The sequence below is a fragment of the Neomonachus schauinslandi genome, chromosome X (assembly GCF_002201575.2).
Source record: "Neomonachus schauinslandi chromosome X, ASM220157v2, whole genome shotgun sequence".
NCBI classification, from domain to species: domain Eukaryota; kingdom Metazoa; phylum Chordata; class Mammalia; order Carnivora; family Phocidae; genus Neomonachus; species Neomonachus schauinslandi.
Genome location: NC_058419.1, coordinates 19944668 through 20088846, shown reverse-complemented (window position 1 = coordinate 20088846; position 144179 = coordinate 19944668). Strand labels below are relative to the sequence as shown.

General features: G+C 39.8%; 1 protein-coding gene across 2 annotated transcripts; it reads right to left on the bottom strand.

The window, feature by feature from the left end:
* Positions 1-40485: 40485 nt before the first annotated feature.
* On the bottom strand, positions 40486-115689 carry ENOX2 (ecto-NOX disulfide-thiol exchanger 2). 2 transcript variants are annotated; one of them, XM_021685673.1, is made up of 13 exons: positions 115641-115689; positions 107488-107622; positions 87135-87290; positions 80033-80239; positions 74467-74700; positions 71739-71951; positions 69667-69773; positions 64577-64691; positions 53181-53362; positions 50993-51100; positions 46847-46955; positions 44306-44391; positions 40486-41992 (listed from the first exon to the last, which is right to left on the bottom strand). In XM_021685673.1, exons 1-13 carry the CDS (start codon positions 115687-115689, stop codon positions 41861-41863), a joined length of 1833 nt encoding a protein of 610 aa, XP_021541348.1. In that variant the 3' UTR covers positions 40486-41860. The 2 variants fall into 2 exon arrangements, with proteins under 2 accessions (XP_021541348.1, XP_021541354.2); XM_021685679.2 differs by having other exon boundaries at positions 53181-53356.
* Positions 115690-144179: the final 28490 nt, after the last annotated feature.

Here is a 144179-nt window from a genome sequence, read left to right as displayed (position 1 = left end):
CTAAACTCAAGATAAGCAGAAGGAAATAACAGTGAAGGATGGAAACCAGTGAAAGAGGAAACAAAAATAATAGAAAAAAATCTGCAAAGACAAAAACTGATCTTCGAAAAAAGGTGAAATTGACAAATCTTTAGCTAGACTGACTACCAAAAAAGAAGGAAAGACACAAATTACTAAAGTCAGGAATGAAAGAAAGACCTCTATTGACCCTACAGAAATTAAAAGAACTATAAGGAGGGGTACTAGTTTCTTAGGGCTGCTGTAACAAATTACCAAAAACTGGGTGGCTTAAAACAACACAAATTTATTGTCTCACGGTTCTGGAGGCTAGAAATCTGACATCAAGTTATTGACAGAGTCACACCTCATCTAAAAGCTCTAGGAGCAAATTTTTCATTGCCTCTTCCAGCTTCTGGTGATTGTTGGCAATCTTTAGCATTCCATGGATTGTGGCATAACTATAATCTCTGTCTTCACAAGGCTTTCTCCACTACGGATGTGTCTACTCCATGTCTTCACATGGCCTTCTCCTAAGGACACTAGTCATTGGATTTGGGGTCCAAATGGTCATAATCCAATATGACCTTATTTTTAACTAATGACATCTGTAAAGACCTTATTTCCAAATCACATTCTGAGGTTCTGGATGGACATGAATTTTGGGAGGGGACACCACTAAATCAAATACATATGGTATTATAAACAATTTTGTGTCAACAAATTGGGCAACTTACATACAATGGACGAATTTTTAGAAAAAAAGAAAGTAATGAAGCTGATTCAGGAAGAAATAGAAAATATGAATTGACCAATAACAAGTAGAGAAAATGAAATAATACTTAAAATTTTTCAAAAAAGAAAAGTCATGTCAAGATGGCTTTACTATCAAATATTTAAAGAAGAAATAATACCAATCATTGACACTTTCAGAAATAAAGGAAAAAAGGTCATTATGAGGCCAGTATTTCCTGACATCAAAGTCAAAGATATCCCAATGAAAGAAAAGTACAAACCAATATCATTCATGAGCATAGATGCAAATACACTTAACAAAATATTAGTATGATAGAATTCTAACATGGTCGCCCAAGATTCCTGGCCCTAGGTGTACACACATCTTTTCTCAGTTACTTAATCAAATACTGACCTAGGTATTGCTGTGAGGGGATTTTGCAGATGTAATTAAGTTCCTAAATCAGTTGACTGATAGGGAAATGATTCAGATGGGTCGGACTTAATAACATAAGCCCTTTAAAAGCAGTGAGATTTTTCTGGCTGGTCTCAGAAGGGCAGGTCAGAGATCAGGAGCATGACAAGGATTTGATATGCTATTGCTACTTGAAAATGGAGTGGGCAAGGATATCAGCAGTGTCTAGCTGCTCAGAGCAGCTCCCAGATGTTAGTCAAAAAGGAAACAAGTCCCTCAGTCTTACAATGACAAGGAACTCAATTCTCCCAACAAGAAAGAGCTTAGAAGCATATTTTTTCCTCAGAGCCTCTAGATGAGATTCAGTTTGACTGATACCTTGAATTTAGCCTGTGAGACCGTGAGCAGAGAACCCAGTCATGACATGCCAGACTTCTGACTTACAGGATTATGAGCTAATAAATGGGTGTTGTTTTAAGCTGCTGAGTTTGTGGTAATTTGTTATGCAGCAATAGAAAACTAATATAATTAGCAAACCAAATTCAGTAACATATAAAAAGGATTATATACCATGACATAAATGAAATTTAGTCTAGTAATGCTAGATTGGTTTAATCTCTGAAAATCAATTAACATAATATACTATATTAATAGAATAAAGAAAAAGACACATGATCATTTCAAGAGAAGCAAAAAAAGAATTTGACGAAAGCTAACATTCATGATGCAACAAACCAGAAATCAAAGGGAACTTATTCAACCTAAAAAAGAGTATCTACAAAAAAATCCATCCAGTTAACATCAGACTTAATAGTGAAAACAGAATGCTTTCCCATAAGTTTGGGAACAAGGCAAGGATGTGTGCTTTCAATATTTCTTTCAGCATTATACTGGAATATCTAACTAGCGAAATAAGGCAAAAATATAAATAAATAAATGAATGAATAAGTAAAATGCATCAAAATTGGAATGGAAGCATTAAAATGACTGTTATTCACAGATAGCATGGTATAGAAAATCCCAAGGAATCCACAAAATATTATTAGAATTAATAAATGAGTTTAGCAAGGTTATATGATGTAAGATCAATGTACAAAAGTCAATTGTGTTGCTACACAGTAATAATAAACCATCAGATACTGAAATTAAGAAAATAATTCCATTCACAATAGCATCAAAAAATATTTAGGAATACATTTAGTAAAAGAAGTGAAAGATCTATACAATGACAACTACAAAATATTGTTGAGAGAAATTAAAGAAAACCTAAGTAAATGGAGAGACAGTTCATGTTCATAGATTGGAATATGCAATATTGTCAAGATGGCCATTTTCACTAAATTGATCTATAAATCACTGCAATCCCTATCAAAATCTGCAGGCCTCTTTTTGTAGAAACTGATAAATGTATCATAAATTTATATGGATATGGAAACACCGAGAAAAGCCAAAACAATTTTGAAAAAGAAAGACAAAATTTGAGGAATATATTAATTTCAAAATTTACTATAAAGCTACAGTTAACAAGATAGGATGGTGATGGCACAATCGAACAGAATTGAGGATCCAGAATTAAGCCTTTATGCTGTGGTTAGCTGATTTTCTACAAAGGCATCAAGGCAATTAAACAGGAAAAAATAGTCTTTTTAACAAATGATGTTGGGATAATTGAATATCCATTTGCAAAAGGAGTGAACTTGGACCCCATCATGGTCATATATAAAACCCCACTCAAAATGGATAATTAAGCTGAATATAAGAGCTAAAACTGTAAAACTTATAGAAGAAAACAGGAGAAAACCATGGCCTTGGGAACCCATGACTTTGAGTCCTCAGATACAGCATCAAAAGCCAATGCATAGGGGTGCCTCGGTGGCTCAGTCATTACGCATCTGCCTTCGGCTCAGGTCATGATCCCAGAGTCCTGGGATTGAGCCCCACATCGGGCTCCCTGCTCGGAGGGAAGCCTGCTTCTCCCTCTCCCACTCCCCCTGCTTGTGTTCCTTCTCTCTCTGTGTCTCTCTCTGTCAAATAAATAAATAAAATCTTAAAAAAAAAAGCCAATGCATAAAAAAGTTGATAAATGGACTTCAACAAAATTAAGAACATTTGTACTTTAAAAGACATCAGTAAGCAATTGCACTCTTGGTCATTTCTTCCAGAGAAATGAAAATTTATGTTCACACAAAAATCGATACATAAATATTACCAGCTGCTTTATTTATTTATTTTTATGACCTACATATTTTTATTCAAGTATAATTAACATACAGTGTTATATTAGTTTCATGTGTACAATATAATGATTCAACAATTCTATACATTACTTAGTGCTCATCACAATAAGTGTACTCTTAATCCACTTCACCTATTTTAACCATTCCCCCTCCCATCTTCTCTCTGGCAACCACCAGTTTGTTCTCTATATTTATTTATTTAAATTTTTTAAAGATTTATTTATTTGAGAGAGAAAGAGTTGGGGAGAGGGGCAGAGGGAGAGGGAGAGAGAATCGCAAGCAGACTCCCTGCTGAGCTGTTCTCTATATTTAAGAGTCTGTTTTTTAGTTTGTCTGCTTTTTCTTACTGACTTATTTCACTTAGCATTATACTCTCTAAATCCATCCGTGTTGTTGCAAATAGCAAGATTTTATCCTTTTTTATGGCTGAGTAATATTCCTGTGTGTGTGTGTATCTGTGTGTGTGTGTTTGTGTGTCTGTGTGAATCTGTGTCTGTGTGTTTGTGTATCACATCTTCTTTATCCATTCATCTATGAACAAACACTTGGGTTGCTTCCATATCTTAGCTATTGTAAAAAATGCTGCAACAAACATAGGGGTGTATATATATTCTTGAATTAGTGTCTTTGTTTTCTTTGCATAAATACCCACTAGTGGAATTACTGGATCATAAGTTAATTTTATTTTTAATTTTTTGAGGAACCTCCACACTGTTTTCCATAGTGGATGTACCAGTTCTCATTCCCACCAATAATACATGAAGGTTCTTTTTTCTCCAAATCCTCACCAACACTTGTTATTTCTTGTGTTTTTGATTTTAGCCATTCTGACAGGTGTGAGGTGATATCTCATTGTGGTTTGAATTTGTGTTTCTCTGATGATTAGTGATGTCAAACATCTTTTCATGTGTCTGTTGGTCATCTGGATGTTTTCTTTGGAAAAATGTCTATTCATGTCCTCTGCTCATTTTTAATTGGATTATTTGGTTTTCTGGTGTTGAGTTGTATAAGTTCTTTATATATTTTGGATATTAACCCCTTATTAAATATGTCATTTATATCAGCTTTATTTTTCATAGCCATGAAGTATAACAACCTAAATGTTCTTCAACAAGTGAATGATTAAACAGATTGTGGTACATCTACACCATGAACTACTACTCAGCAATGAAAAGAAATGAACTATTAATACACACATCTAGTTGGATGAATCTGGAGGGAATTACACTGAGTAAAAAAACCCAGTCCAGGAGGATTCCAGGACAAGATGCCAACATAGGAGGCTCCTGAATTTCCCTCCTTCCATTGATGCATCAAATGTATAGCTATACCTGGAGAAATTCCCTCTGAGAGAAATCCAAAAACTAGATTAAGTGACTCCTAAATATTGGGCAACTGAGAAGATATCAACATTGAAACATAGGAAAGGGTATGACACACTTTTGCTATAAACCCCACCCCCCAGCACAGAACCATAAAATTGGGAGGGAATTCCCAACTCACAGCTTCTCCCTGGGGAACAGAAGGTTTGGACCACACATCTAGTGCCCCACCTTTTAAGATTCCCACTTGAGGGATGGGCTCCCAAAGTTATGAAAACAATGGGACTTCTGTTCATGAGTTCCACAGAACAAGCTTCTAATGCTTCTAATTTCTTAATGCAGTTCTTAATGGCATGCAAGCACTCACTGTGGTAATCCTCCAAGGCTCAGCACAGAGGGAGCAGGCAACAATGCTCATCTCTCAGTCTTTCCCTGGAAAGGGTTTGACTGCATACTTTCCAAGTTGCTGCCTGGGCTTCTAATTAGCATGCAGCTAGATGATGACTGCAATCCTCCCTGGAGTCTGAAAATGCTGGTGGGCACTTCTCCGATCTTCTTCTGGCTGTCTACAACAATAAAACCAAGTTGCCAGTATCTCCCTGGAAAGAGACTGCACATTTACTGCCATAATTTTTATGACTGCCACCTGAAGGATAAGCCCCCAAATCACCTAGCTCTAAAAGCCAATGGGGCTAGTATTCATGAATCCCCTAGCAAATAAAAACACAGTTTTTAAACAGGTGCAGAGCACCCCTTCCCATGTAGAGGGAACACACAAAATCTATCCACCTCCTAGTTTCTCCCTGGAAGGGGTTTGACTAAACTGCTGCCTGAGGGACCAGGGTGAAATCAGCTTGGCAATATTCCAAGACTGAATCGTGAAGAAATAGAAAATTTTAACAGCCCAATTACTAGTAGCAAAATTGAATGGGTAATCCAAAAATTCTTAACAAACAAAAATCCAGGACCAGATGTCTTCAGAAGTTAAATTCTACCAAACATTTAAAGAAGAGTTAATACCTGTTCTAAAACTTTTGAGAAAAAATAGAAGGAAAACTTCCAAACTCTTTCTATGAGGCCAGCATTACCCTGATAGCAAGGCCAGGCAAGGACACTACAAGAAAAGAAAATTAGAGGCCGATATCCCTAATGAACATAGATGCAAAAATTCTCAACAAAACATTAGCAAACTGAATTCAACAATACATTAAAAGGGTTATACACCATGATCAAGTGGGATTTATTCATCAGATGCAAGGATGGTTCAACATATGCCAATCAATCAATGTGATAGACTGCATTAAGAAAATAAAGTATAAAAATCATATAACCATTGAAATAGGTGCAGAAAAAGCATTTGACAAATTTCAACATCCATTCATGTTAAAAACTCTCAATAAATTGAATATGGAAGGAATGTACATCAACATAAAGGCCATATATGACAAGCCCTCAACTAACAACATACTCAATAGTGAAAAACTGAAAGCTTTTCTTTAAGATCAGGAACAAGGCAAAGATACTTTCCTTCAACATAGTACTGGAAGTCCAGAGAAATTAGGCAAGAAGACGAAATAAAAGGCATCCAAATTTGAAAGGAAGAAGTAAAATTGTCCCTCTTTGCAGATAACATGATATTATATAGAAAACCCTAAAGACTCCACCAAATAACCATTAGAACTAATAAATAAATTTAGTAAAGTTGCAGGATGCAAAATCAATATACAAAATTCAGTTAGGTTTCTACACACTAACAATGAACTGTCAGAAAGAGAAATTAAGAAAAGAATCCCATTTATAATAGCATCAGAAAGACTAAAATACTTAGGAATAAATTTAACTGAGGAGATGCAGGGGTAAGATAGGAAAAACTTGTACACTGAAAACTATAAGACATTGAGGTAACAATTGAAGACACAAATAAATGGAAATATATGCCATGCTCATGGGTTGAAATAATATTGTTAAAATGCCCATACTACCCAAAATGATCTACAGATTCAATGCAATCCCAATCAAAATTCCAATGGCATTCTTCACAAAAATAGAAAAAAAATCCTAAAATTCATATGGAACCATAAAAGACGCTGAATAATCAAAGCAATCTTGAAAAAGAACAAACCTGGAGACATCACACTTCCTGATTTCAAACTATATTACAAAGCTACAGTAATTAAAACAGTATGGCATTGGCATAAAGACTGACACATATATCAATAGAACAGAATAGAGAGCCCAGAAATAAACCCATGCATATATGGCCAATTAATTTTTGATAAAACAGCCAAGAATAGACAATGGGAAAAGAATACTTTCCCAAAAATGGTGCTGGGAAAACTGGATATCCACATGGAAAAGAATGAAACTAGACTCCTATCTTACCCCATACACAAAAATTAACTCCAAATGAATGAAAGACTTAAACATAAGACCTGAAACCATAAAACTCCTAGAAGAAAACATAGAGGTTAAGCAGCTTGAGATGTCTTGACAATTATTTTTTGGGTTTGACACTGAAAACAAAGGCAACAAAAGCAAAAACAAACAAGTGGGGCTACTTCAAACTAAAAAGCTTTTGCAGAGCAAAAGAAACCATAAACATAATGAAAAGAAAACTTATGAAATGGGAAAAAATATTTGCAAACCACATATTCAATAAGGGGTTAATATCCAAAATATACAAGAACTCATACATCTCAATAGCAAAAAAACAGATGATACAATTTAAAAATGAACAAAGGTCCTGAATAGACATTTTTCCTGGGAAGACATCAAAATGGCAAATGGGTAAATGAAAAGGTGCTCAACTCACTCATCATCAGGGAAAAGCACAGCAAAACCACAATGAGATATCATCTCATACCTATTAGGATGTCTATTATCAAAAAGACAAGAGCTAAATGCTGGTGAGGTTATGGAGAAAAGGGAATCCTTGTACACTGTTGGTGAAAACATAATCTGTTACAACCACTATGGAAAACAGTATGGAGCTTCCTCAAAAAATTTAAAATAGAACTACCATATGATATAGCAATACCACTTCTGGGTATATATATAAAGGAAACAAGATCACTGTATCAAAGAGATAGCTGTACTCCCACATTCATTGTAACATTATTCACAGTAGCCAAGGTATGAAAACAACCTGAGTGTCAACGGATGAATGGATAAAGAAAACATGGTATATATATGCAATGGACTATCATTCAGCCTTAGAAATGAAGGAAATTCTGTCATTTGCAACAACATGGATGAATCTAGGGGCATTATGCTAAATGAAGTAAGCTGGACAGATAAAAACAGATGCTGCATGGTATCACTTCTATGTGGAATCTTAAAAAAATTCCAACTCTTAGAAATAGAGAGTAGAATGGTGGACGAAATAGGGGGAGGCTGGTAATAGAGTACAAACCTTCAGTTATAAGATGAATAAGGTCTGAGAATCTAATATATGACACGGTGACTATAGTTGATAATGTTGCATTGTATAATTGAAATTTGCTGAGAGTAGACCTTGTGTTCCCACCAAAAAAAAAAAAAAAAAGGTAAATATGTAATGTGATGTGTTAATTAACTGGATGGTGGGAATCCTCTCACAAAGTATACCTATATCAAACATTGTATCCTTTAAATATATTACAGTTTCATTTGTTAATTATACCTTCATGAAGCTGAAAAAGAAGTCAATCCTGAAAAGCTACATATTGTATGATTTAATTTATGTAACATTCTTAAAAGGAAAAATACATGAAAATGGAGAACAAATTGGTGTTTGCCAGGAGTTTAGGATAAGAGCGGAGGATTGGGAGGGAGTTGGGCGTGGTTATAAAAGAGCAACATGAGGGACCCATGTGGGGATGGCACTTGTTCTGTATCTTGACCTTATCAATGTCAGTATCCTGGTTGCAATATTGTATTGTTTTGCAAGATATTACCATGGGAGGAAAGTGGGTAAATGGTACATGGGAATTCTGTATTTTTTCTTTCTTTCTTTTTTTTTTTTTGAGAGAGAGAGAGAGAATGGGGGAAGGGGTAGGAGAGAGGAGAGAGAGAATCTCCAGCAGACTCCGCGCTGAACATGGAGCCCAACATGGGCTCAAAATCGTGACCCTGAGATCATGACCTGAGCTGAAATCAAGAGTCAGACACTCAACCGACTGAGACACCCAGGCACCCCTCTGTATTATTTCTTACAACTTCATGTGAACCTATGCTTATCTCAAAATAAAAAGTTTAATTAAAAAAGATACCATTAAATAAGTAAAAATATAAGCCACAGACTAGGAGAGTTTTGCAAATAATGTATTTGATAAAGGTTTTATATTCAAAAAATTTAAAGAACTCTTACAATTCAATAATAAAAGGCAAATAACTCAAAAAATTGACAAGGTTTTTTTTTTAAAATTTTATTTTATTATGTTAGTCATAATACATTACATCATTAGTTTTTGATGGAGTGATCCATGATTCACTGCGTATAACACCCAGTTCTCCATTCAATATGTGCCCTCCTTAATACCCATCACCAGGCTAACCCATCCCCCACCCCCTCCCCTCTAGAACCCTCAGTTTGTTTCTCAGAGTCCATAGCCTCTCATGGTTCTTCTCCCCCTCCGATTTCCCCCCCTTCATTTTTCTCTTCCTGCTATCTTCTTCTTCTTCTTCTTTTTTTTTTTAACATATAATGTATTATTTGTTTCAGAGGTACAGATCTGTGATTCAACAGTCTTACACAGTTCACAGCGCTCACCATAGCACATACCCTCCCCAATGTCTATCACCCAGCCACCCCATCCCTCCCACCCCCCACCACTCCAGCTTGTTTGTTTCCTGAGATTAAGAATTCCTCATATCAGTGAGATCATATGATACTTGTCTTTCTCTGATTGACTTATTTCGTTTAGCCTAATACCCTCTAGTTCCATCCACGTCGTTGCAAATGGCAAGATTTGGGATTTTTTTAATGGCTGCATGATATTCCATTGTATATATATACACCACATCTTCCTTATCCATTCATCTGTCGATGGACATCTTGGCTCTCTCCACAGTTTGGCTATTGTGAACATTGCTGCTATAAACATTGGGGTGCACGTACCCCTTCAGATCACTACATTAAAAAATTGACAAGGTTCTTAATAGAAATTTCTCCAAAGGAGTTGTATGAATGGCTAAAAGCACATAAAAATATGCTCAACATTATTAATCATTAGGAGAATGCAAATGAAGGCCTCAGTGACACACACTACAGCACCCAGTAGAATGGCTCTAATAAAATAGGCAATACTAAGTGAAGAAACTGGGACTGTTGGGAATGGAAAATAGGACAGCCATTGCCAATTCCTTGAAAAGTTCAATGCAAACGTACCATGAGACTCAGCAGTCCCATGGCTAGGTATTCATCCAAGAGAAATGCAAGCATTTGTCTACACAGACACATGAGTGCCCATAACCACATTATTCACAATAGTGAAATAATCCTAATGACCATTAACCAAGGAAGGGAGAAAAAAAATGGTATATGGCTTGTTTGCAAACTGGCCCCTGTACATGGAGAGTAAGGAGTGAGTGAAGGAGTCAGATCACTCTAGACTGGTAGGTGGCAGGTTTGATAAGCCAGGGAACTGACTTAAAAGGCTTGTCTTGGGTGGCCGCAAGACAAGTAAATCTCTGCACCTGCCGTCAGAATCTTAAAAGTTTATATAAAGGCCTTAACCGGGTTCCGTCACGTACACTGCCCAGATGGACTCAAGAACACCTTACTCTCTCCAGGCTATGACCTTGGAACAGCTCCCATTGTGGGAATGGTAGGCAGAGTACATTTCAAGGACAGGGGAAGGGGTGAGGAAACTCCGATTGCCTGGATTCAGCTGAGGATCACCTGGTGGTCACATCCTCTTGATTATTTCCTCCAATATATATCCATACAATGGAATACCATTAAGCAATTAAAAGAACAAACTGCTGACACATGCTATACCATATGTGAACCTCAAAAATATTGTGCTAAGTAAAAGAAGATAGATACAAACAATTATATATTGTATGATTCCATTTATATGGAATGTCTGGAAAAGGCAAAAAATAGAAACAGAAAGCAGAAGAGTACTGTTTAAGGCTAAGGATGAGAGTGAGGATTTGCTATAAAGGGCAATCAGGGAACTTTTTGAAGTGATGGAAATGTAGAATTGGATGATACTGATAATCACACAACTCTATACATTTACTAAAATCATGCAAATATACACTTACAATGGGTGAATGTTGTGCTATGTAACGTATACTTCAATAAAGTCGCTAAAAATGTAAAGAATGGTAAAAACAAATACCAAAAAAAGGGCAAATCTCATATCCTACCAATAAGAATATAAATTGGTACAAACACTTTGGAAATAGTTCATCACTCTCTGATAGAAGATTTTCTTTTTCTTAAGATTTTATTTATTTATTTGAGAGAGAGAATGAGTGAGAGAGAAAGCACAAGCCAGGGAGAGAGGGAGAGGGAGAAGCAGGCTCTCCACTGAGCAGGGAGCCCAAAGCAGGGCTCAATCCCAGGACCCTGAGATCATGACCTGAGCTGAAGGCAGATGCTTAACTGACTGAGCCATTCAGGCGTCCCTGATATGAGATTTTCATACGGTTGAAGCGCTAAATGTGTACCCTAGGGTAGCTTATATGTTCATGGGTGCAGTGTTTGTAATAACCCCAAATTGTAAGACATGTGGATGTCCATCAAGAGTAGAATGAACAAATTAATTGTGGTATTTTTATACAGTGGAATACAATATAGCAATGGAAGAAAACACACTAGAATTACACACACCAACATAGATGAATCTCACTAATACGTTGGTTGAGTAAAACAAGTAAGTAACCAAAGATTATGTAAATTTGATTCTATTTCTGTGAACTTTAAAGATAGGCAAAGCTAAAGTGTATATATATATATATATTTTTAAAGATTTTATTTATTTATTTGAGACAGAGAGAATGAGAGACAGAGAGCATGAGAGGGAGGAGGGTCAGAGGGAGAAGCAGACTCCCCGCCGAGCAGGGAGCCCGATGCGGGACTCAATCCAGGGACTCCAGGATCATGACCTGAGCCGAAGGCAGTTGCTTAACCAACTGAGCCACCCAGGCGCCCTAAAGTATATTTTTAAAGGATGCCTACACAGGTAGTAAAGCTAAGAAGCAATGCAAGGACTTTATTATTCAAAATTTGGATAGTGATTACCTTTGGGGGAGAGAGGAATAATTTATTCAGGGGAAGACTAGGGTGGGAGTACTTCTAAAGTGCTAGTAATGCTTATCTGGGTGGTTGTTAATGGGTGTTCCCTTTGTAATTATTTTTTAAATTGTACATGTGTTTTATATACTCTTCTCCACGTATGATCTATATCTCTCTGAAGGGTTTAAAAAATAATCGAAAAAAAAGAGTGGAAGGAACTTGCTCATAATTGGTGTAGGGTGTTGGGAAGAAGAGAAGAATTCAAAATGATTCTCAGGCTCTTGGAGTAAAGTTGCAGCCGTGGAGCTAGAGAGAAATGGATGGAGTTGAGTGGTATTTAGTGGGTAAAAATGGCAGGGCTTGGTGATGGGTTTGATCTAGAGAGTTACTCCATAGGGAGGAATCAAGGATAATATCTAGGTTTTTTATTTGGAGAAGAAGATGGGTGGAAGTGTCATTCATCGAAATGGGGAACAGCATAAGAGGACAAGAGAGAGTGAAGAAGGGGAAGGTGGGAAAGCCCATAAATAAAGTGTTAGACATTTGACAGTGCCTGTGAGACATCCAAGTGGTGATGTAAAGTAGGCTGTTGTCTACACAAGCCTGGAGCTTAGTGGAGAGGCCAGAATTACTTTTCAACAACATTTGCAAATATAGCTAACATTTACCAAATGCTTACCACATACCAGGCATTTCACACATGGCATCTCTTCTAATCTTTTTTTTTTTTTTTTTTGACAACTCTGTGAGGTCAATGCTATTATTATCCTTATTTTATCAAGGAAGCTTAGGGAGGTAAAGTGACTTCTTTGAAGTCACACAGCTAGGAAACAGTAGAGCTGGGATTAGAGCGCCAAGATTCTGACTTTTAACCCTGGGGTCTTTTGAAATCCCAAGCCAAAGAAGTTTAGTTGCAGAATGCTGTTGAGAGCGCATACAGCTGATGACACACAGCCTCAGTGGCACCCAGTGCATGGGTCTGCATTGGCATGGGAATGTTCCTCATGGTTCCTTATAAAACTTTGTTACCGGTCAATCCCATTAGGTTTCTCATCTCTGCTCTTCTTTGGCATCTCCTCCAATGCTGACCTCTCTGGTCATCCTATCTAAAATCTCAGCTCTGGTCATTCTCAAACCGCCTTGTGCTTCCTCCACACCAACCTCACTCTGAACTCACTGCCCCACTACGGTCTCTATCGACATGTTCCACAGTGCCTTCTGGAGCCCTCAAAAGAGTCCTAGCTCTCTCCCAGTGTAAGGATGCTCTGTGACTCTCTTAGTACTTCCTGCTTATTCTTCTATGGGCACAAACTGTAGGACTGGGGTCAGATCAGTATTATTTTTGATTCAAGTGCCACTTCCAACTGACTTTTCGTCTGTCCTTATGTAGAAACCTTTTCCCCATCAAGGCTTGTGTCATTCAGGTACACCGTCCTCTATTCCTTCTTTATTCTGTCATTTTCCAGCCCCCTGAATGTTTCCTTTTATTTGGTGAAACATTTGCCACCCAAATCACTATCTTCATCTCCACACAAGTGGCATCATTTTGGATGATCTATCCAACTTCCTGGTCTTTTCCTTCTCTACCCTTCTTTGACTCCACCTCCCCTCTACGTCCCCAATTTACTTCCAAGGCTGCACCTTGGAACTTGTCACATTTCATCTTTGATATCTAATCCCCTGACATCCCTCTGTCCACAAGTCTGCACTCTTCCAAGTCTCTCACTCTCATACCCAGACCATATGCATTCCTTCATATAGTTGAAACAAACAACTTCGTTTTTCTACTAATTATTATCTCCCTTCGAACACCTTTTCCCCTTTTGTAGCACAGATCCCATGGCTCATCATGTGAGACCCTGAATCTTGCTTTTATTCTTCCACCTGCTTGTCTGCCATGTGAAATTCAAACTCCAAATCAATCAAAACTTCCAACTCCCTTGTTCCTCTCCCCAGGCTGCTAAACACTGCTGGAGAAAAATCACACAGTTGTTCAGATTGGGATCACTGCAAATTTACGTTTCTAACCTTGGTGGGGCCCTAAGTGCTAAGTGCTGCTCAGCCATCCTGCTCTTTGTCTTTAGTGTCCTCTCGCATTTTTGTCAGGGGCTGTTTTCAAACCTTTTCTACTCTTCTCAAACCTTTTACCACATCACCTCCCTCCTTAATCTCAGAATATAAGCTTGATTCCTAGGACATATAACAAAAGCCACCAAACAGGAACTCCCCCAATTCCTTGCTGTAAACCTAGCAATCTATTTCCATCTACATGCATTTCCATCTATGCAGACTTGCTTCCTTCCTATTATCAGAGAAGGCTTGTCTGTTAATGCCGGTCCCTCTGACTTTGCTTTGGATACCGTTGGCGCCATTGCTTGATTCTTCCCACCAGCAGTCTCAGGAACTTTATCTGATGTATTATTGTTTCTAACTCCTGTGCATGAAATCACACCCTCTCTGTGGTATATTTATTTAGCAAATTCAGAGATATTCAATCTTAGAAAAGAAGCATTGGAAACCAAAATGAAACAAAACTTCCTTAATTCTGGATGCCTCTAACTCTTTACTCCTCCCATCTATATTCTTTAATTTTCATGCAAGCTTGTCAAGAGAATGGCCTGCATTCCTTATATTCATTTTCTTTCCACTTTCTTTTTAATCTGTAACCATAGGGCTTCTTTCCGCACCCTTACTCCCCATTACTCCTCTGAGTTAAGGTCAAGGGCTCCAATAAGTTCCTTTTTTCAAACCCAATGGACTCTGTACTCCCATCTGACTCTATTTATTTTGGCAATTGTTAATGATGAGTATTTCTTTCTTTTTAAAATTGAGACATAATTGCCATATAATGTTGTATAAGTTTAAGGTGTACAACTTGTTGATTGACACACATATATTGCAAAATTATTACTGCCATAGGGTTAGCTAACACCTGCGTCATGCCACATAATTACTATTTCTTTTTTTTTTTTTGAGGTGATAACATTTAAGATCTACTCTCTTAGCAACTTTCAAGTATATAATGCAGTATTATTAACTATAATCACTATGCTGTACATTAGATCCCCAAAACTCATTCATCTTATAACTGACAGTTTATACTACTTGACTGACATATCTTTTTCCCCCACCCCCTCCCCCAGCCTTTGGTAATCACCATTCTACTCTCTGTTTCTATGAGTTCAGCGTTTTTAGATTCCACATATAAATGAGATCATACAGTATTTTTCTTTCTCCGTCTGACTTATTTCACTTAGCATAATGCCCTCAAGGTCCATTCACATTGTCACAAATGGCAAGATGTCTTTCTTTCTCATGGCTGAATAATATTCCATTACATAATCTGTATCATCTATATCTATCCATCCCTATCTCTATAGCTGCATCTACTACATCTTCTTTATCCATTTACCCTTTGATGAACACTTAGGTTGTTCGCATATTTTGGCCATTGCGAATAAGACCACTCTTTTCTTGAAATTCTCTTCACATTTTGTTTCCGTGGTGACATTCTTTCTTGGTTCTCTTCCTACCTCTCTGATTATTCCTCAATATACTGTGCAAGCTCTTTTTCATCCCACCCCTTAAACATAGTTATTCATCAGGATTTCACTTATATTTTATATCCCCGACTCTCTGTGAGTATGTTCATTCAAACCCTTGGCTTCAATGACTAGCTGAAGATGCCTGAATCCACATCTCTAGTTTTCCCTGGAGCTCTAGACATGCATATCCAGTTATGTATTAGATATCTCTCCCCAAACATAACATGTCCAAAATGAAACTCCTCATTATATATATAATATATATAATGGAATATTACTCAGCCATCAAAAACCGAAATCTTGCCATTTGCAATGACATAGATGGAGCTAGAGAGTATTATGCTAAGCGAAATAAGTCAGTCAGAGAAAGACAAATACCATATGATTTCACTTGTATGTGGAATTTAAGAAACAAAACAGATGAACATAGGGGAAGGAAAAAAACGAGAGAGAGGGAAGCAAACCATAAGAGACCCTTAACGATAGAGGACAAACTGAGGGTTGATGGAGGGAGGTGGGTGGGGGAATGGGCTAAATGGGTGATGGGCATTAAGGAGGACACTTGTTATGATGAGTCCTGGGTGTTGTATGTAAGTGATGAATCACTAAATTCTACTCCTAAAACCAATATTACACTATATGTTAACTAACTAGAATTTAAATAAAAATTTGGAAAAACCCCCAAACTCCTCATCTCAATCCACCACCTTAACTAATGGTTTCCTCATCTCCATGGATGGCATTTTACTACATCAAGCTGCCCAACTCAGAGATCTAGGTCTCATTCTCTTGTTTTCTCCTTTACTACCGACATCTAAAGTGTAAACAAATTCAGTAGATTCTACCTGCTTGTCACCTCTCATATCTGTCCAAGCTCGATATGTGCTGGGTGCAGTGCCAAGCACTTTACATATATTATTTCCTCATTTAATACTTACAAAAATTCCATGAGATAGTCATGACCTCCATTCTACAGATGAGAAGACTGATTCAGAGAGAAGCTGAGTCATCTCTTCAAGGTCATACAGTCAGTAAGTGGCAGAGTGGGCACTCAAAGCCAAGTACTAACTCCTAAACTTGTTCTCTTAATCACTAAAGCCGCTGCTTCGTTATGATACACTTTACACTAGTATGGTGTGTGTAGCCTATGTATATAGTAGGCTCACAATGAATATTTTTGATTCATTAGCTTATAAAATGCAGATAACAAGTTTTTCCTTTGATAAAGTAAGTCCCGTGGAAGTGCAAGGGAAGTCCCTAATGCTCTATAAATGTGAGATGTTTTTGTAACATTTGCTTAAGGATTGTGCAAATGAGTGAATGTGTATGGTGATAGTGCTGACATCCTCAAGTTGACAGGCTCATAATGCTATTTCCAAGTATCATACTGGAAATGTTCCAATCTTTCCTAAGGAGTATACTTGTCTTGGGACACCATAATCTGGAGTTGAAGAATTCTCCAGAAACTAACCTTAATGTAGACCCTCATGATACCTTGGTGAAAAGAGCCTAAGATTCTTCTACAACAAATTCTCGGTGGCTTTTATCCCATTGGAAAGCTTCTATCAACAATATCCCTCTCATCTCCATTTCTCTACATTTCTGCAAATGCAGCTCAGCCTACCTGACATCTAACCACGCTAATAGCCTCTCAGTTGCTATGGGGTTTCTTTGGAATAAGTCAAGCTGTTAGAAGCTTTGTCTGGGCAAGGTGTATAGCTGACATCTAAAGGAACTATTCCCTGAGGTCGGGCACTCATCCCAACAGAAAAGGAAGAGCTGCCAAGCCTGGAGGGTGCACAGTGACATATTTTCAAAGCTTGCTGCATTTCGAATAGATAAATCTGACCATGCATACAAAGAAAGGCAATTTAATATTCCGACTACTTCTCTTCTTCTCCTAATGCCATCTGCAACAGAGACACAGTAGCCCTCCCCCTTTTTATTGAAACAAAGATTATTTTTTTTACTATGGATCCTCATGTCTAGTCCCAACATGCTGTGTGTTCCTTACCCAAGGCAAGTGCTGGGAAGAATGGAAGCAAGGTGCAGAGCACTTAGCAAGCACGTTTATATTCAGGAAAGTGTGCCGAGACAGAAGAGGGCTGTAAGTGAATCTGCTAGGGGTAGATAAGAGCTGCAGGTCAACAGCACCACATGTCACCTGCTTGCGATTTAAGCCATGTGCTTTACGCTATAATTCTTGTTTAACAAGGCAATAAAGCAGGGGTGGGGGTGGACAAAAAGTGCTTCTCAGTGAGTGTATTTTGGTCACGTCTTCTGCCCTTTTCTTTTCTCTTCGTAAATCTGGCATGAATGGCTTAGTTGATTGAAGTTTTGTGCATTGTTTGGCTTATGTATGCATAGTGCCTAGGCTCTGTCTCATTATGCTTGTGTGAGCACAAATTACTGCACGTGAGGCTCTGTCACCTGGAGAAGGACCAAGGAAAGGAAAAATGTCACAGGAAAGGGAAAATGAAGTTAGGTATCTATACCTTCTCCTCTCTACTACATTAAAATAGTATAAATGTTGATTAACAATTGTTTTAACATTGCATTAAAATATTTCAAAAGATTTTTCTTGTGTGTAAGAACACAGCCCCTGGAATCAGATAATCTTAAATTCGTGTTTCAGCTCTGCCATTTACTACCTGTGTGATCTTGGGCAAGTTATCTGACCTCTCTGAGCATCAGTTTCTTCATCTTTTGCAAAATAGTAGTCTGACTCCTAAACCTGTACTTCCAACCACTAACCATATTGCTTCATTATGCACTATGCAATAGGGTACTGGTTTTTATGGTTAGCATTAAATATGATACTGTATTAAAAACACTTACCACTGTGCTTGGCACACAGTAAGTATTAAAAAAATTGCTTTTGTTATTGTTTCTGAGGATACCAATACCTGGAGAGAATATTCGGACTGTAGGAAGAGGTAATTTGGGGGCTAGGGAAGGACTCGTACAGTCCAGTGGTAAATAAAATTACACCAGCCATTTTGCTAAGAGTTCTAAATATCATGGGTAGTCTGATGAAAGCCATGGCTCCCACTCCCAAAAGAATATACATAAGCTCTAATCCCCCCACAAGTTAGTACACAATTTTGAGAAGCTCAAAGTCTTCCTGAAGTCTGCTATGGACCTGTAGGAATTTATGGATCTTGGGATAGGAATCCCTGGATTAAGGGAATAGGACTTTCTTTTGATTTTGGAATTTTGACCATAGAACCCTTCATTCTTGGCCTCAGGGCCCATGAATGTAAACATTTTTATCTTAATCATGGGTTGCCTTTTTTTCCCCAGAATGATGCTTGTACACATGAGGGTACATTAAAGAGGCTTGGTTTCAAGATCCAAAATGAAATGGCTCATTTACACGAAGTGGAGGGGGAATAGTTGTCCTAATTCTTTGGTTTTGTCTGTGGAGAGCTGGTATAAAACTACCCAAGGGAGATTTGATCAAATTCTGGGAGATTAACTTATAGAAATACATATTTTTAATACTTACCTAGGTATATGGGGATGAAATTAGCAACCCCCTTCTAAATATATCCACCTTACTCTTCTCCAAAATAAAGCAAAATCCTAAAATAATATAATGTGCTGCAGATGTTCCAATAGTTCTGGTTTTCTGGCACATAAATGGATCTCTGAAGAATATCTTTCTTTTTTTTTGTTATCAAATCAGAATTTCAGTGTGCCCTACTTGTTGCTGAAGTATGGTGCATTTGCCATACAGATGTTGATGCATAATCAATGAAATCTTTTAAAATGCCGGGGCACCTGGGTGGCTCAGTCAGTTAAGTGTTTGCCTTCAGCTCAGGTCATGATCTCAGGGTCCTGGGATCAAGCCCCGCATTGGGCTCTCTGCTCAGTGGGGAGCCTGCTTCTCCCTCTCCCTCCATTGCTCCCCCTGCTTGTACTCTCTCTCTGTGTCAAATAAATAAATAAATAAATAAAATCTTTTAAAAAATCTTTTAAAAGGCTAATATCCCCTATACTAGACTCATCATTCACTAAGTACTGAGAGAGGCAGGGCTGGGCCAAGAGGAGTCGATCCAGTGTTGGGAAACCAAGCTGGTTCTTTGGAATCTACTGTACACTGGTCTTTGGAGTTTGGGAAAATTTGTGTCAGGGTACCTCTTAGGTAAAGGGTCAACAGAAGGGGACTATAACTAAGAGTTGTATATTATTCTCCTGGTTTGCTAGCCTCCGTATGTTTCTTTACATGATCAGCTATAAAGCCCTTAAAATGAGAAGAGCTTAAAGGCAGGTGATCATCTGGAACCCCAAAGAAGGGAGAAGCTAGGGAGGCAACGGCCCCTTCCACAACCACACGTATGGGAGAGCAGAAGAGTTAGCAACTATGGAAAGATGAGAGGAAGCCAGGGGCTTGTAGCCCCCTGTAAAGAAAGGAACACAGAGAATGGCCTGGGACTGAGAAGGGGCTCTTGTAGTCTTTCATTCAACCTAGAGGAAAAAATTGTCCATGAAATTGTCCAGGAAAGAAAAAACCCAATAGAATTCTGTTGAATTTTCTTCTCAGGTCCTGAATACTTCCAAAGGCCACAATTAGAAATAAAGCTGATTGACAGATGAGATAGCTTTTCAATTCTCTGACTATAAAACACCTGTTGCTAGATAAAATATTTCATTTAAAAAAATGCATAGTTGAGTGTACAATTAAGAAAGGAAATCTCTGGGAGTCAGAGCCTAGGAAGGAAATTGCAACTGAGTGGGAAGTGTGTGAGCTGAAACTAAGGCTTGCCTGGCATGGGGGAATGTTAGCCTTGGCAACTGAGGCACCTGAGTTTATGGGAGTTTATATAAGCATAAGAGATAAGCCCCATTAGCCTGCCTGAGAATAGGAGATGGAATTGAGACCCCTACATAAAACTAGAGCCCTCGAGGGCTACACTCTCATAGTTCCTTGCAGAAATGACTGAGTCCAGATATGTGGCAAGGGAAAAAAAAAAAAAAACAGATGAGCCTGAAGTAACTTATGATGCCAGGAAGAAATGAAATGCTCCAAACCTGGAGGACATGGTGGAAGGACATAGCACTGATTCAAATGGGCCCTCATTTGTCAATATTAGGACAATTTTAGCATTATTTACAAAGGAAAAAGATACTGTTACAGTGCAGAAGTCTGAAAGACACTGCCTTGAACAAGTGATCAAATTAACATCACTAATAATGGGACAGACTGATATGTGTCTTTGAATGTGAAGTAATGGAAAAAGCACAAAGGCTTCAAAGCAGCTATTACAAATATGTTCAAAGAACCAAAGTAACAAAAGTAAACCATGCTTAAAGAAGTAAAGTATGACAATGCCTCACCAAAGAGACCTGGGCCTGTGTGGTGAGTGTGATCCCAGGGTGGGCTCTTCTTGGCTGTTTCTTTCCCAGATTCTATTACTCTTCTGACTGGTCTGCCATTTTGTTTATTGTTATCATGGAGCTACCGGTCTCTCGTCAATGCTCGCCACCAGAAGTTCCATTCTTTTGAACAATGCCCTCAGGTATGAACTTCTTCATGTTCTTTTAAAAATAAAGTCCATTATCTTAAGCAGGGTTGTCAGGTGCTCAATCCCTATGGCCTACCCCTCAGCCTGGTCAGAACCTTTGCCCCACTGCAGTGGAGCTGGGGGCATGGACAGTGGCCTTCTTCTTCCAGAGTGACACTCCTGTTTTACTACTGCGTGCTAGGGATGATGGTAGCTTGCCACTGCCATAGTGGAATCTCTATTGTATGAGTGAGCTGGGGTAGTGCCAACTGGGTGCTCATGTTCTCATCCTGTCTTTCCTCAGGCAGAGCCCTTGCCCTATGAGTGGAAGCTAAATGAGGAAAGGGAGTTTCTGTTTTCTCAGACTTTCCTCTCCAGAATAAAGCCTCTGCAACACAGGGCTGGGAAGGAAGAAAGACACTGGGCAGCCTGCCCCTCCCAGGGTGAAGCTGTAGCTCTAGATTAGGAGTTGTGGGGAAAGGGAGCACCTGTCTTCCTTTCACACCTGCTTCATTGTACAGAGCTGTTGGGGCTTAGATGCCACAGACTTTCGCTATTCTTACTGAGATTTAGCAGATTTTCTTAGATAAATGTTTCTTCATTTGCTGTTATGTCCCTAATACAAATTTTAGAGACTTTGAATGTTTTTTAAAAATAATTTTTCAATGCTGAAATGGTCATTTCACTGCAGAAATTTTCATCAAACTTCTCCTGCCACCATTCCAGAAGTCTGACCTGTCCATGGGCCGTTTCTTATATATAAGGAAGGGTGATTTAGAGGGTGGAGCCAAGAGCTATGGACAATCATTCCTAGAGAGCAGGACTGAGCCCTAAAAACCAACTAACCAACCAAACAAAAAACCAGTGATATATGCACAGCAGGATCTCAGAATTGCTATGGGGTGCTATATGTCTCCCATTCCTCTCCTGTGTGAATGGGAGTGTCCACTACGGTTGCTATGTATCTATCCATGATAAGCTGGGAATGTGGGGGAGGATCTTTACCTAAGGAACTTCACTTGAGGAGCCTTCTCCCCACCTAGACCTGATTTAGCTGATGAGATCCTGGTCTTCAAACTTGTACCTGATGTCAAAGCATGCCAAAATTTTTGGACGCCGTGTTGAGTGGGTGAGTGTATTTTGCCTGCATGAGAAATGTAAATAATTTTTGATTGGGGGAGGAATGTAGTCGATTTAAAATGGCTGTCATTTAAAATTCTTTGTCACACCTTCCATCGAATCTGGCCTAATGGAATACAATGGACGTGATGTTCTAAGATTTTAGTCACAAGGTCAGAAGAAACCTTGATCTTCTGCCTGGGACTTTTTGGAATCCACCTACCATGCTGCAAGGAAATCTAAGCAGCCATATGGAGAGTTAACATGTAGAGAAGAACGGAGGTCCCTGGCTGACCGTGCTAGCTGAGCTCCCAACTGACGCCCAACACCAATTTGCCAGGACTGAGAATGATCTATTTTGGAAGTGGTTACTCCAGTTTCAGTAGCGCCATCCAGGTGATGCCGTGTAGAGTAGAAATGAGCCATCCCCACCCAAATTACAGATTCATGAGTGAAAATACATGATAGTTACTGTTTTAAGCCACTAAATTTTAAGGTGGTTTGTTATGCAGCACAAATAACCAAAACATCCTTCAAACCAGCAATTCCACGTCTATATGTCTACCCTAATAATCTTTTTCTTTTTTTTTCTTCCATTCTCCTCCCCTCTGGCAACCACCAGTTTGATCTCTGTATTTAGGAGTCTGTTTCTGTTTTTTTTTTTGTTTGTTTGACTGCTTGTACTTACCTTAATAAACGCTTGTAGGAATGAATACAAAACATATATGAGGATATTTATTGCAGCACTCTATATAAAAGTAGCAAAGTTGAAACAATTTACCATTCCTGGGTTGGAGAATGGCTAAATAAACTGTGACTGATTCACACAGTGGTTAAAATGAATGAACTAGATCTAGCTATATCAATATGTATAATCTAAAAAATAATGTTAGGTGATAATAGCAATTTGGAAGAAGATACATGCAGTAGATTCCATTTATATACATTCAAAATATACAAAACAATGCTATGCATTATTTATGGACATACATTTTTATAGTTAGTGTATAAAACCAAACAGCTGATTAATAAACATCAACTTAAGGAAAATGTTTCTCTCTGGAGAGGGGAAAGGGAGGGAGAAGGGGTGAAAGTGGGGCTTCACTTGTATGTTTTTTTAAAAAAAATTTTTTCTTTTCTAGTTTTAGAGCTCCATAACATAAAGTACTTACACCTGTTTCACCTTAGTAGTAGGCACAATGTAGTCTGCTATATTATTTTCTGTAACTTGTGTGTTTGAATTCATTCATATTTTATACTTTTTAATAAAAAAAGAAAAGAGGAAGTATTGGCTATGCACTCATTAATCAGTACAATATACTGCCTCCACTGCTGGGGGCCTGATCAACAATAAAGAATTAAAAATCTTTACATACAATAAATTGTACCCTTTTGAATTGTATAGGTTTTTTTAGACTTTATTTACTTATTTGAGACAGAGAGAGAGAGAGTGTGAGGGGTGGGGAGGGGCAGAAGGAGAGGGAGAAGTAGGCACCCCGCGGAGCAGGGAGCTGACTCGGGGCTCCATCCCAGGACCCTGAGATCATGACCTGAGCCCAAGGCAGACAGACGCTTAACTGACTGAGCCACCCAGGCACCCCTTGAATTGTATAGTTTGATGAGTTTTGACAAATACATGCACCCGTGACACCATTACCACAATCAAAATGTAGAAAATGCCCATCACTCTAGAAGTTCCTTTGCAGTCAATCTCGCAAACTCTGGCCCCAGGCAATCATGAATCTGCTCTGTGTCACTGTGGATTAATTTTAGCTTGTATACAGCAATTAACATAAGTGAAATCATACACTAGATTTGCTTTTGTGTCTGTCTTCTTTTGTTCACCATAAGAACTTTGTGGTTCACACATGTAATAAGTTTATCAGTAGTATGTCCCTTTGTATTGCAGACTAGAACTTCATCGTATGGATACACACTATTGGTTTATTCATCTGCTACTGGACAATTAAGTTGTTTTCTGGTTTTGGCCATTATAAATAAAGCTACTGTGAGCGTCTATATGTAAGTCTTTTTTGTGGACATAGGTTTTTATATATCTTGGGTAAATAGCCAGGAGTGGGATTTCTGAGACATATGGTTAAGTGTGTGTGTGTTTAAATTTACCAGATGCTACCAAACTGTTTTCCGAAGTGCTTGTACCATTTTACATTCCCACCAGCAGTGTATGAGAGTTCCAGCTGATCTGCACGCTCACCTACACTTGTTATTGTCAGTCTTTTTAATTTTAGTCATTCAAGTGGGTGAGTAGTGAGTGGTATCTCATTGTGGTTTAATTTGCATTTTGCTGATGACTAATGATATTGAGCATCTTTTCATATGCCTGTTGGCCATTCCTATATGTTACCTGTGAAATGTTTGTTTAAATCTGTTGTTCATTAAGAAAAAAAAATCTGTTGTTCAAAAAAAAAAAAGATCAGACTGTTTGCTTTCTTATTATTGAGCTGCAAGAGTTCTTTATATATTCTGGATAGATGTCCTATGTCAGGTATTTGTATTGTGAATATCATTATGGGTTCATTTTTGTGTCTGTTGTGAGATAAGGATTGAGGTTCACTTTCATTTTATATCATATGGATAGCCGATTGTTCCAGCACTTGATTGGACTATGCTTGGAGTCTACTCTACTTCTGGATTTCTATTATGTGAAATAATAATAAATGTTGTTAATTTAAGCCAAAAAACATATCTGTATGTATTAATTCCTATGACCACCTCCCTGTTTTCTTTCTAACATTCCCACTCAGAATAGCAGGAAAAGGGATAGGGAAATTACCTAAGTGTGTAAAACACACACACACACACACACACACACAGATTCTCATTCCTGTTTATCCCAGAGCAATGACATACAGCATCATCAAAGTTACACAGCAGCCAGTGACAAAATTAGTTTAAATTAAAATTGTCTGACCTTTCCCTCTTTGTCTTTCAGCTCAGTCACATTTTACCCTGCTCATTTCAGTTCTCTTTCCAATTCTGTAATCTAAGCCTTCATTGTCTCTTGCTGGGCATGCTGTCGCTGTTTCCTTTCTATTTCTCTCCTAGGTCCATCCTGCCTACTTTTATTTTTTTTTTTGCAGTGCTGCTTTTCCTAAACTGTTCCTAAGTTCAGACCTTCTCAGTGTCTGTCTCTCAAGGCCCCATGTCTTCTACCTTTCTTCCTAATAGGCTGGTGTCCTCACTTGTTCCTGGATCAATACAGTGATCACTGTACTTCTTGTTCATGCAGTTCTCCTTCTCCTACAAAGGACTTCACTGAGGTCTCTAGCTTAATCATTCTCTTTTTGTGTGTGAATTTCTAGCACATGGTTCACTCAGTCTCTGTATTTTCTTATATTGTTTGCTATTATTGAATGTGTACATTTCATCTCCCCAACTGGAATAGTGGCTTTGTGATCGCAAAGTCTATCTCCTACATCCTTCTGTCCCCCTATGGAATGCTAAGCACATAAATGCTTCCCTGACCTGTCTGGCATATTTTCCATTGGTTAGAGTAAATGTCAACTTAAAATTTAAAATGATACTTTTTACTCCTAGAATTGCCTTTTCATTTCATCTGTTGACATCAGTGCCTTTGTTCTGGAAAGGGAAGGAAGGACTTCCATGGAGGGAGCACTAGGTCTGCACCCCACTTCTTGATTCTCTAGTTTTGGTGGTGGGTGAGAAGCCACTATTGTCTAATTCCAGGCCAGGAGTGAACTGGAAAGTGAGAGCTAGATGGCTGGAGAGTGGGTGTTCTCTCTCACAGACATCGGGGGAAGGCTAGAAGCTGGCTCCTAATTTAATCCTAGGTTGTTCTGGCAAAGACGAAGACCAGCCTCTTCAAAAGACCTTCTCCTGATTGCAGTGGTTGCTGCTTCCTGGCTTGAACAAAGTAAAGGCCGAAACTTAATCGCAAAATCACTTTTTAAAATTATTATTCTTAAAGGGCATATAGAAAATATGTGAGGAAAAAAGCATGCGGGCAAACATAATAGTTGCCTTTTCTATCCCCGTTGTCAAGGAAAAGAGGCTCTCACTACACTTTCAGCTCCCAGTTGAGCTATTAAAGATGGCTCACTCCAGGGGACTACCAGTGTTTCCCCGTGGAGCTCAGGAGAGAGTGGTATTTAGTTCTACACACTTGGCCCCCCATACATGTGCACATGCAATCAATCTTTTTAGCTCTTCACAAAAATTCCAGTCTGTTGCCATCAGTAGTTTAATTTGCTCCGTCCATCTCACAGAAGGACTGACCCTTGGGTTCCAACAAGGCTGGTGAGGAATTCTAGCTGTTAGCTGGCATAACAGGGGTGCCTGAGGAACCATGAATCACCTGTGATTTTCAGTAGTCATTATAACAAACTTTCAATGGAATTAAATTCAATTTTTACATATGTGGAGTCTCACCCTGTGAAGATAAAGAAAGGCTGTAAATAACAATGCTTTCAAATGAAAGTGGTGATTAGTATTTGACTGTCATCCACTTTGTTTTGCTCTATGGATTACTTCAACTAGAATTTCTAGTGCTGCAAAAAACCAGTTGAGAAAATAACAATCCTTTATGAGCAATTTCAGGTTTTCTAGTGCTTTTGCAATCTTCTACTTTAATTTGTTTTCCATTAGTACATGCTCAAGTGTAGTGAAAAGAAAGAGTGAGCTGGGAGTGGGAGTTGAGAATGTTCCAGCTCTGCATTCTCTTGCTCTGAGACTCTGGGCCTCAGTTTCCTCATTTTTAAAAAGAGAGGCTTGGACTGGATGGTCTTAAAGAACTTCCAGCTTTGATATTTTGTAATTCCAATAAAATATGCTATTTTCATGGATTTTTTTTGGTCCACAAAACCAAATTTGTAACACTGGCATTAGCAGGTTTTTAAAAATGTCTTTCTTTCCTCTCAATCATAAGTCTCAGAGGTGGGATTTCAAAATGAGAATTTCCTACAGGCTGCAGCCGTAATGATAGAACCATCACAGGAGTGTTATTAGACTTAATATTCTTATCTATAGATATGTAGAGAAGCAAATAACGTTTGAAGATCTTTTGTTGTTTCTCTGTGGGTTCTTTATCCAGAAGTGCTTATATAACTAATGTATCTTAGTGGTAAGAAAAGTGGAAATGTAATGAATGGAAGGAAAATAAAGCCCCCTCCTTTTATCTTTGCCCCAACCCAGCTTTGGCCCTTGTGATTGTTTCTCAGCGCCACCACCTATGTTTTGCTGCTTGGGGAGATGGGCAGGTACCCGCACTCCTCTGCTGCTAATAGCGTTCCCAGCTCCTGTCAGGGTTGTCACAGTCGATTTTTTTTTTTTAACATTTCTGCTAGTTCCATCAAGTTTTACAGCTGAAAATCAAACTCATTAAGAAGCTCCCTAAGTATTTCAGAATGAGCTAATTTTCCAAGGCCAGGCTTGAGCACAGGATTTGGTGAAAAGGAATCTAGATATGGATCAAATAAGGACCAGGGACTTTACTCCCAGAACTTTGGGGGACAGAGGGAGGGAGCTGAACAGTAATGCCCCCAGATGATGGCCTGTGTCTTTAATTTGGCAAAATTGTCTGGTGACCCCAAGTACTCCTCCAAAGTCCACATGTTACTTAATATACTGGCAGGTGCATGAAGACTGCTCAGGAATGGTGAGAGATTTTAATTTTAACTCATCCACTCATTCTTTTTTACAGGCGGCACTCTAGGCTCTGCTACTTTTCTTGCAGATAGGGTAATGACTTTTGTGACAACCGTTAAAATGGTTTCCTCCTACATTTCTCTCAGCTCTTTCTCAGTCTCTTTTGCAATTTCCCACTCACCCGGCCAGTTTGTTAATACTGGGGTGTCCCAAGGCTTAGTCCTTGAACTTCTTTTCTAACAATGCCCACTCCCTTTGTGTCTTCATCTTGAATTATATCTTTAGATATAATCTATATGCGAACAATGCCCAAATGTATATCTCTACTACAGACCTCTCTTCTGAACTCCAGACTTCTATATCTACCTGTTTACTTGACATTTTCACTGGGATTTAGAATAGATGTCTCAAATGTAACATATCAGAACGGAATTCCCCTTCAAGTCTGCTCATCCGATAGTCTTCCCCTTCTCAGGTAATGGCTCTTCATCCATCCAGTTTCTCAAGCTAAAAACCTTGAAGTCATCCTTGACTCTTCTTTTTCTCTGACACCTCACATCAGAAAGGTCGTGTTGGTTCCAGCTGCAATATCTACATATTTCCTGCATTTGGCCACTTTTGGCTTCCACTGCTATCACCCCGAAGCTACCATCATCTCTCTTGCATTATTGCAATAACCTCCTCACTGTGTTCTTGTTCTTCTCACCTCCCTCACCCCCACAGTGTGTTCTCAATGCAGCTTTTTGAGCAATTCTTTTAATGCATGTGCTAGATACTGTTGCTTCTCTGCTTAAAACCCCCCAGGGCTCCTCATCTCACCGAAAGCTGTTAGGGCCCAACATGACCTCCCCTCTCTCCTCTGGTTAACTCTCTGACCTCATCTCTTAATAATGTTCCCCTCACTCTGCTCCTTTATGTGCTTCAAACATACCAGGCACATTTTTGTCTCAGAGCCTTTGTATCTGCTCTTCCCTCTGCAAGAATGCCCTTCCCCTATTCGCATGACTTATTATCTCATCTTCTTAATGAGTATTCCCTGCTTTAGTTTTTACATAGCACATATCATCATGTAACTCTCATAAAACACACACATGTGTGTTTATCTATTGTTTGTCTCCCTCCACTGGAATGTTAAGTCCACAAGAAAAGTGGAAAAGTGATCTTTGTCTCTTTTGTTCACTGCTGTATTCCCAGTTGCCAGAACCATGGTAAGCACATAGGCACTCAACTTGATGAAGGAAGGAAGGAAGGAAGGAAAGAAGGAAGGAAGGAAGGAAAGAAGGAAGAAAGGAAGGAATGAATTATCCAAGTCAGGGTGACCAGTGTCTGAAAGCCAGGCATCAGAGAGACAATACAAAAAGGAAAAATCATTCTGACTTATTGTAATGTAAGATCAGGGGCCCATCCAACATAAAGGCTGTATGTTTTTCAGTATCTGCTTAGAGAAGCATAACTAAGTTTTACTCCTGGGACTCCTGGGACCACTCGTTCATTTACTTTTTTGTGTGTGTGGAATGTCTCTCAAATCTTTCTCTTCTTCTCGGGGCGCCCAGGTGGCTCAGTCGGTTAAGCGTCTGCCTTCAGCTCAGCTCATGATCCCAGGGTCTTGGGATTGAGACTCGCATCGGGCTCCCTGCTCAGTGGGAAGCCTGCTTCTTCCTCTCCCTCTGCCTGCTTGTGCACTCTCTCTCACTGTGTCTCTTTCTGTCAAATAAATAAATAAAATCTTAAAAAAAAATCTTTCTCTTCCTCTCCAGTCCTATTTTCATCACTGGTCCAAGCCCCGACCATCTTATGCCTAGCAAACTTTCATGGCCGCCTCTTTGACTCCCTGGCTCCTAGCTGCTTTTGCTCCATGGTGCATCTTGGCATTCCAGTTATCCTCCATCTTGGCAAGACTGTGGTTTTATAATTTGGGGGCATACACATGCAGCAGAGGCTGCTCAAAATGGGGAGATCAGGAAAAGAGGGTAGAATACTCATCAGCCTTCAAACTCAAGTGGTCTAGAGACAACCATCAGTCCTCAGGTGGGCAGTCTTGCTGAAATGTTCTGGGCTAGGGTAGGATTGGGGGTCTCGTTCTCAGATTGCAGTTTATCAAAGGCTGTGACCAGAGGAACCAAGTACACCAGCAGGCAGGCCTCCTGATGACCTCCTACACTAGGAAGTTAATTGCTTCTAACACCCAGATTTCGATTTTTATCAACGGTCTGGAGCAGAGAGAACACCCTTCATATTAGCAGAATCTCCATAAGGAATCCTTATCCTTTCCCTGTGCTCTCCTTTCTTCAATGATAGCACTAAGGCAGGGTATGGGGAGAGAAGGGGGTGGCAATTGTTCTGGCTGACTGGCACTTCTTTTCTCTTTTTTCTTATTTTTGGCTTAAAACATCAGAAATTTGTTGTCTCAGTTTTGGAGCCATAAATCTGAAATCAACATCACTGGACCCAAAGCAAGGTTTCCGTAGGGCCATGCTTCTTCCAGAGGATCAAAAGGGACTGCTTTCCTTGCCTCTTCCAGCTTCTGGTGGATGCTGGCATCCCGTGACTTGCGGCCACACAGCTCCAATCTCGTCACCGTCTTCTTTACTTTTATAAAGACTCTCACAGCGCTTCATTTTTCAATCTTTTTCAGCCCCTCCTCCCCTCCCCCAGACTCTAGTCACCTTCATTTCTCCTCTGCACCAGTCAACATCCCTATCTATGTATACAGTTCCCCCAGGAGTGTCCACTGTTTTTATATGGCACTAGCCCCATGGCCACCGGGTCTGGGCACTTGAACAAAGTTGGTCAGTGAGTCCCCTCTCCATCGTTACTGTATTTAAGAGCAGAAGGTAGTTCAATAATGATCTCTCCCCTGAGGAGCTGCCTTTGTTAAACTGTGAAGCTCTGAAATTATTGGTGACAGTAGTGAGAGGAAAGAATGAAGTCATATTGCAGGTAGGAGTAGAGACAGACCCGGGGTGGGGGGCGATTCCTGGCCTTTGATGATTCCTGGTTATGATGATAGTTCACACGTCCATCGCGCTCTGAGCACTTTATTTTCGCCTCAAAGCAACCCTATGAGGAAGATAATGTTATCATCCCCATTTTATAGATGAAGACATCAAGGCGCAGGGGGGTTTCATAGCTTGCCCAGAGTCACAAATTCGGGACTTGTACCCTTGCATCCAGATTCTCCGCTCTTGACATTATACTGTCAGTCTTTGCAGCAGAGAGAAAGAGCCTAATGGACAAAATCACCTTTTGTATGCCCAATGTGAAAAGTTTAACTCTCTGGCTCTCTGTCCCTTGCTGCTTCCTGTCTTTCTTTACCCCTGCCCTTCCTTTCTCCTTTTAGTTTTGCCTTCCTTCTTTCTAGTTCACTCCCTCCCCCTGTGAAATTTCTTTGTTGACTGTTTGCCCTATCTTCTTGATTATTCTCAACAGCGTGCCATAATATTGTCATTTTTCTATCTTAAAAAATCCTTTCTTGATTCCATTTCCCCCTTCAGCTTCGGCCCCACTTCTCAGATCCTCTTTATACCAAAACTCTTTGAAAGGGTTATAATATTCAGTTTCGAATTCTTCTCCTTTCGTTCTCTTCGAAATCCAGTTGGGCTTTTGCCCCCACTCCTACTGAAACCGCAGGACCACTGTTGTCCTCCTAGTCCATCACTATAGGACTTAATGTGAGAACTGAGAACTGATCTGCGGGACTAAAAGAAAGGAGAGGTCATTCAGATATGGGGAGAGAGTGGGAGGAATCCAGAAAGGTTTACTGGAGGAGGTACCACTTGACCTGGGCCTTGAAGAGTGGGTAGTATTTGGACTTGTGGATGTACGGGGAAGCACAGGGAATTCAGTCAAGTTGAACTGGGTATGTGAAGGGGAATAGAAATAAGAAACAATGTTAGAAATCAAGTCTGGGGCTGAAATGCCAGACTAAGGAGTTTTGCTTTTGGGCATGGTATGAAAGGGAGTGGATACGAAGGTTATAGAATCGGGAATAAAAATTTGAGTCACAAAGCAATGATTTTCTCTCATTTCCCTTTCAGTTCTTTACTCAATCGTTTGTCACTTAACTCTGAGTTCTTTACAGGCTTGATGATGGAGTTCCTAGGCTACCCACAGATAAGAAGCAAACAAGCCAAGAGGGAGGACAGGTTTAATCTGAAAATAGGCACCCCTGGAGGGAGAGAAGGGCTACATGGCTGCTTGACCTGAAGGCTTCGAGCCTCCGTTACTGTACAGTCTAATAACTAAGGGTTCTTTTTTTTGTTTGTTTCTGCATGTCGACATTCTTTTAATAACTTTTTTCCTGACTATAAAAGTAATGCATATTCAATAAAAGACATTTGTAAAACAGAACAGCATAGAAAAAAAGCCCATCTGGAGACAGTCACTGCTAACAGTTGGATATTTGCTGTTCTTTGCACATGTGTCCACAGACACATATACATATATATTTACATATTTTAAGCAAAACTTATGTTGTCCAAATATGAAATAGCCTGCTTTTCTCACTCAACAATAGACATATCATGAATATTTCCCAAATCAATACCAGTTTTAATGGCTTCATGGTATTCTCTTAGCCCTTATTTTGGACTTCTGGATTGGTTCTACTTGCTTACTATTAAATATCCTCGTTACATTCATCATAGCCCTTTTCTCTGCTTATTTCTCTAGGGACATATTTCTAGAAGTAGAATTGTTAGAATATCATATGACTACACTTTTTTTTTAAGGTTTCTCCTTTCTGAAAGGTTTTACTGTTCACACTCCCACCAGCAAGAGGAGGTGCCTGTTTCCTTACGCTCAGTATAGCATAAACTTTTGTATTTGTTTTCATTTTTGCTTATCTTTCCCTTTTTCTTGGGAGTTTTTAGGGAACTTTCAGAACCAAGGGACTCAGCAAATCCTGCCTGCCTTGTGGTCCTTGGCTGAGACCTTGGCATTCCCTTTTTGTCTTGGCAGAGTGGTACCTTAAAGAAGGCCCCGCTCGACTACATGCAATGTTGCTGCCCCGGGGCAGTGAAAAGCACAGCATGCCTGCCCTGCCCTTGACCATGTGCCAGGAGACCTGTGAGAACCATGAGGCAGCTGCCTGTAACTAGGTGATATTGATTAAGTCTCAGCTCCCATCTTTGGGGTGAGCAGATGTCCCAGCTGGCCAGGTTCTTAGGGCTAAGAAGGGCAAGAGCCCTCGAGATTGGCTGTTAGACGCTGAGGTGGGGATTAGTCACTCAGCACGGACCCAACTGGGCATGGAGAGATGGAAAGGGAACTTGGAAGGCATTCGCACTTCTTGGGATCTGTAGCCTGTGCAGCCAGGGTATCATCCATCAGGAACCAATCAATGTGTATGTTGATGCCATGTAAACCGATCTGGATGTTTCAGAGAGGAATGAAGAAGTAAAGGACCCACTGAATCCGCCAGAGTGTGTGCACTTCTGGACCAATAGCCTTTTTGCAAATGAGATGTATGTGCTTCACTGTAAACATGAGCTGGGATGTTTTTATTCCAGCCCACCGTCACCATGAGTAAGTGTGATGTGAGCAGCCTGCCTTGGGAGGCTGACAGGCTTAACAAGTCCCCTTCACTCCCCTTCAGAGGACAGCCTCAAGGATGGGCCATGGCTAAACCAGCTGCTGCTAAATGTCCTGCCTCTGATGCTGGATGCCCCAGAGAGTTACACTAAGGCAGCCCTAGAGAGTCTTATTTCGGACTAGCCTTGGGACTTGGTTCCTGCAGTAGGAATGATCTCACTTTGTCCTCGTGCTCTGCCAAGTGAAGAAGGAGGGAGTCATGGGCCAACTGGGGGCAGAAGAAGTGAGTACAGTTGCTAGAAGGCTCATGTAGGCAGATGGAAGCAACAAAGTCTTTCTCTACCTGTGCCTCCCTGCACCCTTGTCTCTCAGGACTCCTGTGGGCCACAGGCCCTGCACCGTGCCTGGCTTGCTAGCTGATTCACTTTCTGAACACTGGCTACAACTCAGTGTTCATCAACCTCAACCAACACAGGCTGATGGACTGTACAGGTTTCCCCCGCTATCTCAAAGTAGAGTGTTCCTATGAAACCGTTCATGAGCTGCAATGATGTAAAGCAAAAAAGCAGTTATTTCATAAAAGCGAAAATCCTCTTCGGATTTATTTCACTTAGAGAAAACAGGTACTAATGTAGGTCTTTTGTAAAAGCGGAGTGGCATAAAGTGAACTTTCGGATAGCGGGAGAAACCTGTATCATGACCCTACTTGGTTCTGTTACGTGAGCAAGAAAGAGAAATCTAGTTAGCACTGTCACATTCCCTCTCCTGCTGTCCCACTCATGGGACCCAGAGCTTGAGTGACTTGCCTAAGGTCTCAGGGCTAATGACAGAACCAGGAATTCCAGTTCTCTTGACTTAGCTGCCTAATAAACCAAGTTGCCTTTTCATGGTCATATTTCTTACTAGCATATTGGGGCAGGGTTGGAGAATACTGGCCCACGCTGTTAGGACAGCAGAGAGACAGACACCTTTGGCCCCTTAGACAGCTGAGATTCAGAGTAACATCCCTGTTAGTGGTTCTGTGAGCATCTCTTAGCCCCGGGGTTTCTAGAATGGTGATCCTGGGTCAGCATAGGGAGTCAGGGCTGCCAAAGGCTGGTTCTAGCCCTTTAATGAGGAAGGATGTTTATCAGAGAATCAACCCTTTCACTGTTCTTTGTACTGTTAAATTAGTGGGAAGAATGTTCTTTCCCAGAAGTTTTATTATAACTAATGATCTTAGTGGCCATATGGAGTCATCATGGCAAGGTCAGCACAGGTCTAGAACCCTCTGTTTAATAGCATAGGAAATGATGTAAAACATCTTAGAAATGTTCTCATTTAAAACTATTAAAGTAAAAAAAAATGGTACTGGAAGGGGCGTGTTTCAGTTATCTGGTAAATTCACTTAAATTCTCAGATGTCTTCTCTTGCTGAATAAACAAGGCATGATTGTAATGCTGGCTTTGCCAAGTGCTCCCCTGTGTGTGTGTGTGTGTGTGTGTGAGAGAGAGAGAGAGAGAGAGAGAGAGAGAATGAGAGAGAGAGAGAGCGAGAGAAGGAGGGAGAGAGAGAGGTATAAGAGCATATTATGTGAAAAACATTGAATTCCAGGTTTTTCTCTCCCAGACTATATGGTTCTGGTCTAGAGGGTAGAACATGGTCATTAATGTATTTAAATACACCCACACTCTTGATTCCTTGAGCTTCTCTTCAATATGTCAAATTCATCCTTGCATTCCCTATTGGCTGGCAGTGTCTCGGACAGAGTAAGCACTTGAACCACCTGTGAATTGAAATGTTGAGTTTCAAGTCTTGAGGCCCAGCCACACAAAGCACACTGTTTTGCTGGTGTGGGTACAAAACTTTTTTTTTTTTAAGGGAATAAGATAATGCCATATTTTGTTTCTATTTTTTTTTTTTTACCATGTTTAGAATTTGTTGCCTTTTTATGATTCCAACTGCACATTGGACAGATGTCTTCAGGGACTTCTCTCCAACAACTCCCAGATCCCTTTCCTATGCCAGAACTGATGGTTTGGAGACTAACATCTTGTGAATAGCATTTGGCTCATTTTCTCTGAAATGCAGTACTTTGTATTTGCTCACACTGAAGCTCATCTGTTACTTCTTCACTTGAGGGACCTTCCTGCTATTTATGCATTGCCTTAGAGTTTCACTATTTCAAAATGGGCTAAGAATCAGTTTCTCCATCATTTATAAAATTTATTATTTAAAATATATTTCTATTAAATGAACATAGATAGAGCTTACTGTATAATGGGCACTGTTCTAAGTAATATATATATATGAACGTATTTACTGAAATTAATCCTGGCCCCGCTTTGGGGGCTCTCACTTTATATTTCATCAACCTCGAGACTGTGGATAGAATTTAGGAAGCATGTGAACTTGGATGAAAATATTACACTTAGTTTTTCACTAACCTCTAACTGAAATATAGCATTTTCTTCCATTACAAATGTAGACAACAGAGTACAGAGGGGTTCACGGTATCTGTGACTTTTTCACCAGTATCACAGATACCATGGTATCATAAGTTATCCCATATTTCTTGAAATATTTGTGTTTATCACTACTTCAAAACTACAGGAGTTATTAGGCCAGTCATTACGTATTGCTATTTAATGTGTTAAGGGAGCACATAGGTTACTATATCACAAATGTGTTTTGGTTAACTATTATTATTTCAATATAGTTGGTTTCCTTTGTTTCATGCATTTAAAAATGTTGTTCTCATAAGGGATTCGTGGACTTCACCAGACTTCCTAGGGGGTCCATGGCACTAAAAATTGTCAAGGACCCCTACTTCCCATTCTCTCAGCCATACTAGGCAGAGGCTGAAGATGAAGTGGCATAGATATTGGGAGGACTCAGGCACCCTGCATTTTAATCCCAGCTCCACCATCCACTTAGTTGTGTAACCTAGGGTATGGCTCCTCATCCTTCTGATGCTTGTTTTCCTTAGCTGCAATAATGGTGAGAGGCCATCCACCCCTGCTAGCTCACAGGGTGTTGTGAAGATCAGATGACATAATGTCTGTGTACAGGGTTGCTCCGAAAACACTTTAAAGCGTGATATAAAGTATTTGTTGAGGAATATTAATGAGTTAAGATTGAAGAGGTCTGATGCTCCAGAGGGCTATTAATCAGACCTGGAGTGAATGCAGTTAGGTAGAACACTCTTTAATATGTCCTGCATCCCATTTTCCACCCAAGATCTGAGATCATCTTTATAAGGCTCCGGACTTGGGTCTGATTGCTCACATTTGTGTATAGTCAATTCCTTTTCCTTCCTCCCATTTCCCCAAGTAATGGCTTCATTATGCCTTTGACACCATCCACCCAGATAGAATTTAGGGAAGCTGGGATCCTCAAAGCTTCCCGTCACACTGAAAGAATGGGATGATGTTATGGATCTTGGGATATGGGAGACCATTATAATTGTGGGTTTATTTCTGGGTTTTCTATCCTGTTCTATTGATCCATGCACCTATTTTTGTGCCAGTACCATACTGTTTTGATCACTTTAGCTTTGTAATATAACTCAAAGACTGGAGTTGTGACATCTCCAGCTTTGCTTTTCGTTTTCAAAATTGTTTTGACTATTCAGGGCCTTCTGTGGTTCCATACAAATTTTAGGATTTTTTGTTCTAGTTCTGTGAAAAATAGTGTTGGTATTTTGATAGGGATTGTATTAAATGTGTAGGTTGCTCTATTTGTTCTTCCAGTCCATGAGCATGGAATGTCTTTCCATTTCTTTGTGTCACCTTCAATTTCTTTCATCAGTATTTAATAGTTTTCAGAGTACAGGTCTTTCACCTCTTTGGTTAAGTTTATTCCTAGGCATCTTATTATTTTGGTACAATTATAAATGGGATTGCTTTCTTAATTTCTCTTTCTGCTGCTTCATTATTAGTGTATAGAAATGCAACAGACTTCTATGCACTGATTTTGTATCCCAACAGGTCTCATTCTTAAGTTACCCTGTGGCCCTATGGGATTTCTGACACTAGAAAGGTAGCTCTGCTGCCATCAAAGCATTGTTAATATTATTATTAGTTGAATAATAATTATAGCTATTTTTTGAACACTTATTTTGCCAGGCAGGGTTAGTACTGGGCACTTTACATTGAGCAAAGCCTTATGAATGACACTTTCAGGGAAATATGCTTAGATTTCCACTTTATAGATGAAAACCAAAGGCTCAGAGAGGTTAAGTGACATTGTTAGAAGGTGACCTTGGGCACCGTGGTATAATAGAAAAAGCATGAATTGAAGCCAGACAGATTTGGGTTCAAATCCTGGGCTTTATCTCCACTATGTACCTTGGGCAAGTAATTTAACCTGTCTGAGCCTATTTTCTCCTCTTATCATATTTCTAATTTCTTAATGTTAGTGAAGCCTTTCACAATGTTCCCCTGTAGCACTTTGTACGTGACTGCGTCATTTAGCAGGCATCCCCACCAGCGTGTAAACTCTTGAAGGAAGCGGTCCTGTTTTGTTCCCCTTTGAATTTCTAAGACCAAGAATTGTACATATCAGGTGCTCTAAATGGCATGTGAATGAATAATGTGGGGCTTATGGTAATACCAATTAGGTTGATATGAAGGATAAATAACATATTGGAGCAGTAGGAAGTTTTAAGTTTGCGGTTGGACAGACTAAGATTCAAATTTCATCTCTGCCTCTTAGAAACTTAAGCAAGTTACATTACATCTTAGAGTCTCAGATAAAACCTAAGATAATATTACCTACCATTCACAGTTGTAGTAAAAATGAATAAATCTCTCTCTCTCCCTCTCTAGATAGATACAGAGATACACACACACACACACATACACACACATCACTGGTAAGTAGGAATCACTAATCAATGTTAGCTTTTATTATTAGTGCATATGAATGTAGTTTGTATAGAGTGTTACACAAATACTCATTTAACAAACATTTACTGAGCACCTACAGTGCACCAGGTTTGGGGATGTGACTGAACAAATGAGAACCATTCTCTCCTAGAATTTACACTCTGGGACTGGATATGGGGGGGTGCATTGGGGCACAGAGAATAATAATTCAGGTCTCAAGAGTGAGCCATCATTACCACCTTATTCACACCATTGACAGTTGGCCAACACTGAATACTTTTCATGCTGAGCTTTTATGGTCTTGGCTACAGGGTGAAGGATTTAAGTCCAGTGTGTTAAAGCCTACTCTTCTAACTCCTTGAGGGCAAGCACCAAGCATACTCCTTTTGTACTCCATAATGCCTGGCAGGGTGCCTGGGCCTGAATAAATGTTTGGAATACCTTTGAACAGCTAGGTTTCCCTTCTTGAGGCCCCGCAACATGATGTAGCTCCACAGTTCTAGGTGTGAACACAAAAGCATTTTTCTTAAAGTGAGGGTAAGGTCATAGCTTATAATTATTTTGGCTGAATCATAATCATAATCATAACTCTTTATTGTGAACTCATTATGGTCCAGGCACTGGTTGGGCAATTTGCACATGCTATCTTGATGACTCTACCACCACTCTCAGACAGGTACTATTTCTCCTTAAATTTACCCATAAGGAAATTGAAGCTCTCACTGTGTCCGTGTAACTTGACACACAGGCAAGAAGTGACTGTAGGCAGCAGGATAGCATAAGAGGTGCTCAGCAGATGGTAGCAATTGTGGTGAATAGTGAATCTGGGTCTATTTGAGAGACTGTCTAAGACAGCTAAGAATCCCAAGGGCTTACCCAGTTCCAGCAGGTGAGTCAAAGGTCTTGTACATCTCTGCTGTATTTTCAAGGGATATAGTTTATCCTGCATTCTATGAAAAACACAGTTTTGGGCCCAATTAAGTAGAACACAGTTAAGTGCTTAGTTTGCTCCAAAAACTATCTCATTTTCACTGAGGACATTTAACAAGCAACTTGGTAATATTAAAGAACCAGAACTAGAGATGTCAGACAGACTAGGAAGAGAGATAAAACAACCATTTGTAAAATTAAAAAATGCTTCTATTCATTATTATCTGGAATCTCTAACTATTGGAGCTCCTAAAAATAACAAAACAGTAATATTTCAAAATTTGGGCAGAATAACAGAACAATAATTAGAATAAATAGCACTGAGCATTTATAAGGCAAAATAGCTTCATTAATATATTTCTATGATGGATGGAAAGAATTGTGAGATGGCATGTGCTGCAATTTGATTATGTAATATAATGCAAATGGATTTTATTTTTACATATTATGACACAACTCTGGACTAGCATAGTAGTCAGGGTTCTCCAAAGATACAGAACCAGTGGGATGTATACACACACACACACACACACACACAGATTTATTGTAAGGAATTGGGTCATGTGATTGTGGGGGCTGGAAAATTTGAAATTTGTGGGGCCAGCCAGCAGTCTGGAAATTCTGGCAGGTGTTAATGCTACAGTCGTGAATCCAAAGGCGATCTGGAGGCACAATTCTCTCTCCTCAGAGGACTTCAGGTCTTTAATGGATTAGATGAGTCCCAGCCACATTATGGAGGACAATCTGCTTCAATTCAAAGTCTACCAGTTTCAATGTTAATGATATTTTTTCAAACATACCTTCACAGCAACATCTAGACTGGTGTTTGATTAAGCAATTGGGCACTATAGCCTAGCCAACTTGACACACAAACTTAACCCTCACAACCAGTGTGTTCAAGCAGGCCTGGGAGGAGTACACTTGGACTAAATGGGCGGGAATAATAGGAAGAGACCATTTGTAGCACAAGTAGATTAAGTGAAGGACAGCAAGGGGCCTGGGTGTAACAGTTGTTGCTTTTAAAATTTGTTGTTTTAAAATGTCATGGTATTTAACTTATTTAAATAAGAAATAATTGATAAGTGGCAAATTTCCCTTGATTTCAGAGATATTATTAAAATAAGGCATTCCAGGACCTCTGAGATTGACAAATCAAAGGCTTCTATAGCGCTGATGACAGGGAGGATGCTTCAGGGAGGAGGCTAGAGTAAAAATAACCCCAGCTCCCTGCTCGTGCCACAGCTGGGTGCTTCAGGGGGAAGCCAGCTTTACGCGTGACTGAGCTGCTGTGGGGCCCTATTTCTAGTTGTCAAGGCGAAGGTTTAGCATCTTCTTTCAACATCCTGGTACTCCAAAGAAGAAATCGAGATGATTCACTAAAGGATTAGAGAGCAAGTAATTCAAAACAGAACACCAAACTGAGGTATAAAAAAGGAATATTTATCTTTGAAAAATACAACTTTGAACACACTACAGACATCTCATTTACAAAGTATTTTCCTGAAATACTCTTCATTGGCTTTGCTTACTTAGTACATTCTTTTATTCTGAATCAAGACTCAAGGGAGGGCATGCTTGTGTTACTATAAACACCAGCAACACCACAGAAGAAAAGATCATCTGTGCCTCAGGATGTTAGCCCCAAATCCTCATCCTTTCTCTTTCGTTTCCATCAAGCAGGACTTCCTGACTGGTCCAGGTACACTGTGCCATTGCAATCTGCTGGAGGGCACCATAGAACTGGAGGTGCCCACGGCCATCGGCGCTCCAGGAGGAGCTGAGCGATTTGCAGGAAGCCTCACACACCCAGGCTCATTCATTACCAAGTTTTCTACTAATACTCATACGAACTGTTCGCAAACATTCAGCTTGAAGTGAACATAGTATTTACAGTGGTACACGGTTTGCAATTCAACACGCTGATGGCAGAAGAAAAGGGACCAACAGACTTCGTAAGAAGGCCAGAGGGAAGGCATATTAAAACGAATCCCTTCTGCTAACGTGTGTGTACGTGCATGTGCACATGTGCACACGTGTGTTTTAATTCATAGAAAACTAAACATGCCCTCCTTTAAACGCAGACTATTTATAAGGTGATTCTGAATAGCACATACACATGCCAGTCACACTGGACACCTGCTTTCTGCGAATACATCTAGATGTTTTTAATCTGATATATTAGAGAAAATAACTTCGGAACATTTGTCAACTTTTGGTTCACAGTAATTTTGCAAAAAGCTACAAACCATGCTTTGTCTTTTAAAAGGGGAGCCTGGCCAGGCACCTTCTAGAAGACGCTGTGTTATTCATTTACTGGCTTACTGGGGATCGGAAAGACCACGTCAGTTATGGAGTACCTAGTGCTCCTCTCATTCCTCTCACCAGTAGCACCATTAATGTGAAGAGAAGTTTTGAAACACAAATCACATACAAATCATCAAAACATTTCAATTAACAGTGTTTAAAAAAATACCAAACTCTACAACAGTAGTACAGACACTGAAAACACCCCAAATACTCTTTAGCCTCAGGCCTTTTTCAGTATCACTAATAAAAGAGACAAGCCACTGACAGAAAGGGAGCAAGTTACAGCGCTTGAGGGTCTGAGTCCGTGTCTTTTTAGGGCCTGTAGCTTGAGGTGCTGCTCTAGGATCCTTATTTTAACTCAAAAGATATCCCGGGAACGACCTGGCAAATTTAAAGCACTTCCCACTTGAAAACCATTGAGAATACAAATCACTTTCTCAGCGCGTCCACCGCACATTTCTCTGCAGGAGCCCAGGCTGTAAGGCCGCGGCATTCAGGTCAGTTTCAGGCCCTCGAAGCCACAGAACTTCCACCTCTTCTCCAGACTGGCTCCGACCCCGGTCATTTCCTGCCTGAAGGTGTGCTGCAGCCGGCCCATGAGACACTCCACGTCGCTGGTGCAGATCTGTGGGCCAGAGAGAGGAGCTCCACTCAGAAGCAGTTCTACCCTGGGCTTCCCAACTGCTGTATGTAGGCAATAATTTATTTACAACAAATTCACCTACTCTACGTGTAGAGTTCAATGAATTTTAGTACATTTATACAATTGGGCAACTCTCACCACTCTTTAGTTTTAGAACATTCCATCACCCACAGAAGGTTCCTTCACACCCCTTTGTAGTCAATCGTTCCTCCCAATCCCTGACTCGGATTTTTTTGCTGTGGTTTTGAATTTTCTGGAAATTTTATATATGTGTAATCATACGATATATGTAGTCTTTTGTGACTAGTTTCTTTCACTTAGCATGACGTTTTGGGGATTGATCACCACCGAGCTTTCTAATGAAAAGAGCTAGTGTCAGTTGTGTGGACAGGCTTGGGTTCATAGCCAGCTGAATGACAGCTGATCGGTGCCGCTGCGCCTGTGTGCAGGCCTACTGAAGCTGCAAAGCCTTTTGGGAGCGGAGGGAGGCAGGGCAGAACTCTTCATACATGCATTGCTTTACAAAGGAAAAATGACAGAAATAAGGAATGCCCTGTATTCCTACTTCTGTGCATCGTCTCCCTCTCCCCACTTCACACACACACACACACACACACACACACACACACACACACAACATACTAACAAAAATCTGTGGACCCCTTTAGGACTTGTTTCAGGTGGTCATCTTGACATGAGTAGCAACCTTCCTAACTGTGAACCTGGGCACTAGGGCTCGACTGAAGAGCACTAGGGGATCCTGAGAGAAACCCTCAGTCGCTGCCACACTGAATGTTCCTGAAGCTGGAGGGAGGGACCCCCCCCTAGTTCTGTTGGCATCATTGCAGGCTCTTTTTGGGAGGCCCTGTCACTACTCCGGCAGGAAGCTGCTCAGGACAAAATGCGCTGAGAGTAGGAGTGAGGTCATGCTTTCTTCCTAGAGCTAGTAGTAGACAATAGCCAGTTAAGTAAAAGATGCACATTGCAGAGTATCATATGGAGTTGAATTCCATTCTAAAAACCATAAACATACAATGTTTACAGATGTATACGTACAATATAGGTGCAGCATGCGTATGGAAAATGGTCTGAAAGAAGATATGCCAAACTGTTAACAGTGATGATCCTGGAAGGGTGGGGCTGGGTCACTTTCACTTTCCCTTCACTGTCTTTCTATCTTGCTTACATTTTAAACATAAAATGTATTTTTTTTTTTTTTTACAATTTTTGAAACAAGGGCCAGATCATTTTTACTGACACAAAGTCCAATTTCATACCACTTCAACCTACCACTTGGTCCTGGTGCTCACATTCGATCCCTCCCTTTGCTGCCAAATGGGCTCTTTAATTGCGGAATGGTATCACTTTCCAGAGCTCAATGACAGGGGCGTGCTGGCTCGAACTAAAACAAATGCCATGAGAAGGATGTCTCACCGCAGCCGGATGCCCACGTGGGCAAGTGCCTCTGTTAAGAGGACATATGCTTAAATGGCTTAACATTTTGGACATCCAACTATCAGGAATCTGCATTTCAGTGGCCATGTCTCAAGAGCTCCAGGTCCTGTGAAATAGTGAATACAATCCACAAGCACATTTAACTGAATGCAGCTTCTGAAAAAAATCTATCCTGAGTTTATTTATTCTGAGGAGTCAAGAGTCCTCTCCTGCTTCTCTGAGGCATCCTTGACTTTCTAGGGAACTAATACTTACTCTTGCCCCTGATGCTTTATGAGGTCCCTCATAGAACAGCATCCCAGGAAGGAAGTGACCCATGAGATCAGCTGGGAGTAGAACTTGAGTCCATGTCACAGACTTACTGTTTCCTCTGTTTTGTTTTAGCTCTTGCCTTGATCATTTCAACATAGGTAATGGCAGTGGTGACATTGACGGCTGGAGTAAGACTTCCAGTTTTGAACATTAACATTTACTAATGGCTAAAGGCCCGGTATCAAAGTATGACTGGTGAGAGATAGTGGGTCATTTGCAGCTTAGATAGAAATTAAAAGACAGGAGGAAAATTCTTCTCAGACTTATCTTGGAAGGAGGGTGGCCAACTCATTCAGGTTTGCCCACAACTTCCTGGTTCTGGCACTGGAAGTCGCGAGTCCTAGGAAACCCCTCAATACCAGGCAAACAGAAGCAGACGGTCATCCTACTTGCAAGAGAGAAGCTCTGCACTGCATTGCAGTGAGACTAGGCGAGGGAAATTTCCTTAGAGCGATTACTAACGACTTACGTGTGCTTGAAGCAAGTACCCTCCCGTCCCTTTGCATGCCCATTTAGCACCCCACGTACCTTATTATCTAGACGGTGCAAGTAGGAACAGATGTATTCAATGCTTGCTCCAAATGGGTGGACATGAAGAAATGTGGAAATAATCCCTATAGTGACAATACCATGGAGGTTACACTCGAGCATTATATTCTTTGAAATAAGAGCTAACTTACATGTACCACATACTACATACTGGGCACTATTCTAAGTTTATATACATTTTATTCATTTAATCTGTACAACAACCCACTGCATATACTGCCTCTCACTACACTATATCCCCATGTAGAAACACTGGCATTGGAGGAGTCACTTCCATCATTTATGATGGCTAAAGACCATTTGAGTTCTACATTTCACAGTGAATTTAGAATTTTATAATGAATTTGGATCATGCTGGCCTTTTGCAATTCTTCTGCACAGTCTTTAAACTGGACGTGAGCTTCTTATGCATTAATAATGTCTTGCTGTTGTGGTAGAAGTACAAATCAGGTACTTTGCCTGATTCACTTCATGCCTCTCACAAGAGAATCTGCTGATTATATTTGGTTTTATTCTGTGAGTAGCTCTGTAAAGAAAAGCCAAACATTTCATTCACTCAAGTGGTCACTAGCATTTGTTTGTGCTTAGAGCTCTAAATCTCTTCAAGTAACACATTTTTTTTAATAGAACTTTACAGCCTCTGGGAATGTGCACAATTTTTACTGAGTTTAACTATGGGGTGATTGGCAGCTATACATACTGCCTTGATTGTTTTGGACATCAGGTTAATTGTTCTAATACTTCTTTCTCTGGCAACACGTAGATCTTAAATTGTTCAAAGGCCTACTATTTCTTTCTTTAGATTTTTTTGAATTCCTCTCCTTTCATAAGATCTTAAGTACATCAAATAGACCCAGAATTGAATTTGCCGAGAACTGCCAGGAAATAAAAGCTAAATTTGATTTGGTTTATAGACTACAACTTGTCTATTCCTTCAAGTGACTGATAAAGAATATCACAAGTTTGAGTTGTAGCTTGAAGTTCAAATCAGTTCTTTGTGAAAATCCTCCAAATATCAGAGGGCAAGGAGGTGGGCTGGGGGATCCGGGAGGAGCTGATGGTAGAGTTCAAAATCTGTTTGAAATGGATGCTATTACTTATAACACTATGTGATTCTTAAATGACGAAGTAAATTGAATTGCTATACACTGACTCAAGCTGAGGAACTTAAATTCTAAAGAAGACAGTTCATGTCCAAAGGAATTCTAGGTGCTACGGCCAAGATAGGCTATCTGTCAAATGCTGAGAAATAACTCCTTAGGTTTCAAAACACTAAGCAGTTTCTGTGGGTTCACACCCGAAGAACCAATTTAAAAAATAGATTTTCCTTTCTCTCTGTCAGCCCAAGACTACATTCTTTAAAAAACAAAATAAGAAACACTTATCTTAAGAATCTTTGTTTCTAAAACTATCCATTCACAGAGGCTTCCTTCTACCCCCAGCTCTTCTCTGACAGGTCTCCCTGTTGCCATGCCAATTTGTTAAAGAACTTTGAGTTGTAAAATGGAAATAAGTTGTCACTTTTCTTTAAGACTCAATGGCAGATCCCCTTGTGCATCTTTATTAACATATCAAAGTGTTAAATCTGACTACAATATCCATTACCAAAGAAGGCAGATAAATCTTCAAAATATGCAGAAGCCAATCAGTGTGGAGAACTTCTGAGATTGGGGTGGGGCTGCTGTGGGGTTCAGCTTCCTAGAAGGCAGCTGGGATTATCTGTTGAGGCCCAGTATCAGCCCCTTGGAAATGACTGAATATTTTAGGACCTCAATCTGCCACTGTTCTCCAAATGGAATATCAAGTCAACAAACATTTGTGCAGAATACTGTAAGTGCAAAACGGTTCTCATTTTACTGAGGGCTTCCTATGGGCTGCACACTGTGCTAAGGGATCCAGATGAATTATCTTATTTAATACTTGCAGCTGCCCTTTGAGACAGGTAATATCATTCTGCCCATTGTGCAGATGGAGGAACTGAAGCTCAGGAAGGAAATGGTAGAGTCAAACGGGAAACCAGGTTTGTCTGACTTCTCAACCATGTGTTCTATCTTGCCTCTCTGGATGATTTTTATATAATGAGAGCAATTCTAGCATTTATCTCGTCTGAGCCAACCAGTGTCACACACCACAGACAGCCTCCTGAGTTATCTGCCAGTAACCTGGAAAAAAATTTCAGAGAGGCATACACTTCCTCCGGAGGCTCATCTGGGAAAGCTCTCTGCCAGTGTCCGCACTATAACCTTGAGTGAGAGGGCTCCGCTATCCTCACATAGAGATTTAAAAAATGTACAACGTGTTTCTCCAGCAGACCCTCTCCTGTGCTTACAACCACACATTTGATGTGGCAGCAACCACAGGAGCTAGAGGAGAATTGGGAGCTGCTGTTACCATTTCTATGAAGTCTATACTTACTCGTGCATTGTCATGCTACATAAATGCCTGGCGGGTATATTCATCTTAGGTGAAACCCTTTCCCCCTCCACCATAGTCAATACATTATATGTGTGTGTTCCTTACCCACGAGCAGTGCTTCACGTTCAGATTTGATAGGGCTGCTGTTCAGGGTCTTCTCAAGAGGGTAGTCACTGTCCTGGCTCGATGTACACAGTCTAGTAGCACAGCTTTCCTGTGGGAATAATATGCTTCCTGGGTCAGTTCACCTTACTGCGTAACAGACTTGGATTCAATTACGCAACAGGGAACTTTTTAACGTAGTACCCCAAAAGCAATACTGTATAATTTTGATGACTGAATGGGAGAGAAAATAGCATTAATTTATGCAAAAGTATCACAGATCATCCCAAACTTCTTTATATGGCTCCAAAACACAGAAAAATTTAGACATTCATCTTTGCCAGGTTTTTTTTTCTCCCCCCACCTTCATCATTCTTGACTCTATAGAGGTAATCTGGGGAACCAGACCCAACATTTACTGCCTACTAGGTGCCAGGCACTGTTAGGTATGTGTTATCTCCATTCTACAAATGAGGAAAGTGAGGCTCAGGTAAATTAGGTAAATTGCCTTAGCCTTAGATCACATTTCTTTTTTTTTTTTTAATCTTTATTTATTTTTATTTTTTTATTTTTTAAGATTTTATTTATTTATTTGAGAGAGAGAGAATGAGAGACAGAGAGCATGAGAGGGAGGAGGGTCAGAGGGAGAAGCAGACTCCCTGCCGAGCAGGGAGCCCGATGCGGGACTCAATCCCGGGACTCCAGGATCATGACCTGAGCCGAAGGCAGTCGCTTAACCAACTGAGCCACCCAGGCGCCCCTAGATCACATTTCTATGATGTGGTAGAGCCTAGATTTCACACCAGGTCATCCACTGCCAAAAGGATTGTTCAATTTTAGGTCCACACTCTGCTAAAGGCAGGTCCCATCTCTGAGTGCAGAATCTACAATGTAGCTAATCTACTCCCAAATAATCAACTGTTGGCTTTTGAACTAAAAATTAGAGCTTCCATTTATTGACTATCAGCTCTTTCTTCTCCCTGATAAGGACATTATCAGTTAGGATATTCCTGACTTCATATCAAGAAATGACCATAACCAAAATATTACTCAGTGGCCTTCTTTGTTGTTGAAAGTTCTCTCTTTCTGAGCATAGCAGGTATGTTTCGTAAGAGATACTCAGGTGAAATTCATGACCGGCAATCAAACTGAAAAATACGTCCAGACCTTCCATGGATCTTTCTTTCTCTCTTTGGGCACTGAGAACATCTTTTCTGTATTACAAATGTGAAGGAAGAGTCTTGAAAAGAAGGAATAAAGGAATCACTGCTTCCAGTCTTACTGCTATTAGAAAAGAAAATGCCGGGGCACCTGGGTGGCTCAGTCGGTTGAGCGTCTGCCTTCGGCTCAGGTCGTGATCTCAGGGTCCTGGGATCGAGCCCCGCATCAGGCTCCTTGCTCAGTGGGGAGCCTGCCTCTCCCTCTCCCACCCCCCTGCTTGTGTTCCCTCTCTCGCTGTGTCTCCTCTGTCAAATAAGTAAATAAAATCTTTAAAAAAAAAAAAAAAAAGAAAAGAAAGAAAAGAAAATGCCGGGGAAATGCTCCTGGCAGGGGCAGATCATGGCTGATTCAAATGCTTTGTCACTCTTCCCTTCCGCAAGCCCTCAGCACAGACAGGTGTCCTGTTTTCTTTAAAGATGCCTTTAAAGCTTCCAGGATGTTGCCCTGAATGAAATGAATGGTCTATGCTGCAAGACATGTTGTTTTGTGGATTTACAGGCGTCCTGGCTATAGTCAGAAGGGAAGCCTTTCTTGATGACCTACTCAATCTTTGGCCTTTAGAATCCAATCCAGGCAGTAACCATCATGCCAAGTTTGATTCAAAATACTGGCTCACTTCTAAGCCATGGGTTGTACATCTCCTTCTAACGTCCTTAAAACATTAAATGATCCAGTAAGCCATTTCTGAAGTGTGAGAGTTTAACAGATTGGGGTTGACTCAAGATGGAAAGGCATCCTGAGAAGTTTTAGCCATCTTGAATAGAAATGTAGCCTTACTGAAACCTGACTTCAGTTTTATTATAGCTGGCATTTAAAAAATTAGAAGGCATATTGAAGAGATGTTTATCACCTTGAATTTTACTGGCAGATTCAAAGAGCTAGCTCTTTCTGCAGTAAGACAGACAGAAGTCACATTGTTATACTGCAAAACACTGACAATAACTCACACTACAGTTTACTGTCAAGAAACCCAAACAAAAACAAAAGAGATCTCTCCTCACCAAAACTTATTGCCTTCCTTTCAAACTGGAATTATTTTTGCAGTCTAACATAATGGTACTTTGCTTCCTAACCTAATTGTGTCAGGCTGAAATATTTGGTCACAAATCAGATTCTCAGAGAATATCAGTTTATAATGAACTGTCATGACTTTTTCTGAAAGAAGCTTTGCTTACAGTAACAGGAAAAAAACATTCTGACTCACATTTTCCTGATTATCAGTTGGCTCTCCTTCCTTATCCTCTTTAGCTGCCACTTCATGGTATATTCAGGTTCAGCATGAAAAACAGACTACGGCACAATACATTAAGTTTCTTCTGTGCCATTTGATCTCGTGCTTCTTTCAATGAAATTTAAAGTGCCAAAATGCCCTTACACTAAAAATGCCCTTAAATTAATTTGTGATGTCAATCCTAAAGAATGATTCTAAGCATAATGTCATTAGCATAACCTCATGTCTATTGCATTTTACGCAAGAAGCAAAACAGCTATATAGCAGCTCTGAGACATTTTAGCAGCTCTGAAAGTATAGGGAAATTCCTGCTACACAGAGCAGCTTTGGCACTTTTCAATTAAATGCTTGATAAATGAATTTCTCTGGGATTGTGCTCATTTCTTTAATAGCACCCACAAAAGTGGAAAGTGAGCTGATTTTATGAAGTGGAAGAATTAAAAGCATATTGCAAATGGCCTCCAGAAGAAAACACTTTCAATCATTTGTTTCAACTACACCAAGGCTGCCAGTTCTTAATGGCACTCTGGGGGAAGCCACTATGCTGGCAAACACACCCAGGGCCTGTATGCATTGCATCTTCCTGAGCTGAGTGCCAGAGATAAAGAGCCCGAGCTCTTGTGTAACGATAGCATTGTTGATTTCTGGCTCTTGGTCTGAGCTCCTAATCTTTTCCTTCTGAGACATTAAAATCAGGCAGTTACAGGGCGCCTGGGTGGTTCAGATGGTTAAACGTCTGCCTTCGGCTCGGGTCATGATCCCAGAGTCCTGGGATCGAGTCCCACATCGGGCTCCCGGCTCAGCGGGGAGCCTGCTTCTCCCTCTGACCCTCTCCCCTCTCATGCTGTTTCTCTCTCACTCGCTCTCTAAAAAATAAATAAAATCTTTAAAAAAAAAATCAGGCAGTTACAGTCAATGGGTCTTCCTTTTCAGAGGATTGCTTCAGTTGAATGTTCAGGCATACAGACGATTAGGGAGGTACGGCTGGGAGACACCATCGGTAGACTTTACATACCTTAAGTAGACTGGGCACCTGATTCATGCTTGTGACTCATTAACTTATCCAGATGTTAGGACACTCCCTAAGAGGCCCTCACTGGTGGCTCTTATTGCTGCAAAGTCCCATCTTGCCCTTCCATGCTGCAATCATCAAGCATTAGAATATTCTTTCTTTTTATTTACTTTCCACACGTTTTCTCCCCTTTGGGTTTTGGTGATTTCACCCGCAGCTGCTCATTATTACACTAGATGGAGTGTCTGCAAAGAAATGCCCATGTTCTGGTTGTATTTGTGTTTCTTCCTTTAATGAAACGCTTTATTAAGGGTACTCTGTGTCACCCGCATTTACTTTCTTTTTTTTTTCACCTGCATTTTCTATGTTGCTACTTGCTTGGCAAGATGAAGCCGGAATGAGGTGTACACGCTGGTCTTCTCCAAGAGGGAAAGACTGAGGAATTTTAGGGATGGACTAACTTTGTATTCATTGAAAAGTACACTCTCCAGAATCCTTAGATATGCCAAGGATTCACATCTAAAGGCAGAGCCCCTGATTCAAGAATTACCCCAGAGAGGGGGCTTTTAATCCCCATTCAGCCAAGCATTCCACGGTGATTCCTACTGGAGGAACTTGCAGGGCATTTTCACTGCCACTGCACAGGGTGGGGGGAAGGGCAAGGGTTCACAGAGGACTGATGTACCTTTTCTTTAAGATTTTCCAACATTTTTTCCACCTGCAACTTGTCATCCTTGACTTTTTCAAGTTCAGCTTCTTTCCTTTTGTATTCCTCTTGGACTTTGAGTAGATGCTACAAGACAGACCAAAGACAATCAAGTCTTGGGGAGCCACAATTCATTTAAAAACCCTGGCTGAAGTTGGACAGTAGGCTGGCCTCCCTCACTTTCTCCCAGCCCACACAATCATTTCTCCATGCAGAGATACCAAAGGGAAAATCAAGGTACTTTTTCACTTAAAGTTATTTTATCTAGTTCTTAAGAACTTCCTTAGGATTTGTTCATATTTTAGAAAGCATCTGAGAAATTAACTGATCTAATCACTTAACTTTTCTATTCCAGCCAGGGGTAAGGATAGGGTATAGTGTTAATCCCATGTGGACAATATCTTGATTGCTGCATACAACTTAATGTTGTAAAGCATTCTTTCAAATAGCCATTTTCCAAGCCAAGTTCAATTTCTGTGAGGAAAACATTTCACAGATGTTTGTTTCCACATCAGTAGGCAAGGAACTGGATTCATCATCATTAACGATTACAAAAATATTACTTATTTAGCATCTAACATGTGTCACACATTGTGGATAAGGTTTTGTATGTGTGATCTCATATAAACCTCAAGTAACCCTATGATACATAATCCTGAGGATTACAGAGGTTTAGTGCTTTGCCTTAGGCCATTCAGATAGTAAGTGGCAGAGCTGGGATTTAAACCCAGGTTGGGTCAACACCATAGTCCATGCTCTTAACCACTATGTTAGACTATACTTCTTTTTGGGATAAGATGGGAGAACCTTTATCTTGTTTACAAGGCTATTTTCCAATAAAAAGTAATCAAAATGAGCAAAATTAATTTGTCAGGATGTAGAGACCTAATTTTCTCAGAGGTCTCTGAAGTGATGAAATGAAGAAAAAAAAGTTCATCATCTTTAAATTGTATTTCAGTAGCAGAACTGTCTTTCTGTGGAATGGTTTCAAAATCAAGGTAAGAGAGAAAAGCAACAAAAAATGTTTCCAAAGTTTTGCTTTTCAGAGGCTTGCAAAAGACCATTGGAAGAGCTAAAAGACACACAACACAATATATGTTGTCAAAATTCTTTGAAGTCTAGCTGAAGAGATGCATTTTTTTGGTGGAAAGATCTCAGATATAATTTACATGTTCTAATTAAATTCCATAGTGACAGTAAAAGGAAGGTAAGCATTACTTCACACATTGTGCTAATAGGAAAGGTGAAATATCAATGTGATATTGCTTGTCACACAGAAAGACAGTGGTAGCAGAAGTAATAGGAACACAGGGCTCTTAGTGCCAGAAGGGACTCCTTGTTCACAATTTGTGATTTCTAGCCAACAATAAGCTTTGCCCTAGATAATTCAAAGGCATACAATTAAAAAATTATTGCTCAATTTAAATTGTAAGGAAAATGGCTGGTCACCTGGCAAGATAGAAGAGGATAGTACCCTTACTCAAAAATACTACTCCTTTATTAAGATGAGAACAGATGGTGATATCTTTTTCTTTTAAATTGTAGGCTCACTGTGGTGATGGTTACATAAAACATCTAGACATTGAACATCTAATACACACTGTTGTATTTGAATGCAATTACAGTTGGATGCACTTATTTACTTTACTTTTTATACTTGGAATAATGTGCAGGTAAACTCATTCACATAAATGACTCTGAAAACAACACAAAATAAAAGCAAATTGATATTATGTGCCCAAAGCATTGATACTGAAAAAGCAAGGGTAGGATTCCTGCCATTTCTCCTAACAGGCTGTATGGTCCAGCACTGGATCAAGTAGATACTACTTTTTCATATCTAAGTAAGTGAGGTTCTTCAAAGACCCCGAGGCCCTGTCCAGATCCCAAAGCACCTTCTGAAGCAGAAAGAAAAGATTAGATTATGTTCGGTGTAGTTTTACTGTCAAGTATTTTTCACTGAATGTACATCCTTTGAAAACTGTTACCTCTGTATTGGCCAGAATATTTCATTCACCATAACATAATCCCTTCCTAGTCTATGCCAGAGAACAGAATATCAAGAAAATAAGAGGTTTGCTATTCTCTTTGCTGGCATGGGACCTTTTTCCAGTTGAGGAGCTGATGCTAGCTTTCCTAAAAGCTCAGAAAACCAAAGGGCCTTTACCTGTTGCATTCCTTGCAGGGCTTGCTGCAGGAGTTTCAGCTGCTGTTCCTTGTTTGGGTCGTCTTCTCTGGGGGCTTTGCCTTGTTCTTGCTTGAGCAATTCTACCTCATTCCGATAGGCATCGAGCTGCCAACGGAGGCTGTCATTTTCTTCCTTCAGAGCTTCTGCCTGTGATACTAAGGCTAACCAATCAATATAAAGTCGAACATCCATCTATCCATATTCTTTGTGGTTCACCTTAGTACCATGAAAACTTGGTAGTTTTTAATTGACATGTATAAAAAGTCTCTTGAGCAACTTTAGGTTTGAGGTGGCATGGCAGCAAGAGATGGACACAAAAGCACACAGAACCATTTTTGTAAAGGAACGCAGGATTCCAACACCCTGAAATCATCATCATGCTTCATATTTGTCACCCCAAATATAACTCAGATATTCCCAGCTAACATTGGTCATTTTTATTTGGAAGGCAGCAAATGATAAGAGCTCTGTAATGATAAAGTGTAGGGCTAATTGTCTTGAACTGATGACTGTCCACACGATAATTTTGCAGGGCAGTTGTTTTTAAAAATGTAACATTTATTGTCCCACAGAGGAAAGGTAAATGTAAAAATTAAGACACAAGACTTCTGGTTTCTGGTCTAGTGTGTAAGGAGTTTAGAAGTCACCACTCCATCCTAACGACAAATAAAAAGCTGAATAAACTGAAAAATCAACAACTCATCTTAGATCCATAAGAGAAGTGATGTCACAGGGCAAACTGCTGCCCCTGAAACTGGAGAGACAGGAGAATCCAAAGAATCACAACTTACCAGACCAGAAACCTATGAGCAGTAAGCTCCACAGGAACTTGTGGCAAGTAAAAAAATCTAAATTGTAATTGGCTAATTGTTGGAGGCTCAGTGTGGACAAGTCTGAGATTTAAAAAGTCCAGAGGGACCCAGTCATAGTGAAGTCTCTATCCTTTTGTGAATTTTATCTCTAGGAGCATAACCATGTCCTTACAGTGAATATTGGAGAAAAATCCCCTTGTGCTTCCATCAGGGGGAGGGGAAAAGAAACCATTTTGAAATACACCAGAGCACTTTGTTCTTCTTAACAAGGCCTGCCATCAGAAGAAACTATTTTACCAGAGCCTAACCTGCTAGGGTATTACCAGAGTCTAATTGACCTGGAGAAGGGAAATACCCAAGTATAGCTCCCCCCAGCCATCCTGCCCCAAGTAAGGGGGGAGAAAAAACTGAGAAACACTTGTGAAATCACAGTCCAGAGGTAAATGCTCACTAAAAGACTGAGACCTAATCACAGGACTAGAGAATGCTTCCCCACACTTAACTACCATACCACTAAAGTCCTGTTTACTGGAGTTCTTTTCACCCAGCACATCATGTCCAGATTTCAACAAAAGATTACAAGGCGTACTAAAAGGTAAACAAACAAACAAACACAGTTTAAAGAGACTGAATGGGGATCAGAACAAAAGGCAGATATGGCATGAATGTTGGAATTATCAGACCAGGAATATAAAACAGCTGTGATTAGTATGCTAAGGGCTTTAATGGGAAAAGTAGATACCATGAAAGAACAGATGGATAATGTAAACAGAGAGATGGAAGTTCTAAGGAAGAATCAAATAGACATGCAAAAGATAAAAAATAATACTGTAACAGAACTGAAAAATGCCTTGGATGGGCTTATTAAAAGACTTGACATGGCTGAGAGAAGAATCTCTGAGCTTGAGGGTATGACAATAGAAACTGCCTAACCTGAAAAGCAAAGAGAAAAAAGCATCAAAAAAACCCCAAGCAGAATATCCAAGAACTACAGGACAACCACAAAAGATACCTGTCGTAAGAATATTAGAAGGGAAAGAAAGAGAGAAGGGAATAGAAGCAATAGGTGAAGCAATAATGGCTGAACTTTCCCCCCAAATTATTATCAGACACCAAACCACAGATCCACGAAGTTCAGAGAAATCAAACAGGATAAATGCCAAAAAATTAGACCTGAAAAGACACCTCACCAAAGTATATCAATGGCAAGTAAGCATCATCATATGTCATATGTCATACATCATTAGGGAATTACAAATTAAAAGAACAATGAGATACCACTACACACCTATCAGAATGGCCAAAATCCAAAACAATGACAACACCAAGTGCTGACAAGGATGTGGAGCAAACAGAAACTCTCCTTCATTGCTGGTGGGAATGCAAAATATTACTGGCACTTTGGAAGATACTTTGGCAATTTCTTATAAAACTAAACATACTCTTACCATATAATCCAGCAATCATGTTCCCTCATATTTACCCAAGTGAACTGAAAACTTACATCCCCACAAAAATATGCACACGGATTTTATAGTAGATTTCTTCTGGCAATTTTATAATTGCCCCAACTTGGAAACAACTACAATGTTCTTCAGTAGATTAATGGGTAAACAAACTGTGGTACATCCAGAAATGGAATATTATTCAGTGCTAAAAAGGAATGAGTGATCAAGCCATGGAAAGACCTGGAGGAAATGTAAATGCATATTACTAAGTGAAAGAAGGCAATTGAAAAGGCTACATAACTGTATGATTCCAACTATACGGCATTCTGAAAAGGCAAAACAATGGAGTCAGTAAAAAGATTAAAAAAAAAAAAAAACCTAACCTGGTTGCCAGGGGTTAGGGGGGAGGGAAGAATGAATAGGCAGAGCACAGACGATTTTTAGGGCAGTGGAACTATTCTGTATGATACTATAATGGTAGATACATACATTTTAAACATTTGTCCAAACCCATAGAATGTACACCAAGAGTGAACTCTAATGCAAACTATGAACTTTGGGTGATAATGATGTATTTGCTGATTATAAACAATGTACCCCTGTGGGTGCAGGATGTCAGTAGTGGTGGGGGACTATGTATGTGTGTGGGGGAGACAGGGGTACTTGGAAACTATTTACTTCTTGTTCAATATTGTTGTAAATCTAAGACTTCTCTAAAAAATTAATTTATTAATTAAAAAACCCCCTAAGACACAAGAGGAAAACTTGGTTAGCTTTATTTATGGTTATGGCACATTTTTCAAGGCCAAAAATCAGAAAAACTATTATAAAATATTTAATCAGAGGATTTTCATTCATTCAACAAACACTGAGTATCTTCCCTGTACCAGGCTTATGATAATGATAAAAAATGAGATTCCACTAATCTCTGTGGTTCACAGTCCAAATTAACGGAAACATTTGTAGTTTATTCCTTTTTTGATTCCTAACACAGCATAAAGCCCAGAAAAGAGATGTTAGCAAAATGGATCAAAATTACAAACCTGTATATTAAATGTATAAGAATGTTAAAAGGCAACTTGTCAAAGGTGTGAATTTTTTCAGCTACTTATGGGGAGGGACTTTGGGTACAAGAAAGTAAACAAAAGTAATGCAAATCAAATCTTCAAGATTATTACCCATAAGTGGTGGAAGAAGAGTTCTCTAAAGGTATTTCAAAGATAAGATTCATTCTCTACAATAAATGGAAAGAAGTTGTGCTTTACAAAGATGAAATATATAGAAGAAAACCATATTCTGAGGGAGAAAACACCCCATTCCTAAAAGAAAGCTGCTTTGGAGGGGGGCGGGTGTGGGGTTTAATTCTGCGCTTTCAACCTGAGGGTTTTCCTGAAACAATCAGGTACCAATGCAGGCTGATGTAATCAGATTGTCTATCCAAATTAGAGAGCGGCAACCCTTCCTATTACATGTTCTCTTGCTTTCTGTGAATGGCTATGCAATTATCCTGATACGGCAGTTTGAACCTTGTATTTTAGTTTTTAAAAGAAATTACAAAAACCTTTGGCATGGCACATTCATTGTATGTTTGGTTTTATTATGTATCTTAATTTTTGCTGTAATCATACAGCTTTTGTGTCTTTGAAGAGAAAGCTGTTACACAGAGAGTTGAAGTCCCAGCGCTGTAAATACTATCTATCCTTGCCATCTCTCCCAGCAGCTGGGATACCTGTCGTCAGACGGGCAGCATTCCTCACAATCACAGCACTAAAAGAAGATGCTAAAAGTGAAGATGACTGTATATAGGAAAGTGTATGGCAGAAGAGAAATGAGCTATCTGCCAAACGGGAAGAAATATTTGATTTGCTCGTTGGGTCAGTACCAAGGATAGCATCTCGAGCTGGAGTTCCGCTGAATAACACAGAGGTTCCACTGTAAATCAAGTGACTGCTACAGATAGACAGTTATTCATTTCTGCTTTGGTTTGCATGTTTGTCCTCTGGCAAGGCATATGGCTCAATACTAAATAGTGATATTTCATCTTCCTCTTTTGTTTCTTCTTGTACTGCAGGCTAGTGATTACGCTCATGTCTTATGAGTCATGTGGAGAAACGTGGAAAAGGGCAGAGATCTAGGAGAATGGTTAGAGGCATAGTCTCCAGTTTAAATGTGAAAATATTTTCCCTCTGAGCAAATGAGGAGGAGAGACTGCTTCTCTCCCCGGGGGAAAGGGCATGCTGATGAGTGGAGATAGATTCCTGCAGCCAAGTGAGAACAGATAATAATCTCCTCAGTTTGGACCTGTCACTAAGTAAAAGAGAATGTGATCTCCTCTAATGCCACCAGGGCACCTTACTTACGAAATGTATTTCCCACTCTCTGAAATGAGGGTTTTTGTCATTTTAATGAGGACACCAAGTCTTTACTTTCACAGACTTAATATTAATTGGGCCCATTTCTGAAGTTGGATTTCTTTGTACATTGCCAGAACATTGAAAAGTTCAATATTACCTTTTAATAATATGTTTGAGTAGGTGAATCCATCAGTCTTGATACTAAAGAGCAGAGTACAGTGAATTTATTCATATCTTGCCATCATTAGTTCTCAGCTGCTCCTTTTTGACTATTTCCTATGTGGGAAAAACATTTCTCTTTATGGGGATGGCTCCTCAGATCTGAAGGCTGCCAGTTCATCATGGCAATATGAAAGTACGAAGGTAGCTGTGAATGCCTCTTTTTAGAGGAGCTACTCAGAGCAAAATCCCAGATATGTTTTTCTATGACAAAAGATCTAAAAGGATCTTGTGCCATTAAAAAAATAATGCCGAAGTTTCTTCGGTGGTACAAATAAAACAAAAAAAATTTTTTTAAAGATTTTATTTATTTATTTGACAGAGAGACAGTGAGAGAGGGAACACAAGCAGGTGGAGTGGGAGAGGGAGAAGCAGGCTCTCCACTGAGCAGGGAACCCGATGCGGGGCTGGATCCCAGGACCCTGGGATCATGACCCGAGCCAAAGGCAGATGTTTAACGACTGAGCCAACCAGGCACCCCACAACAAAAATTTTAATGGAAGAAAATTCAGGGGGTTGGCCACCCTCACAAAGCTGCATTACAAGAGATGCACCAAATTATTGAAGGAAGATGTGTAACAAATGTTACCAAATTATAGAAGGGAAAATGTGCAACATTCCTCTCAAGGGTCCTAAAAAAAATTTGAGCTGGAGCGATTCACAAAGAGAAAAAGCCAAAAAGAACAAAGTTGAAAGAGAGAGGGAGATGATATGAGTGGTTGCAGACCAGTTGAGGGAAATTTTTAAGTGAGTTCCCTGACCTCCCAAAGCCTTGCTTTCCTTACCTCTGCAGGTTATTACTCCAAGGAGGCTTCTACCAGTATGGATGCACCAGGAACTTCTCTGTTTCTCCTCTGAGATCTCTAAATTCACCTCCCAAACAGTATCTTTATCTGTCAGTTACCTCATTGCCCCTCATCACCCTGAGACACGGCTCTCTTTCTTTGCTGGGACCTTTAATCTCTTGGAGTGGCCAACTTCACCCAGTCCATTAACTATTTTCTGGCTAAACAGATTCCACTGCAAATTCCTTAGTACTCTATATTCCTTCACCCTCCTGAAAACCTTTGGCCAGTCTTACCATGTCAATTCCTAGCTCATAGTCACTCGGCTCAACTTTGTCTGCACCTTATCCTGGGCTGCAGAGGACTCTTATAGGAAGTTGCAGAGCTGGGCAGTCCTGGTCAATACAGACTCATGTTGGTCCTTGCTAGTGGGTCTCTTACCTCTCACTGATTTCTTCCTTCCATCCTGCCCAGGGTATTTATTCCAGGTCTGCTCCTGTCTCCCCATGGTCTCATTTCCAAAGCATTTCCCTAATCAATGGTTGACCAATCTCTGGGTATATGGAGAAGCATGGAATGCATACATACTTTTAGCTTCATTTCTCTTGTCTCAGAGGAAGAGGGTTCTCCCCTCTCTAAAGAAAACTCCATCTGAGTTTGGATCACTTCCCATTCTTCTCCAGGATTCTACTTCCATAATTACCCATAAGTACTCTTTCACTCTCAAGCATCTTCAACCTCACTCTCTCCATGGCCTCCTTCCCTTCTATTGAACAACAAACAACAACTTAACTTTAACTTTGTCACCCATTCTAGTTGCCATTTATAATGCCTGCATTTCTTTTGCTCAGTACCCAACTTTTTGGCCTGTGTCCACTTTCTCTCCTTAATGCCGTATGTTCTGGCCCCTATCTCTATCACCCTACTAAAATAGTTCTTGCTCAATGCTGTCCTTAATTCCTTTCTTCTTTGTATTATCTGATAATGTTGATTATTCCTACTTCTATAAATTCTTCTTGTTTTTCTAGTTTTCTTCCAGCCTCTTAGGCTGCTCTTTCCCTTTTTTTTTTTTTTTAAAAAAAGGTTTATTTATTTGTTTGTTTATTTATTTATTTAGAGAGGGGGTGGGGGGAAGGGCAGAGAATCCTCAAGCAGACTCCCCACTGAGTGTGGAGCCTGACATGGGGCTCGATCCCAGGACCCTGAGATCATGACCTGAGAGTCCAATGCTTAACCGACTGAGCCACCCAGGTGCTCCTAGACTGTTCTTTTTCTAACTGCTCTGCAAACTCCTCTTTCTTTCCTTCTCCCTTACTGTGGGTAGCCACCAAAGTCTGTATTTAACCCTTTGCTGTTCTTTCTCTCACTTGTCTTTCACATTCATTTATTCATATCCTCCAAGCTTCAGCCAACAACTCTGTACTACCATCTTCTATTCCTTCTACTTTCTTGAACACTGATTTGAATATAAATCCTTTATTTCCTAACTACCTACTGTCTGAAACTGATCTCATATTCTACAAATCAGTCCCATGCAACAGTCCATTTCTGTCAATGTTACTAGTATGTGCTTAATTTGTAACACCCCCCCAAAAAAACTCTATGTTGAAGCCCTCAGTATGTGGCCTTATTTGGAAATAGGCTCTTTACAGAGGTAATCAAGTTAAAATGAGGTCATTTGGGTGGGCTTATGGACTAGTATACTTATAGAAAGGAGAAATTTGGACACAGAGACATGCAAACAGGGAGAATGTCATGTAAACATGAATGCAGAGATTGGGGTGATGCATCTACAAGCCAAGGAGTGTCAAAGATTGCCAACAAACCATCAGAAGCTAGGAGAGAGGCATGGAACAGATTCTCCCTCACAGCCCTCAAGAGGAATACACCCTGATGACACCTTAATCTCAGACTTCTGGCTTCCAGAACTGTGAGGCAATAAACTCTGTTGCTTAAGCCACTCAGTTTGTGGTACTTTGTTGCAGTAGCCCTAGAGAACTAATATGACCACTGACCCTCCAATCTCCCAGACTAGAAAACCTAGCCTCATCTCAGGTTCTTGCTTTTTCTTCATCATCTATATCCAATCTGGCGCCAAAGACTTTAGTTATTCTTCTGAAGTGACTCCTAGCATCTTTAATCTCATATTTTCTGTTACATCCTTTTATTTTACTATTTTATCTCAGTTCCTGTTACCTTCACTCTAGTCCTGGGCTTCATCATTTTATATCTAAATTCCTATAAAAGTCTCTGGCAGGTCTCTCTTTCTCCAAAATTTATTTCCTAAAATATATAATTCATGTTGCTTTTATCATACTAGTGCCATGACTGAGACATGCTTATAGTGCCATGTTGTCTATTATGGTAAATGTAACCTTGGCATTCATGGTTCCCCATAATCTGGATCCATCTTGTCCACTCAATCTTTTATTCCCCTATACCCATCATCTTTATTTCTCTCTCTGAGCCATGTTCCTTCTCCTCTCCTGCCTCCACATCAAGATACTTTCTTACGCTCCTCATCCAAACCTTCATCTTTTTTTTTTAATTTTATTTTATTTTATTATGTTATGTTAATCACCATACCACCTGTTCATCTTTCAAGATCCCAATCAGCTTTCACTGAATGCAACTACTCTGGCTACACTGCATTCTCTTGGCCTTGCTGCATTCTAATCAGTATCTTACAGGTTACAACCAAGTGGTATTTCTTATATTTATGTAAATTTACACATATTGTACCTCTATTTCCATAAGCTTATAGGATGCAGTCCTTGTTAATTAATTGATCAAACTTTTAAAGAGGGAATAATGAGAGGTGGGGAGAGGGAAGGAAGGAGACTGGAAACCAAGAGAAGTGAAAACTTTGGCTAGAACAATGAAGGAGAATGAGTCTCAGTCAATGTTTTCCAAATGTGCTCCCTGGACACAGGGATGCCTGATAAAAAAATGCAAATTCCTGAACTTCATTACAGACCTACTTAATCAAACCCTGCAGCCCAGAAATCTTATTTTTTAAAGGTAACCCAATGATGCTTATAGATACCAAATCTGAGAACCACTAGTCTAAGTGGAAAAGGCAGACAATAGATGCAGAAAAGGAACAGGCGTTCTTAGGTTTACTGGGCACATGTACTTCCCATCATGGCTAACAATAGAATGAAAATAGTTTTATACTATCATGATTTGCTTTGATGTGATTTCCCCTCTTCAACACATTGCTTTGAGCACAGCAGTCCTTTCTTCCATGGCAAGGTTTCCAGTACTGCATCACAAATATGGGCTGGGTAATACAGAGTCCCCGGAAGAATAGAAATTTTGTGGTACTCCAAGGAAAGGTAACTGAGACTGCTAGGCTAGCTGTGACTCTTACTTTCTTTGGGAAGTAGAATTTAACCAGACACATGCTCTAGGCTCCTGGAATTCAAGTTTGGTAGCATGGAGAGAGAAAAAAACAACTCTGAGATCTAGTGCTTAAGCTTTTAATTGGAACCACGTGAAACTAAAACATGTAGCTGATTTAGATAAAACCTGAGGACCTGCTTACTGGCTCACACTGAGCAGGATTTCTGCAGTTGACTACTACAGAAGCAAGATAACAAAATTAGATACGATCGAGGGGAAGAAAAATGCACAAAAGTCCTTGAATTAAAATGAACTGAAACCTTCTGGGAGAAAAGCTCTTTGGTAAGCTCCATTAAGTCTATTGTAGATAGCTTTATTTGACAAAGCAGGATCCTGGCATGTGGAACAGGAAAGAAAATAGCTATAAGATGATCTGTCAGGGAGTTTCCAGTCTCTAAACGAATAAGATTCTGTGCAGTAGCCAATACAGCTTTTAACTCAAAAGAGATACAGAAGCAAAATGCAATTATATAACACTAGTAAGTGCATTTAATCTGAATCTCCCATACACCCCCCTGCCGAATAACTCCTCAAATTCAGCAATTTATCAAGCAAATACTCAAACTGATGGTCACGTTAATTTCAGGGGAACACTGGATTAATGCTGTATACAATACTGCAGATACTGAGATGGAGACAGTTCTATAAGTCAAAGATTAGTCAGCTATAAAACATCTTGGCTAAGCACTTAACTAATTTGAATAACTCAATTATTATGAAACTCTTTTGTTTTTTTAGCTATAAGTTTATAGTATGTGTTTGCAGTAATTAGTTCACTGTTCTGAAAATGCTATCTACTGATTACAAAGGATTTATTCAATATATATGGAGGTTTAGATGTTTAGGGATCTAACATATGGCAGAAATAGAGGAAATTCAGATGTAACAGCTACAAATGCCTTTTTAAAAGTCTGAGTTGATAGCTTTCTTTCCTTAAGAGTTTCTGTTCATGGAGTGAAGATTCTAGGACCACTCAAGTGGCTATAAAGCTGCTGACTTCAATATGCAAGTACTGAAACCAAGAAATTCTGATTTGCATTATAATCAACCAGTTCTCTGTCGGTCTCTGTCTCTGTCTCTGTCTCCATCTCTGTCTCTGTCTCTCTCTCTCTCTCTCACACACACACACACACACACACACACACACACACACACACACACAGTAGGGACAGTTTACTACAATATCTCTAATGTCTAGCACAGTGCTTGGCATGCAGTAGTTATTAAATGAATGAATGAATTTGTTTAGCCATCCCAACATTCCTGTTAGATGGTTGTATAATGTACTTACAAGGGTGGAACCTGAGCTCAGTGGGACAGAAGTCCTTCCTGAGTCAAGAAGAACACAGTTGGGACTAGAACTCAGGTCCTCTAACTTTAGGTCCAGTGCTTTGTCCACTGTACCTTACTGACTCCTAAGACTGTCTAGAATGGCTTACCTGAAAATACTGGTCTTTTGGCTGATATTTTTATCTCCCTTCTGGTAATTCTCTCCCTGGTTTGCTATGAAATTGAAAGGTGGTATAGTGTCATATTGTTCAACAGGTTTGCCTTATGAGTTCCACTGGGGATCCACATTGTGGCCTGTCTCATGGTGAGGTCCTGACTATACTAAGTAAGAGCAAAAGCTTTTACCCAAACATCTGTCTGTGGACTCCTGTTTGGTTCCCAATAAACCCCTAAGTAACCACAATAAAAGTCAGCAGGTAGGTAGATTGTCATATATTATAGATATTTCCCCTTAGTTGGTAGAGTCTCTTTTAATTTTGTGATTCTTTAAAGAAAAATATTTAATTTATAGGAAGATAAATTTATTAAAAGTATCTTTTATAATTTTATCTTTGGAGAACTTCATCCCAAATTATATAAACAACTCCTATATTTTCCAGAATTTCTTTTGCTATGTTTATTTTTTTTTTACATTTGAATCTTAAATCCATCTGTTACTAATTCTGGTGTAAGGTATACGGGATGTAGGGATCTAACTACTTTTTAAAATGTTTGGCTAGTTGTCTATTTATGTGTAAGCTCTCTTATGATTCCTACTATAGAACATACTATTAACAAATCCAAATCAAGTATAGAACAGTGCTGCCTAAATGTCTAGCCCTCCTAAGGGAAGAAAGTCCACTTTTAATTCGGCACTGTAATGGAAGATGGGAATGAATAAAAAGATCCTTAGCCACAGGGTTGATATTCAGCCACTGTGTACTTATATGGCTTTACCAATTGTTTCTAGCTGGTTCCAGACTTACAGTTTTCTGCCCATAACTTACTGGATGTTAGAAGTTTCAAAATATCATCCCTGCAAGTAGATGTTAGTTAAATGAAACAAAACAGAATTATCTTTACCTGATTCCTCAGTTTCTTTTGTTTCTGTGGTTTCTTCTATTTCGTCATCGGACATCTCCATTTCTTCTTCTCGCCTGATTCCCATTAATTCATCATTATGTATGTTGCGAATTTCCTAAGGTTAAAAGTTATGCTTTGTTGGTGGGAAAGCTTTGAAAATGTTGAAGAAATGAACAGAGTTAAGGATAAGATAAAGCAGGGTTTTTTGACATATGAAAAAACTTCAGAGTACTCTTAAGGCAAGGACAAAGGGGCACATTGGGGCTGAAACTCTCTTGACAGACAAAGCAGACTGTTAACATTGTCTTCCATAAGGCATTTGTTCCATATCCAGAGCTCTGGCAGTTGATGATTCTTATATCCATCCTATATTAGAAAGTACTGTTGGTCATGAAAGGCCTTTTACCTCTTACATGGATTTCTGGACTTTCCTTGAAGGGTTCTGCCATTTTCACCTTCCCATGTCAAATCCTTTAATTTTGCATCTTTCCATCCTCTTCCCTCTCCACTTACAGACTTACTCAATAGAACTCTTAATCTAACTTTTGCACGTTTAGAAGTTACAGCAAAAATGAGCTGTCAGGAGTGAACTTCAATCAGATCAACCCTTCCATGGATAATAACTATACTCTGAACAAAACACAAAATCAAACCAAGCCAAACCCCTAACTACTTGATGGCACTGGAGAGCAGACAAAAGCAGGCATATCCTAAAGAGTGGCTGACACTTGGAAGAAGGATGTGGGTCTCTCAGTTTTTAAGGGCCTTTTAGTCTGACAGCAGACCACAGTTAGCAGCTCACAGAGTAGCTACATTTTTAATAGAAAACCTTGTCTTTACATCCTAAAGAAATCAAGGAGATAGCCACAGGAAAGTGAGGAGGGGATCCCAGAAAGGAGAGAGCCAAAGAGGGAGAGAGATCCAAATTCTGCCTATAATATCTACTCAAATTTCTGCATGACCCTTGAACCATGGAAGCACAGGACAGATTCCAAAGAACACAGCTAAGTCTAAAAGAACTGAACTGAGATTTGAGCTGCCATGTAAGAGACATAATTTCCAGCTTAAATTCAATTAAGTAAATTGACTGTTAAAACCAAAGAAACCGAAGTCAACCTTCTTTGGAAGAACATAACAAAATGAACATAACAGAATATAATCAGAACCTTAAAAGCAAAATATTCAAAAAATGTAGGCAAAGCCCAAGTTACCTGACATACAAAGAACTAGGATGAGATGACCTGTCTTCAAGAGAAAAGATCATCAACAGAAATCAAACTTGAAATGAACCAGATATGGCAGTTAGCAGATAAGGAGTTAAAGCAGCTATTATAACTATCTCAGTGATGGAAAGGAAACATCTCATAATGAATGAAAAGATAGGAAATCTTGGCAGAGAAACAGAAACTTTAAAAAAGAACCAAATAGGGTGCCTGGGTGGCTCAGTCGTTAAGCGTCTGCCTTCGGCTCAGGTCATGGTCCCAGGGTCCTGGGATCGAGTCCCACATCGGGCTCCCTGCTCGGCGGGAAGCCTGCTTCTCCCTCTCCCACTCCCCCTGCTTGTGTTCCTGCTCTCGCTAACTCTCTCTCTCTCTGTCAAATAAATAAATAAAATCTTAAAAAAAAAAAAGAACCAAATAGAAATTCTAAAAATGAAAAATATAATATCCCAAATAAAATTAACTGGATGAGTCTAACTTTACAATAAAGATGGCAGAACAAAGAGAGAACTTAAAGAGAGAACAATACAAATTTATCCAATCTAAAGAACAGAGAGAAACTAACTAGAATCACAGAGAGGAGAGATTAAATGATTCAAGATTCTTGAAGAAAAAATAGTTGAAGATGTCTCAACTTTGATGAAATACATTAATCTATATATTCAAAGAGCTCAGTGAACCCCAAGCAGGAGATGTGTGAAAAAGGTATGTCTAAGAACACCATAGTCAAATTGCTGAAACTAAAACATAAGAGAAACTCTTTAACTCTTTAGTTAGCTAAACTCATTGTGATAAGCATTTCACAATCCATGTAGGTCAAATCATAATGCTGTGCATCTTAAACTTATACAGTACTGTATGTCAGTTCTACTCTCAGTAAAACTGGAAGAATAGAGAAACTCTTAAACGCATCCAGAAAAAAAACAACAACACATTATATACAAGGAGACAATTCAAATACTTTGATTTCTTTCAGAAACAATATAGGCCAGAAGTCAGGGGAACAGTATCTTTAAAGTACAGGAAGAAATAAAAATCACTGTTTATTCAGAATTCTATAAGCAGAGAAAAATTCTTTCAAGAATGAAGATGAATTAAATCTATTTTCAGACAAATGTAAATGCAAGAATTTGTCATCCAAAGATTTGCACTATAAGAAATGTGGAAGAAGTTTCCTCAGGCTGGAGGGAAGTGCTACCAAGCTGTAAACACAGATCTTCATGTAGGCATGGAGAACTTTGGAAATGATGGAGATCACACTGGAAAAGTCACTTTAAAAAAAGTCAGCATGAAAACTGCATTTTGGAGCAGCTTGCAATCATTTAGAGGCCACTTAATGCCTATCAGAGGCTTCTCAGCACTGAGCTGAGAATTCCTTGCCTATGTTAGCCCCAATTGGGCCATAATACAGGAAATATCCAAAGCTGTCTGGTGAAAACTGCTTCCATTTAGGGGGATTATAAATACTTCAAGTGGATTTCTTAATAATTAATGCTATAGTTAATCACTATCTCAACTAATATTCTCATTTTTTATGCCTTTTACCGGGAAAAGTAATAATTTCTATATCAAGATAAGTTTTAGCTACAGATAAATAAAAGTCCCTTTTAAAAACACAAGCCATTCAGTATTTTCACTGGTAGTTAAGAGGTAATAGAAAAATAGAAGTACTAGAAAATAGAACTACCAACATAGCATCTCTCATGTCCTGCAGGGGCATTACTTAAAATAGAAGAAAACAGTGACTTGCTTGAGAAAAATGAAATTTAAAGGGCTGTGTCAAGAGAGAGATTTGCTATGTCTTATTCAAACTCATTGCATAGAGAAGAAAGGAATTGCTCATTTCTAAGAATTCATTCTGTCTCAGGAGTCTGGGTTTCAGTTACCATCAAAGAACAGTTACTGGCAAGGTGATTATAATGAGGTTTGACACTGGCAAAGACCATCTTGTCCTGAATTGCCTGTCATAATGCCTGAGACAGAGAATGTGCCTCAGTTAACGTTTGAATTGAAATGTTGAATTTTGTTTGTTGAGGCTCAACAAAGTCGGGTAGCCTTAGGAGTCTAAAATCATCTTGTAGGGCGCCGGGTTGGCTCAGTTGGTTAAGCATCTGCCTTCGGCTCGGGTCATGATCCCAGGGTGCTGGGATCGAGCCCCATGTTGGGATCCCTGCTCAGCGGGGATCCTTCTTCTCCTTCTCCCTCTGCCTGCTGCTCCCCCTGCTTGTGCTCTCTCTCTGTGTCAAATAAATAAATAAAATCTCTAAAATCATCTTGTGCTACTATATGACAGTAGCTCCCTGTTTTGTTCCTAATTCTCTTTTTAAAAATAATTTAAAACATTACTAGCTTTGTATGACTCTACTTATCCATTGGGCTGATGTCTTCAGGGAGTTCTCCTCAGTGACTCCCAGATCCCTTTGCTGAGCCAGAACTGATGAACACGGTTTGGCTTATTTTCCTCTAAATGCTCTTCAGTTTTCAAATTGTTGCCCCACAAACTATGTCATATGTTCTCATGAAGGACAGAAAGAATAGATTGCTATCTTCATTTTATAGGTTAGGAAATTGAGGTCCACAAAGATTAAATGATTCACTCAAAAGCACAAGGCAGTTTATACCAGCACTCTGAGAAGAATTTCTAGTCTTGAACTGATCACTTAGTAGCTGTGTAATTTGTGTACATCCCTTGACATTTCTGTGTCTCAGTTTCTTCACATGTAAACCATGGCTATCATACCTACTTATTATCCCTTATGGAGTTATGAATGATAAACTGAAATATTACTATTTGCCATTTATATAGCATTTACATTTTTCAAACTCTACACATCTCTTATCTCATTTAATCCTGTAAGACTGGTTTCATTATTATCTCCAATTTAGAGGTGAAGAAATAGAGACTGAGAATGACTCACTAATTGGTCAAAGTTGCAGAGCTGCAATGTGTCAGAGCTGCAATCTAGATTCTCTGACTCCAGATCCAGTGCTCTTTCCACTATACCACATCTACTGGGAAGCTCACGTAAGTGAGGCAACCGACGTGAAAGTGCTTTATAAAATGTAAATGCCTTACAAATGCTATATAAACGTTAAGGACTATGCCAACCTGCTACCACACTAGCAAAGAGGACTCAGAGACAAAGTTGAAAAAGTTGCTGCATACACAGATCAAAAGTGTCAGGGGCTGGGTAAGGAAGCTGCCCATAGGAACAGAAGAACTTGAAGTATAGGTATCACCATTCCAAAGGCAGATACGTGAAAATAAACCTCCCACCTTGGTTTTAAATCTTGGACTCAGGATAGCAACCTAATCACTTCAGACATATTCTATGCTAAAAGTCACCTGAGCACAAGCGCAGAGCTGGGTGTCAACCTTAATCTGAAATCAGAGTCTTCTGTTACCTTTAAAGCTGCCACTTATAAAGATGGCTGAGTGGACTTGATCAAAGAGGCTCAGAAATTTCAATGCCCCAATGTAACACCAGCCTCGACTGTCAAGATGCTCTAATAAATTTAAGACAGCCCTAATATTACTAACACTAGATACACGGGTCAGTAATTATCGTTGTACTCAAGACTAGCTAGCTTAGAGAAGTAAACTTCAAATTATCACAGCTATATTTTCACTACTCTGGTTTTCATCCAGCAGAATGCATTCAAGACAACATGTGCACATTTATTACCCTTTTGGCAGCACATGGTCTGGTCACAGTGACAGGCAATAGAACACATCTTAGTGTTTCATTAGAGCCTTGTTGTGACCATGGGAGCTTGGCACTATTTAATTCTGACTAAACTCCAAATCAATAACTTGTTAAAGAAAGAAACTGTCACCCTGAGGGGCTACCAGAGTAAAAAGTTACCAACCTCAGCTTGTTTGCACCAAACGCTGATGTTTTTACGCTGGGCTTTTGTGAAATGGTCCCATGCCTTCTGTTTGGAGGCAGAATGGTACACAGCTACTATCTGCTCAACTGCAGCATCAGATCAGCAGTCAAATCAGGTCGGAGTATCATCCAAGGGTGGCAAAAGAGAGGAGAAAAGAAATAAGAGAAGCATCAGGCTTGTTGTATCTTCTTGTATGACACCACTAGGCTATGGTTGTGCTCCAAAAAGGTTACATTTGTTGGGGTCCTGCGATCTTAAAGAAGACTCAAAGGCAGAGATATCAGTATGGAGAACAAATAAAGGGAACTCCAGAAGGTTTGGGGTGAAATGGTGACTAAAGTTTTAATATAGGCAGTCTGTATTCATCCAGGCAGGTGAGGCAAGAGTTGTGGTGAATGTGATTTAGTACTAATGACCCAGCGAGCGGCGAACTTGTACCAGCTCCTTCTGACCACAGGCTTCTTTCATAAACTAGCCTTCCAAAATGAGCTTGCATACTTCACTTCAACAGAATCCATCCTTTTGTTATTCTGAGGTATATTTAACCAGAAGCATCAAATTGGAACCTAAGATGAATGGAATCTATTTTAAGTCTATGTAGATGGGCTCGTTGACTGCAGAAATAGAAGTTTCATGGAAGAATACTTGCAAGTGCAGTCCTAAAGCATATTTTCCAGAGTCTCTTAAAAAATGTCAAATGGAGAAATGTATACAAATATTCTGGTGCTTTTACCTAATCAGTTCACGAGAAGAATAGAAGCGACGGGGGAGGAATAGAAGGACAAGAGCCTTTACAGCCCTGATTGTACCCTGTCTATGAATGATTTAAGGATTTATAGTCCCATGATGCTTGCTGCTCTTTTTTCCTATTTGTTTTGAAGTCCTAAAAACATGTGTTTTCTCTGCCTGGATTCTATGCCCATATATATTTTCAAAATAAAAATGGAAAAATGAAAGAACTCTTCCTTAATCCTAATTATGTATGAGTCAAGTGTGGGAAGTTACATATGAGAAGAGTGGGCCTTAATTGTTTAAAAGCCAAATCATAAAACTATATCCTTATTCTTAAGGTGAATATAGTTCCTTACTCAAAATATATGAGTGCATAATTGTATAATATGTTGAACTACAAGCATCACTTGAGAATTTTTCTGATCTCTCTCATTTAAGAGACCTAGGAAAGGATTGGAGTAGTACTTCTTTTTCTTCTTCTTCTTCTTCTTCTTCTTCTTTTTTTTTTTTTTTTTGGTGCAAAAAGGTGGTTTTATTAAAGCACGGGGACAGGACCTGTGGTCAGAAAGAACTGCCAGGAGTAGTACTTCTTTTTGAAAATGGCCATTTTGGGGTGATGGGTATTAAGGAGGGCACGTGTTGTGATGTGCACTGGGTGTTATACGTAACTAATGAATCACTGAACACTACATCAAAAACTAATGATGTAATATATGGTGATTAACATAACATAATAAAAAAAAAAAAAAGGAAAGAAAATGGCCATTTCGGCGGCTTCCCATCCCGCCCAGTGTCTACAACATCCAGAAAAAAAAATTGAAGAAACAACAGGTAGAAGTAGCAAATTTGGCTTCTATTCAATTACCCTGGGAAACATAATTACACTTTCACTAAAATGTAGTACCTGAAAAAACTTAATATGATAATGATGCAAATCTGAAGCAGAGAAGCTTGTAAATGCTGATGCTGTATTCTAACTTTAGCAATGAAATACCAAACTTTCCACTGAAGTCTGAGGCTGCTTATAACTTACTTTGAAAACAAGCAAAAGTAAAAGCACAGGATGGTGGTCTAGCTGTTGGTGTTTCTAAGGTGCTGAAGGAGATATACCAGCAAAAATAAATATAGGAGGTGCCCACATGTATCCCATTAAATTGGAGCTCATGCATTTGGCAATATAAAGAGAGCACAAGGCAGTGAAGAAGGGATCCTTGCCCCTCGACACAGACTGGTTTTGTAGGCCTGGCTCCCTTGCAGAGAACGTGGTGCCAAAGTGAAGCACACTCTCACCCTTCTACAGAACTCTGACTTCTACTCACATTGAATGAGAATTCCAGAAAGGGCCTGCTTGAATTTCTCCTTTGCTTCTTCCATGTCTTTCTCATGGGCAGCTTTCTCGTTCACCAGGCGGCGAACGTGGCTGTTGGCTGACTGGATCATAGAGTAGAAGTTGTTGGCGCTGCGACGGTTCACCTCTCCTCGTTCAATCCAGGTGAGCAAGGTCTGTACAGCTTCTGAGAATTTGGAATCATCTGAAAAAAGAGGATTTTTCAAATCATCAAAAGTAACCATGTCTCTACCTACCCAACATGCTGGCAAGGAGACCCCACCATGGCTCGTTGGAAGTGGTTGTTAAATGAACTGCAGAGGATGAAGAGCCATGCGTGCACACACAGGCAGCAGGCAGGCAGGCTGAAAGGACGAAAGACCCAAAATGTAGTCAGACTGGTTGTAGTCTATGAGGAATTTTCAGAAAGAGAATTGGCATGTATTGCATGGAGCACTGGATGTTATATGCAACAATGAATCATGGAACACTACATCAAAACTAATGATGTACTGTATGGTGACTAACATAACATAATAAAATAAAATAAAACAAAACAAAAAAAAGAAAGAATTGTTTCTTCTTTTTAAAAAAACATTTTCTTTACTGATACAGAGTTTATTAATTAGAGTAAAAGTTTACCGATCAGAGTTTTCACATATTGCGAATTTCTTTTTTTTTTTTTTTAAGATTTTATTTACTTATTTGACAGAGAGAGAGAGAGAACAAGTAGGCAGAGAGGCAGGCAGAGGGAGAGGGAGAAGCAGGCTCTGCGCTGAGCGGGGAGCCCAATGCGGGGCTCGATCCTGGGACCCTGGGATCACGACCTGAGCCGAAGGCAGCCGCTTAACCAACTGAGCCACCCAGGCACCCCACATATTGCAAATTTCTTAACCTCTCTGATTGTATGTGTGTGCAGGTGTGTAATGTAGGAATTAGCAATGAGAGAACTTCAGAACCCTACAGACCTGTTTTTTTAATAAGGAAAAGTAAACCTGAGTCTCGAATTTAACTTGAATTTGATAGTAACTTTATCCTGGATCCATGAAATTATAGTGTTGGAAGGAGCCTTAAGAAAGAGTTACACGGGTAGTTCTTTAGGCATCAACACTTATATTTTTGACCTCTTATAGCATCACTCCTGCATTCAGTCCACAGCCCTGGGCTTTTCACTCAGTCCCAGTCACAATCTATCTTGATGTAATTCATTCTATTTCTACATTTCTCCACATCCTGATTCTCTTGCCTGAGGAACCCTCCAAGTAGATTTCTGCAGCTAGTTAGGAGTTATTCTCTGATGTTAAAATAGTAGTACAGCTTATCCAAAGCTTCTGGTCCAGCTTCCTGTGATAGGCAGTTATATATTCTGTTAGAGGCTCCTGAGAGAGAGAGATCCATTAGCATCCCACTAAAGGCCTGTTCTAGGGCTCCACATCCCTGTCTGGCCAGAAACCCTTATGTCCAGTGGAAATAGCTCTCACTGCGATTTGAACTTCTTGCCTCTTGCCATTTTTCAGTGCAGACATATAATGAGAGGTAATCCTCCCCTTTAGGACAGCTTTTTATTTAATTACTTGCATACAATCTTTATGTTTGCTGCTCATTTTTTGCATGAGGTCCACACACCAGCACATTCATTCTTTAAAAAAAAAAATTAAACTGATCTGTTTGGTGTCCTATAAACATGACGTTTTACCAATGCTTTCAGCCATTCCAGCTTTTCAAAATGTACCATTGTTTCTGTGTCTCCACTCTGTGTCTCTCTTCTCTTACAGGAAGACAAAATCAATCCAAATGAAGGATTTCTTAAATGTGTGAATCCGTTAGGTTATATGTTGCAAACAAGTTTGGTGAATGAGACCTATTTGGAAAGTGGAATTAGCAGCATCGTGCTGAGTCTGGAGCACAAGAAGCACAGAAAATTCATACCATTAGAGCCGGGTTGGTATCATCGACAAGATCAATAGGACACCAGCATTCATCCAATAAAATCAACCATAATTGGAGAATGAAAAAGACTGGATTTGAACTACTAACACAGGAGACCAGGCAGGGCAATTAAAGTTAAATTAGAACAATGGCTCTGAGAGTCAAGCAGGGGGAACAAGAACAAAAACTAAAGGGAGAATGGTCTGATTTAGCAATGTTTCAAAGTCTCCATAGTCACCATATGAAATAAGTTGGCCATTTTAAGTGATTAAAGAAGTCATCTTTTGGTTGGTGGTAGCTAAGTCTCTGAGCCATCTAAAAATGGACACTGTGACCACTCTCTGGGCCCCCATTTTCTCATCTGTGGAAAGGGAATTTTTACCAGAGTTTTCCAGAGTGACATCAACTATCATTCTGATTTAGATTTCAAAACTAACTTGTTATCCACAATGAAAGGGGATCCTGACAGGTCCCAAGTCATGAATCACAGCTAAAATTCTCTGATGTAGAAAAGTGGGGAAAATGCATCTCATCCTAGTCATCTTATGTATGGAGAGAAAAACACCATCCCTTGAGGCAGTGCAGGAGTAGAGACACAGGTGTGTGGACAAATTTTTCTGGTCCTTCAGTTACTAGGTACATCTCTCTATCTGCAAAACTCCAACACAAGAAATGCTTAGAATCCGTTAGTGGGAAATTCAAAGGATAACTGCCAACAATACAAATATATCTATTAAATTTCCCCAAAGAAAAGAGTTCTTTTAATCACAAAGCTCAAGTGCTTTCTGTACCTTTTAGTTTTTCAGCAACAATACTGCATTCGTGATCTGAATAGTGGACCACTGGTGGTGGGGATGGTGGCCGCAATCTTTCTTCTTCCATCCTTCTGCGGTGGCGCTCCTCCCTTGCGAGCATACGCTGTTTGCATTCCCACTCATACAGGTCATCTCGAGCCTGTGCAAAATCAACATGGAGCCGGCCTGTGTCCTTCTTGTCAGTGCTAGAGCCCAGGCGAATGCGGTAACCTGAGTGCACAAGAGGGAGAGAGAGGAGTACAAGAGTGGCTCAGTGGGTGAACCACGGTTAAGTACTTTTCCAAGTTCAGTGCTTCCAATGTGGTTGTAGCAGTTTCAAGTGACCACATAATCTTAAATTCTCTCCCCACTACTAGCGAGGTGAACCATCAAAAAACTTGGACTATAGTTTCATTTCTGATCACAGTTTACTATTCTATGGGTTGGGTCAATCTTTTCATAGGAGTTCTATTCCTCCATCTGCCACCCTACCTCTGGCAGAGGGAGGCTCTAGGGGTAATGGTATTAAGAATGAGCCTTATATGGCACCATGGGTTGGAAAGAATGGGAAAAGTAGCCTCAAACTGTGGTGTCTTTGGATAACTTCAGGAGTGTCAGTCATACCACTATATAGAATTTTAATAAACTTTAAATGGATCAGCTTGACATTTCAATTCCCCAAATTGTTTCCTAGATGTATTTGGCAACCCTGAACCTTTTTTCTTTCTGGAAAAAAAATGGATATGATAGGCAGTGGTATGTGAGCCATGTGATATAGAATTTGAGATCCTTAAAAAAAAGAGGTAGTGTGCTTGTAATCTAGTGGTATAAGACCAGGATTCATAAAACCAGGATTGAAGTCCATACTTCCACTTTTTGTGCCAGCTGTACTACCCAAGTTAAATCTTTTTTTTTTTTTTAAAGATTTTATTTATTTATTTGAGACAGAGAGAATGAGATACAGAGAGCATGAGAGGGAGGAGGGTCAGAGGGAGAAGCAGACTCCCTGCCGAGCAGGGAGCCCGATGCGGGACTCGATCCAGGGACTCCAGGATCATGACCTGAGCCGAAGGCAGTTGCTTAAGCAACTGAGCCACCCAGGCGCCCCCAAGTTAAATCTCTTAACAAAAATGTGAGAAACATTTACTAAGTTTTTATTAACTTTTTAAGTTTCAGAAGTGGAGCTAGCTGCTTCCACACACATTTATTTTACTTCATTCTCAGCATAAGCTTGCAGACCAACTCCTGCCTTAAATAACTAAAAATATGGAAAATATATATGAAACAATGGTTTTTAAGACATTGGACATTGGGCAATGAAGACAGAGATCACTGAGAGACAAGAAGCAAATGAAGTGATCCCTATGATTTCTCCAGTTTATTACATGGAGAGAGTTTCCAGGCCTTAGGACAGGGAGAGGAGCTCAGTCAAAGCATGGTGATCTCCCTGAGTTGAAGAGATTGAACTAGGAATCCAGGGAGACTATGGCAGACAGAATTTATATGGCAGAGTACTGGAAAGAAGAAAGCTACACAGAGAAAGAACTTCAGAGATCTGCAGAGGGTCCTCCATTATTATTTAGCTGCACATTGATGTCTGTGTGTGTGTGTATGCAGAAACTACCTGTGCATTAGAGGCAACAATCCCTGGAGCTCACATGGGGCTGGGAATAGTTCCTTTCCCCATAAGCCAGAGCAGAAAAAAAGAGAATAATTCACAGAGTATAGAGTAGAGTAGTCAGAAGGGTTTTGCCTTAGTTAGTGGAGAAAAGTGAGCCCTAGACTAAATCCTGATCTGGTTCTGTTGAACAAAGCTTAAAAAACAAGACCTAAAAGGATAAAAATTTTTCCAAGTTACTTAACTGCATCCCAGAACAAAGTTCAAGAATATTTACAGGAATGAAAAATATATGGTACCAAACATGGTAAAATTCACAATGTTTGGTATCCAATAAAAAAATTACCCAATATTCAAAGAAGCAGGAAAATCACAAGAAAGATTAAAAAATTAACCAATCAAAATGGACCCAGAAGTGATATAGATAATATAATTAATATACAAGGACATAAAAACAACTATTATAATTGGATTTCATATGCTTAAGAAATTAGAGAAAATGTAACCATATTAACTAGTAACACAAAAGACATAAAAAATAACCAAAATCAAATTTCTAGAGATTTGAAGTACAATGTCTGAGTTGAAAAAAATTCACTGATAGGACCAATGGCAAATTAGACACTGCAGAAGAAAAGATTAATGAACTTGAAGACACAGCAATATAAGTCATTCAAAATGAAATATGGAGGAAAAGGACTGAAAGAAAATGAACAGAGTACCAATGAGATGTGGGACAACTTCAAGGGGCCTACTATAGCCTAACTGGGGCCCTGAATGGAGAGAGGGGAGGGAATAGAAAAAAATATTTGAAGAAATAAGGGCAGAAAAATGTCTAAATTTAATGAAAACTCAGAGATCTAAGAATTTCAATGAAACTCAAGCACAAGAAATATGAAGGACATTATACCAGGCATATAATAATCAAATTTCTCAACACCAGTAATAAAAAAGAGAATATCTTAAAAGCTTCCATAGACTTAAGACATGTGCAGAGAAACAAAAAGATAACATTATATTTCTTGTTGGAAACAATACAAACAAGAAGATAATGAAGTAACATCTGAGAGAAAAACAAAAAAAAACAACAAAAAAACACTGTCCACCCAGAATTCTACATCCAGAGAACATATCTTTCAAAAAAGAAAGGTGGAATAAGTTCTTTTTGATACATACAAATGCTGAGAGAATTAATCAGGAGCAGACTTGCACTATAAAAATTGTTAAAGGAAATTCAAGCACAGGGAAAATGATATCAAATGGAAATTTGAGTCTATACCAAGGAAGGAAGAGCATACATAATATATGATTCCATTTATATGAAACTCTAGAAAATGCACACTAATCTGACAGACAGTGGAGCAGTGGTGGCCTGGGGAGAGAAGAAGGGAGGGGTAGGAGGAAGGGATCACAAAAGGAGTATGAAGGAAGCTTTTGGGGGAGGTGGACATGTCCATTATTTTGACTGTAGTGATGGTTTCACAGCTGTATATATGCATGTATGTGCCAAACTGTATTTTTGAAATATGTGAATTTCATTGTATGTCAATTATTATACTTCAACGAAGCTGTTATAAAGAATGCCCCTTAACACTAAAACTGCTACACATTCTTTTTAGAAATAGGAAGAATACATTTCATAAGCACATTTTGCTAGGGCTCTTTACAGTTTACAATGCACTTTCACACTCAGTCATCTTATTTGATCATCTGAGCCATCAGAAAAATGGCTATTAATGATTATCTTGCCTATTCTTCCAGTATCATGGAGAGGATCAAACAAGAGGATGATATGAAAGCTTGGTATAAACACACGACAGATACTGTGATGCCATGAGATTGGTACATCGTGCACAATGCCAGCTCCCTAAGATGCTCAAACTCCAATAGAAAGAAATGGTTATTTCTACATTCCCAGCCCCTTTTCTAAAGGATTTTTGTTTGTTTTAATCTTTTTTTTTTTTTTTTTTTTTACAATGTGGGAGAATAGCCAACCAATTCAGGACATTTCTAGCACTTATGAGCTTTCGGGAGCAGGTTCAAATTTAAAGGGCAAAATTTAGTTATTTTCTCATCACTGATGATTGCAATCCCTTCTCCTGGCAGCCTTGAGAATGTTTCCAGGATGTAGTTGCTGCCAGAGAGCCGATTTCAATGATGTTTAGATGGATACCTCCTGAGCAGCATGTCATCTTTTATGTACAACTGTTCAGTTTTTCAAGACCTTTAAGTTCTTATTAAAACTGTCTATTGTGGAATGCTCTATTATCATTCCTAAGTGCTGTCAAATCTTCTGTATATTTTACAGCACTTAGAAAATGTAATAACGTGGGGGGTGGGAGGGATGGGGTGTCTGGGTGATAGACATTGGGGAGGGTATGTGCTATGGTGAGCACTGTGAATTGTGCAAGACTGTTGAATCATAGACCTGTACCTCTGAAACAAATAATACATTATATGTTAAAAAAAAAAATGAAGAAGAAGATAGCAGGAAGGGAAGAATGAAGGGGGGAAAATCGGAGGGGGAGATGAACCATGAGAGACTTTGGACTCTGAGAAACAAACGGAAGGTTCTAGAGGGGAGGGGGGTGGGGGGATGGGTTAGCCTGGTGATGGGTATTAAAGAGGGCACGTACTGCATGGAGCACTGGGTGTTATACGCAAACAATGAATCATGGAACACTACATCAAAAACTAATGATGTAATGTATGGTGATTAACATAACATAATAAAAAAAAGAAGAGAAAATGTAATAAGAGTATTCTACATCTCAATAGCCAAATTATGGAAGCAGCCCAGTGTCCATTGATAGATGAATGGATAAAGAAGAGGTAGTATATATATATATACAATGGAATATTATTCAGCCATAAAAAGAATGAAATCCTGCCTTTTGCAATGACATGGATGGAGTTAGAGAGTATTATGCTAAGTGAAATAAGTCAGAGAAAGACAAATACCATATATGATTTCACTCCTATGTGGAATTTAAGAAACAAAACAAATGAGCAAAAGGGAAAAAAGAGACAAATCAAGAAACAGACTTAACAATAGAGAACAATCTGATGGTTACCAGAGGGGAGGTGGGTGGGGGGATGGAGGAAATAGGTGATGGGGATTAAGGAGTGCACTTGTTGGGATGAGCTCTGGGTGATGTATGGAAGTGTTGAATCACTATATTGTACACACCTGAAACTAATATAACACTATATGTTAACTAACTGGAATTAAAATAAAAAAACTTTATTAAGTTTTTAACCCTCATTAAGTTTTCCCTGGCCTGTTGCAACAGGCATCTAACTGACCTCCCCTCCTCCTAGATACTGGGTATCAAAGTTAAATAAGACACAGTCCCTTCATTTAAGGAGTTCATACTCTGGTCAGGGAGACAGATGTGGAAAGAGACAGTTCTAGCATGGTGCTATAGGTGTCATGCTAGGAGGAAACATTGGGTACTGTGGAAGTGCTAAGGAGGGGGTGCCCAGACCAGCCTGAGGCACAGTGGGGAGAGAAGTCAGAGAAAGCTTTCTCGAAGAGGTTATGCTTGAGCTGGAGGTTTGAGGTGTGAGGATGTATATATGGCAGGTGGGATGGAAAAGGTAATTATAGTCAGAGGAAAAAGCATAAAGCACCATGGCACATTCTGAGAACTAGAATTAGCTTAGTGTGGTTAGGACATGGTATGTGAGGGAAGAACTGGGAGATGGTGCTGTGAGGTAAGACAGATAATCAAGGCCCTTAGATGTGACAAGTAAGGAGTTTTGGACAACAGAGACAACTGAGAACTACCAAAGAACTTTAAGAAATTGGGTGCAAACATTCATTTTCCATCTCTGAAGGCAAGAGGGGATAGCAAAAACTTTATCTGCCACAGATGCAAATACAATGACCCACAATCTCTGCACTGTGCCTGGTGGGCACACTGCTCATAACTAAACACCTACCAGAAAGATAAAGGGCTTTGTCCACCATGTATTCCTCAGCAAAGCGAATGTGACAAAAATTCTTTTTGCTCTTCCGAATAGCAATGATCTCTCCACACTGTTCGAACACTTCCACAATGATCTGCTCTGTCCCATTTTCAGGAAGGCCACCCACAAATACTGTTTTGCACCCTGGTGGTCGTTCTCGAGTTGCAGGAGGTGGAAGATCTGAGCAGAATTGCAAAAGCAATTAAATTAAATTAAAAATTAAATTAAAGAATTAAGATGTTTGCTTGGGACAGACCTCTTAGAAATCTAACATGTCCCAGAGATAGACCTTCGGTCCCCATCAGACTTTGGCCCGAGTGCCAAAAGCATGTGGCCTCTAAGGCACTCATCTCTGCTCCATAGCACATGGAAATCATTTTATTCAATGATTTGGTGATCATGATGCCTAAATGATAAAGACTCAGACCCATCTGTCTGTCCCATCCAGAGTTCTTTAATTCTGTTATTTTTGCTGTGACAACTCAGCTATGCCCAATTTTCAGTCATTTTTGCTAATAAGACAGTTGGGGGGAAGTCCCACTTACTTTAAATTCTTACTTTCTGGAATTCTCGGAACCCAGGTCCCTGAGAGAAGGGTTGTTTAATTCAGTTTATAGTTACTAAATTCTCTGTTCATGCTTACTGAAAGAACTGTTTCAGAATTAATTTGACAATGATGGGGTAAACATTTACAATAATATTTATGGGTACCAGAATGATTTGGCTGACAAAGTCAGCCAGACTATAAACCATCCTTTCTAGGTTTTTTGTCTTTTGATACCAGTGAGTCCTTCTTCCAATTTCTGGCTGGAGAGGTGAGATCCAGAGTCAATCCTGCAGCATTTCGAGGGAAGTATGAAAGACAGCAGAGAAAGTAAGCTCATCTGGGAAATTATTAACTAAAGTGAGATAAATTTGTCATGGAGAGTCATTAAAAACCTATTTAATGAGGTGATTCTCCCTCTGCTAAAAAAATATGCTTTCTACTCGCTCATCTTATACATAAAGCCTGTTGTATCTGCCAGCCCCGTCTTGCTATTTCTATGTATCCAAGCATTTTCCAAGCAAAATTCTACAGTTCACAGCCCAACAAAACAAAGCATGAAGGTCAAGGGTTTTTTTTTAGTGTGGGTTTTGTATCTGCAAGGATTTATTTTGTGTAATCCATTCTTTCCATTCAGCTCTTCACAATAATTCTCCCAAGATTTGGAGAGCTCAACAACTAGTGATTACAGCTCCCATGCAAAAATAAATGAGTCTCACTTGTAGAGCAGACCAAGGTCCCCACTTGACGCTTATCCAAGTTGGCAAGTGGATGATTTGGGAGCCTCCTTGGGTATGAGCATCTCTAGCTTCCTCAATTTGCTACCACTGTCGTCTTATCAGTGTGGCTCAGAATAATCAGGTTCTCGTGATGCTCTCTTCCCCTCTATTTAGTCAATAAAAGAGGTAAAGGGATTCAGGGAACTTACAAAGTTTCTGTTAATTTTAAAATTTTCTGTCATTTCAAGAACTCACTGTATGGTCTTTGTTCTATAGGAGAAGTTTAAAAGGAAAAGGAAGATAACCTAGTGAGCAGGAATCTGAAATGTCTTAGTCATGTGCACTGGAGCAATTTGATTTTAGCCAAAAAGGGGAAAAATGAGGTCCAGAATATCTTGAGACTTCTGCTTCTGAGTTTTTTTAGGAAACAGAAGGATTCTAATATCACACACTTCCAGTGATTCTCAACTCTGACAGCATATTAGACTCAACTTAGGAGTCAAACAAAAAATCTTGGGTCCACTCCAATGAGTGATTTAATTAGTTTGGGTGCAGCCTGTGCATTATTTTTTTTTAAACTCCTCAGGCAACTCTAATGAAAGCTAGGATTGAAAACCTCCTCAGGCAACTCTAATGAAAGCTAGGATTGAAAACTTGGTCTAAACTTCTCATGTTACAGAGAAAACCTTAGCTGAGTGAGGTTGAGTGACTCATTCAAGGTCACCAAATTAGAAAGAGAAGGAACATGAACTTGGAGCAGGTAAACTTGGATTTAAACTTCAACTTAATAACTGTCTGTAGGACCTTGTGAAAATTACATAACCTCTGAGAACCTCATTCTTTCATCTGTAAAATGGGGATACTGTCTTCTACCTTACAAAGATTTTTGTAGGATAATCTACTGTCTATATTGCAAGTGGTACAATGCCTAGCACTTGATAGGTTCCCAATAAATAGTAGTAATTGTAGTGTTATTATTATTTACTGTTATAGAATCCCGGTTTCCTGATTACCAATCTGAGGCTTTCTAAAGCCCTACCACAAGTCTGGAGTGGAGTGGTAGCTTAAGACCTGGACTTCTAAATTCCCAGCTCCTTGCTTTATCCAGATCTTCAGATAAGGCTTGGTTTGGGAAGGAATCACTCTTCTCAATAGAGGAATCTACAGCTGTGAAGACACATATAGTTTTGACCATGGAACACAGAGCCATGTTTTCAAAAAAAGGGCTTTAGCCAAAAATCCTGTTTTAGAATCCTTCTGAAGTTTACTATTTAAGGAATTTGATGGTAAAGAAACTTTTTGTGGAGCAAATGATCACCTTTTTACATTATTTAAGTTTGCTTAGTTAGGTCTACCTTTTGGTCCACTGAGAGACTCTAAGGAATGTCTGGTTACTTTGCCACAGTTACATATAACACTGAAAACACAAAGGCTTTTTCCTTTAAAAATTCTGCGGGATTTAAAAATTCTGTGATGGAGTCATCACCCTATTCAGATGCTGTGATTATTTTGTGGTAACTGCTAAGTAAGAAAGCATAAAAGCCACTAAGAGTGGGGTCAAGAATGCTGGGGTTTATTTATTTTCCTTGGGTAAATGTAGAAAGCCTCTTCGATAGCATTCGCTGAGATTTAGGTGTATGCCACTCAACAAGGCAATGGGCTGTACTGTCTTCCTTAATGGATAGTACTTATACTTTAATTAGCAGCTCAAAGCACTTTGCTGTCTGGGCCTGGTTTTCTAATCCCACTGAAATATAGTGATCTGGGCACAGCAAAGATAACTCCATAGGAGAGCAAATTCAAAGTTCACCTATTAATCAGGTAATGTGCTAAACTCTCTTAACACCCCAACCACTACTCTGGATAGAGAAGAAAACTTCATGTAAAATGATTCAAGATAACTGAGAGTATAAAGAACTTTAATCTCTGGTAATGGAAAAGGAGGAGCTTCTAGCAACTCTAATTACAACTAAGCACCTACTCTGGGGAGCTCTTTTGGGGCAATCAGCATTAAGATCGGAGTCACTGCTGATCTTTGAGAAGTGAGGTAGGAGGCAGCAAGTGGCATAAACCACTTGCTTGTTTCTTGCTTTTCAAAGGAGCGTCAGATATCACTCCACTGGTTTGGCAGAATTTATGTACTGCAAAGTCTTTGAGTTGATTTTATTAGACAGCCCAAGACTGAAGGCCTCCTAGACAATCAGCAGGGGCCAATATATTTTAATGTAATTCCAACTGATTGGAAATAATCAGAAGATTGGTGAATCTTTATTACTTCTCAATTTACCCACTTTCTCTAATTTTCTTTATAGAACCCAGCCATAGGAGCCAAAATGAGGTTGGACTGTTCTGAAATAGTAAAATGAAAAAAATTGCTTTTTTTTCTGGCTCCTGGGTGCTTTCCCACATCCCCGTACATAGCAGGTGATATTCCACCATTTATTCCACGTTTCCTGTTAACTGGACAATAGACTCAAAATGCAACCTCTCCATGCTGAAGGTCTATCAGCTGAAGTGGGAGGAAAACCAATAGTGTCATATCCTGAAAGCCAAGTAAAAAAGTATACCAATGAGTAAGGAGAAACCAACTGTGTCATATATGGCTATTAGGTCATTTAGGAAGAGAACTGAGAATTGACTATTGGATTTAGTATTATAAAGTCACTAGAGTTCTTAAACAAGGGGCATTTTGAAAGAGGGGTAGGGCAAAAGCATAAATGAAGAAGATTTAAAAGAGAATTGAAAAAAACTGGAAACAGCTAGTAAAGAGGGCTTTTGTACAGAAATGCAAACTCCTCTTTTAAATTTTAAAATGTTGGAATTCCTCAGGGCACTTTGGTTGTTTGTCATCCTTTCTTGAGCTATATAATCTCTCTAGTGGTCTTGGTCATTCTTACACTTTCAAATGACGTATTGTTTCAAGAAGGATGAAGGGGTCACTAGTACTAAAAATAGGAGAGAAATAAAGTAATTTAAGGGGTAAAAATTATTCATTGGACCTAGCACCCAATATTTAAGTGAAAATGCATTAGAGAGATGAATGATTAACTATTGTGTTAATTTCAGTATCTTCCACATGGAAATGTTCCAGGAGAAGATAGGCTTGCAGTTGGGCTGGAGAGGAATGGAATACTGGGAAGCAGTTGAACTTGACTAAGGGGTGGGTAAGTGGCAAGTAGAAATGATGGATCGAAGACAGTCACATGAAGCATACCAGTGAAAGGTTTTTGAAGTCAGGAGTTGGACTTGGCATTTGTGGGTAATGGGAGCCCCAGGACTTTTGGGTTCTGTATATGTGACAAGAACCTGGATGAAGTGTCAGGTGGGATGGGGGTAAGGAATTGATGGTAAAGATGCTTTCTAATGAAGCAAGACAGAAGCAGATTCGATGGCTGCATAAAGAGACTGTGAGATCACAGGACCTTATTGCTTGAGAGGCCACTGAGTGCAAGAGAATATATCAGAGACAGAGGCAGAATATAGCAGAGGCAGGCTAAGTGCTGGGGTTTATAATCAAGGCCTTAGCAGACAAGGTTGGTAGGCTCTGGAGAAGATAAGGGATTCAGGAATACCAAATCCCTCTTCCCATCACACCTTCATAGTCTGGGGTGTTAACAAAAATCATACTTGCCATGCTTTCAGCACAGAACTAAAGGAGTCTTCTCCATTAGCGTTTTCCCCCATGCAATTAACCTGAGCCCCCTTGTAACAAAATCCAAGTTCTAAACAGGAAATAGAACACCAGTTTACTTTAAGCTATGTCAGGAGGGTCTGTTTTTAATTCAATCCAAAGCCAGGTTCCTTCCCAGAAGCCACCACTTTACTGGCACTAATTGCTCTGTCTGTATTCTTAACACAGAGATGAAGAACTAAAGGATTGAGCTATGAAGGTAAAATGTTCCCTTTCACTCTGTGGCCCTTCCAGCTCAGAACTGTTAAGGCATGGTGTAGGTGGGGAAAGATAAATGTATTTGAGAGATGTCTGTCTCTTTCTTTTCCTAGAGACTATCAAAAAGTTAGAGCCTCATAAAAAAATTTTAGAGCCTCTTTAAGCTGTGTATGTCTGTATTCTTTTAAAGACTGCTCAGCAATATGGTCTATGTGTTATACACAAGCTATCTGTTATTCTTTGGAAATTCAGCAACTGAATAGCCTATAAAGTCATCACTTCTATCCAGCCAAGATATTACAGGTTATGAGCCATCCTGTTACAGTGGACTTGATTGAGACAATGAAAGCCTAGTGCATGCTGATTATGTAATAAATGGATGATTAAACCAGCAGGATTCTACCTTTACATACGTAGGAGGTTTTAACACTGGAAATGCCTGAATTCATGGCTTTTGAAGTGAAAAAAGGTAGTATCAGTGATGCACAGCTCTCTCTAATCCAAAAGCAACACACAGGAAGACAGGGAAAAAAGTTCGCTGCCCATTTGTAAGGACAGTGGCAGTAAGAGTAAGAGACAAGGGTACAACAGTGCCATTCATTCACCTCGGCACTAAACACAAATCCAGGAATGGCCACTTGAGCTGGCAGGTAAGGCCTACTAGGCCATCTTATTCTCCATTCCCTAATTCTCCTGTGACATACTAGTTCTTCTCCCAATTCAGTCCTCCGAGATGCTAGCCTCCTAGATTTCTTATTGGCCTGGAAGGAAGTACCCTGCTGACGATCAAGTTCAAAGACCTGAAGAAGGCATTAAGAACATTTTTCACTAGCAAAAGGGACCAAGGTGATTTGTCTAACCAACCCTGACTAATTCTAAAATCCTCTTGGTTGTGAGCAGACTATCCTAAGTAGAATCTGGGTCCCTGCCAGGGCCTGATTCCATGATTAACTGATTCCTATGTAAGGTGGGAGATGAAATAGTTGTCTGAAGTCACATGTCAAAAGTTATGTTTATTGTGATAAGGCAAGTTCATTTGATCTATGGCCTGAACCCTTGAATGTGTCCCTTAACAGCTTTAATTTCAGCACTGTGGTGGCAGCTCCCTTAAGTAGGCCATCCAGCACCACCACTAGAATCATGGAAAAAGCTTTAATGAGGCTTGAGTCATGGGCAGAAATAACTTCTGATCGCTTAAAGTAAATAAAACCCCAAATATATCCAGAAAAAAAAGTTTGAGTCAATATTGCTGCTATATTTTAAGTGAAATATGTCCACCATATCTTTGCAGATGTTTTTAAGAGTCTAAGGAGAAACCTATTCATTACTGACAAGATAGATCCCTAGACCATTTCCACATGAATTTCATTGATTGGATGGATGCAAGTGGTTTGACTTAGTCTCAGTATTCCTCTTTGCCCTCATTGCAAGTTAAACCTCACCCCACTGTCTGTCGCAGCCCATCAGTTGAATAGCAGTAGTTGGAGTGATGTGTGAATAGCTGGTGGCAGTGGAGGATTCTTAGCACCAAATGTATATTCTCATGTGCCTCAGGTAGGCTCAGACACACTCTATTACTGCCATCATCAGCATGTAGGCCAGTTATGAAAAAGAGAGTCTGTAAATAACAGTGTTGAACAATTTGTGTCAGGTGTCTCTTTCTGTACGAACACACTTGAATGCCTTACCAGATGGCATTAGAAACACGTTTTATCATTTGTACTGCAACCAGCACAGAGAAATCTACTGTTCTGTGCATAACATTCAGCCATGCCTAGTAAGAGAAAATTTTCCTGTCTTCTGTTTTCTAGGTGAAGCTTCTATACATACATTTATGAAGCCCTTGGGTATTCTTTTGAAAAAGAAGAGTGTTCTTAGACACCAAAACACTGTGACTTGTGTGGAGAAAAAGCAGAATATTACTTGGATTTGGAGGGAAAAGCGTGCAGCTTTTACAGTGTATGATCTCTTTTACTACTGGCATATCTGGTGGAATTGGAGGAGGTACTATTCCTAAGCCAGGCATCATTGGAGTTATTGGTGGAATTCCAGTCATCATTCCAAGAGCAGGATCAAAATCTAAAAAAGGAGAGAAAAGACAGAACAATAAGTGACACCAGGCAAGGTCAAGGGGAGGCAGAATATTACCTTACAAATTTCAAACCAAGGATCTTTCTAAGACAGAGGCAAAATATTTAAGAAAACATGGTATTAGCATTACCAGGTCTTAAATATTATATTCTACTTGTGCATTTTCCTTTTGGGATAGGGCTGTTTGTTTTTGCTTGACCAGTCTCTTTATCTCTGTATCTCATTTTGATATCCAAGGCCTTTCATACTATGACTGTGCCTTGTCTGTTGATCTTGCCCTCCACTAGTTCCCAATGCACACCCTCCACTCCATTCAGACAAGGCTTCTTGCTCTCCCTTGTAACACTTCTTGTCTTTTTGCAGTATAGCAGGGTATTAAGAGCATACAGTTTTGGGAATCAGGCAGACCTGGGTCCTACTTCTATTATTTGCTTAGCAGGATGTATCTTTTGAACCTCCATCTCCTCATTTGCAAACCCTTAGTTTATAGGGAGCTATGACAAATAAAATGATGAATGTAATGTGCTTAGCATAATGTATAGCACAAAAATACTCAATAAATAACTATTCTCTGTGCTTTTGTTCATGTTGTTCTCCCTGTCTGGAATCATTTGAGCCTCCCCAAATTCTCCCCATACTTCAAGGCCTGCCTTAAATAACTCTCCAAGGCCACTCTCCCTGAAGAACTTTTTCCAGATAATTCTGGTTCATTCTCAACTCTGTGTTGAAAAACTGTTCTGTATCTGTTGCCACTGAATTTTATTTTATTTTGCATCATCTTTTCATTCAGGGATGCTTCTAGGATGTGTAGGGGCCCTCACAAATGTTTTTCTGTGGGGTTCATCTATATACACAGTTCAATTCACCCCAAATCAGCATCAACACTATTCAGTGGCATAATCTCATGAGATACCATGAGAGAAATGCCACACCAGGCAGCTAGAGTGATTTACTTACCAGTCTACCTTCCTGGAAACAAGACTCTGGGAGGACTACACAGGCAGGAGTTCTGAAGCTTCTTGGAGAATCTGGTTGACTCCACATGTGGGGTAGAGGATTGGAGAGTGCCCCAAAGAGGAGAAAGGAGGACTGGGGTCCACATAAGTTCAGTATGAGAGTGGGACTCCTTGCTCAGACAACAGTGCAAGTCCTAGTCAATTCCAGGCAATGAAGAGGAACTTTAAAAATTTTGAGAAAGGTGCTTCTTAAGATTAGAACCTATATAGGACCTGTTCTGGACTCAGGGCACCTACCCTGATCACACTAACTACCTGGCTGGTCCTTAGCATCGGACAGGGACTTAGAAATATCAGGGCAGACATTTCAAAGCACGAGGTCCCCTGAGATGCGGGCCTAGGGCAAAGGTCCCACTTGCCTGGGTGTAAGGGTGGTACTGATTTCATTTAAATTTTGTCTCTATATCAAAATGCAAGTTCTTTGAGAGAAGGGAATGCATTCTACTTCCTTATTTCCCCACCTCTCACTGTTGTCCTCTGCTACAGAATGCACAATGGACTGTAAACAAAGTATTGCATAAGGAGTTCTGATAATGTAGGGGCAGTTGAAGTAGCACTAGCAGGTCCGACTCCCAAAAACCTTACTCTGCTCACCACAAAGACTTGAGGGGCAACGCCTATAAGCATGTCCTTAGGCTGGTTCTGAATCCCCTGGGTGGCTTTCTAAGATATTGAAGGGGGTAGATCTAAACAGGGGGAAGAATCTGTGGTCTCTAGAGAAGCAGAACTTCAGGTACAATAGGCCCAGTAGGGGTGAGTCTTATGACCAGGCAGATAGGCAGGCGGGTAGCACGTGTGCATCCTCCATTGTAAAGTCAGCCCATAAGAGCTAGAGCATTCCCTATCTTCCCACACGCCTGTCATGCTGAAATATCAAGACCCCAGATATGTTTGGGAAGAAAAAAAAAAGATCTTCCAAGAAATTAGAAGAAATTTTATTTTTCTGAAAACAAATTTACAGCTCACCCAATATGCACTTGTACACATGCATGTGAGCGTGTGTGCGTACACACACACACACATACACATGCACCTTTCCTTCCTTCCTGTGGCTCTCATATCTCCAGTTTCCTCCACATACTAGTTACATGACCTTAGGGAAGGTTTCTTAATATCTGGTAACATAGCACTATTTCTTTTTTGATAAAAGTGGGGATAAATGATGACATTTAGCTCAAAGGATGAAAGGACAGAACAGATATGAAAACACCTGGCATGATAGGTGGTAGTCCTAATAGGTAAATTTCCATCCTTCCATTCAGTAAGTTCACTTATTCAGGCATTCATTCCCACATTCCACAAGCATTTGTGATAGCTTTTAATATGTCAGGCTCCATTAGGTGGGGGCAGGGGGTCTAGGTCTTCCTTTCCATCTTGGAGGACTTAGACCCCTGATACCCTGTGTTTCTATGTTGTATAATAACAGCACTGTGGTTAAAAATGCCATTTGTGTCTTTGGAAAATTTGATTCCTTGTGTATATGATTTTGGAAAAATTGTTAACATTATCTCACCCATTTACAAACTATTAATTTTCAGTAGGAAAAGATCAGATTAGATTGTATGCCAACTAAACAATTTCATCTATTTTTCCCCTCCAACTGAAATGTTTGTCTTCCTTTTATTGTTCTGCCTGCCTCCTCATTGTTATTCATATAGCTCTGTCACTCACAACTCTACCTTACCACAGATTACAGAAACATCAGTTCATTAAACAAGTTCTGCCACTTCGGCTGAGAAAGAAATGCCTGTCTCCATGTACTGTCTACTAATAAATGGAGACAAACAAAAAACAAATACACAGGATAAATATAACTCCTGACTGATGTACTCACCACTCTGTTTGCTATGATTACATTAATATTTTATGAAATTCATTTAAAAGCAAATGTATTCATGACATATGGCTAAAGTGAGAGTAGATAAACTACCTTTCTTCCTTGTGTTCAATATGCCAAGAGTTCCATAGGCTACACTGCCTAGCAGGGCTTGCTAGAGGGCAGGTTGCACATGACATTTCAAAGACTCCTAACACATTGATTATTTCTTTTATCTTCAACCATTAAGCACCAAAGTCGATGTGAATTTCCAATGCCAACCAAGAAAATAACCATTTGAAATCATCGGACTTAAACAAGTATTGCAGAATCTGAAAAATCAAAGTCCAACAATTTAAAATACATTGGGAATAGAACACCAGAGAAATTATCTCCCTCTTCAAGGCCCCCAGCCTGGCTTGACAAGTACACTAACAAGTGCGTAGTATTAACATTTATGTTAGGAATTCAAACTTTTATTTATTTATTTTTAAATTTTATTTTACTGTGTTATGTTAGTCACCATACATCATTAGTTTTTTTTCTTTTTCCCATTTTTTAATTTAATTCTATGTTATGTTAATCACCATACATTACATCATTAGTTTTTGATGTAGTGTTCCATGATTCATTGTTTGCGTATAACACCCAGTGCTCCACGCAATACAGGAATTCAAACTTTTGAAGGAGATTTGAAATCATTTTATAAGGATTATGGAAAAGGCCAAGGTATTCCTCCAAAGTCCTTCCCACAATAAATACCCTGTTCTGTTTTGCTTCTACATCTCTTCTTCTAGCACCTTTTCCCTACAACCTTCTGATTCTTGGCATCGCCAAGCCTGGAAGTGTCATAAGACATTGGTTTGTATTCCCTCTTCTGATTCATGAACTTCCCCAAATCCCAGCTTACTAGAGATGCTACGAATGCTTTGTTAGTTGGGCCAGCTTGCTCCTCTGAGTTGTGGCTCTACTACATGATTTCAAGTAATATTTCAGTGTAGCCTTAAATATTCCTGCTCCCTAGCAACTTGGGCTCATTCAACCTAGAGTAGTTACCTGGAAGTAAAATCATCCTCTGTTCTCTTTATGCATTTGAGCCAGGGAGTTACACCGGAGGCACATACCATTTCTATGCTGCCATCCAGTCATCCATATGTCCATCCAGTTAATAGTTTGATGCCACGCCCTGTGCCAGGTGTTGGGATTGAGGGAATGAGTAAGGCAAAATCTCGGCCTCATAGTCTAGTTTAGAAACATCCATGCAGTTACAATGCTGTATCACCAATTATCAACACCCAAATTATTGGGTGCTTACAATGTGCTAGACACTGTGCTAAGCATTTTATATAATCACATTTCAGTAAGCCTGTGAACTAGCTACTATTATAATCCTTCATTTTATACAGAAATTGGGGCTCAGAGTATTTAGTTATTTGACCAAGATTACAAGCCAGTAAGAAGTAGAACTAGGATTCAAATCTAGGCTGGTCTAACTATAATGCTCCTAACCACTACTCTGCCTCTCAGTGTAGTATGACAATTGTTTTAATGAATTAACTTCATTATAGGTGTAAGGTGAACCAGGTATAATTAAAAACATGGCAGATGAGCAACAAAGTGCTTCCAGACAATTATTTTTTTCCCAGTGTGACAGATTAAAGGTGGATACAAATTCTTTGAGACTCCTTTCATCAAGAGATGAGGTCTATGTCCCCCACCCCATTTGAATCTGGATGGGCTACAGACTACTTTGACACAAGAAGTGTTCTGTTTTCAGGCTCAGGCCTTAAGAGAGATACCATTCCCACTTCTTGTTTCTGGGAACACATGATACTGGAGCTTCAAGATACCGTGCAACATGTTGGAGTACCGTGGTAGAGAGGCATGTGGAGAGGGCCCTAGAGTAAATGGAGAGAGAGGGATCCAGCTGAGCTCAGTGTTTTTATCTGTCCCTGCCAAGGTGCCATGCATTTGAATAAAGTTGTCTTGGAACCTCCAGACTAGCCTACCATTGCTGAGACATCCCAGTTGATACCATATGGCACAGAAGAATTGCCCATATGAGTCCTGCTCAAATTCTTCACCCAGAAACTCTTGAAATAGAATAAAATGATTGTTTTTTAAGCTGCTAAGTTATAAAATAGTTTGTCATACAGCAATAGAGATGCAGAATATGCAGCATGCCTAGGGAATGGGGTGTGATTAATTAACAGAGTTGGCTATTTTCAATGAATGGAAATAGAAAGTACACCAAACACCCAAACTAGACTGACCATGATTTTTCTCAGATTATTGAAGAGGTGCTTTGGGACCCTGCAAGGCCCCAGAGCCACTGTCTCGAGAAATTGTCACTGTACTGTTGCTGTGTGGAAGAGCCAGTTGAAACAATGCCAGGTGACTGACACTCTACTATATGGACTAAGACTACAGATGTCTACAAAACACTAGAAACCTTAGAGGTTGCCCATTTTTGATGCCTGACAAAGACACCACATATGCCAATTTTATGGTTCAGCCCTTGATATTTTCTGGCAGGATGGTTCACACTGGTGTTCCTTCTGTAAAATGCAAACTCCACTTTTGTGGCAGGGGAAGAGGGACGGTGTCCATAATACTACTACCCATTAAATCAGTGTACATGAATTTCTAGGTTATGATTTGATTTTATACATCTCATTTAATCTTCACAATCCTAAGGAATAGGTAATATATTACTCTCTATTTTACAGATGAAGAAATTGAAGCTCACAGAGTTAACACAGTAAGGCCATACAGTAGGTGGCTTTTACTAACCATACTCTCAACCATTAGTCTATATTGCTTCCCACCAAGTCCATGGATCCACAGGAAAAAAAGATACTCCTTGTCAGATTAAGCTCTATTTCTTTTTTTTTAAAGATTTTTATTTATTTATTTATTTGACAGAGAGAGAGAGAGAGTGAGAGCAGGAACACAAGCAGGGGGAGTGGGAGAGGGAGAAGCAGGCTTCCCGCCAAGCCGGGAGCCCAATGTGGGGCTCGATCCCAGGACCCTGGGATCATGACCTGAGCCAAAGGCAGACGCTTAACGACTGAGCCACCCAGGCACCCCAAGCTGTTTCTAACTGCTCAACCTGTAGCAGGCCTTCAAATATTTATGTCCCAAAGGCTACCATCCAGTTGCTTATCTCTATACCTAGAACTTCCTGTTGAGATGTTTGATATATGTATTGCCACACTATTAAGTAATTTAGAGGCTTCTGTTTTAAATCCATTGTCTCAACTTTGACCCACAGAAGTTGAAATTGTGGCAGTGTATGAACTGGAGGTGGGCAAAGGTAGGAGATAACACATTTACTGTTGGTCTTGCCTTTTTAGAACTGGACCTGGTTCTGGCTGGCTGGAAGCCCCTTCATACCCTTAGAAAGGCTCTTCCTAAACTTAGTGACTTCTCCCCATCCAAGTGCCCCCCTGCCCATAAAGGCATTTCTATTCTGTTAGGTGTTCCAAAGACTCTTTGAGCACCAGCATGTAGTTTGCACTCACAATAAAACCACTGTAATGCAATCATAGATTAGTCTAAAATAAGCACACCAAATGGGATCTAAATATAATTAAGGTATTTCACAGAGAATTATGATTCCAATTCAGGTATACGTTTCTGGGATATTATTGCTTTTTCTTTAGAGTTCCCACAAAATTCACTGGAAAATTAAGAATTATGCCTGGGTATTGAGAAATTTTAACCCACTACAGTCTTGACTACCTCCTCTTCATGCAAATCCTCAAAAGACTTTTCAAGCAGTCAACCTGAAGAGAGAATACATATTTCTAAGGACAGCCAGGCTGCACTGTGAGATGATCCTGCAGTTATCACTAGCCCTCTTGAAAATAGAGCACAAGTTTCCAAATTTTTGCATAATGACTCTCAAATTCTACCAACATCTGCCTGTTTCTCCAGAAGATCACCTAAACCCTTGCTTCAGGCCAGCTGGAAAATTAAAGCAGGGCCTCGTTCATGAACAATAGCAAATAAGGTAGCAAACTAGGCTTGGGTGGGTTATATGGCACAGTTTTAGTTCACAAAGACTCACCTCAGTAAATCTCAACTTTGATTTCAAATTTCTACTAATGAAGCTTTTTTATTTGTATAAATTTTTGCAAATATCTACCTTTCTAGCCCATCTTCCACCTATTCCTTCCTATTTATTTATACTGTGTTCTTGCCTTGTTAGAACATTTGACAGATTCAGGATCATGACCTTGACTCTCATGGGATGCTGTGAACATCTTTGGATGTTGGCATTAGTGAGGACATTTCCTGCTACATCTGTGGTTCCCAGATTTCTAGATTTTAGAGAGGAATAAAATAAAATTAATATACACATACATTTAATTATACCCCTCTTAATTTGCCAAGAAAAGACGTGGGGAAAAAATAACAGAAACTAGCCAGTGTACCATTTGCACAGTTCAAAAAAGACAGAACATTTTGAGGGGGGGAGGAAAAGATGGCAGAGGAGTAGGGGACCCTATTCCACTGGTCCCTGGAATTGAGCTGGATATCTACCAGACCACTCTGAACACCCACGAAATCAGCCTGAGATGTAAGAAGATATATCTGGATCTCTACAGAATATCACAGGTGGTTGGTTTCGAGGTATGAAGTGGGGAGCCATGATTCTGTGGGCACATATCTGAAGATAAACGGAAGGGGGAAGGAGCTGTGGGGATCCTATACCACTGGTGAGCAACAGCCTCCCAAGCTGGGGACAGGGCACAGACTTGCAGACCAGTAGCAGCAGGGAAGGGACTTTAGGGCAGCCCCCTGGACTGAAACCTGGAGCGGCGGGGCTGCACATGTGAACTGGGGGCAGCTGGTGGTTTTAGAAGCACAGAGGGCAGAGACGTGCCCAGATCTGGAGGCGAGGACTGGGAGCACTGCTGAGGGGCACACAACCCAGGACCCTGCAGTTTATAGCAGCACAGACAGAAACGGAGAGAGTGTGGCCTGGAGAGCTCACTGAAGAACAGACTGTGATCTCTGTGCTCTGAGGCAGAGGGTTGGAAATGATCTCTTCTGCTCTGACTTGTGGAAGAGATGCGGAAATCCTCCAGGGAAAGCCGCCAGAGAACAAAAGCCCCCCAAAATCGGTTTTCACTGAGCCCATCCCCCCCACAGGGGGTAGAGCAACTCTGCCCAAATAGAGTTGCCTGAGTAACAACAGGGCAGGCCCCTCCCCCAGAAGACAGGCTGGGAGAACAAGAGGCTGACAACCCTAAGGTCCCTATAAAACAGGTGCATCTTGCTTGGGTTGTGGTCAATAATTTGGACTCTATACATTCCCTCAACCACCCCTCAACAGAATGACTAGGAGGAGGAACCCCCAAAATAGGAAAGACTCAGAGACTGTGACTTCTGCCACAGATTTACAAATGGATACAGATATAACCAAGTTGTGGGAGATGGAATTCAGGGTAGCAGTTGTGAAGACAATAGCTAGAATGGAGAAATTGATTAATGGCAACATAGAGTCTCTAAGGGCAGAAATGAAAGCTGAACTGGCAGAACTTAAAAATGCTATCAATGAGATCCAATCTAATCTAGATAATCTAACAGCTAGGGTAAGTGAGGCAGAAGAACGAATTAGTGATCTAGAAGGCCAACTGATAGAAAAGAAGGAAAAAGAGGAGGCCAGGGAGAAACAACTCAAAATCCATAAAAACAGAATCAGAGAAATAAGTGACACCATGAAACATTCCAATGTCAGAATTAGTGAGATCCCTGAGGGGGTGAAGAGAGAAATGGACTAAAAGATATATTTGAGCAAACTGTAGCTGAGAACTTCCCTAATCTGGGGAATGAAACAAACATTCATGTCCTAGAGGCAGAGGGGACCCACTTCCAAGATCAAGGAAAACAGGCCAACGCCCTGGCATGTAATAGTAAAACTCGCAAATCTTAGCACCAAGGAAACCATCTTAAGGGCAGTTAGGGGGAAGAGATTCCTTACATACAGAGGGAGGAACATCAGAATAATGTCAGACCTATCTACAGAGACCTGGCAAGCCAGAAAAGCCTGGCAAGACATATTCAGTGTGCTAAATGAGAAGAACATGCAGCCAAGAATACTTTATCCAGCAAGGCTGTCATTTAGAATGGATGGAGAGATGTAGAGCTTCCAAGAATACGTGACCACTAAGCCGGGCCTGCAAGAAATATTAAGGGGGGTTCTATAAAAGTTGAAAGACCCCAAGAGTGATATAGAACAGAAATTTACAGGGACAATCTATAAAAACAAGGACTTCACAGGCAACAGGATGACAATAAATTCATATCTTTCAATAATCACTCAATGTGAATGGCCTAAATGCTCCCATAAAACGGCACAGGGTTGCAGATTGGATAAAAAGACAGGACCCATCCATATGCTGTCTACAAGAGACTCATTTTGAACCTAAAGATACATCCAGACTGAAAGTGAAGGGATGGAGATCCATCTTCCATGCCAGTGGACCTCGAAAGAAAGCTGGGGTAGCAATTCTTATATCAGACAAATTAGATTTTAAGCTAAAGACTGTAGTTAGAGACACAGAAGGACGCTATATCATTCTTAAAGGGTCTATCCAACAAGAAGATCTAATAATTGTAAATCTCTACACCCCCAACATGGGAGCAGCCATCTACATAAGCCAACTGTTAACTAAAATAAAGAGTCATATTGATAATAATACATTAATTGTAGGAGACCTCAATACTCAGCAATAGAAAGATCATCTAAGCAGAAAATCAACAAAGAAACAAGAGCTTTGAATGACACACTGAACCAGATGGACCTCATAGATATATAGAGAACATTCCACCCTAAAACAACAGAATACTCATTCTTCTCGAGCACACATGGAACTTTCTCCAGAATAGACCACATACTGGGTCACAAATCAGGTCTCAACCGATACCAAAAGATTGAGATTATTCCCTGCCTCTTCTCAGACCACAATGCTTTAAAACTGGAACTCAATCACAAGAAAAATTTAGAAGAAATTCAAACACTTGGAAGCTAAGGACTACTCTGCTCAAGAATGTTTGGGTCAACCAGGAAATCAAAGAAGAACTTAAACAATTCATGGAAACCAATGAGAATGAAAACACAGTGCTCCAAAACCTATGGGATACTGCAAAGGCGGTCCTAAAGGGGAAACACATAGCCATCCAAGCCTCACTGAAAAAAATGGAAAAATCCCGAATTCACCAACTAACTTTACACCTTAAAGAACTAGAGAAAAAGCAACAAATGATGCCTAGGCCACGCATTAGAAGGGAAATAATTAAGATTAGAGCAGAGATCAATGAATTAGAAACCAGGAACATAGTAGATAAAATCAACGAAACTAGAAGCTGGTTCTTTGAAAGAATTAATAAGATCAATAAACCACTGGTCAGACTTATCCAAAAGAAAAGAGAAAGAACCCAAATTAATAAAATTATGAATGAAAGGAGAGAGATCACGACTAACATCAAGGAAATAGAAGCAATTATTAGAAATTATTATCAACAACTATATGCCAGTAAATTAAGCAACCTGGAAGAAATGGATACCTTACTGGAAACCTATGAACTGCCAAGACTGAAACAAGAAGAAATTGACAACCTGAATAGGCCAATAACCAGTAATGAGATTGAAGCAGTGATATAAACCTCCCAAGAAACAAGAGTACAGGGCCTGATGGATTCCCCGGGGAACTGTACCAAACATTCAAAGAAGAAATAATACCTATTCTCCTGAAGGTGTTTCAGAAAATAGAAACAGAAGGAAAGCTTCCAGACTCATTCTATGAGGCCAGCATTACCTTAATCCCCAAACCAGGCAAAGATCCCATCAAAAAGGAGAATTTCAGACTGATATCCCTGATGAATATGGATTCCAAAATTCTCAACAAAATCCTAGCTAACGGGATCCAACAATACATTAAAAGGATCATCCACCACGACCAAGTGGGATTTATCCCCGGGATGCAAGGGCGGTTCAACATTCACAAATCAATGTGATAGAACACATTAATAAGAGGAGAAAGAAGAACCATATGGTCCTCTCAATTGATGCAGAAAAAGCATTTGACAAAATACAGCATCCTTTCCTGATTAAAACTCTTCAGAGTATAGGGATAGAGGGAACATTCCTCAAGTTCATAAAATCCATCTATGAAAAACCCACAGCAAATATCATCCTCAGTGGAGAAAAGATGAGAGCCTTTCCCTTAAGATCAGGAACATGACAAGGATGCCCACTCTCGCCACTATTGTTCAACATAGTACTAGAAGTCCTAGCAACAGGAATCAGACAACAAAAAGAAATAAAAGGTATTCAAGTTGGCAAAGAAGAAGTCAAACTCTCTCTCTTCGCAGATGACATGATACTTTATGTGGAAAATCCAAAAGACTCCACCCCTAAATTACTAGAACTCATCCAGCAATTCAGTAATGTGGCAGGATACAAAATCAATGCACAGAAATCAGTTGCTTTCTTATACACTAACAATGCAACTGTAGAAAGAGAAATTAGAGAAATGGTTCCATTTACAATAGCACCAAAAATCATAAGATACCTGGGAATAAACCTAATCAAAGAGGTAAAGGATTTATACTCTAGGAACTACAGAACACTAATGAAAGAAATTGAAGGAGACACAAAAAGATGGAAAAACATTCCATGCTCATGGATCAGAAGAATAAACATTGTTAAAATGTCTATGCTACCCAGAGCAATCTACACCTTCAACGCCATCCTGATCAAAATTCCAATGACATTTTTCAAAGTGCTGGAACAAACAGTCCTAAAATTTGTATGGAATCAGAAAACACCCAGAACTGCCAAGGAAATGTTGAAAAAGAAAAACAAAGCTGGGGGCATCACGTTGCCTGATTTCAAGCTATATTACAAAGCAGTGATCACTAAGACAGTATGGTACTGGCACAAAAACAGACATATAGACCAAGAATAGAGAACCCAGATATGGACCCTAAACTCTATGGTCAAATAATCTTTGACAAAGCAGAAAAAAATATGCAATGGAAAAAAGACAGTCTCTTCAATCAATGGTGTTGGGAAAATTGGACAGCTGTATACAGAAGAATGAAACTCGAACATTCTCTAACACCATACACAAAGGTAAACTCAAAATGTATGAAAGATCTCAATGTGAGACAGGAATCCATCAATTTCTTTCAAGATACATCTCCAAAGGCTAGTGAAACAAAAGCAAAAATGAACTTCTGGGACTTCCTCAAGATAAAAAACTGCACAACAAAGCAAACAGTCAACAAAACAAAGAGGCAACCCACAGAACGGCAGAAGATATTTGCAAATGATACTATAGACAAAGCACTGATTTCCAAGATCTATAAAGATCTTCTCAAACTTAACACCCAAAAAACAAATAAGTCAAAAAATGGGCAGAAGACACGAACAGAGACTTCTCAAAAGAAGACATACAAATGGCTAACAGACACATGAAAACATGTTCATCATCATTAGCCATCAGGGACATTCAAATCAAAACCACACTGAGATACCACCTTACACCAGTTAGAATGGCAAAAGCTGACAAGGCAAGAAACAACAAATGTTGGAGAGGTTGTGAAGAAAGGGGAACCCTCTTATACTGTTGGTAGGAATGCAAGTTGGTACAGCCACTTTGGAAAACAGTGTGGAGGTGCCTCAAAAAATTAAAAATAGAGCTACCCTATGACCCAGCAGTTGCACTACTGGGTATTTACCCCAAAGACACAGATGTAGTGAAAAGAGGGGCCATATGCACCCCAGTGTTCATAGCAGCAATGTCCACAATAGCCAAACCGTGGAAAGAGCCGTGATGTCCTTCAACAGATGAATGGATAAAGAAGATATGGTCCATATATACAATGGAATATTACTCAGCCATCAGAAAGGACGAATACCCAACTTTTACATCAACATGGATGGGACTGGAGGAGATTATGCTAAGTGAAATAAGTCAAGCAGAGAAAGTCAATTATCATATGGTTTCACTTATTTGTGGAACATAAGGAATAGCATGGAGGACATTAGGAGAAGGAAGGGAAAAATGAAGGGGGGGGGAATCGGAGGGGGAGACGAACCATGAGAGACTATGGACTCTGAGAAACAAACTGAGGGTTTTAGAGGGAGGGGGCTGGGGGGATGGGTTAGCCCGGTGATGGGTATTATGGAAGGCATAATACTGCATGGAGCACTGTGTGTTATATGAAAACAATGGATCATGGATCACTACATCAAAAACTAATGATATATTTTATGGTGACTAACATAACATAATAAAATTAAATTAAATTAAAAAAAGATAGAACATTTTAAAACCAAAAATGCAGAAAGTCTATAATCTCAGAATAAAGAACAGTTCTTTCAATTGAGCAAATTTAGCTTTAGGTAAAAATCACTATATTTTTAGTTCTTATATTTTGCAGCAAACTAGGAAAAGTAGTATTGACTAGTCCTGGGCTACACACCCATCTTTGGGCTTCAGAAATCACTCAAGCTCCTCACTAGTGTCCATTCCTATATATGAAGCTCTGTATGAAAAGATTCTTTCAGAACAAAAATGTCCAACACACACAAAATTGTGAAGGGCTATGAAAAGTTTGACTTCTCTGAGGTTTGGTATATTTTCTCTTCATGGAAAATGCAAATTATGTAGCTGATTAGGTTTCCTTTTTTGTTTTGGCTACCTGGTCACAGGTACAGCTCAACTTTAGAAATTGAGTAGGATCCTATGACCTATACATATGAATTCTAATTAACCTCCCTACCTGGTCTTCACCTTTGATATTTGTTTATATTTTCTTAGATGCTGGTTTATTTTACTTGTAATTTTTCTCTTTTATTGTAACCTTACTTATAAGCTGCCTTAAAGTCTTTATGAAATGGGGTGATGTAATTCCACTCAACATTTAACCATTGTCCCCATACCATATACTCTTGCATACTTTCCAGTCATCGATGCATTATTTCCTCTTCCTGGATCATTCTTAGCTCTTTTTTTCCCACCTGCCACATTTCTCTATATCCCTGGACACTGAGCTCAAATATTACCACTTATGTGAACATTCCCAGACCATGACCACCTACCTATCACTCTCTCTCATCCCACTCTAGCTAAAACAGTACTTTTGTACATGTTTCTAACTAAGACATTTGTTACACTGTAGTGTTGTGATATTGACTTGCCTGCCTCTGTTACTGGACTTTGAGCTTGAAGGCAAGGATTGAGGCATGCCCATTTTGATCCCCTGGACCCTAGTTCAATATATTTTTAATGAATGGATGGCTGAATAAAAGCACAAATGAACAAAATAGATAGGAAGCCTCTGAGTTGTCATTCAAGAGGCATCTCATACGTGAGATGTATGAGCTGCATTAGGGAGAAAATATGGGGGTTCTAAAAGTACTGAAGGCAGTATGTGGGCAGGAATCTTATCTTTTTTTTTTTTAAGATTTTATTTATTTATTTGACAGAGAGAGACACAGCGAGAGAGGGAACACAAGCAGGGGGAGTGGGAGAGGGAGAAGCAGGCTCCTGGCTGAGCAGGGAGCCTGATGCGGGGCTCGATCCCAGGACCCTGGGACCATGATCTGAGCCGAAGGCAGACGCTTAACGACTGAGCCACCCAGGCACGCCATCTTATCTTTTTTTGTTCATTGCTTTATCCGCAGGGCTTCTCACAGTACCTTGCATATAGCAGACCTCAGTAAATATTTCTTGTATGAATGAATGTGCAAATGATCTCACTTGGCCACTCTTTGTAATAATTTCCATGGGGAGTCTTGAGAGTACCATCACTGGGTAAGTGTTAAGCTTCTTTTACGGAGGTACTAATTCTATTTGTTATAGTGTTTTATATATCATTGGCTTTCAGTGAAGTGTCCACCATGCTGATGAACAGTGCTCTCCTTTCTCAGGATTTCAACCTTATCTGCCACTGAAGGCATATTCTTTTTGTGGAAGATATTAAATATAATGAAACCACAAGTCTGGCTCTCCTTGGGGAGCTTGTAGAGCAGTGGCCTGTCATGTGTCACACATCCTCATTCTTTCTTTCTGTTCCCATCAGAGTTGGCCTTCTGGGTTCAGTGAGAACTGCCTTTTTTTTAAAAAAAAAAAAAAGATTTTATTTATTTGAGAGAGAGCGAGAAAGAGCGAGAGAGAGCGAGCATGAGTGGGGGTGGCAGAAATAGAGGGAGAAGCAGACTCCCCGCTGAGCAGGGAGCCTGATAGGGGGCTCGATCCCAGGACCCCAGGATCACAACCTGAGCCAAAGGCATATGCTTAACTGACTGAGCCACCCAGGCACCCTGAGAACTGCCTTCTTAAAAATGACAATGCCCGAGGATGGGCAGTGTCTTGCTCTGGGAATAAGGTCCATAAGTCCATACTTTCCAACATCTCCTATTATGGAAGTGACATAGTCAATAAAGTGGAGACACCATAAGGAGAGACACTTCTCCTTTGGGACTTCACAGGCTCCACATTTGGATGCTAAGGATATTTTAACTGAGGGGAAAATAAAGGAAGCAGCACACAGTATTCAATGAGTACTCCTTAATCTGTCCATCCTTGGATTCATCTGCAATGACGGGCTGAACGATGCTCCTTAAACAGAAGGCCTGACTCTTTTTGGTCCCTCTCTTCATGTGAAAACTAACATTCGTCTTATTTGACCAGCTTGGAAAAGCAAATACTCTTGCAGGAAAGACAACTGCCAGCCAGAGGGGACCTCCTAATCTGCCATCATTGTGGATTAACTTTATTGAATAGCAGCTGTACAAAACACCATGTTAGATGAAAGGGAGCTCCAAACCAAAACCCAGAGATGGCCTGTCTCTGCTCCCCACTTAATGAACATAATAAACCAGACACTGCCCTGACGACAAGTATGTGTCCAAGAGACTCAGCTTCCATGACAGTATGGATTTGAGCTCTCTAGGGCAAGTCAAGGAAGCTTATGTATCATTTGTTTTTCATCAATGCCAAAAGCCTTTTCTATTGTCACAGGCCAGATGAGACAGCACACACAAAAAAGGTCTGCTGTCTCGGTAGGAAACCTAAGGGGCAGAAAAGTAGTTGAATTACTGAGCCATCAGTGGGTGACCTCAGGGAACAGTTCCATGTGGCTCACTGTCTGCCATTTCCATTTTAAGGAATCTCGAGGGGCCGAGAGAGGATTGGGGATGTTTTAGCCCATTCGGTTAAAACATTACATAATAGAGATAACAGGCACCCTTTCCCAAAACCTGGGCAAGAAGAAGGGTACGCAGTATTGGAGTGTGGTGCCAACCTTCCATTTCTGTGGACACCCCCTCAGATTTACAGGGAGCAGTCAGTGGCGCCATTGTCCAGCACCTCTCCTGGGGAAGATTTCATTTCTGCATTCGTTACCCTTCACCGTTGCTAAGAATACAAATGAGCCATAATTCAATTTTTTGTGAGCCATATATCAGATGTGAACTTGAGACAATAATAGTAGCTAAGTTCACTGAGAGATTACTGTGAACCAGGCATCGTTCTAGGACTTTAATGTATTAACTCATTAATCCTCACAACAACCCTATGACATAGGTGCTATTATATCTTTGTTTTATAGATGAAGAAACTGAGGCCTCGAGAGGTTAGGTAACTTGCTAATGTTTACACAGCTACTTAATGGTAGAACACAGATTTATTTGAACCTAGGCAATCCAGATCCAGAACCCATGTTCTAACCTCATGGTTAAACTGACTTCTTAAAATAATACAGAGGAGAAAAAAATAGTTCACCCAAAACTCAAGTGATTTTACAGATAGCTTCACAAAGTATGTCTCAGCCCAATACTATTGTCCCATGTATTTTTTTTTATATTTATTATGCACCTACTGTGTTCCAGGTCTTTTTTTTTATTAACATAATGTATTATTTGTTTCAGGGGTACAGGTCTGTGATTCATCAGTCTTACACAATTCACAGCGCTCACCATACCACATACCCTCCCCAATGTCCATCACCCAGCTACTCCATCCCCCCAACCCCCTCCACTCCAGCAACCCTCAGTTTGTTTCCTGAGATTAAGAGTTTCTGATGGTTTGTCTCCCTCTCTGGTTTCGTCCCATTTCATTTTTTCCTTTCTTCCCCCATGATCCTCTGCCTTGTTTAAGACAAGAAGGGCACTACTAAACTAAATATCAGTATATCTGGATGGCTCAGTCAGTTAAGCATCCAACTCCTGATTTCAGCTTAGGTCATGATCGCAGGGTGGTGGGATAAAGCCTGGTGTGGGGCTCTGTGCTCAGCGGGAAGTCTCCTTCTCTCCTCCTCCCCCTGCCCCTCCCCCTTCTCATGTGCTCTGTCTCTCTCTCAAATAAATAGATATATAAATCTTAAAAATATATCTGCATTTCTAAGATCTGGTTTCCAAAAAGTCAAATAACTTTCCGTAGAGCATAGCTAAAGATCACTGAAACACAAAGTTGAAGGGGACCCTGAGAATCTATTTCTTCATAGTGCTTAAGAAAATAGGATATAGATAAAGAGGGCTAGAAGTAGAAATTAAAATTACTCTTGACTTTTCAAATGTCTGGTTGGAGGTGGATGTGAGGAATACTCATTAGAGCTGACAGTGGCTGCATGGCACCCAAATGCTTTCAATTTAAGTGGCAGCTTAGCAGCTATTTGAAGGAAGTATGTTAGTATTTCCTTTATCTTAAAGAGCATATAGTACTACTAATACTAATAATAATGATGATGGTTAACCTTTATGGAGTGCTTATTATATGCCAAACATTGGGATAAGCATATTATTTAATCTTCACAGCAATCCTATGAAGTAGATACTACAGTTATTCCCATTTTACAGATGAGGGAACTGAGGTACAGACAGGTCAAGTAACTGGTGAGAGGTCATATAGCTAGGAAGTGGCACAGCAAGGATCCAAACCCAAGCAGTCTGTCTTTGAGGCCTATGCTGTTAAATACTAAGCAAGATACCCTCTCTGTAGGAATAGCCCTCTGAGTTACTGTTAAGAAAACCTACCTAGTTTTTTAGGCCTGTTATTGTCCCCAGCATAGGCTTTGGGCCTATAATGATGGTTTGGATGATTTTTTTACTCTCTATGCTAAGCCTTTCTTCCTTCACATTATAGATGGGTAGCTAAGCATCAAAGATTACTGTGTGAGCATAGATTTATGTTTAGATGTGGTAATTTACAAATTATCTGATATAACTAACATAGAGTTCCCTTGGCATCAGAGCAGATCTGGCCTCAACATTTTTCCCAGGACATATACCCACACAGTTCAGATTTCTATAAACTGGTAATAATGGAAGGCAAATCAGATTGTCTAATCTCTCTAGACTATAAGATATTGTGACTCAGGACCACTCTATATGGAGCTATAAAATAATATATAATGTTTTAGTTTAAATTGTATTACAGTGAAATAATGAAGAAGAACTAAATTTAAAAACCTATTATACCCTTTAGAAATATCTGTAAGAAATATATTAACAATGATTTTAAAGTATTTTAATAGCCAACATGTTTGAGCACAACAACGTGCCAGGCATTGTCCTAAGCACAATTGTCACAAAACCCCTAAGGGTTACGTATTATTAGTCTGATTTTATGAATGAAGGAATTGAGTCTCCTAGAAGATATTTAACTACTCAAGATAAAGTAGTGAAAGAAACAGGCTTGGAAGTCAGGCAGATTGACTCTAGGGTCTGAGCACTTAACTATTATGCAATACTGGCTCCTGTCATAGCACCTGCTGATTCCAGATTGGCCCCACTAGTCATTCGAAACCCAAGGAGATCTATGGTCCAATCATTCGGCCCTCAAAGGATCCCTGGTTGCTCATTTCAATCATGGTTGGTCTAATGGAGTAGGATGCAATCTAGTCAATGATAGTCCAGAGCATGAATTATAGTTTGGTGGGGCAGTTCTTTGCCTCTGCCATATATAGAATCCAAGCTCCTTTGCCCTCCACCCATTTCTAATTCACATATTTTTTTTCTTTACATTTGGCTACTTTTATGCTTGTTTCCTAGTTTCTACGTAACCAAATTTCTTAATTTATTATTAAGATTATTAAGCATCATTTCCTACCCTACCATGTCCCCATTATAACTTATAAGGATTCAAAATCTGAACTGGAATTATGAAATTATTTTTTGGGGAGTGGGGGTCACTAACTGTATAAACAAATGGCACAACAAAGTGGCATCACTCTAGATGCATTTCTCAACTTTACTGTGTTTGTGAATAACCTGGGGATCATGTTAAAATGCAGCTTCTGATTCAGTAGGTCTGGGCTGGGGCCTAAGATTCTGGGCTTCTTTTTTTTTTTTTTTATTCAAGATTTTGTTCATTTATTTGAGAGAGAGAGGGAGTGAGAGAGAGAGAGCACAAGCAGGGGGAGCAGCAGAGAGTGAAGTAGGCTCCCCGCTGAGCAGGGAGCCCAACGTGGGATTCGATCCCAGGACTCTGAGATCACGACCTGAGCCGAAGGCAGACACTTAACTGACTGAGCCACCCAGGCGCCCAGATTCTGGGCTTCTTAACAGCTCCCAGGTTTTGCAGATTATACTTTGAGTAGCAAGGTACTTGATCAGCTTGGTTCTGTCATTCTTTTAAGTAGGATCACAATTAAATGAACCTGGAGAGATTAACGTTTAGGATATTTTAAAAGCACTGAAACGGCAATTCCCTAATGTCTTCACAAATCCATTTTAATGGTTAATAATAGTTCTGGCAGCACAGAGGACTTTTTTTGTGTTTAAACCAAATGCTTCAGATGCTGTGGCATTTTTCTTCTGATTTTATCCTTAGTGGACATGGAATCAGTACACCATGTCCATTCTCTTAATGGTTACTATGTTTAAAAAAATATGAACAGTTATTCAATGTGAACAACTTTGGGATGGTTCCCACCATCTTCTTTCCCCCACTTTAGGAATCCATGATTTTTGAGGTGTCTAAGTCCATTCTCATTTCCGCCCCATGTTTATCTGTCTCCTCTAAATCTATAAAATTAGATAAACTTTGTAATTCCTTTCCAAATCCTGTTGTCTTTTATTTCAATGAGCTATTTAAATATTTAATGACCATATCTTGCATCAGATATATCCCTACCTTGCCCATAGTGCAATAGGGAGTATACTAGTAACTACTGGCCACCCAGCCTATAAAGCTCATATTACAAAAATGCACAGTCTAGGCAGAATCTGGTAAATGTCAACTTCAAAATAAGTTGTGTCATACTGTTATATTTATTACCACATGGTCAATAAAAAGAAACACTTGTGATGTGATTAAAAATAGCATACCAGGTAAAATTGGTTGTCCAGCGATTCCCAGTGGTGCCATTCCAAGATTATTCATTGCTGTGGCCCATGCAGTTGGATCAGACATAGGTAGCGTCATTGCAGTGGAATCCACATTCAGAGTTCTACTATTATCAGCTAAAGAGAAATGACAAGTAAAATAATTTGTTGTATTAAGGTTTCAGTATATAGTTTGCTTAACATAAACTGGCAAACTCTTTACAGAAATGGACTGATGGACAAATGGTAGATAGGGCCTTAATTCCAGCTCTTTACAAGGGTTAAAACAATATGGCTTGAATTGGCAGGAAGTCATAGAATTTGAAAGCAGTTTACCAGATGCCATTTTAGTGTGTTTCTTTCTTTCTCTCTCTGCTCCCTCTGTTCCTTCCTTCCCTCGTTTTTTTTTTTTTTTAATGAAGACTTTATTTTTTTAGAGCAATTTTAGGTTCACAGCAAAATTAAGAAGGTACAGAGATTTCACATGTGCCCCCTGCCTCCACACATGCACAGCCCCCCATTATCAACATTCTGCACCAGAGTGGCACATTTGCTACAACTGATGGATCTACATTGATGCATCATAATCACTCAAAAGCCATAGTTTACATTAGGGTTCACTCTTGGTGTTGTACGTTCTATGGGTTTGGACAAATATATAATAACATGTATACATCATTCAGAATATTTTCACTGCCCTAAAAATCCTCTGTGCTTACTTATTCATCCCTCCCTGCCCCCCAACCCCTGGCCATTACTGATCTTATTCCATCTCCATAGTTTCACCTTTTCTGTAATGTCATATAGTTGGAATCATACAACATGTAGCCTTTTCAGACTGGCTTCTCTCAGTAGTATGCATTTAATGTTCCTCCATGTCTTTTCATGGCTTGATAGCTCATTTCCTTTTAGTCCTGAATAATATTCCATCATATGGATGCACCACAGTTTACTTATCCATTTACCTACTGCAGGACATTGCAGTTGTTTCCAAGTTTTGACAATTATGAATAAAACTACTATAAACATCCATGTGCACATTTTTGTGTGGACATAAGTTTTCAGCTCCTTTGGGTAAATGCCAAACAGTACAATCAGTGGATTGTACAGTAAGAACATGTTCAGTTTTATAAGAAACTGTCAACCTGTCTTCTAAAGTGGCTGTACCATTTTGCATTCCCACCAGCAATAAATGAGATTTCCTGTTACTCCATACCATCACCAGTATTTAGTGTCAGCATTCTGGATTCCGGCCACTCTAATAAGTGTCTAGTGGTACTTGTTGTTTTACTTTGCATTTTCCTGATGATACCTAATGTGGAGCATCTTTCCATAAGCTTATTTACCATCTGTATATCTTCTTTAATGAGGTATCAAAGTTTTTTGACCCGTTTTTAAATTGGGTTGTTTTCTTACTGTGTTTTAAGAGTTCTTTGTATATTTTAGATGAAAGTCCTTTATCAGATGTGTATTTTGCAAATATTTTCTCCCAGTCTGTGGCTTGTATTCTCATTCTCTTTACATTGTCTTTTGCAGAATAGAAGATTTTAATTTTAATGAACTCCAGCTTATCAATAATTTCTGTCATGGATCATGCCTTTGGTGTTGTATTTAAAGTCATCGCCATATCCAAGGTCCTTTAGGTTTTCTCTTATGTTATCCTCTAGGAGTTTTATAGTTTTGCATTTCACATTTAGGTCTATGATCCATTTTGAGTTAATTTTTGTGATGTGTATAAAATCTGTGTCTAGATTTTTTTTTTTTTTTTTTGCATGTGGATTTCCAGTTGTTCTGGCACATTTGTTGAAGAGACCGTCTTTGCTCCATTGTATTGCATTTACTCCTCTGCCAAAGATCAGTTGACTCTATTTGTGTAGTCTATTTCTGGGTTCTCTATTCTACTCTACCCATCTATTTGTCGATTATTTCGCCAATACCACACTGGCTTGATTGTTGTAGCTTTATAGTAAATCTTGAAGTTGGGTAGCATCAGCCTTCCAACTTTGTTCTTCTTCAATACTGTGTTGGGTATTCTGAGCCTTTTGCCTCTCCATGTAAATTTTAGCATCAGTTTGTTGATATCCACAGAATAACTTGTTTGGATTTTGATGGGGATTGCATTAAATCAAGTTGAGAAGAACTGACATCTTGGCAATATTGTGTCTTCCTATCCACGGACATGAAATATCTCTCCATTTATTTAGTTCTTTGATTTCATTCATCAGAGTTTTATAGTTTTCTGGGTTTTTTTCCCAACTGTATATACCATAGGAGCTTGGGATGTTTCCTATTCTTCTCATAGTCTAGTTGCATACAATTACTTCAGCAGCTTCCATCTAAACTATCCATGCATGCAAACCAAGAAAAATCATCCAAGGGCTTTCATAGTAGCAATAAGAAATGAAAAGTTATATTTTTGATGTAATTTCATATCTTTGAGGCAGTAACATTGAATAGAAATAGACACACAATCAACAGATATCAAATTAGCCAATTGAATATTTTGGGAATTAGGGAGACACCAGAGAATAAGCAGATAGAATACATAGTCCCTGCCTTCAAAGGTTATACAATCTAATTTAAGAGACCAGTGATGGTGGTACTGATTACTACTATTATCACTACTCTCACCACCTCCATCCATTACTACCACTAATTATTGAACACTAGCTGTATGCTAGGTAAAGCACTTGGCATGCATTATTCTAACTTTCAAAACAACCTAATGAGAGAGACTATTTATATCTCCATTTAATAGATTAGAGGCTTTTACTTTATTTTTAAAGATCTGTTTATTTTAGAGAGAGAGAGAGAGTGTGCGCATGTGAGAGTGGGGGAGGGGCAGAGGGAGAGAATCTTTTAGCAGACTCCCCACTGAGCGGGAGCCTGACTTGGGGCTGGATCCCATGACCCATGAGATCACGACCTGAACTGAAACCAAGAATCAGATGTTTAGCTCACTGAGCCACCCAGGCACCCCTAATAGATGAGAGACTTAAAGATCACATATATTGTCCGAGGTCACCCAGGTTATATGCTGTTAGCCACTATGCTTTATTATCTACAGTGAAACAATTAAGAAACAATCAAAGAAATGGAATTGACCAGAAATGTTACTGAAGTTTAAGGAATGATGGGTGCCTGGGTGGCTCAGTCATTAAGCATCTGCCTTCGGCTCAGGTCATGATCCCAGGGTCCTGGGATCGAGCCCCGCATCGGGCTCCCTGCTCTGCAGGGAGCCTGCTTCTCCCTCTCCCACCCCCCCTGCTTGTGTTCCCTCTCTCGCTGTGTCTCTCTCTGTCAAATAAATAAATAAAATCTTAAAAAAAAAAAAAGGAATGAAAAGCTACTGTGGCTTGAGTAATGGAGAAGATAGGATTTGAACAAATGGCCCAGATTTCGACATAACATGTCTTGAGTGATGGGTAGTTATTAGATAAAGAAGAAAGAGGGGAAAAGACATTCCAGGAGCAGTGATGACATAAGCAGACAATGAAGTGGGTTATAACCATGTGCATGTGCATGTATATACTGCATAGTTGGGAGATATATAATCATAAGTCATTGGAGCACAGAAAGACTTATTTTGGGAAATTTCCCTCTGATTACTGATTTCCATAGAAAAATTTTTCCATGGCTTTTCTCCTACCTCTCATGTACACTCCTGCCAATTACCTGAAGGCAACTCTGTTCTAATTGTAGCTTGCTATTTGTTAACATCTATCACATCCTTCTAACCTGGGAACATCAGGGATAATTCCTGGCCTGGTTATTTATAAAAGTGCTATTTTGGAAACTAAATGGTCAGAATAAGAAAATGCAAATGTCCAAAAACATTATTTCTGAAATATTAGTTTTTATCATTCTTCTATGCTGCCTATGTATCTTATCCAAAAACCAATCCCCCCCCCACACACACACACAGAGTGACTAATGGCCTTAAGCAATTGTTACTATAGTCAGAAGTCACATTTCAGAACTGGTGATTTCTCCACGGATAGAAACTCTAGCCCTCACACCCAGTTTTCAATGCTCTCCCATGAAGGCATATTATGGCTAGAAATAGCCTCCTTGTAACTAAGGAAACAAACATGGGGCATCAAATATCCTTCGGGTCAAGAGTTTGCATATTGATTATTTGGTTCATCTGAACTCCCAATCTCCAGTCCAGGTGAGACAAGTTTTAGGGAATGTTATAGCTGGAAGGGACCCCCTGTTGAGATTATTGAATCTGCACCCTGATTTTCTCTAATGGCTGCAGAATGACTTCAAGAGGAAACATCTAGGTTTAGAAGGACTGGGCCCCCATGCCAAAAATAATTTCTTGCAACAGTCTGGTTACTCGTTGGCTCTGCAGTCCTGGGAAACATAAAAGAATCAGGAATTATTCTTAATAAAGAATTCTGAGATCAAAAAATGAGAATTTACAATGTATCAACCTAGCCAAACTCTGGACTAATTTTTGGGGAGGGGTGAGAATTATCTAAATTATCAGTTTTTTTTAAAGGACAGTACAGTATTACTATTTTCAAAATATATATTAATTCAAAGTGCCTGTTAAAATGTTAGCAAGTAGAGTTCCTGCTAGGCTTGTTTACATGAACCAGTTGGTTTAGATAAAGACCATGTGTAATTAACAGCATTATTTTGCTATGATAAATTCAGTTCTTAAATTCTTAAGGAGCTCTGCCTTTTCATTTCCCTCCACTCCCCCAACACCCATCTACATCTGTCAAATACTACTCATTTTGCAAGGGTCATCTCAAATGTTATGTTGTCTGTGAAGCCACCTCCCTGGAATGAATTACTCCCTCCTAGTGTGTTATCATAACATTTTATCTAGAATTTGATTTTCATATGTTTGCTTATTCTCTCACTCCTTTTCCCTAAACCAAACTTTTATCGAGTCTTACTATATGCCAGGTCATGTGTTAGTGACTTGGAATGTGGAGATGAACAAAATTCATTTACTGCTCTGGAAGAACTCACAATACAATGAGAGCATGACATATAAACAACTAAATATAAATTATTATAATAAGTACTGCAGTAAAACTATGAGGAAAGTGCTATGAGAACAGAGAAGGAGTAATTAAATATGCTGGAATGGCTTTGGTTGTATGTGTTTGGGCACAGAGAGCAAGAGGAATACTAGGGAAGGCTTCTCTGGGAAAGAATAATTTGAAATGAGTCTTTAAGGAGGGATAGGATTTTCCTCCAGGTACTGAATGGAGGATTTGGGTTTAAGAGCATTCCAGCAAGCAAGAACAACTGGACATTACCATTGACTGCCTTGAATTATAGTTGTTGAATACATGTCTCTCTTCTCTAGCTAGCCTGCATGCTCCTTTACGTCAGGGACTTGGTTTTAGGCATCTTTGTTTCCCTGTTTCTTAGTTCAGTGTCTGGTATAAAGTAGGTATTCAAGAAATATTTGGATGAATGAATAAATAAAATCAACTTACATTGATTTTGGGCACAATAAGCAATCCATGCAGTGACACTCACTGATTATTTATATACCTTTTCAGAATGATAAATTGTCTTAAAAGGGATAGCATAGTTGCTAAACTAATTTTCTCTCCAGGACAACTGAATTGACATGTAGCAATTTACTTAGAGTTACAACCAGAGATAGATGAACCCAACTAATAATTCAGTTTGATAGCATTAGCTATAATCTTTCTCCCATATAGGCACAGTCATACATATAAGCAAGCTTGTAAATTTTTACTTTCAAAGAGAAATCCCAGATGATCGTCTCTGTCTGGCAGCAATCTGGATTTAAGGTCTGCAGTAACAAAATATGTTGTGCTGAACATCTGTTTAGAATCATCACTTAATGGTAGAAAAGTTAAGTCCAGGCCTGATTCACTTTCTAGACTAAAAATGGACATCTAGCAATTTCTTTAAGTGTGTTATAAAAGTAGTCCCATGTCACTAAAGAAAGAGATTGCTCATTTTCCCATAAGTCCTACATTCACTGGCAGTGGCCAAGAATATTCAGAAGGCAAATATCATATATTGATATGCTATCAAATAGTCTTCAAAATGCCTCACCCATCTGAAGAACATGTCCTGCTATGCTGGTTTTCTGTTCTGCCTTGTGTGGCGACTCCTCAAGAGATCACAGGTTGTACAGTAATTGTGAATGAATGTCTTCTAGGTAAGTTCATTGAGTTTATGGCACTTTGGAGCAAGAGTTCATTAGTGCCAAAAAAATAAAAGATTTGGAAGTAATTATCGATTTTAACTTGGTATTGCTCCATAACTATCAAGTCATTGCCATCTGTTTATTTTTATATTATACTTCACTTGATTAGTCAATTATTGTCAGTTATTTGATCTTGAAGACAACACACACACACACACACACACACATTCTGTGATACACCCATCCTGTAGTAGACTTAATTATTTCATATGTTTCCTTTATTTCCTTTGAAACAAGTTCAGTATGTTGGTGTCGTCTCATCGACCATACTCTTTTTATTAAGACAAAAGCTGTCCTTCTCTGGCAATTTACTCTCCTCTAATTCTCTTTCTTATGTCCAGGTTTATATCCATTGGCTTTTATGCTTGCTGTAATTTTATTACACAGTATTGTGCAAAGTTGAGGAGAGGATTTTGTCAACAAACATCTATTGAAAGTTTGTTAAGAGTAGGAAGCAATCCTGCCTAGTGACCAAGAGTATGGGTTTGGGAGTCAGATGGTTTGGGACTAGAGTCTAGCTGTACTAAGTAACTGTAACGTGCTCATTCTGTTTCTCTCTTTACTTCTCTTCTTGCTGGTCTGCCTTCCAGACTTCCTTTTATAGTTGCTGTACATTCACCGAACATTTTCTATGTGTCAGGCTCCATCCTAGACGTTGAATACATTATGGTGAGTCAAACAGGCCTCAACCTTGTTTTTAGGAAGCTCTCTAGTACAGGAGGGAGATACTAAAATACAAATAAACATAAAATAATTACATATTGTGATAAGTTTTTTGAACAAAGAACTGGGTTTGATGATAAAAATGGCAAGTTACAAATTTAGGAAAGTGATAGTATCGACCTTATAGGTTTGTTGAAGATTAAATTAGATAATGTGGGTAAAAAAATTTAGCATGGCTTCTGGCTCATAGTAAGTACTTGGTAAGTGGTAATAATAACATGTAATAATTAAGATGATGATGATGAACCCAGCCCTTGAAGGGTTCAAAGTCTACCGAGAGATACAGCATATATAGGAATTACAACAATACATTATACAGATGATGAAACAGAGGCACAGGCAGTTTAAGTAATCAGCTCAATATTGCACAGCTAGTAAGTGGTAAAACAGGGAAATGAACCCAGGCGACTCTGGTACCAATGCCCATAGTTTTATCCATAACACTAAACTCCCTCCCAAAGAGCCCTTTATTTTCTGTGTTCCCCTAGCTCATTGAACACATTACTATGATAGCCTTTATCACATTATATTTTTTATCACCTCTTTCTATGTCTGCCTCTCCTCCTAGACTCTGGATTCCCTTATTCCTCTTTGTTATTCCTAGTGCCTAGACACTGTGTCTGACACAAAGCAGATGTTTAATAAATGATTTTAAATAAATGAATCAGGAAATATATGAACTTATGTAGGAGAGTCCTGCATAGACATTCTTCTTCCTGGAAGAAGGTAGGCATATAGCAGGTGCCAAGCTACTCAGAATGGGATACCACTCTGTTGTTGTATTAGATAAAACCTGTTTTGGTGGGTTTCTTCTGAGGACTAAATACTAAAAATTTTAAATGGAGAGGGGAAGATAAATGGTGATAATTTGAGGTATTATAATCTTAACATGCTGATAATATAAGAAAATAACAATTACATAAATACAAACTTTAAGGAAGATAAATCTGTAGATGGGAAGGTATTTTTCATCACATAAATTCCTCCTGGGTAAAAAGGAACGGACTAGAATTTCTTTGAAAATTTAAAGGTAATTAAATTTACTAAAATAAATGTGCATGTAGCAGCCATATTTTTTAGCTCCTTGAGGGCAGGGGATATAAATCTCATTTACTTTTATTATATTCTATAGTAATTAGCTCAAAGTAGGTGCCAATTAGTGTGCTTTTAAATAAGTGAACTCTGGAAGAACTCAGCAATTGTATAAAGTGGGGCTTACCTGCAAAGCCTATTTCATAGACCCACAGCCAAATAAAATCTCTTTGCATTGTGTAGTACTGCACCGTGGACTTAGCCCTCTAGTCATTTCTGCAGAAGGAAGATAGTGGTCCAAAGCTGGGTGAAACAGACCTCTGGAACATACCAGGACTTAGATAAATGGTGAATAATAGTGTTAATGATAGTAATTATAACAAGACTAAAGATAGTTAACACTTATTTAATACTTACTATGTGCCAGGCACTGTTCTAGGCACTTTATGTACATTAATTTAAAACTCACAACAACCCTATGAAGTAAGACCTCTCACTATCCCCATTTTACTGATGAGGTAACAGGAAAAGAGAGGTTAAGCAACCTGTCAATGGTCATACAGTTAGCTCGCAGTGAAGCTGGGATTCAAACCCAGGCAATCTGACTCCACAATTCATGCTCTTAACCACTATACTATATTAAACTAGGGAAATCATAAAGTTATAAAATATTTGAGCTGGGAGGGCTGTCGAGCTCATCATTACACAGATGGGTGTTCCCTAGGTCCTCTATTGCAGGGATTCTTTTTTTTTTTTTTTTTTAAAGATTTTATTTATTTATTTGAGACAGAGAGAATGAGAGACAGAGAGCATGAGAGGGGGGAGGGTCAGAGGAAGAAGCAGACTCCCTGCCGAGCAGGGAGCCTGATGCGGGACTCGATCCCGGGACTCCAGGATCATGACCTGAGCCGAAGGCAGTCGCCCAACCAACTGAGCCACCCAGGCGCCCTATTGCAGGGATTCTTAACTGGGGCTAAGTTGTCCACTCCCCAACCAGGGAACATTTGGCAATATTTGGAGACACCTTTGGTCGTCACAACTGGAGGTAAGAGGTGCTACTGGAATCTAGTGGGTAGAGGCCAGGGATACTGCTAAACATTCTACAATGTACAGGACAGCCCCCCACAGCAAACAATTATCTGACCCAAAGTGTCAATAGTGCTAAGGCTGAGAAACCTTGCCTTACTGCAGCAATTTTCATGTGTTCTTACTGGAGAGTGCATTATATCCTTGGCTTCTTTTTTTTTTTTTTTTAAGATTTATTTATTTATTTACTTGTCAGAGAGAGAGAGAGAGAGAATGCACACGAGCACAAGCAGGAGGAGGGCAGGCAGAGGGAGAAGTAGGCTCCCTGCTCAGTGGGACTCAATCCCAGGGGCCTGGTATCATGACCTGAGCCGAAGGCAGATGCTTAACCGACTGAGCCACCCAGGCATCCCATACCCTTGGCTTCTTCACAATCCCTTCCCATCTATCACATGTGCAGCCAATTCTACCTTCTGCAGTTTATGAACTACTCCCTTATGCCACTGTACTAAAACAAATCAGACCACCTCCCCCATCAAGAATCTACTAACATTTTTAGCATGGTTACTTTTATGCTTCACACCAAAGAAATGATCCTCATGGTGGAGAGTCTAGGTGCCTCGGAAGTTCTGCAAATAGCACTAGGAATACAGTAACAAAGAGAAAGGAAGTTTAGAAAATACTTTACGGAACACAGAAGAAAACACCATCTCTAGCACACCACACAGGACCTTACATACAGTAGGCACTCAAGAAGTACATGTTGTAAAAGGTTATGGCACAAGGGCAGTGTTGGGTGTCCTAGAACAGAATAACATTGTGCTTTCTGTTCTCTGGCTAAGGGAAAGGAAACAGCAGGATAAATCATGTTTTGGTTCTGCATTAAGCCTAGGGCTCAAGGTTTTATCTTCTGTTTGGTATTTATTGCTCATGAAGCAATATATTGTGTGTTGCAGGTGCTATTTTGAATCCTTCTTCATTTTCTTTGAAAATTAACAATCCATCATTATTTGTGAACAATGCGCTGAAGCCCCAGGCACATCCCTCTCTCTCCGATCACAGACGTCACCAGCAGTCACACCACAGCTTGCATCATGGCTATGCAGTGTGAGGGAACTGATAGGGGCTTTTGTAAGACACGGCTCCTAGGTGGCTTGAGAGAGATGATACTATTAGACAAGCAAGGGCTTTATTTCCTTATGAGTGTTTCCAAGAATGGATCAAAGAGCCACTCAAGAGGATCAGGGTGTCACAACATATTCTTCCTTGGAGAAGAGGAGCGGAAGGGTGGGGGAGGGAAAAGGGAAAGGTTTTATGCTAGCCTATATTATAGGTAATCATTTTCACAAGGGCTGAGTGGCAGGGTGGAGGGTGGGAGATAATAGCTTGATCCTCAAGGTATACAGATGAGAACCTTGGGGTAGAGAGTGCTTTCTCAAACTAACGCTCATCCTGGAAGATTCATTGGTTTAGTCTATAAGCTGGAGGGTCCTGGACACAAGCACCTCTATGTTGGAGCAGTTACAAGGATATTCAAGATGGTTTTTTTGAGGGAGGAGGGGCAGAGGCAGAGGGATAGAGAGAATCTTAAGCAGGCTCCACACCCAGCACGGAGCCCGACGTGGGGCTTGATCTCACGACCCTGAGATCACGACGTGAGCTGAAATCAAGAGTCGGACGCTTAACCACCTGAGCCACCCAGGTGCCCCATGGATATTCAAGGTTCTTAACTAGATCTACATGAAGCTAGAGTGCCAAGCCACCCCTCCAGATAGCAGTTGCTGTGAGGGTGGGGTGTAGCAAGGAAGAAGAAGGACACAGGTCTTAGCATGCACCTCTCCAAGGAACTCACAGCATATATCCTGCATTTATAAAGGCAACAAGATAGAGTGGAAGAAATATAGATTTTGAGCCAGATAGACCCCAAATCAAATCTTGGCTCTACTGTTTACTAGTTGTGTGACTTTAGGCAAGTTCCACACACTTTTTAGACTGTTTACTCACCTGTATTATTCACCTAACAATAATGATGTTGATTCCTAGTATTGATTAAATGCTTATTATGTGCCAAACACTGTTTTAAGGCTTTATATGTACTATGTAATCTAATCCTCACAACAAGCCTATAAAATTGGTAATTTTATCATACCCATTCTACAGATAAGGAAAATGAAAGACAAAGAAGTTAGGAAGTTGTCAAGGTCATAGATGGAGTTAATGCTGGACTTGAAATTCAAATTCAGGCAGTATAGCTTCAGAGCCCATACTTTTAACCCCTGAGCTATATATTCTCACTACACTATAGAAAATGCTGAGCAAATATTCAATCATGATCTTAACCCCACTTCCTTTATCTTTCCCTTGTTTTAGTTCCCATTAAGAAAGAAACCATTCAGTTGCCCTGTGGGGGTCTCTTCTCCCACTTCTCAGAGCTGGAGCTGGGGGCCTCCTTTGCTATTTCAAGGTGGACTGGCATAGATTGAAGAATCTGAGTAATAGTCCTTGTCACTTCAAGGTTATCAAGCTGTATGTGAGCCAAGAGAATAGGTTGAGGTTGGATGCAGGCGTCCTGGAAGTCCAATAGGCTCCACCATTAGGACCTTGGAAGCTTCCTCAGTCAGTCAAAGCAGGGGCTAGCCACACTAGAGAGGCTCTGTTGGGCTTTTCTGGACTAAGTCTGTCATTCCCATCCCTGGCTTCTTGGGCTTCTGAGATCCCAGTGAACTCATGTTACCCTGGTCTAGGTTGAATGGTCGACAATGGTGGTCTAGTTTTGAGACTGCATCATTGCCTTCATTCCGTATTTCCTTACCTAATATTTAGACAAAAAACACCAAAAGCATAAATGGGCCGCAAAAATGCTACCTTACCCCAACTCTTTTAATGTCTGTGCTAACTGCCTGTTAAACCACACATTTCTTTTCCTGGTTTTGAAACAAACACATTAATATTACTGTCAGGATCCCAAATGCTGTAGGTATTGCTTTTCAATTAGAAATCTTAATATTTAACAAATCAGGTACTGAGCATGCTCTTTAAGTTAATGGTGTGACTGGTGGTGGAGGGGCAACAGTGAAAGAAAAAAAAGAGAAGCATAAATTCTGTAAGTTCCCAAAGCTCTGTGGTCTATGCTTTCCTGAGGTAAGTTGCATAAGAGGTAACTTCGCACCCCTGCTGCTATGCTGTTGGAAGTCTGGAAAGATCTCTTGGAGGAAAAAAAAAAATAGTCCTGGGGTTAATCCACAAGCCATTTTACTTTAGCCCTTGTTGCTGAAAATCTTTCCAACATGTTTCAGTCCACTTCCTTGCCACAGGAGATGGAGTACAACAAAGATAAATATAAACTAGGTCTGGAATTAGGAGGGCTGAGTTTCAACTCTGGCTTGACTCCTCTTGCTGTGTAGCAATCACTCACACCTGTGTTTGTCAGAGTGCGGTCCAATCATTTGCATCACAATCGCCTGGGGTGATTGCTAACTAGCCAAGTTCCAGGGTCCACAGCTGAGGTTTCCATCTGGGTGGTGCTGGGGAATCTGCCTGTTGAGCAAGCACCCAAGATAACTCTTAGGCCTACTACAAATTTGAGAAACACAGAGCTTTGGTCGCCTCATGTATAAATAAGAATGATGCCGCTCCTTTCACAAGGTTGTGGTGAAAACACAGGTGGTCAATACGTGCTACCTATACCTGAATCATTGAGTGAGATTATGGCAGGGCTTCAGGATCCATTCTGAGTATTAATTTAACAAACATGTTAAATCCATGCACTATTTGGTGGTACCAGAGTGAAAAATTCATGTTTCCCTGCCCTTTGAGGGGCTCATAGACTAGTGGGAGAGACACACAAACTACTGCATAGCTTGATACTGGCTAAACAGAGATTGAAGGGGAGGCAGTTACTCTGCTGGGAGGAGAGGTGGTGGTAGAGAGGAAGGGGGAGCATGGAGGAAGTGATGTTAAACTGAAGAAGTCACTTTGAAGTGAGTTTCAAAGGATAAACCAATTATGATGGTACTGTGGAGATCTTAAAAAGGTATAGGAAATAAGGCTGTATTTGTGCTAGGTCTAAAAACTAGAATAGAAACCAGAGGGGGAGACAAACCATAAGAGACTCTTAATCTCAGGAAACAAACTGAGGGTTGCTGGAGGGAGGTGGGAGGGATGGGGTGTCTGGGTGATGGACATTGGGGAGGGTATGTGCTATGATGAGCTCTGTGAATTGTGTAAGACTGATGAATCACAGACCTGTACCCCTGAAACAAATAATACATTATGTTAATAAAAAAATAATAATAAAAAAGAAATTGTCTTTGTTTGGGGGGAATGGGCGTGAGCAGAGAATATTTCCCATATCAGTTTACTTATCACTCCTCTCTCCTAAAAGTAGAATATTAAAAAACTGGAGTCATTTTGTATTCTCCAGTTGGTTGGACTTTGAGAGGATGGGTATTAGACTATATTGTTGAGTTGCTTTGCGAGTCACTAACTACAAGGCCATGGTCTAAGTCAGAGGGGTGGGACACTGGCCATGACCACTATAAACAAGTCAAGTGTTAAATCCTATTGATAATGGGAACTTTGGCTTGAGAACTGGCTGCCTCAGCAGAGTCATCCTCAAATATTAAGGGTGATGCTATATATACACAGACAGCCACAGGAGGCAGTGACTAATGGCTCTGCCTTGCACCAGCAGCTCTGGCTCCTTTCTAGCTTCTTTACCTTGACAAGCAGCCTAAGCCGAGTTTTCAAACTCCACCTCAATTTAACAAATAATCAGAAAACAACAGCTTGTACCATATAGAACTTCATACTGCCTCCCCCCAATGTCATGTATCAAAGTAACTGATTTTTTTTTCAAAATTGCAACACACTTTCACCAATCCCCATCATGCCTTTGGCCAGACCAAGCATGATAAACTCTCAATCTTTAATGCTGTGTGACCCTGAATAAAGAAAAAATGAGATTATAACTAGTTAAGATCACGGTTTTTGTATTAGTTCTAATCCTGGCCTGCCATTTACTAGTTGTGTGATGCTAGGGAAGTAACTTAATGTCTCTGGTCTTCATTTTCCACATCTGAATCATAAGGACAACAATAGCATCTATCTCATGGGGCTGTGGTAAGGCTTAAAGGAGAAAATATGTGAAAAAAAAAGTCCACTGCAGTGGCTAGCTCAGGAAGTGGTAGTTAAATACTAGTAATTATTATTAATATATTAACAATAGTGGACATTAACTCTGATATCTTATAGAAAACAGGGGCCATTTGGGGTGGGGAAAAAAGGGGAGTATTATAATTCCTTCAGTTGTGAAAAGGACAGGAAAATACCAGTAGGGGAACTAGCCATTAATAATACTGGGGTATGTATTTAAACAGAAAAGAACAATATGGCTTCTCTCTAACCAGTTCTTTACCAAGAGCACTGCCAGAAGGAACAGTGGGACTAATTTATATGCTTTTCATCTGCTACATTTTTTAAAAGTGGTACTGCTAATAAAACCCTCAAAAATTTTCCAGTGTTAACCATCCTCCTCCACCATATATACCCCAAACCCATCAGACTTGCTGCCAAAACCTATTTGCTTTTTTCCCAAAAGCATGGATGGCATTTACGTCCATGCTCTCACTTGTGATCACCCCATCTGTGGTGGAGGAAAGCCAGAATTACTTAGTATCACTTCTTCATTTCCATGATAAGGATGGGAGGCAATGGAGTAGGCAGGAAAACTTGCTTTTCATGGCCATCTTTCCATTAAGACAAAGAGAGGTTATGCCCATAGCTGTGACCTCTGACAGCTGGGCAGAGGACACCCACTGTATCGGCCTACTCCAGGAACAATTCATATGCAAGTGACTTGGTCAGCACTTTGTGATTCTGGGACAATATTAATAATAGTACCTTTCCCAGAATCTATCTTACACATGATATATTTTTCCCCATTTAATTCAATAGTTCTCCTGAATATTTTAATACAGCAATAGTAGTCCAAATAGCAAACAAGAATGAGTTATTGACTTTCCTTCCTTTTATCCATTTCTGCTGTAACTTAAATTTTCTTCCTGAGTGAATCTCCAGGCTACTAGTGACATCACCTTTAATCCATTCATGTTTTTTTTAAATTGGCTTTAACATGGACGGGACATAAGCAGCTAAAAAATAAAAGATGTCTACGTTGGGGATGATCTCCAGAGCAAACCTTACAGGGATTGGTAGAGCAAATTTGATTTGAAAACGGTTACAGAGGGTGAATTCCCTGTAAATAATGAACTGGAAAGAAAATCAGGCTGGGAGTATTTGCTTATCCACTTATTTCCACATGGAAGAAAAGCCATAATTCCTGTCAGCCCGTGCTTATAGCGTGCCTAGATTGGTCAGAGAGAAACCAACTGGTGACAAACATAAATACACAAGCCCACCCGTTCACTGCATTTGCTGTCAGATTCAACACCAGGGAAAGCCAAAAGATAATAAGTCTTTGGGTAACAACCCATAAATCCGTGGTTACAGTTCAAGCACTTAACTTCAAATTTCCAAATGACCGTGCCACTGTTCTTTCTTCTCCCAGAAGCTAGAAGTTCACTGTCAGAAAGGAGAGGGGAGATATAAGGCAGCTGAAATGCTCAAAGACCCTGGGAAAATTATGGGAAAGCATGCCCTCCCCATTCATCACAACTTCTTGAGAAACCAACTGGTATGTCACTGGGAGATATTGTCAGAGCAAAGTGGCTACTTTTTTTTTTTTAATTAAAGTGAAACTAGCTTTCAAGAGTGGCTACCTTTTTAAAAAATGTAAAGCTAATTTCTATATGTCAAATCCTATTTGCCACTCACACTGTCTTTCTCTAATATTTTTAAATTAATTATTGAGTAGGTACAAAGGGGAATTTATAAGAGGCAAGTGTAAAGTATTAAAAAAATGGTGCATTTGGGGTGGGGAAAAAAGGGGAGTATTATAATTCCTTCAGTTGTGAAAAGGACAGGAAATCTTTAACACAACATAACAAAATTATGTACCCAACGTGCAGTTTAAGAAAAAGAATATAATTATTACCTTTAAAGGCCTCATGTGCTCCTCCCTAATTCCTTCCATCTCCCCTCAGAAGTAACCACTATTCTGAATTTTGTGTTAATCATTACTTATATATACTTACAGTACTACTACATATGATGATGCTATCTCTTCAGAAATATTTTATTTGAATTTCTGAAGGATTCTTTAGTTGCCAAGAGCTCTGCCTTGTGCTGTTCTCTCTCACATTTCTCCCCTTCCCCTTGCTTCTCTGCCCGTCCCGTGCAGCTTGTCCAGTAGTCTGTGATCCGTGAAAGAACATGAGTGTTAAAGATATCATTTAATCGTGAACCCATAGGGAAAGACAGTAATTCTTTTGTAATATGGCTAATTTCCTTTTGTTTTTTCGAGCAAATCACTGCACGGACCTTAATTTGTTTACCTGGAGGTTTGGGGACATGAAGATGGCAGTGGGCTAAAGAGCAGGGTGACAGGTCTGTGTGTATTGCCTAGCCTGGTTTTGGAGTCAGAAGACTATGCTATTTACTGGCTGTGTGACCTTGGGCAAGTTACTTACAGTCTCTGAGATTTGGCTCCCTCATTGCAAAAATGCAGACAACTATAATACTGATCTTAGAGGGTTGGTGAGATGGTTAGACAAGAGCTATTAATTGTAAAAGTGTTTTTGAAAGCTGTGAGATACTCTATAAAAGTTAGTTGTTAATGATGCTGCTATTCTGCTGCTGTTGTTGATGCTCTAATATCAGTTCTGTTAAAGTCAAGGTAAAAGACTAGATAGTTTGAATTTTCTAAGTCTGGAGCTAATCCACAGATTTACCCTTGCCAGCTGTCTGGCAAAGCTGGCACAGCGCAGACAAAATTAAATTTTCTTTTCTAACTCTGTATTACCCGTCTACATGGGAACTTTCCACCTTCAAACACCTTCTTCAAATCCCACTGTACCTGCCCAATCTGCATGTGTGGGAGTTGTGTTTGCTCTGGCCTACGTCAGCGCTGGAGCCTAGGGCAGAAAGTAGTCACACATTACAGGCATGTAACATTTTCTCAGTCATTTCTCATAGGACAGTTCTGGCTGGTAACTCGAACAGAAATGTATGCAGGATGTGCTCATCATCTGATCAATTTGTGCCTAAGGAACCTTCTGAAGGTCCTGACTTTTGCCTGTGCAATATTAACATAACCATTTGCATGTTATTTCCATTTTGTTTTTAAAAGGGTCTCTCCTTGAAGATCTGTGAGAATGACAGTAAGCAGTGAAAAGCCACGTTTCCATTCTGCAAACGATATAATCAAATCTGTAAATGGGTAAAAATACACACAAGAGACGTTCCATAAAACTGCTGGCAATTATTTCAGTGAACAGACGAAAGTTGTGCATGATTCCCCACAGCTGCTGCAGGCGTTGAAGGAAGAGATTCAAACAACAGAGGGGGGAATATCGATCATCTTTTTGAATACGGAGCTAGGCTACCTGCTTGGGTGCCCAGGAGAGGGTGAGAGAAGAAGAGTGCTGGTAATATTCCCACACACGTTTCCCACCCTTGAGGCTCGACAGCCACATGCCCATCTGCTGCTAAGAAAAAAATATAGACAGGGCTTAAGTACATGGGACAGGCAGTTTGACCTCTGAGGTTGCAAGGCTCTTGCCCTCCGCCTAACAGCTGACGCCTGGAACAAGCAGGCCAACCCCTCATGACCACAGCAGGGGCTAATAGGAGGGCTCCAGCTGAGGGATGGCTGCAGCTATGGCAACAAATGCCCAGGAACGAGTTAACACCAACCAAAAGGGTTAATGAGAGAGGCAAGGGCTTTTATACAAATGCATTAGGGAAAGAAACGCGATACCGTGGGAATGAGGTCCATTAATAAAGCTAAGTGATAAAATCCACCACCATTCTTAAATTGGACTTGGCTACTTAAACTGCTTTTCCAAATCAGTCTCCTGTGTTCTAGCTGTTCATTGAGATACCAAACTTATTTAAAGAATAAAAGCAATACTATATGCAGTATAAAAGGAAAAAGTAGGCTGGGCAAAAGGGTATATAATTAGACTTGCAAACAAAGGAAGGAAGAAAAGAGATGTGTACAACTATGGTCTGAATATGTTCAAACAGCTTGTTGTTACTAACAATCACCACCTGACAATAAATTTCCCCCCTACATGTGGATTACAAATTGCATTATTATGATGCATTAGAATCAATCTGAGTACTAATGATAATGGGTGCTTGGGTGGCTAAACATGGCCCCCAATTACTGCTGAGTGCCCTCTCCTTTTGTGGCTACAAAACAACTGTCATCAATATTCTCTCATAGAGGATGTTTTTTTATCAGCATTATGTCCTCAAAACATCCCTGGAAGGCAGGTCAACATTGATGGGCTTTTTTGAACAAAACAGGGAGGCATGGAGAGGTTAAGTGAAAATTAGCAGAGGCAGCACCACCATTCCATAAAAGAATTTGGGTTATAAAGGCAGCCAAGGTACAGAAACAAAGGGCTTTGGCTGCTCTTTCAATGATGGCAGTGCCTACTGAATGTGGTGGATCAGTTTCCAGTCTTCCAATCACTTTCTCAGCCACAGTGAAAAGCATAGATTCCTTAAGCCACTACAGTTGGAATGTCTGGTTGTAGCACAAAGCACAGTACCACAGAATATCTTTTAAGTCTGGTATAGTACAAGCCCAGAGTAAAATTTTACTTCTTTTTTTTTTTTAAAAAGATTTATTTATTTTAAAGAGAGAGAGAAGGGGGAGGTGAGGGGCAGAGGGAGAGGGAGAGAGAGAATCTCAAGCAGACTCTGTGCCCAATGCGGGGCTCGATCCCATGACTCGTGAGATCATGACCCAAGACAGAACCAAGAGTCAGATGCTCAACTGACTGAGCCACCCAGGTGCTCCCAAAAATTTTACTTCTGAGAAGAAAAAAGAAGAGTACACTTGAATTCAGAAATTAGTATAATCTGTCTGAATAGTATTTCCTAGTGGCATGAATGAATGAATGAGCAAACAGTATTTACTGAGGCCCTCTTAGGCTTTTTGTTAGTGGCTGAAAGGGATATAAGAGAAGTAAAAGACAATTACTTCTCTCGGACAGCTTGTGATCTACTTCAGGGTGGAGGTGGGCAAATTCACACACAAATGGAAAGGAAAGGAAAACTCATAAAAGGCCTAAGTATAAAGTGACAGTCCTGTTTGTCCTACTCATTAGAGGAAAAAAGCAAGAAAACCTTAAAGGTGGGGTGTTGGTACATTCCTACATGAATGTTACCAGAAGAACTTAAGCTGATAAGCATATTAGACACTTCCATCAATAATGAATGTACTCACAAGAGGGGTGGCCAAAGGAGATGAACAGGAGAGAACATGAGGTAAATTAGATGGACAGATGAGGTTAGGGAACCAGGATGGAGGTGTCTGCCTTATTTGAATATGATCACATTGTTTTTTTAAAAAAAGATTTATTTATTTTAGAGAGAGGGAGAGAATGAGAGCACGGCAGAGGGGGGCAGAGAGAGAGAGAGAGAGAGAGAGAGTCCTCACGACCTAAGCGGAAACCAGGAGTGGGACACTTAACTGTGCCACCCCGACACACTTCATGCCATTTTTGAATCAAACTCCTTTGATACGGCCTGATTCATTGGGGACAGTGCTACTCAGGCAAGTACATCTGGTCGGCATGTTGCTATGTACAGCTAAGAACTAGAGGGCAGATAGTTTGAGGTGTAGTGCTCTGGTGAGCACATGGAAGGCAGATAGTCTGTGTTGTGGGCTGAAGAGTGGCCCACAGGTTTTAGCTGTTAGACATACAAAGTGGCCAAGTTGTCATTCTATTTCAGAAATGAAGGTGTTCGACTTATGTGCCTGTGCAAGTAGAGTGTTAGTCACTCATAGGGTATCTGCAAGGAGAGACTGAATTTTCCTGAAAAAAGCATTTTGGATCTGTTTTAGTGACTTAGCTGATATTCATCAGTATTCCAGATAATACCTTCCTGAGCCATTTCACTTTCCACTTTCCTCTATCCACAGCCTCAGACTACACACCTCACCTTGCCTTGTCTTGCAAACACAACTGGCTGTAGGAGACTTGGGCAAGGGCTGTAGATTGTTCTAGAAAACTCAACCACTGAACACACACATTGTCCTCCTTACAGTGGCCAACAGTGTGACCATCACAGGTGAAAGCTGAACACTGTAAGGAGCAACAGGCTAAAAAGCTTCCCCAGATCTACTTGTAAATTTCTCATTGAGAAGAATTATATTCAGAATTGCAACCTGACTGTATCTCCCTCTATAGGATCTATCCTTTACCACTACTATATCTTTGTGGGAAATTTGAAAGAGACCACAATTATGCCCAAAGGAACTATCATGCTATAAGAAGTTTGTGACTCTAGCCCCTGTAGCTTCAAGGTCTTGTAGTTCTGACAATAGACTGGATGCAACTTTATAGCCTCAGAGCCAATCTTTGGATTTTTCCAGGAGTATGAATGGCAAGTTATTACATGAATGTTACTTGTAGAACTTGAACTGACAAGTATATTAGACGCATACATCAGGAGTGCATGAACTCACAACAGGGTTGGCCAAAGGAGGTGAGCTGGAAAGAGAGAGCCCATGGTAGATTAGGAAGACAGATGAAGGTTAAAGGGAACCAGGATGGAGGTGTCTGCCATGATCTGAATACAATTATGTCTTTTTTGAGCCAAACTCCACTGATAGGTCCTGCTTCCCTAGGGGCAGAACTTCTCGGGCAAGCAAGCTTAAAAATCATTTGGGAAGAAATATTTCTTTCCTCTGACATGAGCAGCTAGGTAGAAAAGATGAGCAGACATTTGCTCTGGGAGCAAGAGGTGCTGAGCTTAATGCCCATCATCTCCTGGAGATGATGATGTATTGTATATACACATAAAATCACTACAGCTGCTTGCTATTTCCAGGGGGTCAGAGTACACAGTCTTTTATCTCCAAATGTCTGTTTTTCAATCTGGCTGTATCTTGAAATCTGTTTTGAATACAACCCAGACAGGAAGGTTTTGGTAAAGCATGCAGTGACTAACCTTCAAGCAAAACAGAAAGCCAGGAGAGCAGCCTGACCTTTGCAGTAAAATTAATTTGATGCTTACAATCTAACCTAGAGTCCGTGGACTTTATTCATGTGACAGAGTCACAGGACAATTTAGCAGGGATTATTAAATTCCACTTGAGCTCATCAGAGAGGAGAACTGAGGTTGATACATTTCAGGACACCAACGAATGGGCCAAACCCATGTGGGAAAAGAAAGGCAGATAGACTTCTAGGAATAAAGTGTTAGAGGCTCCACTTGGTGCACAGTAGAGACTCAATGAGAACTGATTCAGTGAATGAGGCAAAAGAGTAAGACAAATCTCATGTCTGACACCCAGAGAGCTTCTTCCCCACCATACACACACATGCAACTTCAGTCCTTTTGAGCTTCTCATATAGGGAAGCCATATGGCAAGTGCCAGAGATCCCAGGGTAAGGCTGGAAGGTGAGTGTGTTGGAAGCTGGTACAAGACATGCCATCTTTCTGTATTCCCCTTCCCATTCCTGCTGGTGGTAGGAAATCTGGGGCAGGAGATTGCTAATCAGAAATGTTTCGAAAGCCAGGGGCGCCTGGGTGGCTCAGTTGGTTAAGCGACTGCCTTCGGCTCAGGTCATGATCCTGGAGTCCCGGGATTGAGTCCCGCATCGGGCTCCCTGCTCAGCAGGGGGTCTGCTTCTCCCTCTGCCCTCTTCCCTCTCGTGCTCTCTGTCTCTCATTCTCTCTCAAATAAATAAATAAAATCTTTAAAAAAAAGAAATGGAGAAAGCCAAATAGATACCAATGAATTAAGAAGAATGCATCTTCCCCAAGAGGGCTAAGAGAGCCTCACACAGGAGAACAATGTTGGGTTTCCAGAAAGCCTCCACACCAGCAGTACCAACCCCAGCATTACCCAGAGGGAGTCAGTGTTCCAGTTGCTGCACTTTAACAAGTGTGTTGTATATGAAGGCCTAAGATTGTTTGCAGTGGAAAATCCTGGTTGGTTTTATTTAGGCAATATAATAATGTAACTTTCTGAATCTGATGTTCTTTATTTGAACATTCATTATAATGATTCATCTCTGCTCTTTCTTTACCAATGATGTTTGCATTCTATTGGCAAATATAATTTCATAGAAGATGATAAGTGAATCAAAATTATCCAATATGTTTCCATTATGGGAGAAGGAATCCTTCAATGCTTTGTTTTGCATCATTCTACTGATTTCAATAAGTTTTTTTTTTTTTTTAAAGATTTTATTTATTTATTTGACAGAGACAGAGACAGCGAGAGCAGGAACACAAGCAGGGGGAGTGGGAGAGGGAGAAGCAGGCTTCCTGCTGAGCAGGGAGCCCGATGTGGGACTCGATCCCAGGAGCCTGGGATCATGACCTGAGCCGAAGGCAGTCGCTTAACCAACTGAGCCACTCAGGCGCCCCTTTCAATAAGTTTTTAATAGGGTTTGTAGCATTAAATATTACTCATCATTGCAAAGTCAGTACTAATTTAATATCACAGATAATCTGGTTTTGTCTAAGTGAACCCCCTTATTTTGTTTCACAGGAACTGAACATTTTCCAGTCTGGGGGTTCTCTTGTACCACAGAAAGTATGCTGACCTTGTACCTGAGGAGATACTTAGCACTAATGTGATTCTCTAAATGGTTATTAGCATTTTACTTCATATGAATAGTTAACTGGGTGCCTGCAAAATTTCCCCCATGGGATTGTAAGAACTTTGGGGGCAGGAATGGTACCTCATATACTTTTAATTTATCCCCAGGACATGGCAGAGTGAATGAACAAATAGTCAGTATAGTGCTATCAGTTTTTACCTACTTCAATCTGCTGAGAGCATTGTAATGCCTGATAATAATTGTGGCTCACATTACTTGTTGGTTATTTTATTAAATAGAAATGCTTTTCTTAACTTTTCTAAAAATGTTTCCCAAGTTAATCTTGCTATATTTTCCACATTAATTTTTTCTTTCACTAACTAATCTTAGCTTGGTTCTATCTACCAAAATCTCAAGTCATGGGAATAAAATCAGGGAACCAGAGATGATATTTAAACACCAGTATGACATGAGCAAACAGAATTGGACACTGAACCTTAGCAGTGGAGCAGAGCCCAGGGAGACCCCTTGGCTGTGCCAGGGGTCAATCCATTATTGCTAGGCCATGGGGAAGCCTGGGGGAATACCAGGAGGACCAGGGTGGCCTGGGTGACATTTAGGGGGATCTGGACAGTGATTATTTATTGGCCAGGGTAGCCAGTGATGACTTAGGGCGTTCTTGGCAGTACCTATTTACCAACTGGTACAGGAGTTTTTTTCAGTATTATTAAACTGATATGGCCATTCAGTGCACACTGTCTGAATATCAGCCTGGAGGAAGGGGACCTATTTTCACCCAAACATGCAGCATAAGTAAGCAGATACTCCTACCCACAGCTGTAGTCTCTTTAAGTATTCTGTCTTAATCCTCATGGAAACCTTTGAGATAAAAGTTATTCCTTATATTAAGCCCACATGAAAAAACCTTTCCTACAGAAATAGTAATCTATCTTCTCTTATTCTGTCTTCCCAGGGGATGAACGGCTAATCACTCTTTATCTGTTAAACATGTTTTTTCCCTTTAAAGGAATTATTATTTAAAATTGTTTTTATTGGGCCTACAAAGAAAAACAAATCCTAACATCTACAGCTTTTCCACCCCCTGCAATAGGTGAGTCAGGCAGGGGTAGCCAAGAAGCAGAGACATATGGTGGGAGACTGAGTAGCTGTCCTTGCTGTTTCCTGCTTGAGTGGAGAAAGCAAAACATTTTTAAAACAAGGGCAGGGGCTGAATAACAAAGAGCTCTCCCTTCAGACCATCAGAATCAACGGAAATAAAAGTGTCACATTTTTATGCTCTTTTAAAATCATTTTTATCCTAATCCAACAACATCCTCATCTCTGGGTGGTAGACATATCCCACCTTGACACTCAATAGCTGCTGAGGTACCTTGTGTCACCCATTCCCACCTGTACATGTCCACTTGCTGGAGCTGGGTCGCCATGAGCCACAATTGCTTCTTTGTCAGAAGACCCCCTGGGTTCCAAGGTCTTGGTTTGGGTAACCTTGTCTTTGCCATTTAGTGTTAAGTTTACTTTGTAGGAATGCTAGTGAAATTGCTCAGAAAGTTGGACAGGACATGTGGGAAACTGGCAAGGTGACTAATTCCTGTTTCTCTAGAGGTGATGGCTGCAGCTATACTATCTACTGTGAGTAAATGCCAGTTGTAAGTTCCTTAGGTACAGGCTTGCTCAGAATCACAATTTCTGCCTGGAGGGAATGTCTAAGCAATAATATTGGACATGGGGTGTTCAGCACTAGCTCTAGTGCTGAGGAGTCAAGCCTGAGATTTTCACTTAGTAATAGCATCAAATGAGAAAGTAGGCATTCTCACAAATTTATCTTAAAAAAAAAATCACAGGAGCATCATGTATGCCTTACTTTCTGGGACACCTCTTAGATTACAAGCTGAACAGACAAAAAAAGTTGGGATACACACTAATAAACAGTTTCAAATGGCATGTCACATACTAGCTCAGAGGCAGACAACTTGCTACAAGTCTTTATTTGTGAGTTCCAAGGAAATATCCCCCAAACAGTGCCTTTAGTCCTCATCAACTGTAATATGAGGAGATCTCCAATAAAGCAAAGCCCTTTTCCTTGTGTAGGAGATTTCCCCGTGAAGCACAGGTTCCTCGGGTAGGATTAATGCCTATGGAATACATACTGAAAATAATGGCTGGGGGCTGACAGCATAGAAGAGCTCTGACAAGCATGTCCAGTGGGAGACACTGATTGGACTGTTAGATTCCTCCAATTTTCACGCCTATCCCTGCCTCCTGCTAAGTTGTGTGAGCTTCTAACACACAGGTTAAGATGGCTTACCCAGGGATTTCACTTACGCAATAGACCAACCAAATATGTATACGTGAGTATAAATGACTGCTTGTGAAGCACCTGAAGTTTTTTCAATAAAGGAGGAGTTTGTATGTGTCATTTGGTCTGCACTCTGCCAGGGGCATATCGCACTGACATTAGAAAAACATGCTCTTTTCAAAAAGATTTAGTCTCATTTCCCTTTTATTCCCAGTCTCTCTCTAATGACTGGAAGTAGAATGAGACTTCGATTTTAGGATGACTTAGAGGTCTGTGAGTTGGCTCTTTCTTCCCTTGGTGTGTGACCAACTTCAAAGAAGCAATTGTGTAACTACTAAGGAAATTAGTTCTTTGCCAAGAGATAAGACCTTTTGTTATAAGCCAGAATGAGTAACTAGGCCCTTCTCTATCTCAAGAGGGCCTCTGGGCTAAGAGGAATGTCTGTCTGGTGGTCTAGGGTTGTTCACTAGAGCGACAGGCAGTCAGCTGGTCAAGAATATTGTTTGTGCTCCTTCTGTAAGCAGAAGCACTGGAGTAGAGAGGTTAGGGTGAGTGTGGGGACAACAGTGGAAATAGGCAGTAAACAAATTAACAGATGTATATAGCACAATGTCCAGTGGGTGAGCACCTTCTCTGTGCAAATTACTGCACAAAGTGTTTTATATGCATTTAATCCTTATGTCAACCTTTTTTTTTTTTTAAAGATTTTATTTATTTATCTGAGAGAATGGGAGACAGCATGAGAGGGGAAGAGTCAGAGGGAGAAGCAGACCTCCCGCTGAGCAGGGAGCCCGATGTGGGACTCGATTCCGGGACTCCAGAATCATGACCTGAGCCGAAGGCAGTTGCTTAACCAACTGAGCCACCCAGGCGCCCAATCCTTATGTCAACCTTATGAGGCAGGTATTTTGATTCTCATTTTATGGAAGAGTAAACTGAGTCTTGAAAGTTTAAGTAACTTGCTCAAAGGTTTCACAACTAGTAAAAGATGGGCCAAGATTTGAACGCAGGTTTCTATCCTTTGACCCTAGGTGTTGGACATTATATTTGGTATATTGCTTATGCTTAGTCTTCACAACCTTCTTGAGTTGCAGGTGTGACTATCTTTATTCACATTTGAAGAAATGGTGGCTCACAGAAGTTAAGCAACTTGCCCAGGATCACAGAGGCAGTAAGTGGCGGAGGATTCTACTCTAAGCCTGACTCCAAAGCACTGAACTCTGCCACCTCTACCTGTCAGACATTTGGTAAATGTTTGTCCCCATTCCAACTGGTACAGTGAAGGTAGGTGAAGAACAAAGGGTTGAAGGTAACTTGAATTTAGTAGTCAGAGCAGGAGAGGTTGAGTAGTGGAGCTAGAGCTATAGCTGCCATTTTCCCTGGGGGCTGGTTTCACACAGGATGGGCGGGGGGGGGGGCGGCGATTAAAGACATAGGGAGACAGAGGGTAACTGATTTCTATCCCTTCATTCCCTAATTATAAGAGGAAGAGACACCACTCAGAACATGAGCTGGATCTAGGAGCTAACACTATTAGAGAGTGACTATTACCTGAGCTGGCCTGGTGTGCCAGTTATCGATATATTACTTTTTAGCTCCAAATTCACCCTTGTTGCTCATTCTCTGAAAAGGGTTCTGGGCCTTTTAAACATCTTTCCTTTGCCAGTTGGCACAATGTTAAGCTTTGCCAGTAAGGGGTGCAAGAGAAACATTTCAGAAGGAAGGGAGTTTTCTTCCTGGTACCCATTTGCTGGTGTGCTTGCCTTGCAGGCTCCTGCAGTGCAAACACCCACCTTCCCAGTGCCTCACTCCAGTCGCACACATAGCTTCCCCAGCCCCAGGCTTCTGTAGTGCCTGCAGCTTTCCCAGCATGCAGTTCCTGTAGTACATGGTAATCAGCAGCATCCAGCAGCATCTCCCAGTACCCCTTGCTTGACTGGTTTTGTAGTAGAGTGTCTATGCTAAGATACCTCCCTGTGAGCAGCTTTCCCTGGCACTGTGGAGAACAGATTTCCTAGAAGTTCCATAGGTCAGATTTCTACAAAGTTCCAGGAGGCAGAATTCTAACAAGTTCTGCTGGCACAGCACCACAGAAATTTCTCTGCTAAATCCAGTGAGCCACAACTGTGCCCTTTACTACAAGGTCTCCATCTCACTACTGGGGTAAGGGTTGTACCTTGGTTGCTCTAAATTAGCAGTAGGTACAGTGGATGCTCCTTATATCTGCTATTCCTACATTTTTACAGTTCTCTTTACTTCTTACTAGCCATCCCCTATTATAGTTAATACTTATATTCAAATTACACTGTTCAAATTAGTGTGTTCTCTTTCCTGATTTTTCCCAGACAAATATGGTTAACTCCCTCCTTTCAGATCTCAAAGTAAGGTGATTCATAGGGCAAAGGAAGGGAGTGTAGGTAAAAAGGATGGCCTTGTCCCAGAAACAAGGTCAAAAGAGAAAAGAACATCTTAATTTTTCAGGAGGCAGTAGATGTCTTCTCTGTCTTACTTTCCACTAAAAAAAAAATGACTTAGAACACCTGTGGCCTCTTAGCTATTAGAATTCTTTCAATGAAGAGGAAAGAATCTGCTAGATAGGAAAGGCAAGTGGAGTCTGAAGACTGCTTGGGACATGAGACTTAAAGGGTTTATGATAATTCCTAGTCCAAACTGTACTTGAAGTTCCACAGTTCAGGTGTTCCAAAGGAGAAGTGGGTATTTGGGAAGACGATCTCAAAACGACCACCCTCTTTACAAAAATGATGAATACTAAATTCAAAATCTCTATGATTGCCCACAGAATCCTTCATTCAAAGTTCAGGGTTGCTTCCTCCACTGCCAGAGATAAAATATTTTCTTTTTTTTTTTTGACCTGGCTTTCCTGTGGACACATTTATAGAAATTTCCTGACAGCTTGCAATGTTATGAATTCTGTAAAAACTTCTGATAGAAGTTAGGTGTTTGGAGTTGGTATGTCATGATGTTTTCCAAGTGCCACAAGGAGAAATGGTTTTCAACAGTGACAGAACATCATCATAATTTTTGTATTACTCATGGATTTGTACAGCTGAGTTCTTTTTGAATTTCAATAAAACATTTTCGTAAACACGTGTTGGTAATTAACCACTACCTTTCTAATTTTGTTCTCTTTATGCCTTTATGCATCCCCACCCCTCCCACCACCTCAAACTACAATACTCCCTCTCCAAAGCTCAATGAATGCAAAATGGAAGGCAAGCAGTTAAGTAGGAATAAGGAAATGTAAATCTCAAGGTCTGAGAGTCAACTAAAATGCTCCCTATACATGATACAAGATCGTCTTTGGAGAATTTAGGAAGCACTGGTCCAGATCAAATTCAGAGACACTAAAAGCATCATAGTTAATCAGCCAGCCTGCTCAATCACTAGGAAGTTTCCAACATATACTTCCCATGTGTTAGAGGCCTCACAGTAATAATAACTACATTTGGAGCCATAGCAGCTTTCAATAAAGGGCATTTAGCCAGGGTTGCCTATAATGCCTATGGTCTTTGACAGGCTTCCTGGTTGTCTTCTGAATCATCCAGAGCACCATATATATGTTCATGTTCCAGGTGAAGATCCCAATCAGCATAAATGAAAAGAGAGAAGTTTGAGCCATTTTATATAGTATGATTCTCCTGCTAGAAAACTAACCAACTGCAGTTTCAGAAAATCAGTCCAACTGTAGTCTCTGCTTCCCTTCTTGTTTTGCTCCTTCCAATTTTGGTCTAGGCCCAAGTCCCTGTAAAGCTTCACTAGCCTTCCTTTTTTCCCTCCATCCCCCACATATATGCACACATATACACACAGAGGGATCACATTGCTAAGAACGGAATAAGAAAAGGAGCACTGCCTCAGAGCAGTTTGATGGTTTGTACTGTAGCAGCTTGTAGGGAGAGGTAGAATAGGTGATATGCAGGGGTTTGTTGACCCAGTTAGAACTTCCCCCCTGAAGAGTCAGAAGGACACTGATATAAACCAAGGGTTGCTGTAAACCAGTGCAGACTTGCCTTCACTTTCGAAACAGGAATCAGTCCTCTGTTGCTATCATTATAATGATTATAGATTAGAGAATTGGTTTTTAGCCAGGGTGGTTGGATGGTCTGCCACATGAAGAAGTGGTATTGAGAGGAGGAGTAGCCTGATACTTAAGATGGGTCCTAAGATCAAGACCTGGATTTGACTCTCAGATTCACCACTAACCATAAGCAAGGTACTTAACCTGAGTCAGTCTTCTCATTTACAAAATGGAAATAGTAGTATGTGCATTATAGGATGTTGTAAGAAATAACGTTTCTAGCAAACAGCAAAAACTATATGTTAGTTACTATTATTTCTATACTATTATTTATTTAAAAAGCACATTGTCATAATATCCTCAGTTGCTATCCTCTTCATCCTATCCATAATATCCTCTCTTTTGCTAGTTTTGGAGGTGTGGATGGAGGTGGTGTTGCTGGGGGGTAAAAAGATGTCACCCAGACATATGTTCATAATTGACTTTTGACAAAGGTACAAAACCAATTCAATGATTTTCAGCAAATGCTGCTGCAGCAATTGGAAATCTATAGGAAAAAAAATAGGAAAAAGAAGCTTGACTAAGTCATAGATACGTTATACAAAACTTAACTCAAAATGAAACTGGGACTTAAATGTTAAATGTAAAACCTTAGGGAAAAAATCTTTGGGATCTAGTGCTACAAAGAGTGCTTAGGCTTGATGCCAAAAGCATGACCTCTAAAAGGAAAAATTGATAAACTAGATCTCATCAAAATTAAAAACTACTGATCTGTGAAAAACCCTGTTAAGAGGATGAAAAGACAGGCTACAAAGTGGGAGAAAATATTTGCAAGCCACACATTTGACAAAAAACTAGTATCTACAATATATAAAGAACTCTCAAAACTCAATGGAAAAAAACCCAAATGATTCAATTAGAAATTGGGCAAAAGATATGAAGAGACATTTCACCAAAGAGGATATACAAATGGCAAATTAGCACACAAAGAGATGTTCAACATCATAAGCCATTAGGGAAATGCAAATTAAATCCACAGTGAGAGATCATTACACACCTGTCATAATGGCTAAAATTTGAAAAATTATATGTTTATAAACCACATATCCAATAAGGGTTTATATCCAAAATATACAAGGAACTCACACAACTCAATATTAAAAAACAAATAACACAATCAAAAATGGAAAAAAGGCCTATGTAGACATTTTTCCAAAGAAGACATACAAATGGTACATGAAAAGATGCTCAATGTCACTAATCATTAGGGAAATGAAAATCAAAGCCATAATGAGATATCAGTTTACACCTGTTAGGACGTCTCTAATAATAATAAAAATGATGAGATAATAAATGTTGGCGAGGGTATGGAGAAAAGGGGACTCTTGTACACTGTTGGTGGAAACGTAAACTGGTATAGCCACTATTGGAAACAGTATGGAGGCTCCTCAAGAAATTAACAACAGAACTGCCACATGATCCAGCAATCCCACCTCTGTGTATATATCTAAAGGAAATAAAATCATTATCTTGAAGAGATTTCTGTATTCCCATGTTCATAGTAGCATTATTCACAATAGCCAAGGTATGGAAACAACCGAAGTGTCTGTGGACAGATGAATGGATAAAGGAAATGTGGTATATACAGACAAAGGAATATTATACAACCTTAAAAAGAAGGAAATCCTGTCATTTGCAACAACATGGATGAACATGGAGGATATTATACCAAGTGAAATAAGCCAGACAAAGAAAGACAAATACCTAATGGTATCACTTATATGTAGAGTCTAAAAAAAAAGTCAAACTTACAGAAACAGAGTAGAAAAGTGGTTGCCAGTGGCTATGGGATAGGGGAAATAGGGAAAGGCTGATAAAAGGGTACAAATGTTCAGTTATAAAATGAATAAGGTCTGAGGATCTAATGAATAACATGGTGATTATAGTTGATAATGCTGTATTGTATAACTGAAATTTGCTAAGAGAGTAGGACTTCAATGTTCTCACAAAAAAAGGTAAATATATGAGGTAATGGATATGTTAATTTGATGGGATGAATCCTTCCACAGTGTATATGTATATCAAATCATCATGTACACTTTCAATATCTTGCGGTTTTGTCAATTTTACCTCAGTAAAGCTGGGGAAAAAAGGACTACACCAAATATGCAAGGATGTGAAGAGTCTGGACCATTCATATATTACTGGTGGAAATGTAAAATGGTACAATCACTTTGGAAAAGTTTGGCTGTTTCTTTTAAAAATTGAACATGCAGGGCACCTGGGTGGCTCAGTTGGTTAAGCGACTGCCTTCGGCTCAGGTCATGATCCTGGAGTCCCGGGATCGAGTCCCATATCGGGCTCCTTGCTCAGCAGGGGGTCTGCTTCTCCCTCTGACCCTCCCCCCTCTCATGTGCTCTCTCTTGCTCATTCTCTCTCTCAAATAAATAAATAAAATCTTTAAAAAAAAAATTGAACATGCAACTACCAAATGACTCAGACATTGTACTCTGGGCATTTATCCCAGAGAAATGAAGACTTACATTCACATAAAAACATGTACATGAATGTAAATAGTAGATTTATTCAAAATAGCAAAAAAAGTGGAAAAAACCAAGATGTTCTCAAGAGGTGAATGCTAAACTATGGCACATCCATACAAAGGAATACTACACAATCAACTATTGATACACACAATTACCTGAATAAATCTTGAGGGGATTATGCTGAGTGAAAAAAGATAATCTAGAAAGGTTACATACTGCATGGTTTCATTTATATAAAAGCTAAAGTTACAGAAACGGAGAATATATTAGTGGCTGGTATAAGGCAGTAGGGGGGGCAACATGAGGGATCCTTGTGGTGATTGAACTGTTCTGCATCTTGACTGTACCAGTGACAATATCTTGGTTATGCTATTGTATTATAGTCCTGCAAGATGTTACTGGGTAAAACGTATATGGGATCTCTCTATCTCTTACAACTGCATGTGAATCTTCAATTATCTCAAAATAAAAAAGTTTAACTTTTCAAAAAAGGTAGGGAAAAAAAAGATGTGGAAAGACAGAAGAAGCAGAATAGAGATAGATCCTCCTGTCTTTAATACAGTTCAGATATGTGTCCCAGATTATAGCAGGATTTCCAGCTTGGCAGGCTAATCCAGTGTAGTACAGAGATCCCCCCAGTGTAGGAAATCAAGGCAGGCTTTTCCTGCAGAGACAGTACTTGCTCCTCTCGTGGGATATTAGCTATTGCTCTTACAAATTTGGACACTGGGGGTATATAACACAATTAATGAAGGTTAAGAAGCTCTGGGTTCAAGTCAGTAGCAAAGTTCCTAAAAGTCCTGTAAGCAGCTCTGTTGCTGGTACCAAAGCCTCCTTTGAGATCCTTTAAGCAAAGGGGTTGTCTGAGCACAATAGTACTTTTCTGCTTGGCTTCTGAAGAGAAGAAACAACAGAGAGCAGCCACAGGACAGCTCTCTTCTTGAAGACAGCATGGAGAAGGGAAAGAGAAACCTGAGAGTGGTCAAGGAGAAAAGACTGAGGATTACAGGCTTGACAAGGAAGACAGCAGAAATTTCTCTGCCTCCATGTGTCTGGGTAATTGGGCATCTCTTCACCTATCATGGGTGCCATGCAGTACTTCAGGCAAGTTGGAAGGAAAGTGTTGAGTAAAGACCAATTGAGTGTTGACATCTCATTTCTTTTTTTTTTTTTAAGATTTTTATTTTTATTTATTTGACAGAGAGAGAGAGAGAGAGAGCGAGAGAGCAAGAGAGCACAAGCAGGGGGAGCGGCAGGCAGAGGGAGAGGGAGAAGCAGGCTTCCTGCCGAGCAGGGAGCCCGACGCAGGGCTCCATCCCAGGACCCCAGGATCATGACCTGAGCCAAAGGCAGGCGCTTAACGACTGAGCCATCCAGGTGCCCCTTGACATCTCATTTCTAAAGGTTAACTGTTCACAGGTGAATGGTTGCACAAAATAGTAAAGACCAGTTTGCTTTTCCATCTGGACGATGGATCACTACTGGGAGAACACATTTATACACTGGCTGAGTATTTTCAAACAAACACAATAGTCTTTCTGCTCTTCTCTTTTCTGTGATGTCATTAAACTATCTGAATTGATTAACACTGACTTTAAGGCCTCCCCATACACAGGTTCTCTGTTTACCAAATCCACTGAAAATGCCTAGCCCAGGTGGTCTACCTACAGTCAGCAGAATTTCTTGGGGTCAGGTGAATATTAAACGTGTCTGAATTAAGGCATTCTTAGGTGAACTAAGAACTCCATTCATGTAAATGCCTGCTACAGCAATAGGGATGTGGCTGTCTCATGGGAGCAGCGCAGGGATAGCTCCACCTCTGTGCCCATTTTCCACCTTCCCTGATGCTCCAGGGGCAGACAGGGGCTTCTTGGGCTTCCCAGTGCATTTTGTGTTCAGCCCATTTCCACAGGGCATAGCACCTTCCTGTCTTTCCCACCTTCTCTTCTGTCTGCCAGCTCTGTTATCTCCATCAGAAATTTGATCCTGCTAGAAGTGCTGTGGGGTTTTTTTTTGTGTGTGTGTGTCTATTTTGTTTTTAATAGAGCCTCTAGTTTCCTTTGGGCCATTATGTTCTCCTGAAGCAATGCTTTGCCGTCAGTCATTAATATTTAATGTGACTAGAAGCTTTCACAAAAACCTATTGAGATGCACATGCTTTAAGTGGCAAAGCTGCTATTTAATGATCTTGGGTGGATACACTAATTCAACCTACCCCGTGAGGAAAGGTGACCTCCTAGTCTCTCTGGCTTTGTGTCTACATTAATATAACTGAAACCTCTTCCATTTATGAAAGCATCCATTCACTCTAGAAGAGAGGACTGTAGGTTTTTTTCTGACATCATAAAAGTAATGGATGATTTCTAAAAAATTGTAAAAGAATATAAGAAATACAAGTATGAAAAGATGTACATATGATGAATGTCTCTTACAACATTGCTATAAGAAGAAAATAAATTAGGAATAACCCAACTATCTAATAACAGAGGATTGGTTAAATAAATTAAATGATATATATTTATATAATGGAATACTTTGTAGCCAGTAGGAATGATGATGTAGATCTATGTTTACTGACATGGAAAGATGCCAAGATACATTAATAAGTGAAAAGTCAGGCTAAAAACCAGTATGTACAATATGATTAAATTGTTTTTATTAAAAGAATAGACACACTGGCCAAGAAAGCCAGAAAAGGTATACACCAAAATGTTTTCTTTGGGTGTGTGGTTGCAAATGATTCTCACATTGTTCTTTACATCTTTCTTTAGTGTGTCTATTTTTTAAAAAAAATATTTATGTTAAATATTTAAATGCTATGTTAAATATTTAAAAGATATTTTTTAAAAATTAAAAAAAATTAAATATTTAAAAAATATACACAGCAAAGTTGTTTTGTTGAAAAAACATTATGGGATTGTAGCTATACAATTGATAAACTACTTTTACTTGAAATCACAGTCCAAACAACCTCTATATTTCCATCCAAGCCCTAGTTGTTAATCTACAGCAGAAGCTGGAAAATTCTTCTGTAAAGGGCCAGATTGTAAATATTTTAGGCTTTGTGCACCATGTTGCCCCTGTCATAACTACTCCACTCTGCTCATGGAGTGCTAAAGCCGCCAGAGACAATTGGCATGGCTATGTTTCAATAAAACTTTATTTATAGAAGCAGGCAGTGGGCTGGATTTCAACCACAGGCTGTAGTTTATCAAAAACCCTGTTCCAGAGTGCTAAATAGAGGAGGCTGAAGTTCCATGTGCCTTGAGAATTAATCTGTTTTGCTCTGTTCTCCTGGGTCCATGCAAGGGAGAGGTTGCTGCTCTCCAAAGTTGAGGCCAAAATGGCTTGGAGACATCACTGGAACTTCCTATTTTTTGCTTCTCGGTTTGAGAATTTTCTTATTCCATACTTGGGCCATGCTTTATCTAGGCTACTCTGCCCACCAGAGTGAACCCTAGATCTGCTGTAGATAAAGCCATGGTTACAGAAGCCCCCTAAGGAACTCAATTTGGTTGAAGAACTTGCAATCGCTAACTGAATGACTTTAGCTAAACCCAGAAAGCCTAAAAGAATCAGGGTTTTCTATAGCCCACAAGTATTAACACACTTCATTAACCAGTTTTCTGAGGAGGTGGATAATTACATCTGTCCACAGGAAAACTTGCAAGGAATCTTAAAATGTTCAACAACAGCCTAATTTAGGAGTTTAAAAGACTTACATAGCTGGGTCACAATACACATGTGGAAAAAAAAGGGAAGTTTTAGCTAAGATGGCCAGGCACTTTTAGTCACTGACAGCCCCCCTGATTCCCAGAAGAGCAGTACAAGGAGGATTTAGTTCATGTGTTTGCCTTTGCCTTCAGTTACAATCAGTGTTGCAGTTTATTAAAGCAGTTTACTTGACATATCCAATCTGTATATTTTCTACCTCTTCTTTTTTCTTCAAAGTAAGGAAGATTAAATTATTGCTTATACACACACACACACACACACACACACACACACACACACACACCTGAAATACTTCCAAAAACACAGCTTCCAGATCACCCCTAACCTTCTTTCTAAAATATTGTTCGATCATATTTTTTTTTTGTTCGATCATATTTAATAGTCTAGCCACTCAAAGGAAGTCACATAAGAATTGAATGTATTAGGTACAGGATCCAGGGAACCAGAGGCAGATAATCAGATTCTGGGTTACAGCAGACCTAGATGTCCTAAATTCCTAACCTGGGAAAATTGGGCATATAGCACCAAAAATTTACTGATAGAGAATCTCAAGACTTGCAGGCAGCCCAGGGCACTTGTGGACCAGCCTACCACAACAGGCCTTTCAGAAGAATGGGGAGTTGGCTCAGGTGGGAAAAAGGAATCGGAAGCAGGAAAAGGTCTTCAAGAGAACCAAGAAAATTCAACAGTGTTTGGAAGATTCAAAAGGGAGTGGGGGATGGAGTCAAGCTGTTGGTTGAGGTAAGTGTGAAAAGGGAGGAGCAGAGAGCAAACACAGACATGCTGCTAGTACTGTAGCTGACATTTGACAGAGGCAGGTTAAGTGACTTGTTCAAGGTACCAGGTCAGTTGCCTTGAAATGTAAATTTACTCTTTCCATGTCTACTCTTATGTTATATCCCATCATGCCACCCTGCTGCTCATGAAGCTGGTGCTTATTCATTTTCCTGAAGATTTTAAAAACTTAAGAAAAATACCATGTAGTATGTAGGTATAAAATGGTTGCTTGACTCTTGTGGAAATGGCAGAAATTTTTAAGGGTGCAAACTGCTTTAAAATGCCTAAGTGCCAGATTCTGAATAAATGGGGATGGGTCATTCCAGCTGATCCCAGCTAGTAGATTGGAGGCAGTTTTCCAATTTGGAGAATGACACTAAAATTGCTATCACTACTTAAAAAGTTTCAAATGTTTAACTTAGATGAGCTCATGTAGATGCAAGTACAGTGAATAGGAAGTATGACACTTGGGGAAACTTGGCTTCCAGTGTCAGCTCTGTCAGTAAGTTCACTGTGTGATCTTGACTAAGTCACTTTCTCTCTTTGAATGTTAGTTTCCTCACCTGTGAGATCAAAAGGTTGGACTCCATAC

Coding starts and splice junctions, on each gene's coding strand:
- ENOX2 (XM_021685673.1), bottom strand. CDS start 115,689: ATGCAAAGAGATTTTATTTGGCTGTGGGTCTATGAAATAGGCTTTGCA. Junction 74,701..80,032: donor CAAAGCCCTTTATCTTTCTG/GTAGGTGTTTAG, acceptor TTGTGCACTCAG/GTTACCGCATTCGCCTGGGC. Junction 41,993..44,305: donor TGCACCGTCTAGATAATAAG/GTACGTGGGGTG, acceptor TCTGGCCCACAG/ATCTGCACCAGCGACGTGGA.